General features: G+C 42.9%; 3 protein-coding genes and 1 long non-coding RNA gene across 6 annotated transcripts in view; 2 read left to right on the top strand and 2 right to left on the bottom strand.

Moving 5' to 3' along the window:
- Window positions 1-20,005, top strand: part of xpo1a (exportin 1 (CRM1 homolog, yeast) a) — a 43,570-nt gene extending 23,565 nt beyond the window's left edge. For 2 of the 3 annotated variants that reach the window (XM_085787358.1, XM_085787367.1), the window contains exons 14-25: window positions 57-238; window positions 2,537-2,693; window positions 4,880-5,043; window positions 5,909-6,043; window positions 7,275-7,458; window positions 9,155-9,261; window positions 10,112-10,306; window positions 13,758-13,926; window positions 16,157-16,291; window positions 16,407-16,566; window positions 17,644-17,740; window positions 19,432-19,640. In XM_085787358.1, the coding sequence (XP_085643484.1) occupies window positions 57-238; window positions 2,537-2,693; window positions 4,880-5,043; window positions 5,909-6,043; window positions 7,275-7,458; window positions 9,155-9,261; window positions 10,112-10,306; window positions 13,758-13,926; window positions 16,157-16,291; window positions 16,407-16,566; window positions 17,644-17,740; window positions 19,432-19,578 (1,832 nt within the window). In that variant the 3' untranslated portion in view covers window positions 19,579-19,640. Of the gene's footprint in view, window positions 1-56; window positions 239-2,536; window positions 2,694-4,879; window positions 5,044-5,908; window positions 6,044-7,274; window positions 7,459-9,154; window positions 9,262-10,111; window positions 10,307-13,757; window positions 13,927-16,156; window positions 16,292-16,406; window positions 16,567-17,643; window positions 17,741-19,431 lie in introns of all 3 variants that reach the window. The other variant, XM_085787376.1, reaches the window with a different exon arrangement.
- A 5,891-nt stretch (window positions 20,006-25,896) lies between these two features.
- On the top strand, window positions 25,897-117,182 carry usp34 (ubiquitin specific peptidase 34). Its single transcript, XM_085787507.1, is given in 80 exon segments — window positions 25,897-26,085; window positions 33,267-33,357; window positions 34,458-35,163; window positions 36,794-36,844; window positions 41,243-41,392; window positions 42,132-42,199; window positions 44,193-44,385; window positions 46,314-46,375; window positions 46,532-46,613; window positions 47,606-47,698; window positions 47,861-47,986; window positions 49,940-50,069; window positions 52,493-52,623; window positions 54,380-54,568; window positions 55,453-56,066; window positions 57,914-58,128; window positions 59,125-59,243; window positions 60,656-60,783; window positions 61,970-62,059; window positions 62,188-62,283; window positions 63,891-63,973; window positions 67,340-67,494; window positions 68,223-68,336; window positions 68,611-68,710; window positions 70,318-70,480; window positions 70,572-70,698; window positions 71,299-71,449; window positions 72,090-72,190; window positions 73,061-73,276; window positions 74,170-74,295; window positions 74,440-74,562; window positions 74,656-74,739; window positions 74,830-74,916; window positions 75,788-75,988; window positions 76,103-76,185; window positions 76,283-76,323; window positions 76,428-76,552; window positions 78,345-78,497; window positions 79,529-79,633; window positions 79,755-79,849; window positions 80,788-81,092; window positions 83,154-83,317; window positions 83,845-83,910; window positions 84,066-84,212; window positions 87,151-87,207; window positions 87,616-87,693; window positions 88,344-88,438; window positions 89,184-89,356; window positions 90,909-91,059; window positions 92,315-92,393; window positions 93,100-93,153; window positions 93,273-93,368; window positions 93,976-94,040; window positions 94,163-94,238; window positions 95,787-95,834; window positions 95,951-96,016; window positions 96,326-96,406; window positions 96,514-96,599; window positions 97,738-97,906; window positions 98,111-98,185; window positions 98,924-99,075; window positions 99,160-99,313; window positions 99,400-99,444; window positions 100,228-100,332; window positions 101,488-101,635; window positions 102,495-102,799; window positions 104,723-105,052; window positions 106,650-106,807; window positions 107,694-107,772; window positions 107,889-108,015; window positions 109,085-109,192; window positions 109,632-109,736; window positions 109,859-109,983; window positions 110,117-110,240; window positions 110,955-111,034; window positions 111,848-111,988; window positions 113,405-113,545; window positions 114,374-114,530; window positions 116,272-116,960; window positions 116,963-117,182. Coding segments are annotated over 80 exon segments (11,388 nt in total). The 5' UTR covers window positions 25,897-26,042; the 3' UTR covers window positions 117,137-117,182.
- A 9,744-nt stretch (window positions 117,183-126,926) lies between these two features.
- LOC146992542 (E3 SUMO-protein ligase ZBED1-like) lies at window positions 126,927-128,889 on the bottom strand. The gene is made up of 3 exons (XM_085790916.1): window positions 128,752-128,889; window positions 127,523-128,614; window positions 126,927-127,394 (listed from the first exon to the last, which is right to left on the bottom strand). Exons 1-3 carry the CDS (start codon window positions 128,887-128,889, stop codon window positions 126,927-126,929), a joined length of 1,698 nt encoding a protein of 565 aa, XP_085647042.1.
- LOC146992541 (uncharacterized) lies at window positions 128,764-130,079 on the bottom strand. The gene is made up of 3 exons (XR_015037244.1): window positions 129,960-130,079; window positions 129,674-129,832; window positions 128,764-129,361 (listed from the first exon to the last, which is right to left on the bottom strand). It is a non-coding gene; the product is annotated as an uncharacterized LOC146992541 (long non-coding RNA).
- Window positions 130,080-144,179: the final 14,100 nt, after the last annotated feature.

The raw sequence follows: 144,179 nt of genomic DNA, 5'->3' as shown, positions 1-144,179 counted from the left end.
TAAAGTTTTTTTTTAAATAAAATGTATTCCTTCCCTCTCTCTCGGTCCCGTCACAGTGTACCTGACTCACCTGGACTACGCCGACACCGAGCGCATCATGACGGAGAAGCTCCACAACCAGGTGAACGGCACCGAGTGGTCGTGGAGGAACTTGAACATGTTGTGTTGGGCCATCGGCTCCATCAGCGGCGCCATGCACGAGGAGGACGAGAAGAGGTTCCTGGTCACCGTCATCAAGGTCAGCGCGCCGCTACTTTTACTTTATCTGTTTATTTGGTCGGGACAGTGCATATTAATTAATTAAATACACCGGATTCAGCAAATGTGCTAAATTACATCCGTAGTCCTCAAAACAATACAACAAATTAACTTAAGATTTCTATTGTATCCTTGCACACTTTTTATTGCAAGTCCCTCTGTCTTCTATTTTTCTATTGTATCTGTCGTATTTATTGTTTCTGACTGTGATTATTTGCTATTACCTTCCATTAGGACCTAATGTATCCAGTCACGGCAGCTTAGTATTTATTGTATATTCATTGCTCTTTACCTTTGTACTACATTGATGCTGTTTCTATTGTTTCTATGTTGATACTTAATATTTGAATTCCTCACATCCAGACGTGTGGGAAAGTGATTGGTTTGTGTCACACAGCCACTCCTATTTAAGATGGCTTCCTGTGGTGGCGCAAACATTTGCTTGAAAAAGGTCTAGTACCGAAACGTTGCATAATAAATTCAGCAAGTTGGCCATGTGTGCGGGAACTCTTCTTTTTCTAATTTGGACTTGATTGTCGCCCTCCGACGCACCTGCCTGAGAAGTGGATGTGCGAAGATTTTTGCTTTTTCTGAACAAATTAACTTAAAAAGTCCAAAAAGACGGAGGACCATTAGACAGGGTTCCTACGCATGTATGGAAAGTATGAAAAAGTTTGGAATTTGTTTTTATACATTTCCAGGTCTGGAAAAGTATGGAAAATAGAAACTATTGTATGGAAATATATTTATCTTAATACTTATCTGGGTTTGGTCTCATCTGAAGTTATTTGGGTTCATTATTTTGTATGTGCTATTATACCTATAGCTACAATCTCCAGGAAATGACTTGGTTACATAATGGCATACACGTTCAGAAACAAATGATTAATTGCATGCTTTTTTTTATATCATGCACATCTATTTCCTCAAATATCACAAATAATTTGATTTTTTTTAACCGAGAAGTCTGGAAATTAGGGTCTGGAAAAAGTATGGAATCTGGAAATTTCAAATGTGTAAGAACCCTGATTAGATAACAGGAAAAGTACATTTACATAGTTACAGGGTTAGACATGATTCTATATATAATCTATATAGCTGGAATTAACATGATTCATTGAAATATAAAAATATATGTCTATACAGTACAGTTGCGATTGACATGATTCATTTTAAATATAAAAATATAAATCTATACAGTTGTGCTTGACATTATTTGTTCACCACTGATGGTGACGGGAAGAACAAAATAAGTCATCAAAAAACTTTACTGTTTCCCCCGTTATGATCTCCTCTGGCCTCACGATTCAATTCCATTACGATTATATGATGAATTTCGATGCATCACATCCTCAATTTTCATAAAAGTACGAATAACAATCTATGTAATTTTACAGTACAACTCTTTAAAGGCCGTTTTTTTCTCAAATCTCCACTTCAGCAGCACCTACAGACACCAAACCTTCCACTTTGATCCCTTTCTATATTCTGAAGGTTTTTACAGAGGGGATTGTTGATATATCATTCACAGCCTCATTTATACAACATTTTATTACTAAAAACATGGTAAAATCTGGCCTTTTTTTTTAAAGGGCTGGTGACAGTATTTTCTCATTAAGCGCTGTGGGTATCGTTCAGGTATAGTAAAGCGCTATATAAATACAGACAATTTACCATTTACCATTTACAGAGTGATAAAAAGAGATATCCAAACTCCTCCTCTGTAAAAATGTCTGACTCTATGTGTCAAAAAAATAAAACAAGAATTTTGGAAGTAGCTTTATCCATTGTTACGATTTCTGTTCTGGAAATACAGTATATGCAAATTAGCGCATATTTAATTAGATATTGCCTCATTAACATAAAATTGGACAAAACTTGTAATAGAAAAAATATTTGTCTCAATGTAAGTGATGAACTTGGTAAGTTTCATAGTGATATGTGTTAGTAAAATTTTTTACCCTATTCACCTGTAGTGTCTCAATAGTCTTATTATTTTTAGTGCCTCTAGTTTTAACAGCGTTACTGTTACTGACAATAAAATCTGACTTTAATTGACTCGAGAAGTGACGTTGCTAAATGAAGTGAACGTTATATACAAACACTTCTTTTCAGTCCATTATCTAGTTGGAAAAGTCCAACGAGTCCAAGGAATTTGACATATTTGAACATTGGTAACTGGTAACTTTTATAATGTAGTGATTCAGTTGTGAACTCAGTTACTTTTTGGGTAAAGTAACTTGTGTGTGTGTGTGTGTGTGTGTGTGTGTGTGTTTAGGACCTGCTGGGCCTGTGTGAGCAGAAGAGAGGGAAAGACAACAAAGCCATCATCGCCTCCAACATCATGTACATCGTGGGTCAGTATCCGCGCTTCCTCCGAGCTCACTGGAAGTTCCTCAAGACCGTCGTCAACAAGCTGTTTGAGTTCATGCACGGTGAGACACACACACACACACACACACACACACACACAGAAACAACAAAACCCTGCCGACACAACAGGAAAAGATAAAGTGAGGGACTGTAGAACGTCAATATCACATGCATAGTGTTTAGGTGTGAAAAGGGGGCTTTTACTTTGAAGGACATACAATTTATGAGGTCAAATGACCAAGATATCCTGTTTGCCAGTCCCTTTTGCTCATGGACATCTGCCATGTAAACATCACTGTGCGGGGCTCCCGAAGACTGTCTTTTATTCAGAATTTTGGAAAGTTTTCATCAAATAAAAAATTGAAATCACTATCTGGGGAAAGTAAACTTTATTTTTTTAACATTTAATTCAGTTTTGATGTAATAGTATTTTTGTAATATGCTAAAATACATTTGTTGCCATATGGCAACAGTATGCAAATATGGAAAATTCCTGGTGCATTCAACGCAGTGGAGTCCAATTGACTTACATAGCATGAACCCACCCTGAGACTATGTTTACGACCTTTTCTTATATTTTAAAGGTAAAAACATTATATTTTTTCATATTTTGTGATTCAAGGTATTTTGTAACATATTATCTAAATGGACTTCCACTTATATCTTCTAGATAACTGAATGAAATGAAATAAAATGAGTGATTCAATGTACTTCATTGAGACGGGTTCCAGGTTCCAGGTTCTCAGACATTTTAGATAACTGTTGAAATTATACAATGTTTTTATTGTATAAATGTTTGTTTGTTTGTTAGTTTTGGTTGAGTATGAGATGTATTTGTTGAGTTTTACTTTAAATAAAATTAGTTTTTGGTCAAAAATGTTGATTTTATGGGACTTTCCACGATTGCATATTGTTGCCATATGGCAACAATTTACCAACGACCCCCCCTTTACAAAAAAATTAAGATTTTTTTTTAATATTTCTGTTATTTAGACAATTTTAAGTAATAAAAACATGCAAAACATTTTTTACCATGCCTTAGTAATATTTCATGCAATAGAGGGTTAATCACATGGACTGTTAGCTGGTCCCACACTAACCTGTACGTGTTTTGACATCTGAATACGCTGGTGCGATTCTCCTCTCTAAACTACGCAAAAAGCTGCTGATCATCTGTGAGTTCTGTGAGAAATGTTGCACGTGCAACACTCAGCAGTGTGATGGTGCAGCAGTTTCTACCAATTATTGTTTCAGTCTCAGTTTTATTTTTTATTTTTTTAAATGGGAACAGTAGGCTACATATTGATGAACACTGTTGTTGTGTAAATATGTGGGGTTGTAGCCAAGTGGCTAATTTCCATCCCCAGTCCCATTGGCAGGTTGATGTTAGACATAAAAACAATGAAGATAAAAGCACAAGAGGCAGAACTAAGACAATAGAACAATGCATCATGATAACACCTTGACATCTTACACAAATATATATGACATGAACAACATACGTATAAAAAGTATTAAGGGGACCAAGAGATTACAGAACAGTTATGAAGTGCTACAGTGCTAATTAAAGTGCTATTTGCTAAAGTGACAAGTGCAAGATTACATTTATTCTGATTGCACATTGCCCCAATAAAGTGCAGGATTGACTTAAATTGCACTATGCCCATGGCACACGATTGCACATGCAGATGTGTGTCTAATATTGCACTAAGTTTGTATACATAAATGTATTATGTACACACTATTGTATGGAATTGAGATACATAAGTATATGTATATACAATATAAAAAAAATTACAGAGTTGTACCCCATACAATTAACCAATTGGACAAGACATACACTGGATTAAGAGTAGCAGAGAATAACGAGTCAGCTGAACCTATGCAGTTATAGCTACACCCGGGCGATAAAACGATCTCGGTAAGGGATCGCGATAAGTTTTAGATCGGTTTAGATAATCAGCTATGGTCATATTTCTTCGAATCGATATCACATGGCAGTAAAAAACACGTCAGCAGCCGGTCACTCTGCCGTCTGACGCTCTGTCACCTGTCGTGAGCGTGTAGCTACCGTACAGTTTTTTATTTTGTTTTTTATTTCACAAAAATGAAAATTAATGATACGCTGCAGAAGGACCGAGTTCGACGTCAGTTTCACCTTCGAATGTTCTCGTCTTTAGAATAATTTGTGTCCTGTTCTGATAGTGAAGTTTGTTCTGACTTGTCTTGTCTTGTCTTGTTGTCATAGAAACGCACGACGGCGTTCAGGACATGGCGTGCGACACCTTCATCAAGATCGCCCAGAAGTGCCGGCGCCACTTTGTGCAGGTGCAGGTGGGCGAGGTGATGCCCTTCATCGACGAGATCCTCAACAACATCAACACCATCATCTGTGACCTGCAGCCGCAGCAGGTTCGATCCCCGCCGCCGGCCCCTCGCGCTCTGTTTGATCTGACTGTCGAACCCATAGATATATATATATATATATATATATATATATATATATATATATATATATAAACCTCTGGTGCATATTCTGCTATAATGACCAGAACTTACTCAGTTTTTGTCCGATTTCAAAACGGTTTGATTCTTTATGAACGTCTATGCAGTTATGATGCAGCTACTTAAAATCACCGATCATTTTAATCATGTACTTTTTTTTGTAAAAGTAACATTATAGTGACATTATGCAAGTAGTTAAAGGGATAGTAGCATTTTTTTTTAAAGTGGGGTTGCATGATCTACAAATAGCCCCTAAGTACTTTAATTGCAGTAGAAGACTCTCTACACTCCTCCCGTTAGCAACGCCAGCCCATAATAGCCCTGCCCAGAGATTTACAACATACAGTGTTGTGAATGGACCCAAAGAAACGGCCTATTTTTGCAGCCTTTCCACGTAAAACCTCTTTTAGCCTGCAAAAATAGGCCGTTTCTTTGGGTCCATTCACAACAATGCGTTGCTAACGGGAGGAATGCAGAGAGTCTTCTACTGCAATTAAAGTACTTAGGGGCTATTTGTAGATCATACAACCCCACTTAAAAAAAACGCTACTATCCCTTTAAAGTAATAGCTACATACTGATTTATTTTTCACAGAGTTATGAATCGTTTTTTTAGTGCAGATGACTGGATCACCTATCTACTGCACTGTAACTGCAGCCAGAGTCAGAGCAAGTTGCCCGTTCCAATATGGCCGACTGTGAGCTGACTCCTCCCCCTCCTCTCTCTGACTCCTCCCCCTCCTCCTCTCTCTGACTCCGCCCCCTCCCTTCAGGTGCACACCTTCTACGAGGCGGTGGGCTACATGATCGGCGCCCAGACGGACCAGGCGGTGCAGGAGCTGCTCATAGAGAAATACATGCTGCTGCCCAACCAGGTGTGGGACAGCATCATCCAGCAGGCCACCAAGGTACGACCTCACTTCCTGTCTGTGACATCACACTCACCTGACACTGACAGGTGACCTCACTTCCTGTCTGTGACATCACACTCACCTGACACTGACAGTGAGGACGACACAGCTGCAGCTTCTTCTTCCTCTTCTTTCTCCTCTTTCTTCTCCTCCTCTTCATCTTCCTCCTCTCCTTTCTCCTCCTCCTCTTCCTCTTCTTTTCTCCTCCTCCTCTTCTTTTTCCTCCTGTTTCTCCTCTTCTTTTCTCCTCCTCATCTTCTTCCTCTTCTTTCTCCTCCTCTTCATCTTCCTCCTCTCCTTTCTCCTCCTCCTCTTCCTCTTCTTTTCTCCTCTTCCTCTTCTTTTTCCCCCTGTTTCTCCTCTTCTTTTCTCCTCATCATCATCTTACTCCTCTTCTTCCTCTTTCTTCTCCTTTTCTTTTCTCCTCCTCCTCTTCTTTTTTCCTCCTCTTTCTCCTCCTCCTCCTCTTCTTCCCCCTCCTCTTTCTTCTCCTCATCTTCCTCCTCTTCTTTCTCCTCTTCCTCCTCCTTTTCTTTTCTCCTCCTCCTCTTCTTTCTCCTCCTTTTTCTCCTCCTCCTCCTTTTCTTTTCTCCTCCTCTCCTCCTCCTCCTTTTCTTTTCTCCTCCTCTTCTTCCCCCTCCTCTTTCTCCTCCTCCTCTTCCTCCTCTTCTTTTTCCTCCTGTTTCTCCTCCTCCTCCTCCTCTTCTTTCTCCTCCTACTCTTCCTCCTCCTTTTCTTTTCTCCTCTTCCTCCTCTTTCTCCTCATTTTCTTTTATCCTCCTCCTCTTCCTCCTCCTGTTTCTCCTCCTTCTCCTCTTCTTTTCTTCTTTCTCCCCCTCCTCATCTTCCTCCTCCTTTTCTTTTCTCCTCCTCCTCCTCTTCTTCCTCCTCTTTCTTCTCCTTTTCTTTTCTCCTCCTCCTCTTCTTCCCCCTCCTCTTTCTTCTCCTCCTCCTCTTCTTCCCCCTCCTCTTTCTTCTCCTCCTCCTCTTCTTTCTCCTCCTTTTTCTCCTCCTCCTCCTCCTCCTCTTCCTCCTCCTCTTCCTCCCACAGCAGCTTCCTGTCAGGTGTCACCACTCTCTCTGCTCTGACTGACTCTGACTCTCTCTGTCTGTGTGTGTGTGTGTGTCCCTGTGTGTCGTCCTGTGTGTGTGTGTGTGTGTGTGTGTGTGTGTGTGTGTGTGTGTGTGTGTGTGTGTGTGTCGTCCTCTGTGTGTCCCCCCCTCGTAGAACGTGGACATCCTGAAGGACGCGGAGACGGTGCGCCAGCTGGGCTCCATCCTGAAGACCAACGTGCGAGCGTGTAAGGCCGTGGGTCATCCCTTCGTGGTGCAGCTGGGACGCATCTACCTGGACATGCTGAACGTCTACAAGTGTCTGAGCGAGAACATCTCCTCCGCCGTGCAGACCAACGGTCAGTCTCTCTCTCTGTGTGTCTGTGTCTGTTGATTAGGGTTGTTCGGTATACCGGTACTAGATTGGTACTGGGGTACTGAGGCGCTTAAAACAGGGTTCTTCTTCTTAAAAAGTCTTAAAAGGCATTGAATTCATTCATCTAAAAACAAGGCCTTAATTGGCATTAAAATGTCTTAAATCAATTTTTCAAAGGTCTTAAAAATGTTAACACATGGTAAGTGGTATTTTATGGTTGTAATTAGTCTCAAATCTCAAAATAATTGGTAACATTCCGACATAGAGAAGTTAGTGGCGGCCGTCAACGCTAAATTTCTCACCGTCACCAGCTCCCGAGTCAGTGTTTTGTTTTTTTTCCGGACTTTTTATGCATTTATTTTGAAAGGACAGCTGGAAAGAGACACAATCCAATGTTCATGTAGCAGTCACTTTACCTTGGAAGTGGGTAAAATGTAATTGATGTGGTGTTTTTTTTCTGCATTTGTGTTTATTGTGAAGTCGGTCTTAAATTTCATTTCAAGTGGCTTTAAAAAAGTCTTAAAAAGTCTTAAATTTAACTTGGCTTAAGCTGTAGGAACCCTGCAGTATCTCTCTCTGTGTCTGTCCGTGTCTGTGTTTCATGATCACTTGTTTTCACCATTAATCACAGTATAAAACGTCACAATGAATTAATCGTAAAGGTTTCTAAACGCATCACTTTCCAGAACAGATAACGACGGAACCATTTATGCAGATCAGCGCAACTCGCACAGAAACAAAAACAAAGTTACACAACAACTGCAACAACTTAGACATATATAAAAAACAGACAGTTTTCTACATTAATGTTTCAATCTACATTTTGTAATAAACAAATTGTAAGTATAATCTGATATGACCAAGACACCTAAAAACAAAAACACGGCCGTTTTCATCAATTTACAAGCAAGTGGGCAACACACACACATTGGAGTGAATGAGTTTTCTGGGCGCTTTTGCAATACCCATATCCTGCCACTAGGGGCAATGAATTAATCGTAAAGGTTCCTAAACGCGTCACTTTCCAGAAAAGATAACGACGGAACCATTTATGCAGATCAGCGCAACTCGCACGGAAACAAAAACAAAGTTACACAACAACTGCAACAACTTAAACATATATAAAATTAGTCCTGTATTAATAGGAACTTAAAGGAGAATTCCGGTCATTTTTGACCCCTAAATCGTTGTCCTGATGGAGCAAAAAACGCGACTAAAATTGATGCGGGCAAACCGGAGTTACACCATGGCTAGACGGCGCTAGGGACTTAAAGTCAGGTAACTAGTGAATTATACAGTTAGGGTAAATATGCGACTGCAAAATAAAAAATATAAATATGTATAAAATGAATAAATATATTCTGGTATGGAGCGGCAAATGGCGAATAATATAAATGAAAGAAGACCAAGTTGTGGTTGTGACTTTTGGTATAGACGGTTATCACTGTCCATAATGAAAATAATAAAGTTCTGGTTTGTTCCTGAACTCTGCAGAAGAGTTAACCTGAAACAAAATCCAGATAAAGTAGAAAAATGTTGGATGAACCACAGTAGAAATGATGATGAATCTGTGTGTAGTTTAACTCCCTGTGGTGGTGGTGGTTGTTGTTGTTGTTGTTGTTGTTGTTGTTGTTGTTGTTGTTGTTGTTGACCTGTGGCGGTGTGTGTGGTCTCCTCAGGTGAGATGGTGACCAAGCAGCCGCTGATCCGCAGCATGAGGACGGTGAAGAGAGAGACGCTGAAGCTGATCTCAGGCTGGGTCAGCCGCTCCAACGACCCCCAGATGGTCAGTCAGCTGCTGTTGTGTTGATTATATCATATCATATCATATTTACAGCTCTGTTTGTACTCAGTTTTATTTCTGCTCCACCGTCGCTATTCAACTGTGTCACCACCTGGTTCCTCCTTTAAAAACAGAACCCAGAGCTCAAGACCAACTCTTTATTCACTAGGAACACCGTGGCCCCCCCAACTTAAACTTTTAGGAGCAACAGCAGAACATTTAGGGGCGTAATTCAACTTAAGAAGACACCTGTGATGACAGATACCAAATTCTTTGAGTCGCTGCTTCTACGTTTCACATGTGTTAAAAAAGGGGGGGAAAAAACCCGGCAAATTTCCTGGTTAGATGAAAAATTTACTTTTCACTGTCTCAACATTTAGGGGCGGTCTGGAGCCCTGAAACCTTCCTAAATGTTTCTAATGAATCAAAAAAGCTTAAAGTAGAAGCAAGGTTTAATGTTCTGACCCGACTGCAGCCTGAACAGGAACCACAGAGATCAGGATCTACCTGTTCATTTATTATTATAAATACAGTAAACAACGTCTCAATGTGTTTTATTCTAACTGTAAAAAACAATGGGAAATAACTTTTCATCACTATTTTGCATTTGAACAGAATTAAAACTCACACTTGTAAAACATTGAAGCTTCAAGTCGTTCAGGATTCAGACTTTAGTGTTTTTTCTGCTTCAAAACAAAGAGAAAAAAAGCAAAAAGTGAAATTATTTATTATTTTAGAAAGTTCATAAACCTTGTCGTGCCTACGGTTCGATGACAGAAGTTTAATTCCTAAACCTGTAACATGAGGATTTGATCAGTTTAAACTAACTTGTCGTCGTCGTGTGTGTGTCCAGGTGGGGGAGAACTTCGTGCCCCCGCTGCTGGAGGCCGTGCTCATCGACTACCAGAGGAACGTCCCCGCCGCCCGCGAGCCCGAGGTCCTCAGCACCATGGCGACCATCGTCAACAAGCTGGGGGTCCACATCACCGGGGAGATCCCCAAGATCTTCGACGCCGTCTTCGAGTGCACGTTGAACATGATCAACAAGGTGAGAGGAGCTGCTCTCTGCTGGGCCGGTCAGTTAGCGTGCTACGTCGAGTCTGACGGCTCTCCTGTGCTACCAAGGAGGCTACGTCACCATGGTAACTGATGCTTAGCACATCACCTGGGCCCAGTTGTTCAAAAGGTGTAATCTGGATAACAATTATCCGGATTTTGAAATCCCCTTTTTTGCTATCCAGGATCACGTAATCTGTTTTACTTTTATCCCAGTTGTTCAAAGCAAAGTTGGATTGGATCAGTCTGATCCAAATCCAAATTTTCAAGATTACCAAATCCGGATAATGAGTGCTCTAGATGGGACTGTGCATCACACTGAAGGCTGATTGGTCTGTTAACAACAGGTAGAACAGCAGCATGAGGTCCCTCAAAGTGTGTTTATTTGAAAACAGAGTGTATGTATTGTTTTCTGTGCTCTTTGTTGTTTCTTCAATGTCTTTTAAACAGCCAGACTTCATCTGGTTGGACTGTTAAAATAAATTGAAAAAAGCAAATATACAGTTCATTAGTGAAATTGTGAATATTTCCCCATGTGTTTCAAATTCAAACTTCAAATTTCAAAATTCAAACTTCAAATTTTAAAATTCAAACTTCAAATTTCATTAAATTCAGTTTGGGGAAAAGTTTTTCAGTTGTAGAATATTCAAAAGTTAAAGCTGCCCTGTGGAGCTTTGCTCATTACGAGCCATCAGCCGTGTTTTTTTTCGAGTAGGCTACTGCAACAGTCAGCCTGCGCCGTTCGATGACGTTGAACCCCCCCTTCCCTCCCTCCCTCCCCGAACGGTAAGTGCAGGTAACCAGGCAACCAGGTGACTGGCGAAGTAGGAAGAGAAAAAAAAGTTGTGGTCATTCAGCTTTGGCATTTATTTAGGGGTGTGACCTTATACATGTGTAAACGTTTACACGGAATGAAACTGTAAACGTTTAGTAAAAAAAAAAAAAAAATCCCTAAACGATATCTAGGCCTACACGCAATTTATTTTCATATTTTTATACATAGGCCTACATTTTGGGGGGGGGGCTGGGTGAAAAGTAGTCCCGCACACTGTCTTAATTTAGAGAAAACTATGATTTAATAAAAATGATGCTGTGACGCGCTTCCCTCCTCCAAAATGTGTGTAAGTGCGTTTTTTCTTTCCTTTTTTCTTGTCTTTTTTTTTGTTGCGAGCGAGTGTGATGGCGCCGCCACGCCAGGTCAAACATTGCTTTTCTGGTTGCCAAAAAATATTCTAAGCAAATATAGCCTCCCTAAACACAAACAAATAACCTTAAACGGATTGAAAGAGGTGTCTCGGGACATTAAAGACGGCCGAGGACTGACGAGACGCCTCTGTATTGCTCCTGCCCGGTCTGTCCTCCTCTCATCCGCACTTCAGCACCTGTCCTGGGCTGCACCCATCGGCTCGGCTCATTCCTCGTTTTAAATGACTTTACTCCTTTTAAAAGTAGCGTAAACAATTTACTGTTCTGATCACTCATACGCGTGTATAGTTAGGCTATACGTTGCATTATTATTAGTTATAGCTACTTCAAAAGTAAAGGACGGTGGAGCGAGCCAAGCTGTAGCAGGACAGGTGCTGAAGTGTGGGAGAGGAGGGAGAGACTGGGCTCCGCGGGGCTCTGGCAACTAGCGGCGGATCAGAGAGGGTGGAGGACCGACATGACAGGGGGTCTTGGTCTCCTGGTACCTGTGCGGTCCAGGACCGCGGAGGTCAGCGAGAGGGGGGGTACGGTGGTCGACTCTGAACGCGCTCACCGGGCGGATCTCTCCAGTTACGGTGCGGTGCGTGTCGGGGGGGAGGGGGGCGGGACGAATCCGCCGTCGGGTCTCCTCCGCTCCGGTGGCTGCAGTGTCAGTGCTTCCACCGGCTGCATATCAGACTAGACAAAAATAAGATAACATGTTCTTCTTCTCTTCTGTTTACCAGCGCTCTAAACTCTACGTCAAATCCGAACGTGTTGTTGCATACGTAATTCCCTGTGCGACAGCGCGGGAAAGTCGCTCCTCAGAGGCAATTGCGCTCCTGGGTAAACCAGGGACTGTTGTGTGGTGGAGATGCGTTCAATGATCATCCTAATAAGTCGTTTGGCAGTGGCTGCAATGTAACGGACATTGTTTTATATGTATAAACTCCACAGGCCAGCTTTAACATTATTTACTAATCACTGTTGTACAGTGTTCTACACTGTTCTACTTTATGAATATTGTTTATTTGACCAGTTTGAATTTAATTTAAATCACATTTTGTTCCTGTAATCCCCCCCTGAATCCACCAAACTGCTGGGATCAGAATAATCCTGATTTTTTGGATCAAAGTTATCCCGATCCTACTGAAAAGTTTTGAACAACACAAAACGATTACGTGATCTAATCCGATCTCAGAATCCGTTTTTGGTTTTGAACAACCCATTTTCAAGATTTGATCCGATCCATTATCCAAAATCCGATTGGATTACCTTTGAACAACTGGGCCCTGGCCCCGACCAGGTTGTGTTCAGAGTTTCAACCTAAAATCGGCTATAAAAGCGCCGCTGTTTCACTATTTGAGGTGAATAGGGTAAAAAATAAACTAACAGATATCACCATGAAACTTCCCAATTTCATCACTTACATTAAGGCAATTATTTTTTGTATTACAAGTTTTGTCAAATTTTATGTTTAAATATGTAAATGAAGCCATATCTAATTCAATATGCGCTGATTTACCTACATTTCCAGAACAGAAATCTGAACACTGTAAAACAACTGTAAAAGTCCATAAATTGTTATTGGCAATCGTACTTTTAATAGGGTAAGAATATAAACTATCAGATGTCACCATGAAACTTCCCAAGTTCATCACTCACATTAAGACAAATATTTTTTGTATTACAAGTTTTGTCAAATGTTATGTTTAAATATGTAAATGAGGCAATATCTAATGAAATATGCGTACTAATTTGCATACATTTCCAGAACAGAAATCTGAACAATGGATAAAGCTACTTTCAAAATTCTTGTTTTATTTTGTTGACATATTAGAGTCAGAAGTTTCTACAGAGGAAGACTTTGTATATCTCTTTTTATCACTCTGTAAATGAGAAATTACTGTCACCAGCCCTTTAAAAAAGTCAGATTTTACCATGTTTTTAGTAATAAAATATTGTATAAATGAGGCTGTGAATGATATATCAAGAATCCCCTCTGTCAAAACCTTCAGCATATAGAAAGGGATCAAAGTGGAAGGTTTGGTGTCTGTAAGTGCTGCTGAAGTGGAGATTTCTAGCTCAGAGTCTGAGGAAAAAAACGGCCTTTTAAAGGTTTATACTGTAAAATTCCATAGATTGTTAATGTAAATCCCACTTTTACGATTTGCTGCTGATACAAAGGAAATTACCATTTTTGGAGCCTGAATCAATGAAGTAAAGTAAAAACTTTTTGTGTGTTTTTGTGTCCTCAGGACTTTGAGGAGTTCCCTGAACACAGGACTCACTTCTTCTACCTGCTCCAAGCCGCCACCTCCCAGTGCTTCCCGGCGTTCCTGTCCATCGCTCCGGCTCAGTTCAAACTCATCCTGGACTCCATCATCTGGGCCTTTAAACACACCATGAGGAACGTGGCCGACACAGGTCAGCACACACACATGTTACACTGGCCCTTTATTCACAATCATTGCTCAAGAGAAACATGGTTGATTGATAGATATATTTAAGCAATATATCACTCCAGTCCGTGGTATAATGAGCATATACCACGGACTGTCGTGATATATTGCTTTTATAAAACGGTTACCAATAATGACAATATGAAAGAGGGATACGCATCAATTTCATGTAGTTTTATTTAACCAGAAATACATATTATCCAATAAAATAGCCTCACTGTGAAAAAACTAGTCCCACCTCTCCAGACGTTAGCTCTGCATCTGGTCTTTTCCTCTGTCACTGCTCAGTCCCCTCTAGTTTAGTTTAGTTTATTAGTTTATTAAGGGACAATGTGCAATTACATTAATCATTTAAAGGAAAAAATGAAAAGATGGTTGCACCAGATTTAGCTCCCAGCTAATTTCCATCTGTAGTCCCTACACATAACATAAAAGTAATAAAATACACAGAATACAAGCTATTATACAAAGATGAGGCATAAACAGACACAGATTGACAATGGACAACATTTAGACAACAACATGTATGAGGTAGGCAAAGTGCAAAGTGCTTATAGCAGCGATGTTGACCGTCATACTCTATGTGTGGTGGACAAAGTGCAAAGTGCTCATAGCAGCATTATTATTCACAGTATTGATAGTAATAAATAAAGTGGTAATAAGTAAAACATGAAAGAGGCAACAGTGGCAGATGTAATACCAACAATGGTAGTTCTCGGTTACAAAAAATAAAAAGTTACCAACTATGGTAATGTGACAGGTATATCTATGGATATCAGAAGAAAACAGAGACAAAAAGTGCTAACGAAGAAGAGAAACAGCCCAATGAGTCGGGCAGAGACCATTACATTACATTACATTACCATTGTTAACCCTCTGGAGGTGAAAGTTCACCTTAAACATGTCAATTACACTACTTTACTACATTTTTTAACATCGTAAAATCATCAACTGTCTCTTGCTAGGGACTGCAACAGTCCGTTGTCATGGATACATGACAACAACTTCCATTCATACCAGTCATACGTGCCTGAGGCGGAGTGATAGCCTACGCCAGTGGCGTAGGCAGAATTTTAATTTTGGGTGGGCCAGTACAAAATCGGATGGGCCATCTTTTCTCAGGACAGTGCATTTCATCTAGCGCACATCACTGTCAACCATTTTATTGCACAAGTTTTTTCTTTTTTCTTTTTTTTTGTAACTAGCTCTTGACCAACACTAATATTTGATACATACAGATGAAATGATCTTTCCTGCCACTATGATGATAAACTGTATTTAACTGTACCTATAAACAATAAAACTCAGTAACCAATCACACAGGCAGCTCCATGTTGTCTCTGTGTGGTGTTCAGGGACAGGTCAGGACAGTCTGAGGACAGAGCTCTGAGGTTGAAGTCATATAAAAACGAAATGCACCTGTGACTATAAAGGTCTGTAGCTGCGTCTTGACCACATGTCAGCTGATCAGCTGTAGTAGAGGAAACGCCGCTCCACCGCGAGGAGCGCTTTTTTCCTTTTTTTTTTTTTTTTAAATTAAGCTCGGGTAAACCAGCGCAGATCCGCTGTATGTATCAAAGCGTCACCATGCTGAAGCAGCGGGTCTGTTTGAGCTGCGTTCATGAAGTTAGAGGCTGCTTTCAAACTCTTCAGGCAGTGATCAGTTATCAGTGTCTGCAGCTTTTTGACTCGTTATAGCCTACTCACTGGTCTAGGTGTTTTAGCGACCGTGCTACATGGCTGAGTCCAGTAGCTATTATACAACAGGTAACATTGTCTCTTTTCACCTCCTCTCTCCCTTGTGTGCTCAGTGCGCTGCACCAACGTTTTAAACAGAGATCCACATCTGTCGGCTTTGTTTGTTTATATATCACAGAACAACTCCCATTGAAAACGATCGATTAACTGCAGTTAATTTAATTTAATCAATTACATTTTTCTTCTTATGAAACGTGGACGGGCGGGCCAGTGATTCGTGTGGGCGGCACTGGCCCGGCCAGGCCCACTCCTGCCTACGCGCCTGGCCTACGCTGTGATAAGGCTTTAGAATAGTAGCCGTGGTATATGCTCATTATACCACGGCTAACAACCAATCAGATCGCCGGAGTTCACCTTTCGTTTTATAATGATAGATATATATATTGATAGATATATTGATTTATATATTGATTGGTTAATTGGTTGATTGGTTGCAGGTCTGCAGATCCTGTACACGCTGCTGCAGAACGTGTCGGCGGAGGAAGCAGCAGCTCAGAGTTTCTACCAGACCTACTTCTGTGACGTGCTGCAGCACATCTTCTCCGTGGTGACGGACACGTCGCACACCGCCGGTACGGTGACATCATCCCCACTCAGAAACGACCGCCACGACCACAGCGTCCTGCGGTGGGACTCGAACTGACGATCTCTCTCCCTGTGTGTGTGTTTCTGTGTGTGTGTGTGTAGGCCTGACGATGCACGCCACCATCCTGGCCTACATGTTCAACCTGGTGGAGGAGGGCAAGGTGAGCGTCGCCCTGAGCAACGCCAGCGCCGCCAACAACCAGGCTCACATCCAGGAATACATCGCCAACCTGCTGAAGACCGCCTTCCCACACCTGCAGGAGTGAGTCCACGATTATGGGATAGAAATTAATAGTTATGAGATTTAAAGTTTAGATAATGACATTAAAAGTCATAATAATTAGTTAGATGGGCAAAATAATGAGACAAAAAAGTTGTAATAATGAGATTAAAATAATAATAATGAGATATAAAGTTTCAATGAGATATAAAGTTTAGATAGGGAGATATAAAGTTTCAATAATGAGATATAAAGATATAATAATGAGCTATAAAGTCATAATAATGAGATATACTGTATAGTTATAATAATGAGATATAAAGTTTCAATAATGAGATATAAAGTTTCGATAATGAGATATAAACTTTCAAGAATGAGATATAAAGTTATGATAATGAGATATAAAGTTATGATAATGAGATATAAAGTTTAGATAATGACATGAGTTACATGGGTAAAATAATGAGATTAAAATTAATAATAATGAGATATAAAGTTTCAATAATGAGATAGAAAGTTTAGATAATGAGATTAAAATGATAATAATGAGATAGAAAGTTTAGATAATGACATGAGTTACATGGGTAAAATAATGAGATAGAAAGTTTAGATAATGAGATAGAAAGTTTAAATAATGAGATAGAAAGTTATAGTAATGAGATTAAAATAATAATAATGAGATATAAAGTCATAATAAGATATAAAGTTATAATAATGAGATGTAAAGTTATGAACTTATATATATTTATGGGTAAAATAATGAGATTAAAATTAATATTAATGAGATATAAAGTTACAATAATAAGATATGTGGGTAAAATAATGAGGTTGAAAGTTAAAATTATGATAAAAAGTCAAAAGTTTTAGATAAAAAAGTCACTATAAGATGAAACAAAAGTCAGACTTTGACTCTCCATCCCATAATTCTTACTTAACCTTGGTGATGTTCCTGTCCCTGTCAGACTCAGGCCTCCAGAATAAATCCACTGCTGCTGTTCACCAGCTGTCACACAGCATCGTGGGAAATGTAGTCATGTAGAAGTGGAGTGTTGCTGTTGTGTATATGTCCAGACTCTGTACTGACTCTGTGTGTGTGTGTGTGTGTGTGTGTGTGTGCAGCGCCCAGGTGAAGGTGTTTGTCACGGGGCTGTTCAGTCTGAACCAGGACATCCCAGCCTTCAAAGAACACCTGAGGGACTTCCTGGTGCAGATCAAGGTGAGAGACACGCACACACAGAAATAGTAATGTTTCTTCAATCATTTCAGATTTGTCTAAACGGTGATAGGGCGTGAAAAATATGATATATACAGTATAGCTATCATGGGTAATTTTCATCTTCCACTTAGTTTTAAGCCCACATCGGACCTCACTACATTTTGAGGGTTGATTTTAAGGGCAAAATCGCACTCCTCCTTTGCTCCCTACAGTAATGGGACACACTACCCCTACACGAGAACACGCAAAATATAGGGTTAGGGCAAATATTTAGGGCTAGGGGAGGTATTGGGACTAGTGATGTGCAGATCGATACTGAAATATCGATATTTCCGATACCAGGTCTGTATATGCTCTAGAATAGATACTCAAATGAAAATATCGATACTTTTGATACTTCAGTCATTTGAGGTTATTATGCATATCATTAACATGGAAAGTAACTTAACTATTCAGATCTTGTGTAGGCTAGGAACTACTTTTTCTTCCACCTGAGTAAGTGCGTAACACGTAAGCTGCTCACAAAGTCAGTCTGTGTGGAGTCGATGGCGGAGCGGAAAGGAGTCAGGTGTGGAGCTGTTTCAGTGCCACAAACAGTGAAGATGAAGTCTGGAATATCTGTGGGAAAATTATGAATAATATTATGAATGCATGAATTAAAAAAAATATATGTTTGTTTATCATTTTCTTATTTAATTCATGGTTTTATTATTTTACTTATGTTCTTTTTTTTTAGTGGTTGAAACACTATTTTCGGCTATATTCTAAACGAGGCCACTACCTCAATATACTTCAGAGTTTAAAATATATACGTTACTCTGAAGTCTTGCATCTTTAGGAAGCTATGACTTGAAATACAGTACTTTTTATTTTATTTTATTAGATTTACCAGGCACATTAGGTGCATTTGCACAAAGTATCGGTATCGGATCGCCTGAATTTTACTCAGTATCGGAAATTTGTGGTATCGAACATCACTAATTGGGACGGGGCCTTAGACTTGGATTGCAGATTGGGTGGCAAAAAACACCCTCCTTTCTAGAGTCAGCTCCTCTGACTGGGGCCTCAGGTGAGTTTAGGGGTGCAGGCGATATGGCAAAAATATCATATCATGATTTTTTTAAAATGAAGTCACGATTTTGATTTCATCACGATCTTAAATCAAAAAAAGAAAAACAGACAATTTAGGCCAAAGAACCTTTCTGAACAGATTTTAATCTAAATAGTTGCAGTTTTGCCAACGTGTGCAAACAACGTAAACATAAACAACACTCTGATAAAGTGCACTCTTGCAACATAAAAGGTAGCTTTCAATAAGTAAAATATTAATGAAGACATTACTGTTTGTTTTATTCAACACGGTCATTTTAACAGGATTTTAAGTATCAAAACACTAAATAGCTGATTGAAAAGGGCCAAATAAAGACACAAACTAAAGTAACTGTTGTTTTCTCTTTTAGTAAACTTTGTAATTGTCCTTTGTTTGCACTTTGCAGCATAGAACTGCAGTTTATAGAATGAGCCCCAGACGATCCTACGATCTCTGCACTTTGGCAGATCGTCTACACGCTCTAATCCTTCACCATCTAATATCGCCGTATCGCCCAGCCCTAGGTGAGTTTAACCTGCTGCTAAAACTTGTAAACTGACTCCTCCTCTCCCTCCTCTCCCTCCTCTTCCTCCTCCTGCAGGAGTTTGCGGGCGAGGACACGACGGACTTGTTCCTGGAGGAGCGGGAGGCGTCGCTGCGTCAGGCGCACGAGGAGAAACACAAGCTGCAGCTGTCGGTGCCGGGGATCCTCAACCCCCACGAGCTGCCGGAGGAGATGTGTGACTGAGGGGGGGGGAAGAGAGGGAGGAGGAGGAGAAGAGGAGGAGGAGAGGAGGAGAGGACACTTCCTGTTGATCAAATGGTTTCTTTTCAAGTGTGTGTGTGTGTGTGTGTGTTGGACAGAAGAACGGAACGAGGGGCCACAGACAGACTCGACCCCAGCACTCGGTTGTACGTCGACCAAATCAATGTCAATATGTAAATGAGACCCTCACCCCCCCCTCCCTCCTTTCCCTCCCCCGTTGTCTCACCCCGCCCGGCGTGACTTTATTATTATTATTATTATTATTATTATTATTTTGTTTTTTTGATTTTTTCCTACCAACTCATTTTATATAAAACGTGTTCTGTTGCCATCTTTTGTTAACTCTTTGCTGATCGGAGCTTCATGTTTCAGGCCGTGTTGCATGAAGTTTGAAAGAATTAAAGGGATAGTTCAACATTTTGGCAAATTGGCCCATTGCCATAATAACCCCTATAGTCATTATAGCAGTAGCAGGTTCGTTACCTTTAATTGTCGGTGCAAGCTGTTTTTTAGAACGGCGGAGCAGAGCCGTGAGCTGCTCAGAGCTACACTACGGAGGCTCATTATGGGGTTTCTTGGTTTCAAACTCATCAAACTCATCAAATACACAATCCAACAACTCCACAACGCTCTGGTGGACAAGTTGTGAGCTGCACATTCACCACGCTATGAGATAATAACACAACGTTACCACACAGAGTTGTTTTAGAGGGAAATTCATGCAAAACCACTGATGCGTGTTGCCTTCAGGGACAGTTTTTCATCAACAGTCTCTGTATTTCCCTCTAAAACAACTCTGTGTGGTAACGTTGTGTTATTATCTCATAGCGTGGTGAATGTGCAGCTCACAACTTGTCCACCAGAGCGTTGTGGAGTTGTTGGATTGTGTATTTGATGAGTTTGATGAGGGTAAAGGTAACAAACCTACTGCTATAATGACTATAGGGATTATGGCAATGGGCCAATTTGCTAAAATGTCAAACTATCCCTTTAAAGGTTATTTTTAATCCCCTCACCCCCTCTTCCCCTCCTCCCTCGCTCCTCCTCCACTTGTTAATATGTAATATATGATGATGATGATGTTGAGACGCTTGCAGTGGTTCTGTTTCCACGGCGCCGCAGAATGAATGTGACGACGTTCGAGGAGGTTTGAAGACTTTTGCTTCCTTTTTTGTTTTTGTTTTGTTTTGTCGTCTTGTTTCGGTTTGTCGGTGTGGTTTAGTGTGTGTTTTTTGTTTTGTTTTTCTTTAACTCTGGCTCCCTGAGTGGCTCCGGGGGCTTCGGGTTGGACCGCTCTGCGTTCTGGATGAGGAGGAGGAGCAGGAGGAGGAGGAGGAGGAGGAGGAGGACGGCTGCTGTGTGCATATCATCCTGTTTGTAAAGCTGTCTTAGTACTCTGAGAATATAAAGTTGGCTATTTTTACAAACGTCGCTGTGTCGCGCTCATTCTTACACACACACAGAAAACAGAAAACACCACCGAGCTGCCGGGACAAGAGAAACAACATCAATCTGAGAGAATTAAACTATTATTTAAAGGGATAGTAGCATTTTTTTTTTTTTAAGTGGGGTTGTATGATCTACAAATAGCCCCTAAGTACTTTAATTGCAGTAGAAGACTCTCTGCACTCCTCCTGTTAGCAACGCCAGCCCATAATAGCCCTGCCCAGAGATTTACAACATACAGTGTTGTGAACAGACCCAAAGAAACGGCCTATTTTCACGGCCTAAAAGAGGTTTTACCTGGAAAAAAAATACACAGTTCCATTTTTTTTAGGCCGTTTCTTTGGGTTCGTTCACAACACTGTATGTTGTAAATCTCTGGGCAGGGCTATTATGGGCTGGTGTTGCTAACGGGAGGAGTGCAGAGAGTCTTCTACTGCAATTAAAGTACTTAGGGGCTATTTGTAGATCATACAACCCCACTTTAAAAAAATGCTACTATCCCTTTAAAGGTTTACACACAGAGAGTTTCAGGAAGAAGAGTTTATTTTGAATATGTAACAGAAATGTGATACAGATAAAACTAAAGGAAGTAGCACAAAGACAAAATATTCAAATAAATTAAGCGGCACACTCTTAAAGGGGTAGTTTAACATTTTGGCAAATTGGCCCATTGCCATAATAATCCCTATACTCATACAGTAGCAGTAGGTTCGTTACCTTTAATTGTCGGTGCAAGTTGTTTTTAGAACGGCGGAGCAGAGCTGCAAGCTGCTCAGAGCTACGCTACAGAGGCTCATTATGGGATGTCTTGGTTTCCCTCATCAAACTCATCAAATACACAATCCAACAACTCCACAACGCTCTGGTGGACAAGTTGTGACCTCTGCGGTCTGGATGAGGAGGAAGAGGCATATCATCCTGTTTGTAAAGCTGTCTTAGTACTCTGAGAATATAAAGTTGGCTATTTTTACAAACGTCGCTGTGTCGCGCTCATTCTTACACACACACAGAAAACAGAAAACACCACCGACAGGGTTCCCACACACTTGTCCGGTCATGGAAAACACATCTAAAATGAGAAAAAAAAGTCAAATGTCCTGGAAAAAGCTTCAGTTGTCCTAGAAAATGATTGACCACATCAGCTACCAGAGCTCTGCCTACACAAGCAAACCGTGTGCGCGCAAAGGCGCTCTTCCCATTACGCACATAACAACACCGGGCAACACACAACAAAACAAAATCACTGTCATTTTAGGTCTTTTTTGTTTGGCACCTGCCATGTACAGGACCATATTTATGTTTTTGTTTTTGTCAGATGCGCCAGAGCGCGCAGCGGTTTCTATTTATTCATCTTAACAGAGCGCGAGAGAGATTAACACACACACACACACACACACACACACACACACACACACACACACACACACACACACACACACACACACACACACACACACACACACACACACACACACACACAGGAGCATCCACGGAATCGGCGCCTCTGACGGGGTCGGACTGCACTCGGACAGCCGCCACCAGGTCACTGACTGGAGAGTTGTAAAGTAGGACCATGAACGCAGCTCAGCCCGGTGATCAGCAGGTCGCTACCGGAGCTTGATATATGGAGGAAAAAAACAACAAAACAAACGGCAGGCGCACGAGAGAACAGCTGAGTTTTCCTCCTCCAGCTGATCTGTGATCTGTGGTGAAGACGGACAGAGACCTGCCACAGTGTCACGGTGCATTAATATAAACTCTGTCCTCAGACTGTCCTGACTGTCCCTGAACACCACACAGAGACAACATGGAGCTGTGTGACAGGTGGAGTTTTATTTATCATGATCATTAATATATACTTAGTAACAAGCCTGTAAGTTCAACACATCAGTACTATATGCTACTGTGATTTAACTAGCCTAGTTAAATAAAAACATGTAGTTTAATACCATAATATATAGGGCTGACCAAAGGCCGATGTATTTACTTCATGGTCATAATACAGAACAGGTTGTGGCTCGTGTCTGTTGATTAAAGAAGTTGAAATATTTCCATGTTTGTCTTTCTGGGTCACATTAGAAGTCATCTCAGTGTTGGTGTTTTTACTGTTCTCCAGTGTAAACATGGCTCACGTTTGACCCTTAACATTATTCAAGGCTTAAAGCCATCTGCCTGTTGGTTGCCAGTCAATTAAATAAATAATATGTTCCATAAACATTTTTAATTTCGCTCCCCAATTTCTTTTTGTGCCCCCAAATAGTTGACTTTAGGCTGCTCCTTGGGAAAAATGTTATGGTAGAGCCCTCGCCACCGCAAATGCTCAATAAAATGCTCCTGCGACACTTCATTGTGCTTTATTGAATGTATTTATAACTACAAACAAGCCTAACACGCAACTTACAGTATATATTGCAATCAATTTTTAATTTTGTGACTCCGCATTTCTTTTGTACGTTTTTTATTTGTCATGATAGGTCTTAAATTTCATCCATAATGGTCTTAAAAAGGTCTGAAAAAGTCTTAAATTTGAGCTGGTGAAACCTGCAGAGACCCTGTATTGGAGCCCATGTTTGTGTTGTTCTATGATAAATTCATAGCAATTTCTAAGCATGTAACTGTAAGAGATCATTGCATAACTTAGAGCCATAGACTGCACATCTTTAAAGCAGACTTCTGGGGCTGAGAGAGGAAGAAACATAGAAACAAAAATGTACAAAATAAGGTAGAATTGTCAAAAAGAACATGAACGGGACAGAGGATGTAGAATAATAACAAGTCTGTCAGACTGGAAAAGTCCTGGAAAAGAGTGGGAACCCTGACCGAGCTGCCAGGACAAGAGAAATAACATAATATAATCTGAGAGAGTTTGGAGAGAAATTTAAATGATTATTTAAAGGTTTACACAGATATTTTGAATATGTAACAGAAATGTGATAAAGATAAAACAAAGGAAGTAGCACAAAGACAAAATATTCAAATAAATAAAGTGATATGCTTGAAAAGGAGTGAGAAGTAAAACTGGTTCACTCCCAAAAACTCCAATCAGTGACTGTCTATTAGAAGTGGAAACATTAAATAAATGTTTTAACCACCTGGTAACTTCTTATATTTACACTTTATTCCATAAGAATTAAATCTTTAGATGTTAATATTATTTAAACTGTTTTAACGTTACTTTATAAACATGGACTTACAGTAGAATATCATGTGTTTTCTCCCTGTGGACAGACAGACATGTGCAGCTACTTCATATTTACTACAGCAGCAGCTGGATCAGTGATATAAGATGATATAAAACAGTTCTCAAGTTATTAGACCTTTTAATTGAGTTTCAGACTAAAAGGAACTTGAAGGCATCAGATTAAAAACTCTGATGTTTATCGACTCTGAAGTCTCTGGAGTCTGGTCTGGGAGAAAAACTTCATTTTAGCTCCTATACACACACACACACACACACACACACACACGCACACACGCACGCACGCACGCACGCACGCACGCACGCACGCACGCACACACACACACACACACACACACACACACACACACACACACACACACACACACACACACACACACACACACACACACACACACACACACACACACACACACACACACTAATAAATCCAATGATTACATGTTAAAGTCAAAGTCAGCTTTATTTGTCAATGCTTTATACATGATTTATATGATATATAGACATTGAAATTGTGTTTGTGTCTGTGGTGCTGTTTAAATAGAATCAAATAAATATGCACAAATTAAGAATCTATGAGACACATTAAAATATAGTGTACTGTATGTAATAGGCTATGTATAGTGCAATAGTAGTTTACTTATATATTTAATAATTATGTTAATTTAATGACGTAATGGTGAGACAATAATACAATAATAATAATGATATTCATAGTAATTATTATTATGAATGATTGCTTCTGTCGTTATTATGAATATCACAATAATAAATGCGTAATGATTTTGATAACATTATTTGCAAGACTTAGGGGTATTATAATTATAATATACATAATATAATAGAAAATATAATATTTTATCAATTATTTATAGTTTTTTTTTTCTTTTTAGATTTTCACATTATTTTAAAGTTCTGTCCATAGCTGTTTTGCCCTTGAAATCATCAGAAAAGGTTGTAAACATACTTCATCGGGGGGAAGATATCGCGAGACTAACGGAGAGTGCCCGGCGGAAAGTGCCGCACGCTCAAACGTCACTTCATCATCGGGGGGGCGGGGAGATATCGCGAGACTAACGGAGAGTGCCGAAGGAGACGACGAGACGGCGACGGAAAGTGCCGAACGGTCGAACGTCACTTCATCATCGGGCATAGGGAAGATATCGCGAGACTAGCGGAGAGTGCCGAGCGTTGCCGAAGGAGACGACGAGACGGCGACGGAAAGTGCCGAACGGGCAACACGCTGCTGCTGCTGTGCTGTGTTGGTTGCTTTGCTTTGCCCCCCTCCCTCCTCCCTCCTCTCTTCTCCTCTTCTCCTCCTCCCTCCTCCCCTCCCTTTTTCAACATGGCCGCCGTGTCTACTCTCTCCAGTAACGCTCAGATTGGAGCCTGACTCGCCTTCTTTCTTTCTTTCTTTCTCTCTCTCTTCCTGCCGTCCAAGTGCCTCCGCTCAACTTTTCGCGGTGTCCATCATCATCATCAAACTTACAACAACTCGGATGCACATCACCACCACCAGCTTCTCCTCCATCTTGTTGTCGCTGCCCCTGGTTTCATTTAGTGGGATAAATAACCTTCACCAACCAATCACCCTCCTCCTCCTCCTCGTCCACCTCCTCTTCTGCCTGGGCCTTTTTTTTTTTTTTTTTTTTTACCCCAAAAAACAACCAACTGCCACAGACAAGACAGACAGACAGACAGACAGACAGGACAGAACAGCCAACAACAGTTTTCCACCAGGGCCATGATGGTTTGAGGAGGTGCACTCTGTTTTTTTTTTTATTTTTCCTCTTCATGAACAATGTGTGAAAACTGCGCCGAGCTGGTGGAGGTTTTAAATGAAAGTAAGTGAACTAAACGAGTCGTTAATTTGTTTTTTTTTTATTTAAATCATTATCATGTATGTACACAGCAGTTAGGAGTTATTAGAGTTAGAGTTAGCCGCTGCTGCTGTTGCTAGCCTACATGATAGCTTAGCAACCGCTGGAGATAGCTGGTTGCTAGCTGCTAGGTGACATGATGTGTGTGTGTGTCTGTCTGTGTGTTGTGTTGTGTTGTGCAGTCGGTGACAGTTTCATATCGGTGTCACGGTTTTGATTTGAATGCAAAAATAATATGCCTTCACCCCTCCCTCCCTCTCTCCCCCCTCCATCATCCTCCTTGTGTCTGTCAAACACTCCCCAACTGAAACTCAACACAAGCTAACTTAGCTAACGTTACTTAGCCGCCTGATGCTAACTGCCACAAAATCCAACCGCTTCACCTCCAGCCCCGGTGTGTGTGTGTGTGTCTGTCTGTGTGTGTTGTGTTGTGTTGTGTGACATGACATGACATGATATGACATTACAGTGGGGAGTCACGACACCTCCGCCGGGATTCGAACAGGGGGCCCCCGCTGTTGCTGCTGTTGTCGTTGCTAAAATGCAGCAGCGAGCGAGCGGCGACGGTAGCAGCAGCAGCGGATTTTTTTTTTTTTTTTTTTTTTGGGAAGGGAAGCTAAGTTAGCATCGGAGCTAGGTTAGCATCGGGGCTAAGTTAGCCGGCGGAGCTAACGCAGCTAACTGACTTTGTTTGATGTGTTTGTCAGGTCAGTCTGTCTGTTAGCTGTCCACTCCGCTGCCACCCCATTGTCTGCAGGTTGGACACAGCACAAAATGGCCCTGCTGGGAAGAAAAATACAACACAACACAACAAAAAAAAACGAAAAAAAAACCTCCCCGTGACATTTTATTTCTCATATTTATTATGATTTATTTCTTATCTGATTGGGGAGGGGGGGGGGCGACTCTGTTGAATGTTCAGCCTGATGCTAGCTAACGACAACAACCAGGCTAAAACCCCCCCGGAAAATGTAATGGCTGCACACTTGCACATCGAGGCGCATACATATTATTTTGGGCTCTGATCCTCCGAGGCTTGTGGTCCGTTTTTGTTTTTTTTTCGGGGCCACATCTGCTCATGTCACGGATGGAATCGAACCGTGATCGTGGCACTTAGCTAAACCCCATTTATAGGCTATATAACGTTATACACATATAGATATAGATGTGTATATATATTAGTTGCGGTGCTGGCTAATGTCAACTCGAGCCGGCAGCAGCAGATGTAAATACCAGGTTGGCCTTTAGAGATGGATACCACCACCTAGCTAGCCGTGTAATGCTAACCGGGGCCTGGCTGCTCGCTCTCCCCGGGGATAGTGCACCGAAACCCGGGTAGAGCAACCAGAATGAGCCGCTGGTTTTAAACCCAGCGATGGACCAGTTTTACTGTCGTTTTCGTGTGTTTGTGTGTGTGTGTGTTCAGCCTATTGTGTGTTATGAACTGCTGTGTGTGTGTGTGTGTGTGTGTGTGTGAGAGGATAAAGCTCCTCCTGCAGGCTCTGCAGGAATCCACCATCACCACCAACACACACCTAAACACACACCTATACACACACACACACACACCAACACAAACTCCATTGTCTCTCTGTTCACCATGTTGACGTTAACGTGCAGGTGTGTCTCCTCCAGGTGTGTTCCTCAGCCGTCACCACGGCAACAGGCTCCAGACTGATGCTGCCTGATGTGCACTAGTGTAAATGATGATTGTTGTTGTTGTTGTTGTCCTCTGTTTAACCCTTTAGGAGCCGCCGGCTGCTGCTGCACCTGTTGGTTTTACTCTTGACCCTTCTTGTCACCAAACACCGACTGCTACTACGTTAAGAAAGGAGAAAGGAGCTCTATACATATATAGATTTTATTATTATCTTCACTTAGAACATATAACCCACATAAGAGCCACATTTTAACACCACTAACACAGTGAATTTACTAAGATGATTAGTTATTATTAGCCAACCTATACTGCACATTGATACTATGCAGTGTCTATATAGATATCTATATAAATAAAATAAAACAGTGGATTTATTTCACAACTTGAGAAATAGAGTAGATTAATTTATTAAAGGGACAACGAGGAGTTTTGGAAAAGCGAAGTGTTTTCACACTACATTTATGAGCCTCCGCGCGCACGGTGAAATTCTTTGACCGGCGCAAGACAGACTCATGTTTTCATTCATCAAGAATTAAAGTCAGAGGTTGGAAGACGATCACATACCATCGTAGTTCCCACCATAAACGGAGATTCGGCGGCATTATTCTCATGACTCGCCACGAAACCGAAAGTAAAGAAACGCTGGTCGTCTCGCCCAGCATTTCCACCACCACTAATAATAACAAAATAACCATAGAGACAAAACCATAGATTTATAGAAAATGGAAGTGTGGGTAGCGTAGATTCATCCACATTAATATGAGACTTTTTTTATAACCAAATAGAAACTCCTCGTTGTCCCTTTAAATGTCACCTAAAAAGTTATAAAACAGATGATTTGGTTTTGGTTCTGAGTCCTGAAACAAACACATTCCTCATCACTATGGTGCTGATGATGTTATTCTGACACGTTAAACTATAATCACTAATATTAATATTAATCCCTGAGCTCCAGTGATTTGGATATTTCAGTTTTTCTTCGTGGCTTCATGTTTTACACTTGATTGTTTCATTCATTCAGAGACTCAACCTGCTGCACCTCACATCACATCCACAGGAAAACATCTCTTCTCTTCTCTTCTCTTCTCCTGTGGTGTTGATCAGATCAGATCAGATTGATCAGAATCAATAATCAATAGTTTTCTACCTTTTTAATAACGACCAGCCTCGTGTTGGATGTTGTAGTGTTTCTTGGAGTTTGTCGGCTGATCGAAGCTTTAGATGTTGTTAGTTTTGGTTGTTGAGACGTTTCTCTTCCTCTGTGTGTAGTTGTGTGTGTAGTTGTGTGTCTGTCTGTGTGTGTGTGTGTGTGTGTGTCCTGGCTGTCGTGTGGTGAGACAGAAACTGATCAGGAGTCTGTTCTTCTTGTGTAATTTAAGGGAAAATCCAGGTTTTCTACTCAGTGTCTCATTTTAACCTGCGTTGTTGTTCTCAGTGAATAACTCCAGTGTGTGTGTGTCTGTGTGTGTGTGTGTGTGTGTGTGTAGTTGTGTTAATGAGTGTTAATCCCAGGCAGCTCTGACGTATTAAAACCCAAACAATAGTTGGTTCAGTGTTGGTTCTGATCTTCACCAGGACGTTGGTCACACTTCAACACTTCAACACTCACAGCTCTGATACAACTGTACAAGCATCAGTGTAATAATAAATAACACTCGTTCATTTAAACACTCTGACACAACACAACACAATAACACAACACAACAGCAACACAACACCACATTAACACAGAGGTCACAGAGGTCGTCGTCTGTTTCTGGAGTTGTAAAGTCAGCAGCAGCTGTTTCCATGACGATGTCAGTCATCTTCAGCTCTACTGTGACCACACCTCCTTTCTTCTTTTTCACTTCTATTTTCACTTCTATTTGTCTTCTTTACTTCTAAACTGTGTTGTAAATCTCCCCGTATCACGGAACTATATCGTGTGTTTTCCATTTTGTAGTGTCGTTCGAATTCTCTGCGATTAATTTCCTCCACTATGTAGTGGACGAGAAAACACCCACAATGCACCGCAAAACTGAGTGAACAAGCGATGAACACTACTTTCTACTCCAGTATGTATCCCACAATGCAATGCGGTCGTGTTTTGCCAGAGCAAGCTAATTAGCATGTTAGCTACCATTTCTTTAGGTTATTTAGCAGTAAACTCCTCAGACGTATTTTCCTTGGCTCCGTTTGCCTGAGCAGCAGGAGTTGGGCAGCAGCATCCCAACATGAACAGGCAGCATTAAATCAATCTAATTAAGAAACTGTAGTAGAATATGAAGTAGATACGAGCTAACGAGCTAAGCTAGTAGTCGGGACACACAACAGTAGTCGACCAAACCAAACTTCGGATATTTCAACAGTTTATTGTCCGAGAAACGCAACCACACAGAATCTCACCCTCCTTCTTCTTCACTTCTACTTTTCCTCTTCTTCTCATTCTTCCCTTCTTCTCCTCCTCCTCATTCTGCTTCTTCCCTTCTTCCTTCTCTAGTTTTCTTCTCATTTTCCTTTTCTTCTGCTTTTTGATCCAAGCTGCTGCTGCTGCTTCTCTTCTCTTCCAGTTGAACGTCTGTCTTCACATGTTGTTCAGTAGTGAAGGAGTGAAGACGACGCTGCTCAAGGGAGAAAAGATCGGGGTTTATTCAGGAAACCTAGTGAAGGTTGTCATAAATATAAATAACATAAACTACATGTGTCAGTGTGATTGTAGATCTAGTGCTGGGCCTGATGAGAACACTTCCTGTCTCCATACAACTCTAATCACTGTTATATGTTGTTGTCACCAGTTTAATGCTCCTTCTACTCACTAGTGCAGAGTTTAGGTTGTTAACACACCCACAGCCATAGACTGTAGGAAACCACACACACTGTTACTGACTGAACTCACTTTGGTTGTCATGTGTCAGTGGGTTAAAGGAGCTCACACACACACACACACACACACACACACACACACACACACACACACACGAACCTTCCTGAATGTGGTTTGATTCTGACTCCACTGAAACCAGCTGAGAAACTTTATTGATACGAAGCCCAGTGTGTGTGTGTGTGTGTGTGTGTGTGTGTGTGTGTTGCACGGCGGGGTGCTGTCAGCTGCTGTCTGTAAGACTGACAGCTGAGTGTGTGAGGCTGTGAGTGTGTGTGTGTGTGTCGACAGGAAGCTGCTGTTCCTCCAACACGCGCCTCGTTCACGTGGTTCCACAAACCTGGGAATTTTCAGTTTCACGTGGTCAAAGTTAAAACATCAACCAAAGAGGATTCTGGGTAAAAACCACACAATGTGACCTGTGACCTTTGACCTTGTGTGCTGCAGGTCAGTCACAGGTGTGTGTGTGTGTCTCTTAACCCCCCCCCCACACACACACACACACACAGATGCTGTTTAGCTGCAGCAGCAGTGTGGACTAGGGCTGTGACTTTTTAGAAAGATGAGGTTTGAACGAATATCCAATGACCCGTAATAAATTCGAATACCCCCCCGCTCCACGCCACCGCCACACAATCGCAGTGTTTTATTTTGAAAATTCTTTTACTTTTGAAAATTGACTGGATTCTGTCGTTGTTTCATGTTTGACTTCCTGCTCAGCTTGACGCGATCGCTCGCGGCTCACGCACAAAATAGACCAGACGCCAAAACGATCGCTGCAGGGCGCGAGCCGGCCGCGGAGGTGCACGACGCGACACCAGACCAGCGGTTAATATGGGCGCAGAAAGGAAACTGCCTCCGCTTCTCGGCACTTTGCGGCCGGCGGATGATCCCCGGCTCTATGCAGGCACTACAGCCACTACATTTAGAGCAGAGATGAAAACATTTGTGTTCCTTCTGCGACCACACAGATCTGCGCAGGAGCAGTGAACATGTTGATAAACAAACTGTTAGAGCTGCAGCTTCAAATATATTTATTTATTCAGCTGGAGCGGTTGTCTACGTGTTCACACACAACACACTAGGGATGTGCACCGTTACCCGAGTACCCGAGTACCCGGGTACCCGAGTAGGCAATCTGCTATCTGGTTATGAATGTATTATCCTGTTAACCTAGGATTAAAAAAACGGCACGTTAGAGCAACAGTCTAGTGTCGGATCAAACTACATCATCAGGCCGTGGTTCAGCTTTTTGTAGTGTTAAACAGTTTCAGATCAAGCAACGTGATTTTCTGCTGTGTAAAAGCGTTTTTGGATCGAGCCTCGGACTTTCAAACCTTTTACAAGAATCTGTGGTGGAGACGACAGGTGTCATCAAGTCTGTTAGAAAATCAGCTTTCACTTTACAAACATTCTGAAACCTTCCCAGTTATTTCCTGAGACGATGCGAGGCAGAGAGGAGCGAAGGCACCAACATGTAGTGTGGACTAATAAATAAGCACCGCTAATGATTTAAAAAAAAAAAAAAGTTTTCTCCTCCGAGGCACACGTGCACACATCTGCTCCATATGTGCATCTTAAACTCCATCTCTACTCTTTTATTATCCACCTGATATTTTGTCTGTTGCTGTGTGTCAATTCCCCGGCTGCGCTCTGTCCGTCAGTCATGACGTCATTTTATGTTTTATTACAGTAGCTATTCGGTTACCCGGTTACGACAAGGTTAGGATACTCGGTTAGAAAATTATTCGAAATGCCCATCCCTACAACACACACACCTTTTTTTCTTTTTATGGATGGATTGGGAGCCGATCACGGATCGACTGTGATCCGTCGCTCCACTAGGAGAATCCAGCAGCAGCAGCAGCAGCAGCAGCAGCAGCAGCAGCAGCAGCAGCAACGTCCACTGATCTGTTCTGAGACTGGTGTTGTTCTGTCACTCTGCTGTCTTCATGTCTTCATGTTGAGATTTAATATGGTTATTTATCAACTCTTTGTACTTTGTGTGTTTTTTGTTTTTTTTAACAGTTTTAAAAGTTCTTTGCTGCAACAGGAGAGAGACTGACAAACTACATTATGTTGTTTATGTCTATGCAATGTAGGGACGTCGCATTCACTTGTTTTCACAATAAATCACAGTATTAAACGCCACGATTAATTGATTGCAAAGATTCCTAAATACCATCACTTCCCAAAAAAGATTATGTCAGAACCGTATCGGCAGATGTGGTAAATGCTCAGATACTGGTCCATTTAACTAATGTAACATTGGATTGGTGGGAATTTAAATGTTAGCCTGCCATTTGTATTTTAAAAAAACAAAACAAAACAAAAAACCATTGAAATAAACTTAAACATCTGGTATAGATGATCAGATGATCATTATACTTTGACTATTTGATTTTACACATCCATAGTGTTGTGAAATTAATTAATGCAGAATAATGGTGATGATCCTAACACTGTGACATCTCTAATGCAATGACAAGAAACTTTAACTCAAACTCTAGAGGTCACACACACCTGCAGCTGTTTGAACTGAAGCTGGGGCTCAGGGGTGTTGTGTTGTGTGTGTGTGTTGTTGTGTATATTGTGTAACCCTCCTCTCTCTCTGTGTGTGTTTAGTATCAGATGCAGACGGCAGCGACGGAGGCTTCCAGCTGAAGAAGGACCATGCCCTCAGAGTGCTGGGATACATCAGCTCCTGGACTCAGAGGTCAGAGACACACACACACACACACACACACAGTCGTCAGGTGTTGTCATGGTTACGCTGCACGTGAACGTTTCACTGACTAAACAAACATCCTGTAGACAAAGAACTGAAAACAACTGATCAATAATGATCAATAAATCTAGATGGAGGAACGTTTGATACATGAACGTGTAGACAGGACCCAGAGCCTCCTCTTCTCTCTCCTGATTGGCTCAGAGCCTCCTCTTCTCTCTCTTCTGATTGGCCGACACTGACCTGTTGTTACCAGAGCTCCAGAGAGAAGCTGAGAGGAAATGGATCAACCTTTCAAAATAAAAGACCCTAACAGAACATATTAGGAGAAATAAACTACAGTGTATTACATCTTCATCTTCCTCCTCTTCCTCCCCCCTCTCTCTCCCTCCTCCTCCCCTTCCTCCTCCTCCTCTTCCCTCTTCCTCCTTCTCTTCCTCCTCATCTTCCTCCTCCTCCTCTTCCTCCCTCCTCCTCCTCTCGCTCCTCCTCCTTCTCTCCCTCGTCTTCCTCCTCCTCTTCATCTTCCTCCTTCTCTTCCTCCTCATCTTCCCTCTTCCTCCTCCTCTTCCTCCTCCTTCTCTTCCTCGTCCTCCTCTTTCTTCCCCCTCTCCTTCCTCTTCCTCCTCCTCTCCATCCTCCTCTTCTTCTCCTTCTTCCTCCTCCTCTCTCTCTCCTCCTCCCTCTCCCTTTCCTCCTCCTCTTTCTCCCTCTTCCTCTCCTTCTTCCTCCTCCTCTCCCTCTCCCTCCTCCTCTCCCCTCCTCCTCCTCCTCCTCTTCCTCCTGGTGGTCACCGTGGTAACCCTCTTACCCCCCCCCCCCCTTCCTCCTTCACAACACACACACTGTAATAATATCTGCACCTATTGATTGACATGCTGTTTTTGAGTTTTTTTTCTCCTTAAATTAATTGTTTTCTGTTTGTGTAGCATGTATACTTTTAATATAAAGTGTCAAAATTATGTCATTGTGTGTAATGGCTGCACTGTTGCCGTGTCGCGCTATGGGTCCGTATAATTTCCTGCTTTTTTTGTCCTTGGCCAATCACATCCCTGAACCCTGTTGTCTCCCCCCCCCTCCCTCTACAGACAGTGTCTCTGCTGCTTCAAGGAGTACAAACACCTGGAGGTTTTCAACCAGCTGGTCTACGCCCTCATCAACCTGGTCATCGCTCAGATCAGCAGCCTGAGGGACCGGCTCTGCCTTGCCCACAAAGCAGCTGGATCGCCGCCGCCGCCGCCGGGGGCCGAGGGCGGGAACGGGAACGCCGGCGGCTCCGAATGGACCGGGACCGCCGCCGAAGCTGCAGCTGCAGCTGCTGCACCGGGGCCGCTCCTCCTCCCTCGGCCCTCCTCCCCCGGAGAGGACGAACCTGTGAACGTGGAGAGAGACTCTGCAGAGGAGGACGCCGACTCCCCCGACCTCAACCAGAACCAGAACCAGAACCAGAACCAGAACCAGAACCAGAACCAGGGGGCCAAGCAGCAGCAGCAGCAGCAGCAGCAGCATGGGGGGGAAGCCCAGATGGAAGCACTAGGACCTGGGGAGGGCTGCAGCAGTGGTGGTGGTGGGGGTGGGGGTGGGGGGTCTGTAGGAGGAGAAGGAGGTGAAGGAGGAGGAGGAGGAGGAGGTGGGGTGGAAAACCAGAACCAGAACCAGAACCAGAACCAGGACCCGTTCAGCTCCTGGAGCACAGAGGAGCGGGAGAAGCTGCTGCTGTGCGCCGCCAAGATCTTCCAGATCCAGTTCCCGCTCTACACGGCCTACAAACACAACACACACCCCACCATCGAGGTGAGCACACACACACACACACATATATACATACATATACACATACACACATATGTGACCTGATCCATCAAAATGAGTCACAGTTGAGATTTTGTTATCAATGGAAAGATTCGAAAATAAGCTTTAAAATGATACCCTAGTCAAAGTCATACAGTTGATGGTTTTCTAGATGTGGCCATTTGAATTATGATCTTTCACTCTCTTATTCCGTTCTAAAATCTGAGAACATTGCAGTTTATGTTTTTTCCAGTGACTCTGGCATTTGTTCCTGTACCACGTGATTACACGGTCCCTTGTTGTCATAGAGGCTAGAGTTCTCAACGGGCCTGAAAATTACAACCCGAACCGACCCGACCCGCGGGTTATTAAGCCCGGACCCGACGGAGCCCGACAGACCAGCATTAATCATCTACCCGAACCCGGCCCGGCCCAAAAAAAAAGCGGCGTGGTTTCTTTGCAGCGGGAGGTGCCGCTGCCGGTGACGCAGCACTCGTCTTCTGCCTCACGTCATCTGGCCCCTCCGGTACCGGCCCGCCAACGGGCGGGACTTAACGTACTGCTGTAGGCTACAGTTGCCATTTGATCCGCGGGCAGCGGGCGCAATTGATTCAATTTGCGCCGCGGGAACGGTGCGCCTTTGTGGAGATTTATCCACCAACCAGTGCGCGTGCTGTTGACGCACAGCTGCAGCTGTGGATCGTCGGCATTTACCGGCAGTAATGTTTCAGTGGTTCTGCCCACAGCAGCACAAGATGCAGAGTGGGATGTTTGTCTGAAACTCACACGTGAACAAACAACAATTTACACCATAAATGTGTTTTATGAGAGAGGAAAAAAGGCAGCTCGAGGTCCGACCCGACCCGAGTCACTTTAATATTTTTTCGACCTGAACCCAGCCCGAACCCGCGGGTCCAGTCGGGTCTGTCGGGCTGGCCCGGCCCGTTGAGAACTCTAATAGAGACACCATTCAATGACCCTCGGAAAGCAGAGAATCTCACAATTCAGATGCTGTTTACAGCTCGTTTCTATCATCAACGGTTCAGAAGTTGTCATGTTTTGTTGATGTTTTGTAAAACGTGCAAGCGTTGTGTCGTTGCTACGTTCGGTTTAGCATCGATGCTACGCTCTGTTAGCGTCGATGCTACGCTCTGTTAGCGTCGATGCTACTCGGTTTAGCATCTGTTTCTGTACCCGTCCCTTCTCGTCACAGAGGCACCATTCAATGACCGTCGGAAAGCGGAGAATCCCACGATTCAGATGCAGTTTACAGCTCGTCTCTATCATGAACGGTTCAGGAGATATTTCATGTTTTGCACCGAAGCAGCACTCATTTTCAGAGGGTTGAAGTTGCAAGTCAACTTTAATCATCATGTTCGTGCCTTTTCTCAATTATCTGGACTGTGAAACTTTGGGAGATTGTTTTTGAATGTCATTGCTTTGAAATTAGGGTAAAAATTCTTTTTTGATTTTCTATGGGTTTTCCACGTTATCAGCTGATTATCTAAAAATAGAACGTTGCGACATCCGACTCATTTTGATAGAACGGGTCACATATAAACACACACACACAACACACACCCCTACCTCTCCACCTTTGTGACGTTGTGTTTGTGTGTCTCCTCTGTTGCAGGACATCTCGGCTCATGAGAGCAACATCCTCGGCTCCTTCTGCGACATGAACGTAAGAACGACTCGCCGACCACTTCACTGTCGCCGTGGAAACTACACGATCCAACACAACACAATCACAGACAACACGGATCAGGAGAATCTGAGTTATGACATCACAGATCAAACTAGGTCACATGACTGATGAGGAGGCAAAGAAACGGCGGAAGAAAAACAACTTTCTTTATTGTGTCCCTTGACTGGTCTCTCGCTTTGTGTCCCTCGACTGGTCTGGTTTGTTGTGTCCACTGACTGGTCCCTGACTGGTCCCTTGCTTTATTGTGTCCCTCGACTGGTCCCTGACTGGTCCCTCGCTTTGTGTCTACTAACTGGTCCCTCGCGTTATTGTGTCCCCTGACTGGTCCCTTGCTTTATTGTGTCTCTCGACTGGTCCCCGACTGGTCCCTTGCTTTATTGTGTCCCCTGACTGGTCCCTCGCTTTGTGTCCCTCGACTGGTCCCTTGCTTTATTGTGTCTCTCGACTGGTCCCCGACTGGTCCCTTGCTTTATTGTGTCCCTCGACTGGTCCCTCACTTTATTGTGTCCCTCGACTGGTCCCTGACTGGTCCCTCGCTTTATTGTGTCCCTTGACTGGTCTCTTGCTTTATTGTTTCCCCCGACTGGTCCTCGACTGGTCCCTCACTTTATTGTTTCCCTCGACTGGTCCCTCGCTTTATTGTGTCACTTGACTGGTCCCTTGCTATATTGTGTCCCTCTCACGGGTCCCTCGCTTTATTGTTTCCCCCGACTGGTCCCCGACTTTTATTGTGTCCCTCGACTGGTCCTCGACTGGTCCCTCACTTTATTGTTTCCCTCGACTGGTCCCTCGCTTTATTGTTTTCCCCGACTGGTCCTCGACTGGTCCCTCGCTTTATTGTGTCCCTCGACTGGTCCCTCGCTTTATTGTGTCCCTCGACTGGTCCCTCGCTTTATTGTTTCCCCCGACTGGTCCCTGACTGGTCCCTCGCTTTATCGTGTCCCTCGACCGGTCCCGACTGGTCCCTCGCTTTGTTTCCCCTGACTGGTCCCTCGCTTTATTGTGTCCCTCGACCGGTCCCAGACTGGTCCCTCGCTTTATTGTTTCCCCCGACTGGTCCCTCGCTTTATTGTTTCCCTCGACTGGTCCCTCGCTTTATTGTTTCCCCAGACTGGTCCCTGACTGGTCCCTTGCTTTATCGTGTCCCTCGACCGGTCCCGACTGGTCCCTCGCTTTGTTTCCCCTGACTGGTCCCTCGCTTTATTGTGTCCCTCGACCGGTCCCAGACTGGTCCCTCGCTTTATTGTTTCCCCCGACTGGTCCCTCGCTTTATTGTTTCCCCCGACTGGTCCCTCGCTTTATTGTGTCCCTGACTGGTCCCTCACTTTATTGTGTCCCTCGACTGGTCCCTCACTTTATTGTGTCCCTCGACTGGTCCCTGACTGGTCCCTCGCTTTATTGTGTCCCTCGACTGGTCCCTCACTTTATTGTGTCCCTCGACTGGTCCCCGACTGGTCCCTCACTTTATTGTTTCCCTCGACTGGTCCCTCGCTTTATTGTTTCTTCCGACTGGTCCTTGACTGGTCCCTCGCTTTATTGTTTCCCCCGACTGGTCCCTTGCTTTATTGTTTCCCTCGACTGGTCCCTCACTTTATTGTGTCCCTCGACTGGTCCCTGACTGGTCCCTCGCTTTATTGTGTCCCTCGACTGGTCCCTCACTTTATTGTGTCCCTCGACTGGTCCCTGACTGGTCCCTCGCTTTATTGTGTCCCTTGACTGGTCTCTTGCTTTATTGTTTCCCCCGACTGGTCCTCGACTGGTCCCTCGCTTTTATTGTGTCCCTCAACTGGTCCCTCGCTTTTATTGTGTCCCTCGACTGGTCCTCGACTGGTCCCTCGCTTTTATTGTGTCCCTCGACTGGTCCCTCGCTTTTATTGTGTCCCTCGACTGGTCCCTCGCTTTATTGTGTCCCTCGACTGGTCCCTGACTGGTCCCTCACTTTATTGTGTCCCCAGAAACACTTCCTGTTGTGTTGTAGAAACAGTTTCTTCTCTTCAGTTTGTATGAAAAGTGACTGAAAAAACCACAGCCCTTCAAAATAAAGCGCTCGGGCTCCTGTGATAGACTCGTGTCTTTGAGGAGGTGATGCGTTCGAGGACGTCGTCCACCGATCACACAGGACGACACGTTGAAAGGACGGAGCAGCCGTTGAACGTCTCAGACGATCGGTGTCAGAAACCCGACGCCGGCCAACAGATATAAATAAATATAACTCCGTCTGATGGAGGTTCATGTTTCCTCTCGTCTGATCCGTCCTGTCCACTCACACCACTTTTGTTTCTGGTCTCCACTGTGGACCAAAAAATATTTAAAAAAAACCCACTTGTCACACAGGACTGAAAATCATCCAAATGTTGGAAATGAGTTAAAAAATTAACTTTTAAAAGTAATTAGTTAGTAGTTACTCGTTACTATCCCCAAAAGTAACCGAGTTAGTAATGGATTAAGTAACTAAAACTAGGATCAAGATCAATATTCTTCATGTGTCACTTACACTAACCCCCAGACTGTGCTGTCCCTCCAGTAGACACTTAAAAAAATAAACATTAAGAAATATAAATAACGAAATTAAAAAATATAGATAACAGCTAAAAAACATTAGGAGATAAGTAAGGAATAGTAACTATTGCATTACTCTTTTATAAAATGCTCAAATATGTCAAATTAACTTGATGAATTAATAGTAACGGCGTTATGACGAGGGAAACGGTAACTTCTTTGATTAGCTCCTCGTTACGCTGTTTATTTATACCACCGTTATTCCCATCACTGCTCAGTTGTAGTGGAAAACGACCTAAACCGAATCGGAACTCGGATTTTTCCCAGTTTAAAACACGGAGTTCCCACTTCAAACCGTTGGAGATGCACCACGCCAGAAACTTTTCCTTCAAAGTGCTTCACGTCAGGATTAAAAACATGACAAAGGGCACAAAAACTATTTTAAAAACAATGTTTTAATGCATTTTAACTGATGTTTTTCCGTTGACTGTGCCTCTGCACGGGTTCAGATTTTTGTGACGTCAGACAACTGATGTTTGGCGAAGTTGGGGGAGGTTTTTTTCTACGACTTCGCCGTGTCGGAGCTCCGACTTGAGGTGGCGTTGGATTGCACTTTTTCAAGTCAGAGGTTGGAAAGATCCGAGTTCCGACTCGTCTCGAACGCAGCATAAGGCCAAAAGTGTAAACTAGTGTATGTTGGTATCGATACCGGTACCAACATGTATGTCGGTACTTTTCCAAATAAAAAGGCGGCGCAAAAAAAGTAATTACTGACTTTATTTTGATAGAAAATCTGAGAACTATAACATAAACATCAGTGAATCAGTAAACAATCACTACTGCTGCAGGTTCAGAATTGAAATCTTCCTAAGTTAAAACATTAGTGCTCTGTTGTTTAAAAATGATGATCAACCTGTTTTCTTTGCATAATTTGAGGTCTGAAAACACTGCATCGTTTTTATTTTGACCAGTTGTAATTTTTTGGGAGAAATTGTTATCAGGAGTTTATAGAATGAAACGAAAACGTTCATTTTCCTCCAACAGACACCTAGCCCAGTGTTTCCCATACAAAGACCAGTGTATGGCAGAATCAAGACCAAGCGCCACAAATTGATTGGTACCACTTTAGTCCTGGTATACCGAACAAGCCTAGTGTAAACAGCACAAAAGGATTGTGGGAAATTGGTAACAGGGTGTCTCCCAAGGAATTTAAATTGAACGCAACTGGACTTGGTCATTTGTCTTAGAAGACGCTTCAGGTGCGTTCACACCGGACCTTTTATTTTTGTCCCTGTTGCTCGTATCGCTCTGAAAAAAACGCTCCGACGCTCAGCTGCATTCGCTCGTCAATTTGGCACAGAGCCACAGACTCGCATTTTCGCTTTGATGACGTCATGCCCACTGCCATGTGCCTCTGTTTACACCGGGATCACGGCAGCCAATCAGCGCTGAGCGACGAGCGGCTGACGGCCGGAGAGTTGGGATTTCTCATCTCGAGCGACGGGAGCGACTCGAGCGGAAAAACGCTCCGTCGCTGTCGCTCCGAGCCCCAGCGATTTTTCGCCTGGGCGATTAAACGCTCAATCACTCATTTGCATTCACTTAACAAGTAAACTCGTCGCTCGTTCTAAAAACAAAAGGTCCGGTGTGAACGCAGCTTTAGAAGACAAATAACCAAGTCCAGTTGCGTTTGATTTAAATTTCCTTGAGATAAATATGGCCTGGATGAGTGAGAATATTCACAGGCTGGTAACATGGTGGTTCATTTGACTTATGTTGTTGTAATGACAGTGTGTGTGTGTGTGATGTTGTAACAGTGTGTGTGTGTGTGTGTGTGTGTGTGTGTGTGTGTGTGTGTGTGTGTGTCTCCTGCAGGACGTGGAGGTGCCGCTCCACCTGCTGCGCTACGTGTGTCTGTTCTGTGGGAAACACGGCCTGTCTCTGATGAAGGAGTGTTTTGAGTCGGGGACTCCAGAGTCTCTGCCCTTCCCCCTGGCCCACGCCTTCATCACCATCGTCTCCAACGTGAGTCCTGCTCCTCCTGCTCCTCCTCTCCTCCTGCTCCTTCTCCTCCTCTCCTCTCCTCCTGCTCCTCCTGCTCCTCCTGCTCCTCCTCTCTCCTCCTCTCTCCTCTCCTCCTGCTCCTCCTCTCCTCTCCTCTCCTCTCCTCTCCTCTCCTCTCCTCTCCTCTCCTCTCCTCTCCTCTCCTCTCCTCTCCTCTCCTCTCCTCTCCTCTCCTCTCCTCTCCTCATCCTCTCCTCATCCTCTCCTCATCCTCTTCCTCATTCCTCCTCTCCTCCTCTTGTTTTCTTGTCTCCTCTCCTCTCATCTGGTTTCCTCTCCTCTCCTCATCCTCTTCCTCATTCCTCCTCTCCTCCTCTTGTTTTCTTCTCTCCTCTCCTCTGGTTTCCTCTCCTCTGGTTTCCTCTCCTCTCCTCTCCTCTCCTCTCCTCTCCTCTCCTCTCCTCTCCTCTCCTCTCCTCTCCTCTCCTCTCCTCTCCTCATCCTCTTCCTCATTCCTCCTCTCCTCCTCTTGTTTTCTTGTCTCCTCTCCTCTCCTCTGGTTTCCTCTCCTCTCCTCTGGTTTCCTCTCCTCTCCTCTGGTTTCCTCTCCTCTCCTCTCCTCTCCTCTCCTCTCCTCTCCTCTCCTCTCCTCTCCTCTCCTCTCCTCCCTTCCTCTCTCCTGCTCTCTCCTCTCCTCCTCTCCTCTCTGTGTGTTGCCGTGACAACCTGTAGTCTGAGTGTGTCTTGTCTCTGTCCTCAGATTCGTATCTGGCTGCACATTCCTGCCGTCATGCAGCACATCATCCCGTTCCGCACATACGTCATACGGTGAGTTCACGGACCCTCGGAAAACTCAGCTTCACTTGGCTCTGGAACAAATATCTGACTCCTCCTCCTCCTTTTCCTCCTCTCCCTCCTCTTCTTCTTCCTCCTCTTCTCCCTCCTCTTCTCCCTCCTCTTCCTCCTCTCCCTCTCCTTCTTTCTCCTCTCCCTCTTCCTCCTCCTTCTCTCCCTCTTCCTCCTCTCACTCTTCCTTCTCCTTCTCTTCTTCTTCCTCTCCCTCCTCCTCTTCTTCCTCCTCCTTCTCTTCCTCTTCCTCCTCTCCCTTCTCCTTCTCCTCCTCTCCCTCTTCCTCCTCCTCCTCTCCCTCTTCCTCCTCCTTCTTCTCCCTTCTCTTTCTCTTTCATCTTCCTCTCCCTCTTCCTCCTCCTTCTCTTATTCTTCCTCTCCCCCCTCCTCCTTCTCTTCTTCCTTCTCCTCTCCCTCCTCCTCCTCTCCTTCTTTCTCCTCTCCCTCTTCCTCCTCCTCTCCCTCTCCTTCTTCCTCCTCTCACTCTTCCTTCTCCTTCTCTTCTTCTTCCTCTCCCTCCTCCTCTTCTTCCTCCTCCCTCTCTCTCTCTCCACATCCTCTTTTTCTCTGAGGTGATTGAGAAGCTGCCATTTTCTCTTCCCCCTTCTCTATCTCTCTTTCTTTCTTTCTTTCTTTCTTTTCTCTCTCCTCTCTCCCTTGTCTCTCTCTTTATTTCTTTCTTTACCCCCCTTCTCTCTCTTTCTCTTCTCTCTTCCCCCCTCTTTCTCTTCTCTCTCTCCCTCTTTCTCTCTTCTCTCCTCTCTCTTCCTCCTTCTCTCTCTCTCTTTCTCTTCTCTCTCTCTCTTTCTGTCTTTCCCTCTCTATTCCCCCTCTTTCTTTCTTTCTTTCTTTCTTTCTTTCTTTCTTTCTTTCTTTCTTTCTTTCTCTTCTCTCTCTTCTCTCTCCCTCTCTCTCTCCACCACCTCCCCTCCCTTCCTTCCTTTCTCTTCTCTCTCTCTCACTCTGCCTCTCCCTCTCCCTCCCTCCCTCCTTCTCTCTCTTCCACCAAATACCAAAGTGCCACATGTTAGTTGCTAGGAAGAGCCTCTGTCACCATGGCAACAGTTGCCAGGCCTCCAGTCAACCTCTCCTCACATGACCCAGGAGGAGGAGGAGTCACGTGACTGAGGCCGACTGAAGCTGCTATGGCGGATTAAAACCCTCACTGTGATGATGATGATGATGATGATGATGAATATTATGGTTATTATTTATTTTAATGATAATAAAGTCAATGTTAATATTAAAGGACAGACATAGAACATATAAACAGGGGTGCAAACTCGTCACCTTTCGGCGAAATTCGTTGTTTTGAATCCCAAATAGGTCATCTGTGTGGTTCGTGTAAATCCGCAATTTAGCGATTTTAGCGCGTTTAGCATTTATTAGCGCTCCAGCGCGATCTGTGCTGGAGCAGCAGCAGCAGCAGCAGGAGGAGGAAGATGGGCTGACTGACAGTGACAGTGCTGAAATCAGCATGCTCCTGTGATTTAAGTTGGCCAAGTTAAATAATGAAATATAGTTAATAACATAATGATAGTGTAGTGGCAGGAAAGACCAATTCACCAAATATTGTGTGGTGATAATGTACCTAGAACAAGTTACTGCTTGTGTCTGTTGATTTAAAAAAAAAGTTGAAATATTTCCATGTAAGACCCATTCTGGGTCACAATAGAAGTCATCTTACAGTCCAAGGAAAAATGTTTATTTAGCATGCATTATTTAGGGCTTAAATAACCTGCTACAAATGTTTGTTTAGAGCCATGTATGGGCCATGTTCAGCTTTTTATACCGAGGGAAATTTAAGGTTCTCAGGAAAATCGCTGCCTATCAATGACAATGATGAGTTTGCCCCCCTGTATAAAGAGGGTGAATCCAGTGTGTTTTAGTATCGTGTCGGATGTGGATCCATGATGATGAAGATGATGATGATGATGGGGTGTGTGTGTGTGTGTGTGTTTCTCTCTGTCAGGTATCTGTGTAAGCTGTCGGACCAGGAGCTGCGTCAGAGCGCGGCCAGGAACATGGCCGACCTGATGTGGAGCACGGTGAAGGAGCCGCTGGACTCGGCGCTCTGCTTCGACAAGGAGAGTCTGGACCTGGCCTTCAAGTACTTCATGTCCCCCACGCTGACCATGAGGCTGGCTGGCCTCAGCCAGATCACCGTGAGTCACAGACAGCGCCATGACGACACAGACCGACTCTGACAGCACAACACTTTAACCCTTCACCTACAGTTGAGAGAGTTGTTGTGGCTCTAAAATGGTCAGAAAACCTTTTCTAGGAGTATCCAACCTGAATTTTTAACGATTATTTGTTGAAACTTCTTTATTTGGACAAACACCTTGAGATGAATCATCTTGTTTTCACCGGGGTCGAAACATACAAACAAACAAACATGGACTCAACACAAAAAGAGCAGACCACAGTTAACAGAACGATATTAGAACAATACAGTTTCACCTGCTGTGGAAGTAATGGCAGTTTAAATAAAGTACTATATAAATAGAGATAAATGATGTAGAATTTGCCAAAACGAACAAAGGTTTTGGTTAACCCTTTAATTTACATGCCGTTAATTACATGATAATGTCTAGAAATAACCTAGAAATAACGGTTAGTGTCATAGTAATGATGATAATGAATGATTATTTGTTGAAACTTCTTCATTTGGACAAACCCCTTGAGATGAATCATCTTGTTTTCACCGGGGTCCAAACATACAAACAAACATGGACTCAACAATACAACAAAACAAAACCATCAACAGCAATACAACAAACAAATGAAGAAAAAGGGCAGAGCACAGTTAACAGAACGACATTAGAACAATACAGTTTCACCTGCTGTGGAAGAAATGGCAGTTTAAATAAAGATCTAAATAAAGCACTATATAAATAGAGATAAATAAAGTAGATTTTGCCGAAAAGGAACAAAGTTTTTGGTTAACCCTTTAATTTACATGCCGTTAATTACATGATAATGTCTAGAAATAACCTAGAAATAACGGTTATTGTCATAGTAATGATGATAATGAATGATTATTTGTTGAAACTTCTTTATTTGGACAAACCCCTTGAGATGAGGGGGTCCAAACATACAAACAAACATCAGACTCAACAATACAACAAAACAAAACAAAACCATCAACAGCAATAAAACAAACAAATGAACAAAAAGGGCAGAGCACAGTTAGCAGAACGACATTAGAACAATACAGTTTCACCTGCTGTGGAAGAACTAGCAGTTTAAATAAAGATCTAAATAAAGTACTCATGTTGGTAGAACAGACAAGTTGTTGTTGTTGTACGCGACATAGATTTGCCGATACGAGCCGAGTTTTTGGTAACCCTTTAATTTACAGGCCGTTAATTACGTAGTTATGTCAAGAAATAACAATTAACGGCGTAATAATGTCAACAAATAGCCTAGAAATAACGGTTAGTGCCATAGTAATGTTGTGTTTTTCATAAAGGCAAAAGATTACACATGCTTTTTATTCTTTGGATCAGTGAAAGCCATCAAATCATTGCAATTGACTGTTATTTCTTGGCTATATTACTCCACATTACTATGAAATTGACGGTTATTTCTATTTCTTGATATTATGACGTAATTAACGGCCTGTAAATTAAAGGGTCACCAAGTTCTTTTTTTTTTTTATTGCCCGTTTATTCGGCTGGGTTCCCACACTACACGAACAACTTTTTTTGTTCATTTTTCCAATCAACTGATTTGCGGAGCGCGATCCAAAGGGATCACGGATCAACAATGATCCCTTGCTCACTAAAACACACTCACACTCTCACACTACATTTCTATTTCTAAAAAAAAAACACCACTTTCAAAATCAAATGGCGGGCATCAAAGCTAATAAATAAATATAAGACAATACAGATGTAAAGCACAACTCCTCAGCTCTCCGTCAGTGTTGGTATTTTTCAAATTGGACGAACTATGACGGAGTTACAGTAGCAAAACTCCTCACATAGTAAACATACAACGCTGCTATCCCAGTAGGTGAAGGGTTAAAGTCAGAGTACGGTGGCTGCTGGGGGACATATTTCATTAGTAACTCTGTGTGTGTTTTCAGAACCAGCTCCACACGTTCAACGACGTCTGTAACAACGAGTCCCTGGTCTCCGACACCGAGACGTGAGTTCATCTACTGAAACAGATCTGAGACCAGTGCTCAGAGCTCCTCTGTATTATATTGATCAGTAATTATTGATCAGTATTATTGATCACCTATCACCTCTCAGAAGAACTGTCTGTCTTGTTGTTTAACATTTTACAAATATGTGAATCCAGGTCCATAGCCAAGGAGCTCGCTGATTGGTTGATCCACAACAACGTGGTCGAGCACATTTTTGGCCCCAATTTGCACATTGAGGTGAGAACAAGGATGTTTATGTGTTTTTATGGAAACGGGTCAATGATGCGATGTAACAGAGGGTATTTTTACACAGAAATCTGATTTTATACAGGGAAACTAAATCTGGAATACATGTAAATGAACTTTTTACAGTGCAACTCTGTGTTTCTGGACAATTTTTACATCATTTTTCACAGGTTATTTAGAAGACAAGGTTTTTGTTTCTAGGATCAGTCCTGCTCAGTGTCGACACCAAAATGCATTACAATTTAATTATAGAAACGGCAAAAAATATATTTTTTCATAAAAAGTTCACAAAAATCCACTGTAGGTGGATAAAATATTAAATATTGATCATTCTTCTGTGGTTACACCATTTCCTGACATTTTCAGGAACTTTCAGTCTGACTTTTTGTAAAAAAAAAAAAAAAAAAAAGTTTAAATGTCATAAAACAGAATAAATACAGAATGTACATTTTAACAAATCTGATGCTTTTAAAACATTTTATTCTTTTATTTTAATTTGCAATTTTTTATTTTATTTTAATTTATTAAAACATTTTTTTTATTTGATTTATTTAAAACATTGTTTATTTTATTTGTCTAACTATTTTTTATTTTTTTAACAATTGTTTTTTTTTTTTTTTTTTACTTTTTTTTTTATTTTTTTTTTATTTATTAAAGCTATTTATTATTCTTTTTTAAAAAGAATTATTTATCTAAATTCTTTTTGAATATTTTTTTTACATTTATTTAAAACAAATTTGTATTTATTTATTTTAACAATTATGTTTTTTTTTTGTACATGTTTTAACATTTATTTTTTGAATAGTTTTTTTCCCATTTATTTAAAACAAATTTTTCTTTATTTAAAACAATAGTTTATTTTTTCATTTATTTAAAACAGTTTTTTCTTTGTCACTGACCCTGATGTGAACGTGTTATAAAGCTGTTATATAGTTATATTATATAGAGACTCTAACAGGAGATATAATGTGTGTTTGTTCCAGATCATCAAGCAGTGCCAGGTGATCCTGAACTTCCTGGCTGCAGAGGGTCGGCTCAGCACGCAGCACGTGGACTGTATCTGGGCTGCAGCGCAGGTGAGACGCTGCTCACACATCTGCTCACACAAGTATTTTTGTGAATTGTGTAATTCATTATTTGTCCTGCTTTTATTTCCTTTTGTTAAATGCTGCTGTCACAAACGAATTTCCCCTCGGGGATGAAATAAAGTCTAATCTAATCTGTCTGTCTGTCTGTAGCTGAAACACTGCAGCCGCTACATCCACGACCTCTTCCCGTCGCTCATCAAGAACCTGGACCCGGTTCCTCTGCGTCACGTCCTCAACCTGGTGTCGGGGCTGCACCCCAGCGCACACACAGAGCAGGTAACTCACCTGAAGCCGACTGACTTCTTCATTTTACCTGTTACAGATCAGTAGTTCAACTAACCCTAACCCCAACATTTAAATAAACACCGAAAAATTAGAAAAGAGACCAACTTGATCAATAAGAGACCAACTTGTACTCAGGGTTCAAAATTAGCGGTCGCCAGTCGCCAGTGGCGACTAACTTTGATGCTTTGGTGAGTAAAGGAAGCCGGCTGACTGGCCACTCTGGTGAGTGAAAAAAATCCAACTACTTGGTTGTTGTTACTGTTCCTCCCGACCCGGCTGTGATGCTTGGGCTGTGAGCCGGTGTCGTGCAGATCTTCAAGCTCACAACATGCCGTATAGAGGGATTATCAGCCTACGTCACTGACGTTCTACTGCGCATGTCGCCTGCAGAAAGAGAGCAGCAAGAGCCGTGATCATGTCTTTTTGTGCTGTTAGTTGCACTAATTGTTTTGATAAAAATAACAAAACGCGCAAAATTTACAGAATAGCGTCAACTCGCACCCCTTTCAAGGCAAACGAGAGAGAAAATAGTACATTGGCGATTAATTTCGAGCAATATAACGTGTTAGATACGTTGGTTTGAATGGTGATAAAGCTAAATATGCTCACAGGCACAGCTGGAGAACTGCAGCGAATGAGTTGTGAAATGTTTACTACGACAGTGACTGAAGACGAGGTCACATACTAATGGAAAGCAAGCTGACATTAATTAACGTTAAGCTATATTGTTTTACATTACCGGTACATACTCAGCCATGCACGTAACGTTACAGTTACGTTATGCAGTTGTTCCAGACTTTAGACAGGTCCGTCCTCTTCCCTCGTCTCTGTCCAGGCAGCACCTCAGTCCTCACAGACACTGAGTTTTGTAATCGTGAGTATTTTCCTGAACATGATTGTCTGTTAAATAACTGTAGGTAACGTTAGGGATGCACAGTGACAGTGTTGTTTTTACCGATGACCGACGCCGTGGTGTGAGTGTCCGTGGTTTGTCCCGTGGCTGAGTTTCCGTTGCCGCGGTACAAACTCGATCCTCCGTCCTGACGTTTTTTTTTTTCTCCTGCCGTTATAAAACTATAAAACTATAAAACCGTCTATGTATAAAACACACACTACATCAGTAGGTGATAAACTGTTGTAGTAGGCTGACAACATCGCTAGCAAACACCGCTTTGACTACACTAGATCCATAGAGGTAACCATGACAACCGGTTCTTTCTGCAGTCAGGTTGCGCACGCATCCTGATTTGTTGGTAAACAGATAATCCCTCTATAGCAATGATTTGTGACCGATTACAACGCTCGTGGCGCATGTGTGTATTTAACATGGATCAATTATAATACATTCATGTATTTAACGGCAAAAAAAAACATCGCTCCAATTTATTATTTTTTTTTTTGCTGTTAAATAAACATGTGCGCTGCGATATCTGATCAATGCCACATCCATTGTGCTCTGTCTCTGCTGATCGCGCTCATATGGAACTTTTCTTATTGAAAGTGCAGCCAAACACCAGACTGAAGAGAGAGGAACAGCAGCTCCTCTGTGGAGCTGCAGGAGACCTGCGACGTCTTTTTTTTTTTTTTTTTGCTTCGTTTCGTAACGTTCCATTATTATCTCATAGTGTGGTGATTATGGCAATGGGCTAATTTGCCAAAATGTTGAACTATCCCTTTAAATAAATTGGTCCGTGTCCTATTCATGTCAAATCTGAGTTGAAATACTGATCCGAAACTGGAAAATAGCGAAGAAATTCCTTGTATTTGACAGGAGTAGGAATGGTTTTGGGCTTCAGTGTTTGTGTGAAGCTGCTCACACTGATCTGATCACACTAACTCCTCCTCCTCCTGCTCCTCCTGCTCCTCCTCCCCCTCCTCCTCCTCCTCCTCTCTCCTCCTCCTCCTCCTCCTCCTCCTCCTCCCCCCCCCCCCCCTCCTCCTCAGACTCTGTACTTGGCCTCCATGCTGATCAAGGCTCTGTGGAACAACGCGCTGGCGGCCAAGGCCCAGCTCTCCAAGCAGAGCTCCTTCGCCTCGCTGCTCAACACCAACATCCCCATGGGCAACAAGAAAGGTGCGTCTGCGCTCACGGGTCCTCATCTTCATCCTCATCATCTTCATCATCATCATCATCATCATCATCATCTTCACCGTCACAGGAAGTCGTCAGTAGCTGGGTTTCCATCCAAATGTGTCGAATTTAAGAGCGGATTTTGTGAAAATGCGCAAAAAGCAAATGCGAATTTATGACCGTTTCCATTCATTAGTGTTTTGCGATTATTGGGGAGTGGAGGAGTGGTGCGCTGTGAGATTACGTCATAAGAGAGCGTGAATGTATCCATGACAACAGTTGACACTCAGCTGACACTCAACATCATGGACAATTTACGTACTTTCCGGACTATAGATGCACCTGTATATAATCCGCACCAGCTAAATTTAAAAGAAAATACTGTACATATAGGCCGCACTTGAATATAAGCGTCAGGTTTTCATGTTCAGGGTTCTTACAGATCCTTAAAAAGTCTTAAAAGGCATTGAATTCATTAATCTAAAAACAAGGCCTTAATTGGCATTAAAATGTCTTAAATCAATTTTTCAAAAGTCTTAAAAATGTTAACACATGATAAGTGGTATTTTATGGTTGTAATTAGTCTCAAATCTCAAAATAATTGGTAACATTCTGACATAGAGAAGTTAGTGGCGGCCGTCAACGCTAAATCTCTCACCGCCACCAGCTCCCGAGTCAGTGTTTTTTTTTTTTTTTTCTGGACTTTTTATGCATTTATTTTGAAAGGACAGCTGGAAAGAGACACAATCCAATGTTCATGTAGCAGTCACTTTACCTTGGACCACATAGGAAAGTGGGTCAAATTGTCCCTAACCCTATGTAATTGATGTGGTGGTTTTCTTTCTTTTTTCTGCATTTGTGTTTATTATGAAGTCGGTCTTAAATTTCATTTCAAGTGGCTTTAAAAAAGTCTTTAAAAGTCTTAAATTTAACTTGGCTTCAGCTGTAGGAACCCTGATGTTGTAACATGAGATATTTACACAGAAAGACAGTCGGGAACTGTGACAGTCTGTTTTGGTTCCGCTCCTCTCGCCCATGTGCATCTGTTTCCATACGAAGCTGGTGAAAAATCAATAAATGGAGCGGTGGATAACGTTACATAACATATACGATGTTACAACGTGTGTGATTGTGTCGTCTTAACCGTCATGAACAAAAGATTACGGGTTACGGAGCGCGTTCGTGTGTTGCGGTGCAGCAGGGACGAGAGCTGGGACACCGGGGCGTCGTTCTCCATTTGTTTGAACGTCGCTGGGTGAAGTCCAGCAGCTTCACCCACAAACTCTGGCTCAATTCACATAATCTGTTTCCATAACAAAAAGTCGCATTTTCCTTTAATCGATACGCTGACGGTCAGTGTATCTTTTGGTCATTGGATTTTCTTTTGATGAATGAGAATTAAAAAACAAAAAATTATCGGTTTATTGGATTTTCATTTTGAAATTTACACAAAATAAAACTGAAACACAAAGCGTTCTTCTTTTTGAGTATCGAAGAACAATTAACTAAAATTTAAAAACAGTTTTTTTTTCCACAAATAGGCCTATTTTGAAACAGTATTCTATAATTTAATGCCCTGGGCCAGGACAACAGACCCGCCCCCCCCCCCCCCCTATTGGCGGGGGACAAAGTCTTCACACGCACATGCTCACAACATACAGAGTAGAAGAAGGGAAAAGGAAGACATAGCAGGTCCATATTTTGGTTATAACTTTTGCCACCTGTGACGTACGTTGGGGACTGAAGCTTCTGCCATTTTCATCTTAAAATCTCCTTTCTGCCCCCACTTTCATCTGATATGCGTACAGATTTCTGTAGATGTCAGGCCTTGTTTTACTGTCTGAAATCCTATCTGAGTAGATTTTGGCCTACAGAACCACAGACACACAGGTACCGTAGCGCTCATTGGTGCTCTTGCCTTGAAGATGACAACATCAGGTGTCAAAATATTTAAAAAAGAAGTGTTTTTGGTCTGTTTATTTGTTTCTGTTGACTGCTGATTTAATTTTTTGTTATGTGACATAGAACACGGAAATCAAACTGTTTTTAAAATTTAGTTAATTGCTCTTTGACACTCAAAAACAAGAACACTTTGTTTTTCAATTTTATTTTTTGTATTTCAAAACGAAAATAGAATAAACCAATGAATTTTGGTTTTTAATTCCCATTCATCAAAAGAAAATCCAATGACCAAAAGATACACTGACCGTCTGACAAATCCACCCCCTCCAAAGCATAAAAACTTTTATGCGCATTTACTGCCTTTTTTCAAATTTCTGGCGTTTCCATCCAAGTATTTATTGGCAATTTTTGAAAATGCGAATAAAGAAAGGTGGATGGAAACGCAACTAGTGTCAGGTCTCAGTTCTCAGACGGGGTTTTTAAATGTATTTATTTTTGTGTGTATGTGTGTGATGTGACCTCAGGTTCGCCGGCCGCCAGTCCAGACAGCAGCGACAACAGCGACACGCAGCACAGCGGAGGCAGCGACATGGAGATGGACGATCAGATGATGAGTGGAGGCAAGAGGAGTCAGCAGAGGCTGTCGGACACTGAGGTGAGAAAAACTAACTAATGCTCCTTCAGAATAAAGGTAGATGTTTGTGTTACAGCTCCTTCAGAATAAAGGTAGATGTTTGTGTTAAAGCTCCTTCAGAATAAAGGTAGATGTTTGTGTTAAAGCTCCTTCAGAATAAAGGTAGATGTTTGTGTTAAAGCTCCTTCAGAATAAAAGTAGATGTTTGTGTTAAAGCTCCTTCAGAATAAAAGTAGACGTTTGTGTTAAAGCTCCTTCAGAATAAAGGTAGATGTTTGTGTTACAGCTCCTTCAGATTAAAGGTAGACGTTTGTGTTAAAGCTCCTTCAGAATAAAGGTAGATTTTGTTAAAGCTCCTTCAGAATAAAAGTAGATGTTTGTGTTAAAGCTCCTTCAGAATAAAGGTAGATGTTTGTGTTAAAGCTCCTTCAGAATAAAGGTAGACGTTTGTGTTAAAGCTCCTTCAGAATAAAGGTAGATGTTTGTGTTAAAGCTCCTTCAGAATAAAGGTAGATGTTTGTGTTAAAGCTCCTTCAGAATAAAGGTATCTATGTTTGTGTTAAAGCTCCTTCAGAATAAAAGTAGATGTTTGTGTTAAAGCTCCTTCAGAATAAAAGTAGACGTTTGTGTTAAAGCTCCTTCAGAATAAAGGTAGATGTTTGTGTTAAAGCTCCTTCAGAATAAAAGTAGATGTTTGTGTTAAAGCTCCTTCAGAATAAAAGTAGACGTTTGTGTTAAAGCTCCTTCAGAATAAAAGTAGATGTTTGTGTTACAGCTCCTTCAGATTAAAGGTAGACGTTTGTGTTAAAGCTCCTTCAGAATAAAGGTAGATTTTGTTAAAGCTCCTTCAGAATAAAAGTAGATGTTTGTGTTAAAGCTCCTTCAGAATAAAGGTAGATGTTTGTGTTAAAGCTCCTTCAGAATAAAGGTAGACGTTTGTGTTAAAGCTCCTTCAAAATAAAGGTAGACGTTTGTGTTAAAGCTCCTTCAAAATAAAGGTAGACGTGTATGTTACAGCTCCTTCAGAATAAAGGTAGATGTTTGTGTTAAAGCTCCTTCAGAATAAAAGTAGATGTTTGTGTTAAAGCTCCTTCAGAATAAAAGTAGATGTTTGTGTTAAAGCTCCTTCAGAATAAAAGTAGATGTTTGTGTTGAAGCTCCATACAGTATAAAGGTAGATGTTTGTGTTAAAGCTCCTTCAGAATAAAAGTAGATGTTTGTATTAAAGCTCCTTCAGAATAAAGGTAGATGTTTGTGTTAAAGCTCCTTCAGAATAAAGGTAGATGATTTTTAAAGTTCCTTCAGAATAAAGGTAGATGATTTGTAAAGTTCCTTCAGAATAAAGGTAGATGTTTGTGTTAAAGCTCCTTCAGAATAAAGGTAGATGTTTGTGTTAAAGCTCCTTCAGAATAAAGGTAGATGTTTGTGTTAAAGCTCCTTCAGAATAAAGGTAGATGTTTGTGTTAAAGTTCCTTCAGAATAAAGGTAGATTTTGTTAAAGCTCCTTCAGAATAAAAGTAGACATTTGTATTAAAGCTCCTTCACAATAAAAGCAGACGTTTGTGTTAAAGCTCCTTCAGAATAAAGGTAGATGTTCAAAATAAAAGCACAGAAACTTTATGTAAACTTAAATTAATGTTAATTTCCATACTGTGTGAAGTTTTCTCCCTATATTTATTGGTGTTTGAGTTAATTAAAACACTTTCAGAGCTCAGAGTCACTGAGCCTCATGCAGCTCCATCTTGACCTCTGACCTCTCCTGTCTCCGTCTCCTCAGGAGTCGATGCAGGGCAGCTCCGACGAGACGGCCAACAGCGTGGAGGAGGGAAGCAGCGGTCCGGGCAGCAGCAGCGGCCGCAGCGAAGCCAGCAGCAACGAGGCGGCGTCCAGCCGGGCCAGCCAATCGGCCGGCAGCCCCGGCAGCGAGATGCACTCCGACGACATGGCGGACAGCGAGGCCTTAAAGGTACAATATGTAAGAAATCTAAAGCAACTGGCCGTAAAATCCTCCTAATATGTCACAGAGACTCAGGAATAATGTTCATATAACATGATGAACTCACCAACAACAATAGTACAGCCAGAGTATTCACATTAAAAATCTTATTTTGCAGACTGCAAATCATGTTTATGTTTTGAATTTACGTGTTTACATGTTGCGCCACCTAGCCCTCTCTCCCAGTCACGCAGCGTCAGTGGCATTTCAGCCTCCAGTTTGGTCCACTGAGCTGCCGCTACGGCTGGGAGAAAAAACCAGATCGCTGTGTTTTGAATTTGACTGCAGTAACCGTTTTTGGCCACATTTATTTATTTTTTAATTTTTAATTTTTAATTTTTTTTTTTGTAACTTATTTATTTATTCAAATTTTCTTTCAACAATTACAGTGTCAGAGCACATCATACATACATAGTTAAACACTCATCCTTATATCAATGTCCTTATTGTTCAGTAGCAATGGTGGTGTCCTCTTCTCGTCTTCTGTAATCAGTCCATTTTTCACATTTGTCCTCAAATTGTGTCTCTTGTAGTCTCAGTTTGTGAGTGATTTTCTCCATTACAAAAATCTCTTCTACAGTGCACATCCACTGCTCCTCATAATTTTATTTATTTAAAAGGGACAATACACATTAATGAACATTCGTACGTGTGCACAAATGTAATTGCGTCAGAGTTAGCAACTTGCTAATTTGCATCCGTAGTCCCTTGGCAGGTAACACACAAACAGACAGAAATAAAGAATTATACAGTGGTTCACAATCATATACACATTCATACCTACATACATAAAGTGCATGTGATCTATAAAGTGCCTGGTATAAAGTGCATTCTTACATATTGCACCTTTAAAGGAGGAGGAGGAGGACGAGGAGGAGGAAGACGACGACGATGACGAGGACGACGACGAAGAGGACGAAGACGAGGGGAACCGGTCGGCGGCGGAGGGCGGCGGCGTCCAGCAGCAGCAGCAGCCGCCGCCACCGCCGCCGCAGAAGGAGCAGACGGAGTCGAGGAAGAGGAAAGCGGGCGAGGCGCTCGGCGAGGGGGCGGGGCCAAGCAGCGGCGCCGCAGCGGGAGGGGGAGGCGGGGGCGGGGCCAAATCGAAGGCTCTCCCAGTCCCTTTCAACCCAGAGACTTCTTCTGCCGTCATGGTAACGGCAGCCTCGGCGGCGTCCCTAGAGGGCCGGATGAGGATGTTGGACGCGTGCTCGGCGGCGGCGTTGTCGGCGCGGCCCGAGGGGGCGGAGCCTCAGCAGCAGCAGCAGCAGCCGCCGCCGTCGGAGCTCGGCCCCGCCCAGATGGTGCAGGGGCCTCAGGAGCCGCCGCCGCCGTGTCTGCCGCGGCCCGCCGACTTCCTGGGAGACGCCATGGGCAACGAGCTCTTCAACTGCCGCCGCTTCATCGGGCCGCAGCACCACCACCATCACCATCACCACCATCATCATCATCACCACCAGCACGAAGGGTGAGGCCACATCTTTTGTGTCAAATTTCGAACCAATTGACCCTTTGTCAAGTCCTGCCCCCCACGGTTACTGTTGCTACAGTAGGTTGGACAAACAATGGTCACGAAAGGGTTAACGCCCACTGGAAACCATTGAAAATTCGGCAGATTTAAATTCCTTGTAAGGAAAATTTGAATCAACTTATCTATCAGAAAAATGGTGTCCATGATAGATCGTCCCCCCCGTGGGACGATCTATTAGCTTCGGGGGGGGGTGGTCAAAATATTAGCAATAAATATTCAAATATATTCGAATATTAATAAACAAACAAAGTTCGAATATGATTTTTTGGGGCAAATGTCAAAGCCCTAACAAGAGACGTAAGTCGTGAAAAATTTCTCAGAGAATGAATGGGAGGAGGTCGGAAAACTAACAAATGATTGGACTTTTTCAAACGTCTACTGCTCCGGCATACTTTCACCCAGAGACTTCATTTAAACTTTAAACAGTAGACACAAGTCTTGTCTATGGGTGTCTTAATCCACATTTTGATAGGTAATATAGTTTTTGATCAATCACTGTTCAATGACCATGATCATTTTTGGAGAAGGGTTGAGATTATAATGGGTGTGTATTGCACGGAATGTTCGTGCTAGAGTGGATGACATCATCAGCTAGAGTGGGAGAAGTTGTCTGAAATTGTCTGAGACTTTTCTCTTTCCACGCTGCTCACGGACACAATTTACACTCTACACACATGATTTTTTCCACATTTGTAGACAAACTTGTTCTGTCTTTAACAATGTGTTCATCAAAGCAGAGAGACTTAGAGAATTTAAACTGTGAGCCTCTCAGTGCGACCAGGTCCCTCTCTGCTCTTCATTGACTCTAATACAAAGATTTTCTGAGAGAAGCAGAATGGACCCCTGTTTATAACTTGTTAGTGTTTCCAAAATATTTACTGTAGAAACACCAAAATCATGTCAAATAATTCAGGAAGTCCTTACGATGACCACGGTCTGCTTCTTTTTCTGATAGGAGCTACCGTTTAGTCAGAATAAGCCCAAATGTGAGACCAGCACAGAGGCAGATTCATAATAAACTTGCGGTCTAAACAACTTGAAACACTTTCTAACGCTGCATCGAAAGGTAAAGCTCTGCCGCCATGTTGGATCGACAAGCTATCAACAAAAATCGCTTCGGTGTGTCATCATTGTCGTGCTGCCCTCTCCCCCATTCTGTGATTGGCTCGCTCGTTGAAGGGAAAAATTGGTTTCCAGGCTGACTTGCAGAGCGAATAAAATCCCAAGGCATCATGGGTAACCCAGGCTAAAAAAACAGTAATCTCAAAAGCAAAACGTATAACTTGAAAACAAATATTTCAGTCCTTTTAATTGTTTTGATAAATATGTTTTTGTTTACAGTTCGCTTTGCTTCATTTTCAGTAAATATTTGTAATTAGTTTTCAAGTTATACATTTTGCTTTTGAGAGTCAGTAGACAGTATTTTTTGCTTCAGTGAGTTTTTTTCTTTTAAATAAAGTTGTATTCTTTCTCAAGCTCTTATTTTTGTTTGACATTGAGGAGGTTGTTTTGTTTGGCTTGATTTGATACAAAAGTGATTCCGTAGTCCTTTTAGGTTGTGGGTTTGATTCCCATGTTGACGGTAGATGGCACCTCGCCAGTCGACCCCGTGGCCCTCTCAACATTTCTGCGAGGACATTGTCTAGTTTATATTTATATATACTGTGGCACTTTGAGATTGCTTAAATGTAAAGTGCATTATAAATAAAATGTATTATTATTATTATTATTATTATTATATTTTATTCTCCTGACGTCATCGTCCTCTCTGTGTGTGTCTCCAGTCCGATGGTGGAGGACATGCTGAGCGCCGACGACGTGAGCTGCAGCAGCTCCCAGGTCAGCGCCAAGTCGGAGAAGAACATGGCCGACTTCGACGGAGAGGAGTCGGGCTGCGAGGAGGAGCTGGTCCAGATCAACTCCCACGCTGAGCTCAGCTCCCACCTGCAGCAGCACCTCCCCAACCTGGCCTCCATCTACCACGAGCACCTGGTGCAAGGTGAGAGGGGGAGGAGGAGGAAGGAGGAGGAGGAGGAGGGAGGAGGAGGAGGAGGAGGGGGGAAGGAGGGGGAGGAAGAAGAGGGGGAAAAGGGGGAGGAGGGAAGAGGAGGAGGGAGGAGGAAGCAGTGGGAAAAGAAGGAAAGAGGAGGAAGAGGGGGGTGGGGAGGAGGAAGAGGAGAAGGGAGAGGAGGAGTGAGGAGGTTAAGAGGGGAAGGAGGAGGAGGCGGAGGGAAGAAGGGGAGGAAGAGGGGAAGCTGGAAGAAGGGGTGGTAGAGGAGGGAAGAAGGAGAAAGAGGGGGAGGAGCGAAGAAGGGGAGGAGCGAGGAGGAGGAAGGAGAAAAAGGAAGAGGAGGAGTGAAGAAGGGGAAGAGGAAGAAGGAGAGGAGCGAGGAGGAAGAGGAGGGAAGAAGGAGAGGAGTGAGGAGGAAGAGGAGGAGGGAGAAAAAGGAGGAGGAGGAGGAAGAGGGGGAGAAAGAAAAGGAGGGAGGAGGGGAAGGAAGGAGGACAGGGAGGAGGAGGGAGAGGAGGAGGAGGAAAGAAGGAGGAAAAGGAGGAGGGAAGAGGCGGGAAGAAGGAGAGGAGGAGGAGGAGGGAGGAGGAAGAGAAGGAGGGAAGAAGGGGAAGAGGAAGAGGCGGGAAGAAGGAGAGGAGTGAGGAGGAGGGAAGAGGGGAAGGAGGAGGAAGATGTGGATGGAGGAAGAGGGGAAGCGGGAGGAGGCAGAGGGAGGAAAAGGAGGAGGAGGGAAGAAGGAAGGAGGAGGAAGCTGGTGTTGTTTTAGAAGAAGAGGAGCTGATCATGTGACCACTGTGTGTGTGTGTGTTGTACTGTGTGTGTTGTACTGTGTGTTGTGTGTTGTACTATCTGTGTGTGTGTGTGTGTGTGTGTGTGTGTGTGTGTGTGTGTTGTACTGTGTGTGTGTGTGTGTGTTGTACTGTGTGTGTGTGTGTGTGTGTTGTACTGTGTGTGTGTGTGTGTGTGTGTGTGTGTGTGTAGGTCCAGCGGTCCATAAACACCAGTTCTCCAGCGGCCACGCGGTGACCGACATCAACCTGGACAACGTCTGTAAGAAAGGAAACACTCTGCTGTGGGACCTGGTGCAGGACGAGGACGCGGTAACACGGCTGCTCTCTTTAATACACACTATTACAACTAATATATTAATAATAATAAATATTGATCAGCTGTAATAACATATAGGAAAAAAATAATCAAACATTGATAAAAGTATCTGAAGGATTAAAGTTTTACTGAGATAAAACATCAGGAAACTTTCTCATTAATCATTATTTATCATTTTAATAACTCATCTTTCAGTCCTGTTTGTTATAATTAAAGGAACGCGTTATCAATAAAGTTAATCTAAATAAAACTTTATTGATCTAGAGAAGTGTTAAAGAACGACGGAGTATTAGAGTAGAGTAGAGTAGAGTGGCCACATTGACAAATAAAAAAATCACAAACTTCGAGAATAAAGTCGACTTTATTCTCGTAAATTTACGACTTTATTCTTGTAATATTATGACTTTTTTTTAAATGTACGACTTTATTCTCGTAAATTTACGACTTTATTCTCGTAATGTTATGACTTTTTTAAATGTACGACTTTATTCTCGTAAATTTACGACTTTATTCTCGTAAATTTACGACTTTATTCTCGTAAATGTACGACTTTATTCTCGTAAATTTACGACTTTATTCTCGTAAATGTACAACTTTATTCTCGTAAATTTACTATATTCTCGTAAATGTACGACTTTATTCTAGTAAATTTACGACTTTGTTCTCGTAATGTTATGACTTTTTTTTAAATGTACGACTTTATTCTCGTAAATTCACGACTTTATTCTCGTAAATGTACTATATTCTCGTAAATTTACGACTTTATTCTCGTAATGTTATGACTTTTTTAAATGTACGACTTAATTCTTGTAAATTTTAGACTTTATTCTCGTAAATGTACAACTTTATTCTCGTAACGTTATGACTTTTTTAAATGTATGACTTTGTTCTTGTAAATTTATGACTTTATTCTCGTAAATGTACTATATTCTCGTAAATTTACGACTTTATTCTCATAATGTTATGACTTTTTTAAATGTATGACTTTGTTCTTGTAAATTTATGACTTTATTTTTCGACATCTGTGGGTTTTTTTTTTTTCAATGTGGCGCTAATACTCTGTTGTAGTTAAAGACAGGAGATCATTCATACTTTTCTCTCTCTAAATAAATAAATAAATACATAATACATAGCCTATGTAGTAAATAATAAATCTGTGTTTGACTGCAGCAGCGTCACAGATGATCGCAGGTTCAATCTCCAGACTCTGACTCTGTTTTTCATAACTGAGTTGTTGAGCTGTGAAAACGTTATTGCACAGAGAACAGGAAGTAAATTAATATTGTGTTGTGTGTGTGTGTGTGTGTGTGTGTTGTACTGTGTGTGTGTGTGTTGTACTGTGTGTGTGTGTGTTGTACTGTGTGTGTGTGTGTGTGTGTGTGTGTGTGTGTGTGTGTGTGTGTAGATCCACCTGTCCGAGGGCCTGATCAACGAGGCGGAGAAGCTGCTGTGTTCTCTGGTGTGCTGGTTCACCGACCGGCAGATCAGGATGCGCTTCATCGAGGGTTGCCTTGACAACCTGGCTCATCACAGGTACGACGACGACGTCACCGAGAAACATGGAGACGACAAAACGACAAAACAACCAGTTTAAACCTGTTTCTTTTTCTTTGTTTCTTCCTCTCCTCCTCCTCTTCTCCTCATCATCCTCTCCTCTCTCCCTCTCTCCTCCTTTTCCTTTCATCCTCTCTACTCCATCTCTCTCCTCCCCTCTCCTCCTCCTTCCCCCTCTCCTCCTCTTCCTCTCCTCTCCTCCCCCTTCCTCTCCTCCCCCTTCCTCCTCTCCTCTTGTTTCCTTGTCTCCTCTCCTCTCCTCTCTTCTCCTCTCTTCTCCTCTCTCCTCTTGTTTCCTCTCCTCCCCTCTTCTCCTTCCTTCTCTCCTCTCCTCCTCTCCTCCTCCTTCCTCCTCTCCTCTTGTTTCCTCTCCTCCTCCTCCTCCTCCTCTCCTCTTGTCTCCTCTCCTCCTCCTCCTTCCTCTCCTCTCCTCTCCTCACTCCTCCTCTCTTCCTCTTGTTTTCTCCTCTCCTCACTCCTCCTCTCTTCCTCTTGTTTTCTCCTCTCCTCTCCTCTCCTCTCCACTTGTTTCCTCTCCTCTCCTCACTCCTCCTCTCCTCTCCTCCCCTCCTCACCTCTCCTCTCCTCTCCTCTTGTTTCCTTCTCCTCCTCCCCTCTCCTCTTGTTTCTTCCTCTCCTCCTCCTCCTCTTCTCCTCTCTCCTCTTGTTTCCTCTCCTCTTCTCCTTCCTTCTCTCCTCTCCTCTCCTCTTCCTTCTCCCTCTCCTCCCCCTTCCTCTCCTCTTCCTCCTCTCCTCTTGTTTCCTTTCCTTTCCTTTCCTTTCCTCTCCTCCCCTCTTCTCCTTCCTTCTCCCCTCTCCTCTCCTCTCCTCCTCCTCCTCCTCCTCCTCCTCCTCTTCCTCCTCCTCCTCTCTCCTCCTCTCCTCTCCTCTCCTCTCCTCTCCTCCTCCTCCTCCTCCTCTCTCCTCCTCCTCCTCTCTCCTCTCCTCTCCTCTCCTCTCCTCCTCCTCCTCTTCCTCCTCCTCCTCTCTCCTCCTCTCCTCTCCTCTCCTCTCCTCTCCTCTCCTCTCCTCTCCTCTCCTCTCCTCTCCTCTCCTCTCCTCTCCTCTCCTCCTCCTCCTCCTCCTCTCCTCTCCTCTCCTCTTGTTTCCTCTCCTCTCCTCTCCTCTCCTCCTCCTCCTCCTCCTCTCCTTCTCTCCTCCTCAGGTCCGTCGTGGTTTCTTTACGTCTACTTCCTAAACTTTTCGGCACTTTTCAACAGTTCGGTTCGAGCTACGACACTCACTGGATCACCATGTGAGTAAATCCCCTTCCTCGTTGGTATCCTAGCAACCGTTAACGACGATGATAAACTCTTGAAACGTTGAAATGAAAGTGGTAGAGTCTCACTTTGTTGTGGTTGTCATGGCGATGGCTGGTGACAGGTGGGCGGAGAAGGAGCTGCACATGATGAAGCTGTTCTTCGACGACCTGCAGCACTACATCCACGAAGTCCGAGAGCACCGGCACAAGTTTGCACTGTGAGTGTTTGTCCGCTCTAGGGATGGGACGATATGAACATTTCATCTGACGATTATTGTGGCCAAAAATAATTAACGATTAACGATATTATCGCGATAATAAAGAGGTCGGGTTGTCAACATCTTGCTTGTCTTTCCAGTCATCAGACTTGACCCTTTTAGAAGCGGGGTAACAGTTACAGCGGAGCCTCCGCCATTCACGGCCGTGACTGAACTAAAAGCTTTAGGGCTTTTAATTTGAAGGTCTAGTAGAAACAGGAAGTCGTGACACTCCCTCACTGTTGCTCGCTTTCTTTCTTGCTTTTTTTCAGCACGTATCAATGTTGTTTCAATGAGCGGTGCTCCCTTGAGCCCCGCCGGCAGTACCGCAACTTTCCAAAGATAAACACCTCTGGGTGAGCCCACAACATTAGCTGTGATTTTGTGAGCTCATTATCTGTAACGAAAACAAAGACGGTTTATAAACCAAGACCTTTCATGACGAGTCAGCTTCCTGTATGATGTCACGTGGGCTTCTGCACGGCCACGCCCCTTTAGAGAGACCAGAGGCAGCTTGGAGTGTATTGATTCCTATGGGACAATTTAATGTGAACACCGATTATGATCGGGTCTTTCTCCCCACAGTCACTGAAGCAAATTTTGGACTCATTTTTCACAAGCCACATCTCTTCTGAACAGTTTGACACCAAAATGGACAATTTTCAGACGGACACATCAGGAGAAAATCCACTTTGTTCCAGACCTGTCTCTGTCTCTACGACGACACACTCTCGCGAGATTTGGCACCGATCTCCTAGGCAACGTCAAACAAACGGCCGCGAACTCCCGTGAAAATGATTTAAATTATTTTTGTCATGCTAAATATTACTGTTAGTAGTGCAAATATTTAATGTTATCATAAGAAAAAATAAATATCTCACTTTCATCTACCTACAAATTGTATAAATCCACACACACGTTCACAGACGAGGTGGTGACGGTTGGCCACGCCCATTTAGAGAGACAGGAAGTGTAACCATTTCTATCATTGGAGCAGCCGCTCATGAAGTATCTTTCCATTTATTGAATATCTTTGACGAAAAGGACGGGGCAATATTAGCTAGTGAGCTAATGTTAGCAGCAGCTAATTAGCGAGCTGGTCGACTGACTCGACTCTCGTCTTCACATGTTGCCACTGTTGACATTTAGCTACGTGAGCTAACTTTAGCCGGTGATATTCACCTCTGAATAATCTGAGCTCACAATGCACAGGGTGTTTAGCCAGGAGGACGAAACTGAGACAAGCAAAGAAATAAAGCACATTTTACCTTGAGTCCCACAAAGATAGAGGGGTGTTTATCCCTTAGGTGCGCTTTTAAATTGGAAGTGTTGGCCAAAGGAGCACAGGCAAGAGTGCGGCTGTGACTAGTGGCTGGATGCCTGCCAAGCACGCTGGTGCGCGCCTCACAAGGATTACAAAATGGACAATAAATTCAGGATTATGGCGATTAAAATCGTAAATCGTCCCATCCCTAGTCCGCTCCTCGCTGCACCTTCGAGAGTGTGTGTGTGTGTGTTTTCTTACCCACAATCCTCTGCTCTGTGTGTGTGTGTGTGTGTGGTTGCAGCTACAGCCACAGCGCGGAGGTCCAGGTCCGACTGCAGTTCCTCACCTGCGTCTTCTCCACGCTGGGCTCCCCGGACCACTTCAGTAAGAGACAGACCACACTCTATTTATCATCAATACATCAATACATGTTTAATATTTGATTTCCTTCTGAACAAAAACAATAAATAACAAAGAAACGACTCAAAACTCGTTTTTATTTCATGAACGTGATGTACACAGCTGTAGATTTATTTAAAATCACCCTAAAACACGATTAAAATCAAGTTAAAGTTAAATTTCAGGTCACAAGTGCTCACATAATAAAGAATATTGAAAACAAAAGGTAAAGTATTGTTAAAGTTTAGTTATTAGTATAGCTTTTATTTGTTTTACTTTATTTTAGTGATTGTTTTTGGGTCGATGACGTCATGCAACCCAATGTCAGGTGATGTAACCGGTATATTTTTTATAAAAATCTGATTATATACAAGGAAAATAAATCTGGACTCAAATGTGGAATAAATGTAATTCACTTTTTTTTCAATGCAACACTTTGTTTTTTGACCAATTTTACATATAGTTTGTCACTTTATTTAGAAAATAGTGGTGTTTTTAGTCTAAGTCCTGCCTGGTGTTGCTAAAATACATTAAAATCCAAATACAGAACCACAGTATTTCAATTTAATGTTTTCAGAAGAAAGTATACTTTCTATAAGTACACTTAAATCCACTGTAGGTGGATAAGATATTTTGTGGTTACACCATGTGACAATTTTTATTTGTCACTGACCCTTTTATTGCCCTGATTGTTATAGTTAATCCATGTTAAAGGGATAGTTCACCCTAGAATGATATTTCGCTCATTATCTCCTCCCCCTCATGTGGACTAAGGGCTGGGAGAAGTTTCAGAGTCCTCCGTCCCTTCTCTGAGTTACAGGGGGTCTTGGCGTAGCAGTGCATGTCCATATAACGGTTGCAAAGGGACACCAGAGCTCTTCGTAAAAAAACACACACAAAAAAACATCCAAATACCTCCATGATGCTCGTATGTAATGTCCGTCTTGTGCTGAAGCCCCAAATTGCGTAATTGTCCCGAAAAAAATTAAATAAGTCTATATTTTAAGCTTGTTTGTAGCGGAAGCTTCTCGAAGCTCCTCTTCCTGGTCCGTCCAAATCTCGCGTGATTCGCAGTAACCGCACTGACGCATGCTGACGCCGGCGCAAATCACGCAAGATTTGGACGGACCAGGAAGAGGAGCTTCGAGAAGCTTCCGCTACAAACAAGCTTAAAATATAGACTTATTTAATTTTTTTCGGGACAATTACGCAATTTGGGGCTTCAGCACAAGACGGACATTACATACGAGCATCATGGAGGTATTTGGATGTTTTTTTGTGTGTGTTTTTTTACGAAGAGCTCTGGTGTCCCTTTGCAACCGTTATATGGACATGCACTGCTACGCCGAGACCCCCTGTAACTCAGAGAAGCCACGGAGGAATCTGAAACTTCTCCCAGCCCTTAGTCAACATGAGGGTGAGTAGATAATGAGCGAAATATCATTCTAGGGTGAACTATCCCTTTAATAATTGATTCTGTTTATTCACTGTTATCTAGGGTTGTTGTGTTTATGTTGTGCAGCACTTTGGGCAACTGAGGTTGTTTTGTTTTTAAATCTGCTATAAATAACATTGGAGTTGAGTTTGAGAAGTAAAATAGTGGTACCCCCCCCCCCCCCAAAAAAAAACAAAAAAAAACAAAACCTGTTTAAAATAAAAGACGAGACTTTTTCAGTAAATGATGTGAAAGGTTTAAATCAGGACTCAGGTTGTTTTGTTTCTCTCAGGAGCAGAAACAACGTTGAAATAGAGTCTGTTATGTAACGTGTGTGTGTGAGAGAGAGAGATTATATAAGGTGTAATGTTCTGGTGATGTTTTGCCTCTTTTAACTCGGCTTCATCACAAACAGTGAAACATTCAGATTCCTGCTACAGTCGGTCCAGCTGACAAACACAGGTGGACTTCTTATATCGCACTACGATATATGAATGAATGAATGAATGAATGAATGAATGTTTTATTTTCGTGTCATGCCGTCAGATTACAAGACACAATAACAAATACAAAAAAACAAAAACTAGACAGTCCTTCCTGTTGGTGTTAGCTGCCACACAGGTGTGACATAAATAAACAATAAGATTACTTTCAGTACTCAACTATACATCGCTCTTTGTCTCGTTGCCCAAGCCTTTTCAAGAAATAAAGAAAATGCAAAAATATTCAAATGAAAAAGAAGTTTTATCTTCTCAACATCGTCCAACCACACAAATTCGTTATTTGGATCTACTTTACTGAACAATTCTTGTCTTATAGAGTCATAGAAAGGACAGTAGAACACAAAATGAATTTCATTCTCCACGTCTTGGATGTCACATAAATTACAAATTCTATCGTCTTCTGGTGCGCAAACATATGTGCCTGTCTCAATATGAAGACCAAGTACACCAGCTCTCAATTGAGCACACAAGGATCTTTTCTTTTTAGACAAATTATACAAAACATAGTTTTCTGGGCCAAATACCTGTTTTATTTCACAGTAAGTACGCAGCTTTGGTTTACCCCAAATATCTAATGCCCATCTCTCTTGACTTTGTTGGAAAATAATTTCTTTCAATACATTAAAGCAGAAGTAAGTGGTCCGGTCGTTTTGGCTAATGCTGCGTTCCAGGCAGGCTTTTGAAATCGTAAATTACAGCTTCAAGTCACAACTTACGACTTTGTAGCGTTCCAGGCAACCCACTCGTGTTTTTCCGACCTGTTTTACCTGTGAAAGTCACTATAACGGCCACTCGTAACTTCCGACCCGTGAACTCGTACCAGATCAAACTGGTACCACTTCACGGTTGGAAAAATACGAGTTTCCTTGAACGCACCATAACAGTCCTCGTCCCTACGTCACCACATTCACGGCGTCCCTTGGCTGCACACACAGCCCTTTATGCCGTTCTCTCTCCTCATTGGATAAAAACTGTAGGATACAAGGAAAGTTTTCTCCTGGGCTCAGAGCAGAGCAGAGTGACTGACAGACCCGTGTTTCAGTCCAAACACTCTATAGAAGTGATTGCTGTCGGAAGATACAACTATTTAAGACTTATATTAACACAAATATATCACTTACTTCTGCTTTAATCTCAACTTTCTGTCCCATGCCCCATTGGTCAGAGTGTCCCACTCAAATATATAGTATATCGTATTATCACACAGCATGAGTCAGTTTCACTCAGTCCGTCCAGCAGATTTCAGAGACAGAGTTGTGAATGAAACATCTGATCAGCAGAGACCTGTAACCTCTAATCACCTTGTAATTGATTGAAGATGATCAAAGCTGTGGAGGACGAGTGTGTGTGTTTCCACTGAGCTGACCTCCTGTGTGTGTGTGTGTGTGTGTGTGTGTGTGTGTGTGTGTGTAGGGCTGAGCCTGGAGCAGGTGGACATCCTGTGGCACTGTCTGGTGGAAGACTCCGAGTGCTACGACGACGCTCTGCACTGGTTCCTCAACCAGGTCCGCAGCAAGGACCAGCATGCAATGGGCATGGAGACGTACAAGCACCTGTTCCTGGAGAAGGTGACCAACACACACACACACACACACACACACACACACACACACACACACACACACACACACAGAGGAACACACACAATTACAATACAACTGTTTTTTTTACAGGTGTTTCCATTTTTTTGTGAATGAGTCAACAGAAGGAACTATTGTTAGGTTATTCACAGGAACATGTTATAGTGTGTAGAGCTGCAAACTAACAATTATTTTCATTATCCATTAATCTGTCAGTTATTTAAACAATTAATCGATTAGTTGTTTGGTCAATAAAATGTTAAAAACATCAATCAGTGTTTCTCAAACCACCAGACGACATCGTCCTCAAATGTCTTGTTTTGTCCACAAACCAAAGAGAGACTCAGTTTATTGTCATAAAGGAACAAAGAAACCAGAAATATTCACATTGAAGAAGCTGGAATCAGAGAATTTTGACTTTTTTTTTCTTAAAAACTACTCAAACTGATTATTAGATTATTAAAATAGTTGATGATTCATTTAATAATTGATTATTGTTTGATTAATCAATGAATAGTTGCAGCTCTACTAGTGTGACTCGCCTCAGTTTTATTAAAATAACCTGATTGTGTGGAAACGGTACAGAGTGTGTAGCTGACTCTTTCTGTGAATGAAGAACAGACTTTTAACAGCGACATCCCATAAAATCGTGTGTGTCTGTAACATTACACTGTGTGTGTGTGTGTGTGTGTGTGTGTGTGTGTGTGTGTGTGCAGATGCCTCAGCTGAAGCCAGAGACCATCAGTATGACCGGTTTGAACCTGTTCCAGCACCTCTGTAACCTGGCTCGTCTGGCCACCAGCGCCCTGGACAACGCCTCCAGCTGTGAGGTACAGGCCCCGCCCCCTCACACACACACACACACACACACACACACACACACACACACACACACACACACACACACACCCTCACCTCCTTCAAACCAACACAGACTCATGACGGCTGACAGATCTCGTCTCGTCTCCAGTCAGATCAGACAGATGTTGACTCTCTCTGTGTGTGTGTGTTTCTCTGTCCGTGTGTGTGTGTGTGTGTGTGTGTGTGTGTGTGTGTGTGTGTGTGTGTGTCTCTGTGTGTGTGTGTGTGTGTGTGTCCCTCCAGCTGTGCGGCATGGACCAGCTGTGGGGCATCGCCCTCAGAGCCCAGTCGGCCGACATCAGCCGAGCCGCCATCCAGTACATCAACTCCTACTACATCAACGGTCAGTGCCCCCACACTTCCTGTCTCTGCTCTTTCAAAATAAAAGCTGCTGCTGCTGATGAGTTTCAAGTTTTTTTGGTTTTTTTTTAAATGTATTTATTTGATTCAGACAATGCCCATTAATCAACATATCAGCGAGAAGCATCAATATAAATATGTCTTTTAGCACAGTTGCTAAATTTAATCCGTTGTCCTGAGGCAGAGATCATAGAAAAACATACAGACCATGACAATTACATGACAAGTTCTTCATTGATTCTGTGATTTTTAGCACATGTGCCCTATAGTGGAAAACCACAAAGCTGCTGCAGATGATGAGTTTAGAGTTTTAATGAAGGAGATTTTCATAATTGACTTATTATAAACATTAATATGCATCAGTGACAAATAAGTGTTGGCAAGATGAGTCATTCAGAAACATCTGGATTTAAATAGTTATAAAAGCATCAGATCTGTTAAAATGTACATGTTGTATTCATGTTGGTTTTATCTCATGTAAAATTACAATTTGCACCTTTTTTTTAAAAAACAAAAGTCAGACTGAATTCTCCTGAAAATGAATGATCAATATTAAATATTTGATCCATCTTACACTGGATTTTAAAGCAGATATCAGTGGAATGTTTTTGTTAATATAAGTCCTAAATAGTCCTATTTTCCGTCAGCAATCACTTACATGAAGTATTTCAGCCTAAACACGAGTCTCTCCGTCACTCTGCTCTGCTGTAACCCGAGGAGAAAATTTTCCTTGTGGGATACAAGTGTTATCCAATGAGGGGAGAGAACGGCATGAAGGGCTGTGTGTGCAGCCAAGGGATGCGCGTGAATGTGGTGACGTAGCACGAGGACCAATTGATGCCTGACAAGGGCGGGGGCTGCTAACTCATGGTGCGTTCAAGGAAACTCGTACTTTGTGTTTTTCCTTCCTGTGAAGTCATACCAGTTCGATCTGGTACGAGTTCACGGGTCGGAAGTTACGAGTGGCCGTTATAGGGAACTTTCACAGACAACAGGACGGTAAAAACACGAGCTACGGGTTACCTGGAACGCTACCAAGTCGTAGTTGTGACTTGAAGCTGTAACTTACGGTTTCAAAAGCCTGCCTTGAACACAGCATTAGCTGAAACGGCCGTGCCGCTGTTATCTGCTTTAACTGTACTGATGAAAATATCTACTTTATTTTGAAAACATGAAGTTGACATAGATAATATAACCTTGCAAAACAAAACACCAGATTACGTCTAAATAATCTGTGACAGCTGATGTCAGATCTGTCATGAAGCTGCTGCTGCTCTGCAAGTGAATCACATTTACGTCACAGTCGTGTCCAGATACATTTTTTTTCCTGTATAAAGTCAGATGTGTATGAATAAATACCAGTTACACCACCTGACACCGAGGAGCATCAGACCACTGACTCATGTTTAAATCAGATTGTTACAATATTGTCAATTATTCACTGTTTTTGTGAGTTAGTTCTCATAAATTCTTATAAAACTGGACCCTTTCTTGCTGATTTTTTTGTTTTTCTCTAAAATTTAAGAATTTTTTTGTGACTTTTGATCATTTCTAATGTCTGACTGTGTGTGTGTGTGTGTGTGTGTGCAGCGGGGAAGACGGGTCTGGAGAAGGAGCAGGAGTTCATCAGGAAGTGCATGGAGAGTCTCCTGATGGCGTCGGCCAACCTGGAGCAGGACGCTCACTCCAGCCTGACCAGCATCGAGAGGGGGCTGCTCATGCTCAAGACTCACCTGGAGGCCTTCAGACGCAGGTACACACATTAACACACATTAACACACACATAAACACACACACAGAGTCAGTCCTGAGCGTGTGTGTGTGATTGGTTCCTGTGTGTTCAGGTTCGCCTACCACCTGAGGCAGTGGCAGATCGAGGGCACGGGGATCAGCAGCCACCTGAAGGCTCTGAGCGACAAGCAGTCGCTGCCGCTCAGGATCGTGTGTCAGCCGGCCGGGCTGCCCGACAAGGTACACATACAAAATGTCACACATTATAAGTCGCAATTTGAGAGAAAAAACAAAAAATTCTGCAAGAACGGATTCAATTTTGTGAGAATTAAAAAGAACAAACTCACAAAAATGGTTCAATCTCACTTCCTATTGGCAATAATGTTTAGATATCAATTTCAAATGTATCATCCAACCTTAAATATAATAATATGAACAACAATTATTGTAACAGATGATAAATTAACTACAAAAATAATGATATATGTTCATTAAAAATGTTTCAGGCAAAGACAAGTGTTATTTTAAAAAGTTTTATTCCATAATGAGGCTAAATGACAAACTGTCAAGTGTTTTCTGATTGGTTTAAATAAAGCAGGTAGACGTCACTTTGTTTAAAATGATGTCATTTAGATTTATGATGACTTCTAAATGTTTCTGATGGTGTAAACAAAGAAATAAACAAAAATGGTGAAGGTTTGTTGTTGTTGTTTCCCTTCCCGGCCACCGGGGGGCAGCAGAGTTTCAACCAGTCTCCACTCTGATTTCTCTTATTCATTTAGTTTGAATGAAACTTTCAGCTCAAACCCAGACTGATGTTTTTATTATTATTTCCTGCAGATGACCATTGAGATGTATCCTAGCGACCAGGTGGCCGACCTGCGGGCCGAGGTGACCCACTGGTACGAGAACCTGCAGAAGGAGCAGATGAACCAACAGGCCCAGCTGCAGGAGTTCGGTCAGAGCAGCAGACAGCAGACAGACTTCCCAGGTAGAGCTGTTGTTGTTGTCATGTACCCCTTTCCCACTGGCCAAAAAACCCGTTTAAACCCGCTAACAATCGGCTTTTGGTAGCAGTGGGAAAGGCACCGAGCTGCGTTGATGCGGGTCAAACGACTCGGCAAGCAACGCGGGTTAAAATCTCCTTCCATCGGCTCGGCTCCGATCGGCCAGTGTTGTGGGTAACGCATACTTTTTTCGTGTAATGTAACGCGTTAGTTTCGTGAGTTGAGCAATCAGTAACTTAGTTGTTTTTTTTTAAAGTAATCCGTTACTTTTCGCCGGATAAGGAAAGGAAAATCCCGACTGCAGCCTGCTTTTTGTCAGACAGTAGACTACTGTGCAACCTGCGGATGTGTCAGCCGAGGCGCAGCGCTGTGATGCGTCTGTGTCCTGCTGACCTACGTTGCCTGTGTGTGTGTGTGTGTGTGTGCGCGTGCGTTTCAATTCACCAGCGAAAAGGACAAGAACATAACGGTAAAATGCACACTCTGCGTTGGTGATAAGCTTCTATCAATCAGCGGAGCGACTGGTTTATGGGGTCAGACAGAGCCAGGGAAAGGAGCCAAAGGCCGATTTAGTGGCTAATTTTAGTGGGAAAACGGCTTTAGTAACATGTGTGTGTCCTGCAGGAGGTCTGATGGGCCCCGTCAGGATGATCTCCTCCGGCCACGAGCTCACCACTGACTACGACGAGAAGACGCTGCACGAGCTCGGCTTCAAGGACATGCAGGTGAGGCCCCGCTCCCCTCCCGCCGCTCGCCTCCACACTTCCTGTAAAATCTGGAAAACACATGGAAAATGAGAAAAAAAAATGTCCTTGAAAATGATTTATCACAGCTACCAGAGCTCTATTTGACTTTTTCAGACCCTTCTAAGGTTTTCGTTTCCAAAAAAAAAACATGTTTGTGCTGTTCTATGATAAATTTGTCATAATTTCTTAGCATTTAAGAGATTGTTTCATAAGTTAGAGCCATAGACGGCACATCTTTAAATCAGATTTCTGGGAGAGAGAATGAGAGAGAGGAATAAACATAGAAACAAACTGATTAAAAAAATAAGGTACCATTTTAGAAAAGATCAGCTGCTTTTTGTTTCTCCTATTTTTTTTTTTTAACCTTTTTATTTTTTTTTATGTTATTATTTATTTTTAACAATTTGCTGATCGATAATAAGTTAGTTTACTTTAAATATGGTGTAATAGCTGTTCGTGGTTTTTTTTTGTTTTTTTTCCCTTTATCATTATTATTACTTTTACTATTATTAAATATTCTTAGTTACTTTCTATTACCCACTGGATACTTGTATTAGGTTATTATTGCTGACTTGATTACCAGTAATAGCATTACCCATTATATGTACACATGAGAAGGTATGCATTGTCCTTTATGTGTTTTTTTTTTGTTCTGTTTTTTAGTGTGTGTGGGTTTGTGTATATATATGAGATGGATGAACTGAAGAAAGAAATTTAAAAAAAGAATAAAGAAAAGAAGACTTTTCCAAAGCATGAATGGGACAGGGGATGAATCAGTGTATGCCGTTGTTGACCACCTTGTTGTCTCTCCCTCTCTCTCTCTCTCTGTGTGTGTGTTTCCTCTCCCAGATGGTGTTTGTGTCTCTGGGAGCTCCGCGCAGGGAGAGGAAGGGGGAGGGCATCCAGCTGCCGGCCTCCTGCCTGCCCCCCCCCCAGAAGGAGCACATCCCCATGCTGCTGCTGCTGCAGGAGCCGCACCTCACCACGCTGTTCGACCTGCTGGAGCTGCTCGCCTGCTTCAAGCCGCCCGGCCCCCACACCGAGAAGATCCACGAGAGCCCCGAGGTCGGTGGTGACGAGCTGCAGACACATGAACCAACTTTATATCACCACACTGTTGTGTTATTACCTTTTTATCTGGAAAGACACATTAACATCACACACATTACTCACAGCATTAGACATTCAAGGACATAGGAGAGGATGGATGTAGAAAGTTGGAGTGATTATGCAGTTTCTGTGGGGTCTTAAAAAGGGATAGTTCAACATTTTGACAAATTGGCCCATTGCCGTAATCCCTATAGTCATTATAGCAGTAGGTTCGTTACCTTTAATTGTCGGTGCAAGCTGTTTTTAGAACGGCGGAGCAGAGCCGTGAGCTGCTCAGAGCTACGCTACGGAGGCTCATTATGGGATTTCTTGGTTTCCCTCATCAAACTCATCAAATACACAATCCAACAACTCCACAACGCTCTGGTGGACAAGTTGTGAGCTGCACATTCACCACACTATGAGATAATAACACAACGTTACCACACAGAGTTGTTTTAGAGGGAAATACAGAGACTGATGATGAAAAACTGTCCCTGAAGGCAACGTGCATCAGCAGTTTTGCATGAATTTACCTCTAAAACAACTCTGTCTGGTAAATTTGAGTACCAAGTCTTTGTACCAATTTATGTTCAAGTCTTAAATCATTTTAGACAGGTCTTAATTTTCTTACCTCAAGTGCTCAATAAAATGCTCCATTCAAATTTATCGAATTACGGGTCATTCGATATTCGTTCGAACCAAATTTTTCTAAAAAGTGACAGCCCTAGTCTTTGATGTTCCATGTTTGTGGTTTAGACTGTTTTTATTCTTTATTTTACCTCCCTGTGCTGTGTTCAGAACATTTTCCCTGTCTGTCTTATTGATTGATTGATTGATCAATTGGTTTGTTGGTTGTGTCCATGCAGACTGCCCGCTGCGAGGAGCTCCACCTCCACGCTGAGAACTTGTCCCGTCGGGTTTGGGAGCTGCTGATGCTTCTGCCCACATGTCCCAAGATGCTGCAGGCTTTCCAGAACATCTGTGACGACACGGTGAGTCCACACGCTCAGTAAACAAGTGGCCCAAGATATTTAACTGCCAGAGGAAATAGATTGACTTTCTGTACTTTATTTTGTTTTGTTTTTAAACCATGACACACTGAATAATTGAGTAATTGTGTGTTTGTGTGTGTGTAGAACGGAGAGGGCCTGTGCTGGAAGGAGCTGCTGAGGATTAAAAGTCCTCACAAGCTGCTCTACGCTCTGGAGATCATCGAAGCTCTGGGAAAACCCAACAGACGCATCCACAGAGAGTCCACCGTGAGAAACAGCCCCTGATCCATTATATTATAGATTCATATCAGTTATAGAGCAGTTACTGAAACCACATGTGTCCACTGTGTGTGTGTTCAGGGCAGCTACAGTGACCTGTATCCAGACTCAGACGACTCCAGTGAGGATCAGATTGAAAACAGCAAGAACACCTGGAGCTGCAAGGTGAGACACACACACACAATCACACACCATGACACCCTACTGGGCCTCGGACTGGTTTCCTGACTCCTCCTCCTGCTCCTGCTCCTGCAGTTCGTCTCCTCTGGAGGCCTCCAGCTGCTCCTGGAGATCTTCAACTCTGGGATCCTGGAGCCCAAAGACCAGGAGTCCTGGACTGTGGTGAGTACACGAGGTCCTGTCTGAGCCTGACAGCTAGTCAGTTAGTTAGTTAGTTAACTAGCTACCTAGTCAGTCAGTCAGTTGGTTAACTAGCTACCTAGTCTGTCAGTTAGTTTGTCTGTCAGGTAGTTGGTTATCGAGTCAGTTTGTTATCATGTCAGTCATTACTAGTAGTTTATTAGTTATCTAGTCAGTTGTTCGTTACTTTTATTAGTTAGTTATCTAGTCAGTTGTTAGTTATCTAGTCAGTCAGTCAGTTAGTTTTATTTGTTGGTTATCTAGTTAGTCATTAGTTTGTATGTGTTAGTTAGGTAGTTATCTAGTCAGTCGCTAGTTAGTTAGGTCGTTTTATTAGTTTGTTATGTAGTTATCTAGTCAGTCATCAGTTAGTTTTATTAGTTGGTTATCTAGTTAGTCGTTAGTTTGTTAGTTATCTAGTCAGTCCGTCATCAGTTAGTTTTATTAGTTAGTTATCTAGTCAGTTGTTAGTTAGTTATCTAGTCAGTCAGTCATCAGTTAGTTAGTTTTATTTGTTGGTTATCTAGTTAGTCATTAGTTTGTTGTATTAGTTAGTTAGGTAGTTATCCAATCAGTCGTTAGTCAGTTATCTTGTCAGTCAGTCATTAGTTAGGTAGGTAGTTTTATTAGTTAGTTAGGTTGTTATCTAGTCAGTCATCAGTTAGTTTTATTAGTTAGTTATCTAGTCAGTCAGTCAGTCATCAGTTAGTTAGTTTTATTAGTTGGTTATCTAGTCAGTCGTTAGTTTGTTAGCTTGTTTTATTAGTTTGTTAGGTAGTTATCTAGTCAGTCGTTAGTATATACAGTACACGTGTGTGTGCTGCTTCACTGAGTGTGTGTTGTGTGTGTGCAGTGGCTGCTGGACTGCCTGGCCTGCCTGCTGAAGCTCATCTGTCAGTTCGCCGTGGACCCTGCAGACCTGGACCTGGCCTACCACGACGTCTTCTCCTGGTCCGGCCTCGCCGACAGCCAGAGGAAACGGGCGTGGCCCGGAAAGTCCCGCAAGTCGACGGTGGACCACGGGAAAGGCCTGCACATCCCCCGGCTCACTGAGGTAAACCTCCGTCCTCTTCCTCCTCCTGCTGCTGCTGCTGCTGCTGCTGCCACCGCGTGTCTGAGCAGCTTCAGCAGCAGAGATGAACCATGACGCTCTGCTGTGTGTCTGCAGGTGTTCCTCAGCCTGGTCCAGGGAACCAACCTCATCCAGCGGCTCATCAACGTGGCCTACACCTACGACAACCTCGCACACAGGTCGCACATCACACACAGCTACATCTACAACAGAAACAACTCTTTTACAAAGTCCATGTGTCCAACAGTAACATCCATGTGTGTGTTTGTTGTGCAGGGTTCTGAAGGCTCAGTCCGACCACCGGTCCAGGCACGAAGGTGAGACATTAAGACATGAATCTATAGATATAAACGTGTGTGACCAGATGGACAAACAGACGCTGAGTGAGTGTGTCTCTGTCTCTCTCTGTGTGTCTCTGCAGTGACTCACTACTCCATGTGGCTGCTGGTCAGCTGGGCTCACTGCTCCTCCACCGTCAAGTCCAGTCTGGCCGACAGCGACCACCTGCACGACTGGCTCAGGAAGCTCACGCTGCTGGTGCCAGAGGTCAGTACGTCCACACATCCCAAAGTCAACATGTCCATCAGCTGAGCATCGCAACGTCCTGATGTCCACATGTCCCAATGTCCATACGTCTCAATGTCCTTAGACCCAACGTCCACATGTCCATACCACCGATCATCCCAATGTCCTGACACACACATGTCCCAACATCTACACGCTCCAACGTCCTTAGACCCAATGTCCACACATTCCAACGTCCATAAACCCAATGTCCACACCTCCCATCGTCCTTAGACCCAATGTCTACACCTCCTAAGGTCCTTAGACCCAACGTCCTTACCTCCTAAGGTCCTTAGACCCAGTGTCCATAGACCCAACGTCTATACCTTTTGAGGTCCTTAGACCCAACATCGACATCTTCCAAGGTCCTTAGACCCAACGTCCTTAGAGCCAACGTCTTTACCTCCTAAGGTCCTTAGACCCAACATCTACATCTTCCAAGGTGCTTAGACCCAACGTCTACACCTCCTAAGGTCCTTAGACCCAACATCTACATCTTCCAAGGTCCTTAGACCCAACTTCTATACCTCCTAAGGTCCTTAGACCCAACTTCTATACCTCCTAAGGTCCTTAGACCCAACTTCTATACCTCCTAAGGTCCTTAGACCCAACGTCCACACCTCTCAACGTCCTTAGACCCATCGTCCACACCTCTCAACGTCCTTAGACCCATCGTCCACACCTCTCAACGTCCTTAGACCCAACGTCTATACCTCCTAAGGTCCTTAGACCATCGTCCACACCTCTCAACGTCCTTAGACCCAACATCTACATTTTCCAAGGTCCTTAGACCCAACGTCTATACCTCCTAATGTCCTTAGACCCAACATCTATACCTCCTAAGGTCCTTAGACCCAACTTCTATACCTCCTAAGGTCCTTAGACCCAACGTCCACACCTCTCAACGTCCTTAGACCCAACATCTACATCTTCCTTATGAGGTGTCGACGTTGGGTCTAAGGACCTTCTTAGACCCAACGTCGACACCTCATAAGGTCCTTAGACCCAACGTCCTTCGACCCAACATCTACATCTTCCAAGGTAATTAGACCCAACGTCTATACCTCCTAAGGTCCTTAGACCCAACGTCTACACCTCCTAAGGTGCTTAGACCCAATGTCTACATCTTCCAAGGTCCTTACACCCAACATCTACACCTCCTAAGGTTCTTAGACCCAACGTCTAAACCTCCTAAGGTCCTTAGACCCAACGTCTACACCTCCTAAGGTCCTTAGACCCAACGTCTATACCTCCTAAGGTTTTTAGACCCAACATCTACATCTTCCAAGGTCCTTAGACCCAACGTCTATACCTCCTAAGGTCCTTAGACCCAACGTCTATACCTCCTAAGGTTTTTAGACCCAACATCTACATCTTCCAAGGTCCTTAGACCCAACGTCTACACCTCCTAAGGTCCTTAGACCCAACGTCCTTAGACCCAACGTCTACACCTGCTAAGGTCCTTAGACCCAACATCCCTAGACCCAACATCTACATCTTCCAAGGTGCTTGGACCCAACGTCCACATTCCCAATGTCCTTAGATCCAATGTTCACACATTCCAATGTTTTGTTTTATGATCGGGGAGCACTTGATTTGATGCACAGGAGCAGGTGGACTACATACTGGTCATTAATGTGATACACGACGAGGAATAATGGAATAATGAAAATATTAAACATGAAGTTTAAAAACAACTGGTGAACTGTAGCTTTAGATACTCTGTCTGTTGATCAATCATCTTGTTCTAATGTTGTGTCGTTGTTGTCATCAGCCGGCCGTGAGACATGAGGCGTGTAACGGCCTCTACAAACTCTCTCTGTCGGGTCTGGAGGGAGGAGAGTCCATCAACAGATCCTTCCTGCTGCTCGCCGCCTCCACGCTGCTCAAGTTCCTGCCTGATGCACAAGCCCTGAAACCACTGAGGGTGAGGGACACACACACGCATACACACACACACACACACACACACACACACACACACTCAGAAACAATGTTTGCAAGCTACACTCTGTGTCAAAAGTCCTCAGGGACGATGATTTGACTCAATTTGAGCTTTGCTACAGTGAAACCAGTTTGTTTCTGTGAGAGACATTGTCCCTGTACTGGGACCAATGCTGGAGACACTGGGACACAACACATGTTTGTATTGAAGCTCCTTCAAAATAAAGGTAGATGTTTGTGTTAATGCTCCTTCAAAATAAAGGTAGATGTTTGTGTTAAAGCTCCTTCAAAATAAAGGTAGATGTTTGTATTAAAGCTCCTTCAAAATAAAGGTAGATGTTTGTGTTAAAGCTCCTTCAGAATAAAGGTAGATGTTTGTATTAAAGCTCCTTCAAAATAAAGGTAGATGTTTGTGTTAAAGCTCCATACAGTGGGCTGTGTGTGCAGCCAAGGGATGCGCGTGAATGTGGTGACGTAGCACGAGGACCAATTGATGCCTGACAAGGGCGGGGGCTGCTAACTCATGGTGCGTTCAAGGAAACTCGTACTTTGTGTTTTTCCTTCCTGTGAAGTCATACCAGTTCGATCTGGTACGAGTTCACGGGTCGGAAGTTACGAGTGGCCGTTATAGGGAACTTTCACAGACAACAGGACGGTAAAAACACGAGCTACGGGTTACCTGGAACGCTACCAAGTCGTAGTTGTGACTTGAAGCTGTAACTTACGGTTTCAAAAGCCTGCCTTGAACACAGCATTAGCCGAAACGGCCGTGCCACTGATATCTGCTTTAAAGCTCCTTCAAAATAAAGGTAGATGTTTGTGTTAAAGCTCCATACAGTAAAAAGGAGTGTTTCATTCTGAAATCTGCTCTACTTTTTTTCATTGGATCTTCGTCTCATGGGTCAACCCTTCAAAATAAAAGACGAAGTAGTAGAGCCGGTGAATGTGGGGCTTTAACTTCGTAGTGACCTCATAGTGACGCTGTGGTGTGTGTGTGTGTGTGTGTGTGTGCAGGTGGAGGACTACGAGGAGGAGCCTCTGCTCAGGACCGGCTGTAAAGAATACTTCTGGCTGCTCTGTAAACTCATCGACAACATCCACGTCAAAGACGCCAGCCAGGTGGGAAACACAGACATGATGATGATGATGTCACCGCCTTACCTGTGTGTTGATATCAGTGTTGTTGTTGTTGTGGTGTTTGATTGAGCTGTTGCTAGCGTTGGTCTGTTTGAACTCACAGAAGGTCTCTCCCTCTCTGTCGCTGGCCGGCCCGGTGCAGACCACCCTGCTGGACCTGGACGCTCTGGCTCGCCACCTGGCCGACTGCATCAGGAGGTCAGACACACACACTTTTTGTTTTTTTTTCTTTCTTTCTTGTTTTGAATGAAAAAATACTAAAGCCTGAATCCTGAATGAGTTGAGGGTTAAATGTTCGGTGATGAAAAGTTACTGCCCATAGTTTTTAACAGTTAGAATAAAACACACTGTGATCAGAAAGAACCATGAAGCTCTGAGTTTTGTAGAAGTTAAATTGTCGATAAAGTTGTAGATTTTCCACGTGACCTTGAACAAAAAAAAAAACCCATCAACACCATATTATAACTTCCGAACCGTTTATGAGAAAGCCGAGCTGTAAAAAAGCATCTGAATCGCGGGATTCTCTGCTTTCCGAGGGTCCTTGAATGGTACCTCTACAATAACAACGGACCTCCTCTCCTCTAGCGCTGCTGCAGCTCAGCTGGAAATGAAACGCTTTATACACCACAAAAACATAAAAATAAGTACTTTCTGTTTTGTTTTCCTAAAATATTTATTCACCACGATGTAGTAGGGAGTTCAAAGTACCAGAATCACACAAAATATCAAAATCGTGTAAATAGTACTTCAATAGAAACAATAGAACGTCAGCGACTTCCGACGGGTTTTCCCAGGCTGCCACACATATTTTCTCTGCTCTGAGGAAATAATTTCACTTTTTGTTTTTTTTTATTTCTTTCTTGTTTTGAATGAGAAATCTACTAAAGCCTGAATCCTGAACGACTTGAAGCTGAAATGATGATGATGATGAAAAGTTACTGCCCATAGTTTTTAACAGTTAGAATGAAACATAATGTTGTTTACTGTTTGGAACGATGACTGGAGGAGGATTCAGGTTTGGGTTCAAAATCAGAAAGAACCATGAAGCTCTGAGTTTTGTAGAAGTTAAAAAATGTGGATAAAGTTGTAGATTTCCCTACGTGACCTTGACTCTGTGACCTCTGTGTGACCTGTAGCCGTGAGATCCTGGACCAGCAGGACGGGACGATCGAGGACGACGGTCTGACGGGGCTGCTGCGTCTGGCCACCAGCGTGCTCAAACACAAGCCTCCCTACAAGTTCTCTCGCGAGGGCCAGGAGTTCCTGCGCGACGTTCACAACCTGCTGTTCCTGCTGCCCAGCCTGGCCGACCGCGCGCAGCCCAAGTGCAAGTCGCACGCCGCCCGCGCCGCCGCCTACGACCTGCTGGTGGAGACGGTGAAGGGCTCGGTGGAGAACTACCGGCTGCTGCACAACTGGGTCATGTCGCAGCACATGCAGAGTGAGCATCAACACACACAAACACACACAGAAACACACATAGATTTAACATCAAGACGTCTTTTTACTTTTTTTTTTTTTTTTTTTTTGAACAAATTTTTTATTGTTTTTCAACAAAGACACAGAACATACAATTTGCCATCATGTCAGTTACAGAAATAGATAAAATAAAATAAAATAAAACAAAATACAGTATTGCCATCCATCAATTCTTCCAGCTGACCGCCCCCTATACACCCTCACAGCACATATAGGTGCCCCTCCCCATATTGCTCCGCATACACACAGATTTCACCCATTAATGTAGTCACAGTCATATCAGTATCCTACGCAGTAAGCAGTGATAAATCAAACAGACTAAAAACAAAACAATATGGTAGGGTGTAAATGCCACACTGCAAACAAGGACACTTAAGGATTCATCTCAGGTGGGCGTGACCATTGTAAGGAAGACTGGCCCCTCTTCACTAGCTGAGTCAATTCGTCAGGTAGGTAGTAAAGCAGAGGAGCCCACATTTCATTAAAGGACCTTTCATTACCCTTCACAACTGCACTAAGTCTTTCATGGGGGAGGACCCGGAATATTTCCCTATACCATAGGGTAACAGTAGGTGGTTTATCAGTGATCCAGTTAATTAAAATGCATTTTCTGGCCAATAATAATAATTTGTCGCATAATTTGAACTTCAAATGGGTTAAAGTCACCTCCCTTGATGGAAGGCCGAGGATGAAAAGGCCAGGATCCTTCCTCATCTTTACTTGAAAAATACCACTCAGTTCCTGCGAGATTGTACCCCAAAATCTTTTTATCAATTTACATTGCCAGAAATAATGGTAGTATGTTCCAACCTCTCTATGACACTTATTACACAAAGGTGAAATCTGACGGTCCATCTTATTTAGTATGTATGGCGTTAAGTGTAGACGGTGTAGTATTTTATATTGTGTCTCTCTCAGTCTGTTACATGTAAAGGTAGATTTAAATACTTTAATGGCCTCCTGCCAGTCATCTTCAATATACTCTGTGTCAAGATCTTTCTCCCACTTCTGTGCAATGCTTGTGATATCGCCTGTGCTAAGAGAATATAGTAGAGCATAGAAGGAAGAAATAAAACGGGTGAGACGACGTCTTTTTACTTAAGAATAAATCAAACTAAGGCTATAACTAATAATTATTTTCATTTTCGATTAATCTGTCAATTATTTAAACGATTAATCGATTGGTCAATAAAATGTTTAAAAAATATTGAAAATATCAATCAGTGTTTCCTCAAATGTCTTGTTTTGTCCACAAACCAAAGAGAGACTCAGTTTATTGTCATAAAGGAACAAAGAAACCAGAAATATTCACATTGAAGAAGCTGGAATCAGAGAATTTTGACTTTTTTTCTTTAAAAAACGCCTCAAACTGATTATTAGATTATCAGAATAGTTGATGATTCATTTAATAATCAATTAATTGTTGCAGTTCTAAATAAAATGACAGAATCACATCTGATTAATGGTGCGTTTGAGTTACGTAGGAAATCAGAGCTCTGAATGACGTCATCTGTGAGTTGAGAGTTTTCCAAGTGAAAAATTAAAACATAAGTCTGGATAAATGGACGGGTAATATAACGGAATGAAAATATAACGATTTCATTCTTGTAAATGTTTATAATTCAATGATTAATTCAAATGTTTTGAAAAGGATGTACAAACTATAAACAAAAACATGTAACAACCCGAGCATCAAAACAAACGGGCTGTTACATGTGAACAACACACCTGGACAGTGAAGGGAAACGTCCACATGTCCTGACTTTAATGTGACACAGAGACCAGACAGATAAAAATAAACAGTAAACAATCGCAGAGTGTTGGCTTCTGTTGACGTGAGCGGCAGCCATCTTGAATTCTTATGTCGAGGTGTTCAAGATTAAAATTACAACTCAGACTTCAGAGTAGAACTTGAACGCATCATATATCATCATCAATCTTCCTGTTTTTAATCCACCTCCTCTTTTTCCTCCTCCTTCTTCTCCTCCTCTCCAACCCCTCATTTTCCTCCCCCTCCCCCCAGCCTCCCATGCTCCCTATAAGTGGGACTACTGGCCCCATGACGACGTCCGGGCCGAGTGTCGGTTTGTGGGTCTGACCAACCTGGGAGCCACGTGTTACCTGGCCTCGACCATCCAGCAGCTCTACATGATCCCTGAGGCCCGGCAGGCCGTCTTCACCGCCAAGGTAACACACACACACACCCCATAAACACCTGTATTAGTGTTGGTGACCAACACACACACACCTGTGGATTTATATTCATGGTTGATTCTCAATAACATGGTATATTTTATCATAATCTGTCTAATTATATAGTTTTACACAAATGTATATACATTTTAATGAGCTTGAAGCGTAGCATTATGTAATAATGTAATACATATTACCTCATGATGTAATAACGCCGCATTGTGTAATAAACTTTGTAATAAGTTGTTACATATCGCATCAGTTGTAAATGCAGGTGTTGCACTTAAATGTAATAATTCAGTGCATTATGTAACAATTTATTACAAAATTCAGCCTCACATGGGTCATTCTCATGAACATGGTGTATCTTCATCATTATATTCTATTAGAAATTATAGAGTTTTACACACAATGAGCTTGTTTGAATGTTTTAATAAAGCAACAGTAAAAGTTATTTAGAATTGAGTTTCTGCAGCAGCTGTGTGTAGTTTCTCAACCTGTGTGTGTGTGTGTGTGTGCAGTACGCTGAGGACATCAAACACAAGACGACGCTGCTGGAGCTGCAGAAGATGTTCACGTACCTCATGGTGAGTTTAACCGCTTCTCCTCCTCCTGCTGCTGCACTTTGATCTGAACAACAGCTTGAGCCATGAATGAATCAAAGGTCAATGATACAACAGGACGTGTGTTGATGAACATGTTGTCATTGTTGTTGTCATTTTCGTTGCCGTGGTGACTCCAGGAGAGCGAGAGGAAGGCCTACAACCCCCGACCGTTCTGTAAAACCTACACCATGGACAAGCAGCCGCTCAACACCGGGGAGCAGAAGGACATGACGGAGTTCTTCACCGACCTCATCACCAAGATCGAGGAGATGTCCCAGGACCTGGTAACACACACACACACAGACTTAGACACACACACATATATACACAGACACACACACACTGCAGCTCGTACATGTCATGTTTTCACAGATTCAGATTCTTTCACCTCTGATAAACAGTAAAGAAACAAACTGTATCTCCTCAGTAGGGGTGTCAACAATAATCGATTCGGCGATGCATTGCAATGCGGGACATGCACGATTCAGCATCGATGCGGCAACGTGCCATAATCGATTATGTCACTGTTTATTTTCTGGCCTCAAATAAAGTTGTGAAGTTTCAATTACCTCCGGGGGCGTTTCCGGAGCAACGACATGCGCAGCCTGTAGCTACAGGCTAAGTAGCACCAGCAGTAGCAGTGTTGCCGCTGGCTTTCTTTTTCCTTTTTTGTTTTCACCCGCGGTCGGGTTGAGAATTAATTAATTAACGCTCGTGAGTCCGGCCGTGTTGGGTCCGAGATTCAACAAGCCGGTCGGGTTTTACCGTTACTACAGGCAGTACGCCCGTTATCACCAATAAACACAGTAGAGGAGGGGGAGTGACTGAGCTCAGGCTGTGTAAGACGGGGGTCTCTGATGCAGAGAGAGAGAGACCTGCCGTGCCGTGTAAAAACAACCACAACAGAAAGTGTCACGACTTCCTGTATCGGGCCCTTCAAAATAAAAGCCCCGTAGTCTTTCATATAGTTAAAGCAGATAACAGCGGCACGGCCGTTTCGGCTAATGCTGTGTTCAAGGCAGGCTTTTGAAACCGTAAGTTACAGCTTCAAGTCACAACTACGACTTGGTAGCGTTCCAGGTAACCCGTAGCTCGTGTTTTTACCGTCCTGTTGTCTGTGAAAGTTCCCTATAACGGCCACTCGTAACTTCCGACCCGTGAACTCGTACCAGATCGAACTGGTATGACTTCACAGGAAGGAAAAACACAAAGTACGAGTTTCCTTGAACGCACCATGAGTTAGCAGCCCCCGCCCTTGTCAGGCATCAATTGACCCTTTGTCAAGGCCCCGCCCCCCACGGTTACTGTTGCTAGGTTGGACAAACAATGGTCACGGAAGGGTTAACTCCCATTGGAAACCATTGAAAATTAGGCAGATTTAAATTGCTTGTAAGGAAAATTTGAATTAACTTATACATCAGAAAAATAGTGTCCATGATAGAGGACAGACGTGGCTAAAGAGCGATTGAACGGGCATTACCTGACTTTTCCGAAAAATGGGGTAAAATCATTGTTTTGGTCACTCACTAGCTAGTAGCTAACGACGCTAGCTAACGTTAGCTACAAGCTAATCTCCGCCGATCTCCCGTTTTTCCTCGTAAAACTTCACAAAGTTCAAAAGACATTAGTAGCGGTAATGTTACGTTTGCTAGATAACTTTGAAGGTATTAGATCTTCTCTGTTTATGAACACGACCAGAGAGTGGACTGGAGAATGAATGAGCTTCAATAGCACTTCAGTAATACAGCCAGGGAAAAACAGGCTCACTTCTCATGAGGACTGCACACAACAACAAACAAAACTTTGCAGTTAACCCCTGACCTATGTCTACAGCTCCCCCTAGTGGACCACCCCCAAACCCTATTAGTTCTAAGCTCAACTAAATACATAACAGTAGGTTAAAGTAATACAGTAGCCTACATGTTTATTGATGTCTTAGGTTTGGGGAATGGGATAAAAATGACTCCATGAATACGTTTCAGATATCGTGAGTTGCTATTGCAGGAACCCCAGGCACATTTTAACTATATTGAAAAATTATAAAGTAGTTTTTGCCGAAAAACTTGCTGTCTACCTATCTCGTTTCATAGGGTTTCATTCCAGGGTTGTCCAACCTTAGAATGTTGTGCAACATGTGACATGGGGAGAAGCGCTCTGATTGGTGGATCAGCAACCAATCAGAAGGCCAACAAAGGGTCAATTGGTCCTCGTGCTACGTCACCACATTCACGCGCATCCCTTGGCTGCACACACAGCCCTTCATGCCGTTCTCTCCCCTCATTGGATAACACTTGTATCCCACAAGGAAAATTTTCTCCTCGGGTTACAGCAGAGCAGAGTGACGGAGAGACTCGTGTTTAGGCTGAAATACTTCATGTAAGTGATTGCTGACGGAAAATAGGACTATTTAGGACTTATATTAACAAAAACATTCCACTGATATCTGCTTTAAGTCATATTGATTTTGAGTTAATATTGACAAGACACGGCTCCAAAGGTTTGTTTGTTTTTTCCTGCGACCAATCGACCAATGAAATTTTGGTCGGCTAATTTTTGGGGGCAGCCCTAGAAGTGATTTATGTTTTCTTTTTCAGGTTTGAAAATCCCATATCCAATACCTGTACCATTCAATTTTATTTTATTTTATGACATTTATGTCAAAGATACAGGAGAGTGATAATACATAGCAGCCGATAAAATCTGTTGTTCAATATTTCATGACTGATGAAAAATTTGCCGTGTTGTGTGCAGTAGAATTTTGATGCATTGCAATGCATCGCAATGCATCGGAGAATCGAATCGAATCGAATTGTTACCTGCTGAATCGTAATCGAATCGAATCGTGAGGGCAGTGCCAATGCACACCCCTACTCCTCAGTGACATTGAATACACAACTTTATTAAAAGACCTGATGACATCATTTATAATAATCTGCAGTTTCAGACGTGTCGGAAAAAAACAAAATATAAAACTGACTGGATGAAACGTTCATTTTGAGGAAAATCGTCTCGCAATGTAAAGAAGAAAATTGTTAAGAACAAATCCTGGATTTACAAATACTCAGATTATGAAGTCAGGACCAACAGCAGAAACAGGAAATACGTCACAGGAAGATGAAATTACAGTTAAATAAATGTATATCACTGTATCAACATGGTGACCCGTCAAAATAAAAGTCTGAATGTGTTGGTAACGCATGTTTTATTTGTGTTTTCCTCCAGAAAAACACGGTGAAGACTTTGTTCGGAGGCGTCATCACCAACAACGTGGTGTCTCTGGTGAGTGGGAGCGGGGTCATGTGACAGGAAGTGGACAAAATAGGAATTAATACATTCAAATTTAACATTTCTTCTCTAAAAATGTGTTTTATTTTCACTTTTTCTGAGGATGAAGAAGAAATTATATCTTGTTTTATTCTTTCTTCTTTTTTTTTTAATATTAAACTTTTTTTAAATGAAAACTGGTCAGCATTCATGTCTCTACAAAATAAAAGCCCCCCAATTTAGACGTCCACCATTTTTAATTGAGTTTAACGTCGTGTTCTTGCGGTGAACTTTACGATGCTTCACCACGATGATGTCATGTTTTACGTTGTGATGCCTTTGATGACACTCGACCTCAGCGCCGCAGCGTTTTATTGTGTAATTGTTGTTGAACTTCCTGTTTCCTGTCTTCCCGTGCTGCAGGACTGCGACCACGTGAGTCAGACGGCCGAGGAGTTCTACACGGTCCGCTGCCAGGTGGCCGACATGAAGAACATCTACGTGAGTACCACGCCACTGTCACTACCCGATTTGCATCGCTGCCCGATTTGTGACGGCTACGTACGGCAACTCCACTTGGACAAACTTAGTTGAATTGACTTAGGATCACTGCCCTATGTGCGTCGCCAGAGACGGTTTATCTTTTTATTTAAAAAAAACAAAAAAAACAACTTTATTAGTAATGTAAACTGAGGGTTGGTTGTGGTGGTTTGGATCTTGATGCTCAGAAAACAGGAACAGAGGCGACTTTTAGTGTTTACTCTCGTCTTTTCTCGCCGGCCTCATCACCATGACAACCACAAACAATCACAACTACCACAACACTCACTGAATAAACGAGTCTGCCGCGGCTGTCTTATGACGGACCTCCGCGGGTTTTAAAAAAAAAAAATCATTTTCACAGTACCGTATTTTAAGCAGACTTGCGATTGTACGCAAATCAGGCAGAGCCCAAATGAAGTTTGTCCAAGTGGAGTTGCCGTAGAGAGCGGTCCAAGATGGCGGCCGGTCTGCACATGTGCAGACCTGTTTTGTCACAAATCGGGTAGTGACATGCACGTCACATGACCGGTCACATGACGTCATACCATGATGACACGCTGTGATGACGTCATACGATGATGTCATGCTGTGATGATGTCGTCCCTCAGGAGTCCCTGGATGAGGTCACCATCAAAGACACGCTGGAGGGAGACAACATGTACACCTGCTCCCAGTGCGGGAAGAAGGTCCGCGCTGAGAAAAGGTCTGGACGCACCTCAACGCACCTGAACCGTCACCGTGGTAAACAGCGGCAGCACCGTGATGAAGGTTTTAACCTCCTCTTCTTCCTCTCTCCTCCTCTTTCTCCCTTTTCCTCTTCCTCCTCTTCTTCCTCTTTCTCCTCGTCTTCCTCCTCCTCCTTTTCCTCTTTCTCCTCCTTTTTTCATCCTCTTCCTCTTCATCCTTCCTCCTCCTCTTCCTTCTCCCTCTCTTCTTCCTCCTCCTCCTTCTCCTCTTCCTCGTTCTCCTCCTCTTCCTTCTCCTTTTTCTTCCTTCCTTACTCTTCCCCCTCCTTCTCTTCCTGGTCCTCTTCCTCCTTCTCTTTTTTCACCTCCTCTTCCTCCTCCTCCTCCTCTCTCTTCTTTTCTTCTTTTTCCTCCTCTACCCCCCTTCCCCTCATCCTCCTTCTCTTCCTCCTGCTCCTCCTCCTCCTCCTCCTCCCCTCCCTCTCTCTCCTCCTCCTCCTCTCTCCTCCCCCCTGCACCTCCTCCTCCTCCCTGCTCCCCCCCCGCCCCCCCCCTGCTCCTCCTCCTCCTGCTCCTCCTCCTCCCCCCTGCTCCTCCTCCTCCTCCCCCTCCCCCCTGCACCTCCTCCTCCTCCTCCTCCTCCTCCTCCTCCTCCCTCCTCCTCCTCCTCCTCCTCCTCCTCCTCCTCCCTCCTCCTCCTCCTCCTCCTCCCCCCTCCTCCTCCTCCCCCCTGCACCTGCTCCTGCTCCTCCTCCTCTTCAGGGCTTGTTTTAAGAAGCTCCCTCGCATCCTGAGCTTCAACACGATGCGCTACACCTTCAACATGGTGACGATGATGAAGGAGAAGGTCAACACCCACTTCTCGTTCCCGCTGCGGCTCGACATGACGCCGTACACCGAGGACTTCCTCATGGGGAAGGGCGAGAGGAAGGAGGGTGAGTCACGGCCGCGAACCGATCAATAACGTTATCGATCGGGGTTATCCGCGGGGTCTTGAAAAGTATTAAAAAGTGATAAATCATTTTTGGGAAAATTAAGACCCTTAAAAAGTATTAAAGGGACAACGAGGAGTTTTGGAAAAGCGAAGCGTTTTCACACTACATTTGTGCGAGCTGACGTAGCTAAAACTCGGGAGGATATGGCAAAGCTAAGCGCGGCGAAAGCTGCAGAGGAGACGGATGAACAAAAGAAAAATGGCATAAAAGGGCTCTCACACCATCCCAACAAATAATAAGTACACTGGACTTTTGCTCTCTGTCGATTGGACCATTCTGTGACTTTGTGACATGCCAGGCTACAAGACGAGACTGTTGTTCACTCATGACGGACTAATATGGACACATGTGCAGACACACACGTAATCTGTATGTACTGTCTAGAGCTAGACTTCAGCTCTGTATACCACCTACTGCTGGAACATGTTGTGTCAAAATGTAAAAAGCAAAAGAAAAGAAAAGATTATGATAAAAGATTTTATTCTGTGGGTAATGGGGGCGGGACTAGATCAGCTTTTGCTTCTCCCGCTTTCCCTTTCGGCCATGTGTATTGTATTACTTGATGAAGTGTGATGATGATGATTTAATTGACATGCCCGAAATAAACAAATTGATTGATTGATTTATAAGCCTCCGCACCGTGAAATTCTTTGACCGGTGCAAGACAGACTCATGTTTTCATTCATCAAGAATTAAAGTCAGAGGTTGGAAGACGATCACATACCGTCGTAGTTCCCACCATAAACGGAGATTCTGTGGCGTTATTCTCATGACTCGCCACGAAACCGAAAGTAAAGAAACGCTGGTCGGCTCGCCCAGCATTTCCACCACCACTAATAATAACAAAATAACCATAGAGACAAAACCATAGATTTATAGAAAATGGACCATTAACAAGTGGTAACGTAGATTCATCCACATTAACGTGAGACTTTTTTAACCAAATAGAAACTCCTCGTTGTCCCTTTAAAAAGTCTTTTCACAACTTTAAAAAGTCTTAAATTTTGAAGGTATTTTTTCTGAATTAGCTGTCCAAGAGTTTTGAGTCCTAAAAAACATTGTGAAAGTGTGTGAATTTATTCATTTTATTAAAAAACAAAGATGAACCGGTACATAAAAAAGAAAAGAAGATTGTTGTTTTTGTTTTTTGAGAGTGGAGCAATGTTTTTTTTTTTTAATATAAACTTTGCCTTTGATTTATTATCCCAGCCTATTTTGAATTCTGTTGTATCATAGTGGTCTTCTATAGTCTTTATCACAAACTAAAACTGTTAAGTTAAAAGTGTCATTGAGGTTAAATGGTTACAGCTTGAAGTGGCGGTGAGGTATTGAAAAATATTGAGAAGGTCTTGAAAAAGTCTTAAAAAGGTATTAGAATTAACTTGAAGATTCCTGTATAAACCCAGTCGATCGGCTCATTGATCAGGACGATGATTAGGAGAGAATAAAAATGAATTGTCGTCTCGTTTTTGTTTCCCGTGTGTCTTCTCAGGTTTTCGGGAAGAAGGCGAGTCGAAGGTGACGGAGAGCTACGAGTACGACCTGATCGGCGTGACGGTGCACACGGGCACGGCGGACGGCGGCCATTACTACAGCTTCATCAGGGACATCGTCAACCCGCACGCGTACAAGAACAACAAGTGGTGAGAGTTACAGACGGGCCTCGAACGCCTCATCCAGCTCCACAGGATCACATGCTTCCTGGTCGGGGAGGGAGGGACTTAACGAGGATATTGATTGATTGACAGCTGCAGCAGCCAATAGCGTATCAGACAGTAGAAAACAGACTTTTATAATGAAAATACCAGAGGTGTGGACTTGGACTCGAGACTTGAGACTTGACTTGGACTCGAGTCCCAATTTTGATGACTTAAGACTTGCTTGATCAAATCAAAAAAAGACTTGGACTCGCTTGGGACTTGATGCCAAAGACTTGAGACTCTACTTGGACTTGAGAGGAAAGACTTGAATTCAAGTCAAGTCACATGCAGCAAGCACAAATATTAAAATATTTTAAAAAAGTGTCACATCAATGTTACTGTAGCAGCCAGCCAGAGACGTTCCTATAGAACCCACTCCTGTTATCAGTCTGTATAATTAATTCCAACATTCTAAAGCCTGCCACACACATAAAGATAATCTGGCTGATTTTGCCCCGATTTTCCCCCTTCGGACCAAAGACAAAAATCGCCCGATTATCTTAAGCTCTTAAGATTATTTTATGAGATTCTTCTGCGGTGTGTGGTGTGTTAAGAGTTAAATTCTCCCAACAATCGGCTCGTAAAACGGTCGGTGCCGACAATCGTAAATATTAAACATGTTTAACAATTTAACAATTGAGGCGTGGTCATGATCTTTATGTATCATTAATTATAATCGATTTGGTTGGGACTCGAAACAAAAATCTTAGGACTTGGACTTGACTTGGGACTTGAGAGCAAAGACTTGAGACTCTACTTGGACTTGCAACATAGGGACTTTCTCCCACCTCTGGAAAATATTAGCCTAGAAATCTCTCTACCCCCTAGCGGCAGCAAATCTATTTGCTCCGTAGGTGGGTCTAGAAACGAGCCATAGGAACTTTTTGAGTCTCGAACATTTTAACTGGCTTGTCAGGCTAACGTCATCCTGCTCTTTGCTCTGATTGGTCGTAGCGCTACCCTATTGGTGCAGAGGCAGTTTGAAAGACAGCCTTCATCCCGCCCCCTGGATTGAGCCGAGGTCTACTGCTCGTTACCAGACTAGACATGTTGATGAGATAGTCTGGCTTGGCAGGCTACTCGAAAATACCTCAGATGATGATTTTCTGTCCTGAGTTTGGCTCAAGTTGGGAGATAAAGGAACAGTGAACACGTGGAGCCGGGGTTAAAGGGTTAATCTTCCTACTCTGTCCGGCAGGTACCTGTTCAACGACGCCGAGGTGAAGCCCTTCGACTCCGCGCAGCTCGCATCAGAGTGTTTCGGAGGAGAGATGACGGTACGAGCTCAAACTAATCACATCATCACATGACATCACATCATCACTAGGGATGTAACGATTCACTCAACTCATGATTCGATTCACAATTTTTTGTTCACGATTACGATTTTCTCACGATTCTTTTTAAATCAAAATATTAGCTACAGACAAATTATGACCTAATAAAATGATCTTTAATTCATAAGAGAAAGATAGTCTGAAAAAATCACTACAGATACACTGCACATCATCATTTATCACCTTTTATCACAAGTAAAACTAGTCTTATTTAGAAATAGTCGTTCAATTAAAAAAAATCAAATAGTTTATGAACCAAAATAAACATTTGGAGCCTAGGCTTGTCAAAATTAAATCAAAATCAATATGACTGAACCGTGTATGAAAGGTTGTAGGGCTTTTACTGAGGGACAAGAGAGATAGAGAGAGAAAAGAGAGTGAATTAGTAGCTGTGTGTGCGTGGCGGCGGCGTCTGGTGCCGAACAACTGAATCGACCAGTGACTTTTGAGATAATGTAAGCTACTTCTCACCAGAGACTTTGTTCTCGCGCATCACGGTTTTTTTTTTATATTTCAACCGATGCAAGTCGTCACGCATTTGTACCGATTTTTATTCGTGTCTCGATGCATCGTTACATCCCTAATCATCACATGACATCACATCATGACATCATCACCTCCTCTGACTCTGAGTTTTCTCTTCCAGACTAAAACCTACGACTCCGTCACCGACAAGTTCATGGACTTCTCCTTCGAGAAGGTGAGGACGCTTCTGATCTGAGCTTCTTGTCTCTGACCCGTGTTGATCCGGTCCAGACCGGTCCAGACCGGTACCACTGGTTCTGACCCGTATTGACCTGTGTTTGTTTGTTTGTTCAGACCCACAGTGCCTACATGCTGTTCTACAAGCGCGTGGAGCTGGAGGAGGAGAACGGGAAGGACTTCAGCTTCGACGTCTCTCCTGACCTGCTCGAGGTTCTTTTCTTTTTTTTCCTTTTTTTTCTTTTATTGTGACATAAAATAAAACATAAAACAAACACAAAGACATGACAAGACAAGACAAGCCATGACACAGCACTAGACGATGTAGGTACTATCTAATCGATGTAGGTACTACACTATCTAATTTGTGAATTAATTCTTTGTAACAAGGGGTAGACAATATAAGTTTGCTTCTTTCTGCCCCCTTTCATTCAAGAGTTACAGTATTGTCATTGTTTATTTTATTTTTTGTTTTTATGCTCGATAAATGAATGAAATAAATAAATAAACTAAACTAAACAATTAAGAGTAGCTAATGAAAAAGAAGAAAGAAAAGGAAAGAGAGAAGGAAAAGGGTAAAAAAAGAAAGGGGGGGGGGTAGATATATTAAGGTAGCTTGTGATGATAAGAGAGAACAAAACACATGATGGAGAGAAAGAAGACAAAAGAACATCGGCAAACAATCGATCAATCAGTCAATCATTCATTTTTCGTCCCCCGTTGAGGTTTTAACATTTACTAACGATGATTATTTAATAAAGAACAGTTAAACTCAGTTAAATCACTTCTGTGTTTCTAACCCTCCGTCTCTCTGCTGCAGTGGATCTGGCACGACAACATGCAGTTCCTCCAGGACAAGAACATTTTCGAGCACACGTACTTCGGGTGAGACTCGGACCAGGAGGAAACGGACATGAGACCTCTTCGGTTTCTGCTGCTGCTGCTGCTGCTGCTCTCGTTGTCATAGTAACGCTCTGGTTTTCTCTGTCTGTTTGTTTGTGTGGTAGCTTCATGTGGCAGCTGTGCAGCAGCATCCCCAGCACGCTACCGGACCCCAAGGCCGTGTCCCTCATGACGGCCAAGGTCAGAACAACCGGTTCATGATGATTTTTCTTTTAGCAACGTCTATCTAAATAATAATGCTACTAATAGTATGAATTATGTTTGTTTAACATGTTTATAACAGGAGTTTTCCATGTTTATAACAGGTTTTAAAAGGGTTTAACATGTTTATAACAGGTTTAAAACGTGTTTTTAAAGGGTTTAGCATGTTTATAACAGGTTTAAAACGTGTTTATAAAGGGTTTAGCATGTTTATAACAGGGGTTTAACATGTTTAAAAAGGGTTTAACGTGTTTATAACAGGTTTAAAACATGTTTATAAGGGTTTAGCATGTTTATAACAGGTATAAAACGTGTTTATAAAGGGTTTAGCATGTTTATAACGGGGGTTTAACATGTTTAAAAAGGGTTTAACATGTTTATAACAGGTTTAAAATGTGTTTATAAAGGGTTTAGCATGTTTATAACGTGTTTATAAGGGTTTAGCATGTTTCTAACAGGTTTAAAATGTGTTTATAAAGGGTTTAGCATGTTTATAACATGTTTAAAACGTGTTTATAAGGGTTTAGCATGTTTATGACAGGTTTAACGTGTTTATAATAGGTTTAAAACGTGTTTATAAAGGGTTTAACATGTTTATAATAGGTTTAAAACGTGTTTATAAAGGGTTTAACATGTTTATAACACAGGTTTAACATGTTCAAAAAGGGTTTAACGTGTTTATAACAGGAGTTTTCCATGTTTATGTTACATAAAATGAATTATATATGTTTTAGTTGCATGAATTCAGTTTTTAATTTTCATCCCATCAGTTATTGTTGCTCCTGCTGCTGGTACGGTGGCCCTGAGAGGTCAAAACACAGGAGCTAAAATACATCCAAGCAAATTTCTGTCAGTAAAACTTAACAATATATTTAAATAATATTTAATTGAAAACAATTACATACAAAAGAAATTAATGGACTTAACTATGTATGGTGTCATAGGTTTAGGCTGTACAGTGTGGGAATAAAGGTTGAATTTAATTTATATAAACTTATCGCAACATAACGATTTATCATACTGATGGAAATTTGCTTGGACTCACTTTACTTATTCAGAAAGTCAGTTTGAATTGAATTGAATACAACTTTATTTGTCCCTGCAGCTTCCATTATTACAAACATATTCATTCATTCAACACATTAATGAATTAGTTAAAAGTGAAGCCCCAGAACAGAAACAGCATACATGCTTACATATGAACATGCATACATATGAATAAATAAGTAAGTAGTTCATTTTAGGGAGCAGTCGTCGAGAAAAACACAATATCATAAATACATTTAAAAAATAAATAAAAAGTAAAAAGTCCAGGTTTAAAAACTGAAAGGCACAAGGGATAAAAGACTTGGAAACGTGATTAATTCTGATTAAAGGTACTTTATAAACAGCTGAAAATCTCTATAATAATGAATAATGATAATAAAATTAGGACGTGAGGTTTGTGGAAAACAGATGAATTCAATTTATGATGTTGATTCTGACTCAGATTTTATAAAATATCTTTTCTTCTTTTTCTTTTATCAGCTCAGCACGTCGTTTGTTCTGGAGACGTTCATTCACTCCAAGGAGAAGGTAACACACTCTACACACCGACATCAAACACACACACACACTCATTAAGTGGTTAATTATATATATTATTATTATATTATTATTTAAATGAATGAATCTGTGTGTGTTTCCTCCAGCCGACGATGCTGCAGTGGATCGAGCTCCTGACCAAACAGTTCAACAACAGCCAGGCGGCCTGCGAGGTCCGATTTCATTCATTAACCCTTTGTTTTTATTTGATTTTACTGTCTTTTATCTTGCATCTCTTTTATCTCATTGATTTTAATTCTGTTTTATCGTATTTTATGTTATCTTTATTGTGTCCATTGTTTTATTGTGCTTCTGTTGTGTTACTTATTGTGTTTTATCTTGCTGTGCAGCACTTTGGAAACCTTGTGTTTGTTTAAATCGTGCTGTATAAATAAGATTGGATTGGATTGGATTGGATTACACTCTGTCGGTCGGTGTCTGTTGCCGTGGTAACTGACCCATGCACTCCTGTGTTTCCTCAGTGGTTCCTGGACCGGATGGCCGACGACAACTGGTGGCCGATGCAGATCCTCATCAAGTGTCCCAATCAGATCGTCAGACAGGTGAGGGGAGGGTCAGAGGTCAGAGGTCAGACGTCTCCTCGCCTCGTGGTGTTGACCTTCTCCTTCTTTTCTCCTTTTTCTCCTCCTCCTCTTCCTCTGTGCTGCAGATGTTCCAGAGGTTGTGTATCCACGTCATCCAGAGGCTGCGGCCGGTTCACGCTCACCTGTACCTGCAGCCGGGCATGGAGGACGGGTAGGTCACTGCTGCTCAGGGTGAACACGGGGTTAACACGCTTATAACAGGAGTTTTACATGTTTATAGCAGGTTTAAAATGGGTTTAACATGTTAAAACGGGTTTAAAATATTTATAACAGGTTTAAAACAGGTTTAAAGGGGGTTTAACATCTTTATAATGGGTTTAAAAGGGATTTAACATGTTTATAAAGGGTTTAAAAGGGGTTTAACATGTTTATAATAGGTTTAAAAGGGGTTTAACATGTTTATAATAGGTTTAAAAGGGGTTTAACATGTTTATAATAGGTTTAAAAGGGGTTTAACATGTTTATAACGGGTTTTAAAATAGGTTTAACATGTCTATAATAGGTTTTAAATGGGTTTAAAAGAGGTTTAACATGTTTATAATGGGTTTAAAAGGGGTTTAACATGTTTATAATAGGTTTATAATAGGTTTAAAAGGGGGTTAACATGTTTATAATAGGTTGGTTTAACATGTTTATAATAGGTTTAAAAGGGGTTTAACATGTTTATAATAGGTTATAAATGGGATTAAAAGGGGTTTAACATGTTTATAATGGGTTTATAATGGGTTTAACATGTTTATAATAGGTTTAAAAGGGGGTTAACATGTTTATAATAGGTTTAAAAGAGGTTTAACATGTTTATAACTGTTTTAAATGGGTTCAAAAGGGGTTTAACAGGTTTATAATGAGTCTAACATGTTTATAACACATGTTTAACAAGTTAATAACAGGTTTAAATTGGTTTAACGTGTTTATAATGGGTTAGAAGAGGGTTAACATGTTTATAATACATGTTTAACATGTGTTAGGTTTTAACATGTTACTAAAAATGTGTTTAATATGAGTTTAGAGTGTGTGTGTGTGTGTGAGCCATCAGAGGGGTGCAGCTCACATTCATGTTGTTGTGTCTGTGAATCTGATGGCGACAGAGACTCAGTCGGCGCCGTGTGTCACCAGAGTCTCTTCACCCCGGGGATTCTGGGAAAGTTCAGTGGCTCCACATCAGAGAGGACAGGACAGACTGAGCTGCTCCTCCTCCTCCTCCTCCTCTTCCTCCTCCTCCTCCTCCTCCTCCTCCTCCTCCTCCTCCTCCTCTCTAACTCCTCCTCTCTGTCCTCTGTCCGTCTCAGCTCTGACGACATGGACGGTCCGGTGGAGGACATCGGCAGCCGCTCGTGCGTCACGCGCTTCGTGAAGACGCTGCTGTCCATCATGGAGCACGGAGTCAAGCCGCACAGCAAACACCTGACCGAGTACTTCGCCTTCCTCTACGAGTTCGCCAAGATGGGGGAGGAGGAGGTCAGTGTGTGTGTGAAGGATTCAGGATCTATAATAATCATGTTTGTTGATTAGTTTCCTGCTTCTCATAGCTGCCGTGTTCCTACAGCAGCCTGTGAGGGACAAACCACATGAACTTTTCTCTTTTTCAAATTTTTATTCTATTTCTATTCTAGTAAATGTAATTTTCTAAAAAAAAAAAATAATGTTATTTTGTGTCCACAGAGTCAGTTCCTGCTGTCGCTGCAGGCCATCTCCATCATGGTGCACTTCTACATGGGAACCAAAGGCCCCGAGAACGTGAGTGGTTCCACAGCAGCAGGAAGAACGAAGGCTGGACGATACGACGGACAAAATGTCATATCTCCATATTTATTTTATTATATATATATTATATTTTATTTATTTATTTTTCAAGAAACAAAAACTACTGGGTCTCACGGTGCGTTAGACCAGTGATTCTCAAACTTTTTTACATCAAGGACCCCTAAATTGACACAAATTAGACCAATGGACCCTCATTGGACCAAATTTTGAGTAAACACCGGAAATACACAAATATTTAGACTGAAGAATGTTACTTTTGTGAATTTTTGTGGTGAATTTTTGGAAATATTATAGAGACATTTCTGGGGAAAAAATGGTACAATTTCTCCAAAAACGTTTTAGCATTTCTTGGAAGAAGTGGTAAAAATTCTAAAAAAAATAAATAAATAAATAAAGTAAAAAATTTCTCAAAAAAGAAAAAAAGTTTTTTTAAAAATCTAGAAAAAGTGGTAAAATTAAAAAAAATTAAAACTTTGAGAAAAAACTGGTTAAATTTCACGTTGAGAACCACTGCGTTAGACCATGGGTTAAATTTACGCAGGAATATCCCATTAATGATCCACATGAAGTCTAAACTTTAAAGCAGAATCTGTGATCGTTTCACACAAATCCTCCTGAGTTTGGTGCCAAACCTCCTCCTGTGTGTTGTTCCTCATGGTGTGTGTGTGTGTGTGTGTGTGTGTGTGTGTGTGTGTGTGTGTGTGCGCGTAGCCTCAGGTGGAGGTGCTGTCGGAGGAGGAGGGGGAGGAGGAGGACGAGGAGGAGGACATCCTGTCCCTGGCGGAGGAGAAGTATCGTCCTGCAGCTCTGGAGAAGATGATCGCCCTCATCGCTCTGCTGGTGGAGCAGTCTCGCTCCGAGAGGTACGGACAGTCACACACACCATAATATGATGACAGCTGTGCGTTACCATGGAGACGGTGTCTGATGTGTGTGTGTGTGTGCAGACACCTGACCCTGTCCCAGAGCGACATGGCGGCTCTGACCGGAGGGAAGGGCTTCCCGTTCCTCTTCCAGCACATCAGAGACGGCATCAACATCCGACAGACCTGCAACCTCATCTTCAGCCTCTGTCGCTATAACAACCGGCTGGCCGAGCACGTAGGTCCATCGCCACGGAGACGTTGTTGTTGTTGCTGTTGTTGTTGCTCTTGTTGACTGTAACGTGTGGTTGTTTTCCTGTGCAGATCGTGTCGATGCTCTTCACCTCCATCGCTAAACTGACTCCAGAGGTAAAAAAAACCCTCATTTACATAAATTAAACTCATTTACATAAACCAAACTCATTTGCATAAATTAATATTAAATGATGTAACGTTCAGTCACACAGATCAAACCTCATTAAGAAAATATTTGTTAATCAAACTCTGCTTCACTCCACTGTTGTTTCATTAAATCCTCCTTTTTTCTCATCCTCATCTTCCTTTTTCTCCTCCTCCTCCTCCCCTTCCTTCTCCTTTCCTTGTCTTCCTCTTCCTTTTTATTCTTCCTCTTCTTTCTCCTTTTTTCTCTTTCTTTTTCCTTCTCCTTTTCCTCCTCCTCCTCCTTTTTTCTCCTACTCCTCTTCCTCCTCTTTGTTTCTCCTCCTCTTACTTTTCCTCTTCCTCATCCTCCTGCTCCTTTTTTTCCTCGCTCCCCCTTTTTTGTCCTCCTCCTCCTCTTCATTTTCCTTTTCCTACTCCTTTTTTCTCCTCTTCTTCCTCCTCCTTTTCCCCTCCTTTTTTTCTCCTCCTCTTCCTTTTTCTCCCCCTCTTCCTTTTCCTCCTCCTCCTGTTCTTTTTTCTCACTTCCCTTTTTTTCTCCTCCTTTTTTCATCCCCCTCCTCATCCTGCTCCTTTTTTCCCTCCTCTTCCTTCTCCTCTTCCTTTTTTCTCCTCTTCTCCCCCCTCCTTTTTCCCCTCCTCTCCTCTTCCTTTTTTCTCCTCCTCTTCCTCCTGCTCCTTTTTTTTTCTATCTCCCCGTTTTTTCCTCCTCCTTCCTTCGTTCCCCTCCTCCTCCCCCCCCCCCCCTCCCAGGCTGCCAACCCGTTCTTCAAGCTCCTCACCATGCTAATGGAGTTTGCAGGTGGACCTCCTGGGATGCCGTCGTTCGCCTCCTACATCCTGCAGAGGATCTGGGAGGTAAAACCAGAACCAGAACCAGAACCTGGTTCAATAATAAACTTTATTTATAAAGCGCTGAGTGACAAAGTACTGCCTGTCACTACCCGATTTGTGACAGCTACGTAGGGAAACTCCACTTGGACAAACTTAGTTGAATTGACTTAGGACCACTGCCCTGTGTGCGTCGCCAGAGACAGTTTATCTTTTTATTTTATTTTTAAAAACTTTATTAGTAATGTAAACTGAGGGTTGGTTGTGGTGGTTTGGATCTTGATGCTCAGAAAACAGAAGCGACTTTTTAGTGTTTACTCTCGTCTTTTCTCGCCGGCCTCATCACCATGACAACCACAAACAATCACAACTTCCACAACACTCACTGAATAAACTATTAATATATTAACTTTATATGCACTAAATGTAACACCCACCCAAACATATCCCAACTTTACAGTACAGTAGTACCGTATTTTAAATTTACAGAACTTTAAGCAGACTCAGTGCCCTAATGAATTTTGTCCAAGTGGAGTTGCCGTAGACAGCGGTCAAAGATGGCGGCCGGTTCGCGCATGTGCAGACCAGTATTTACACAAATCGGGTAGTGACAGGCATAGACATATATAAGAACTAGATGACTCACCCGCAGCTGTTTCCCAAAGACACGGCGTAGCCAGAACGGCGGCCATCTTGGGACGGGCAACTCTCTCCCTCAGAGCATTAAGCCTCTGCTGCATGTTCTGCTATAATGACCATAACTTGCTCAGTTTTTGTCCGATTTCAAAATGGTTAGATTTTTATGAACGTCTATGCAGTTATGATGCAGCATATTTAGAATCACGGATAATTTTAATAATGTATTTTTTTTTTGTAAAAGTAACATTATAGTGACATTATGCAAATAGTTAAAGTAATAGCTACATACTGATTTATTTTACACAGAGTTATGAATGGTTTTTTTTAGTGCAGATGACTGGATCACCATCTACTGCACTGTAACTGCAGCCAGAGTCAGAGACAGTTGCCCGTCCTCATATGGCCGACTGTGAACTACGCCTGCGTGTAGTCCGATCCTCCACCCCCTTGGTGACAGGAACAGTCCAGATGTGATGACTTCCTGTGTGTGTGTTTACTTCCTGTCATGACTTCCTGTGTGTGTGTGTGTTTCCTTCCTGTCAGGTGATCGAGTACAACCCGTCCCAGTGTCTGGACTGGTTGGCCGTCCAGACCCCCAGGAACAAGCTGGCCCACAGCTGGGTGCTGCAGAACATGGAGAACTGGGTGGAGCGCTTCCTGCTGGCGCACAACTACCCCCGGGTCCGCACGTGTAAGAACGCCACCGCCGTGTTTTTAACCTGTCACCACGGTAACCAGGAGTTAACGGGATAGTTCACCCAAAATTCAAATTTCACTCATTATCATCTCCTCCCCCTCATGTGGACTAAGGGCTGGGAGAAGTTTCAGAGTCCTCCGTGGCTTCTCTGAGTTACAGGGGGTCTCGGCGTAGCAGTGCATGTCCATATAACGGTTGCAAATGGATACCAACTGTCTTCGTAACAAAAAGACACACCAAAAAACATCCAAATACCTCCATGCTGCTCGTATGTAATGTCCGTCTTGTATTGAAGCCCCAACATGAGAAATTGTCCCGAAAAAAATTAAATACGTCTATATTTCAAGCTTGTTTTGTAGCGGAAGCTTCTCGACACTCAGAGAAGAGAACGGACCCTGGTTTGTCCAAATTTGACGAACTTCCGCTACAAAACGAGCTTGAAATATAGACTTATTTAATTTTTTTTGGGACAATTTTGCATTTCGGGGCTTCAATACAAAAGGGACATTACATACGAGCAGCATGGAGGTATTTGGATGTTTTTTGGTGTGTCTTTTTGTTATGAAGACAGTTGGTATCCATTTGCAACCGTCATATGGACATGCACTGCTACGCCGAGACCCCCTGTAACTCAGAGAAGCCACGGAGGACTCTGAAACTTCTCCCAGCCCTTAGTCCACATGAGGGGGAGGAGATAATGAGTAAAGAAATTTCAATTTTGGGTAAACTATCCCTTTTAAGCACCGAACCAGCACTGGATCCAGTTTGGTGGAAAAGGGGTATCTGAGAACGCTACGATTCTTCACTCTGTTCCTCTCTGCTTCCTCACCGTGTTTCTCCGTGTGTCCTTTAGCGGCGGCGTACCTCCTGGTGTCGCTCATCCCCAGCAACTCGTTCCGCCAGATGTTCCGCTCCACGCGCTCCCTCCACCTGCCGACGCGGGAGCTGCCGCTGTCGCCCGACACCACGGTGGTGCTGCACCAGGTGTACAACCTGCTGCTGGGGCTGCTGGGCCGCGCCAAGCTCTACGTGGACGCCAGCGTGCACGGCACCACCAAGCTGGTGCAGTACTTCAGCTTCATGACCTACTGCCTCATCTCCAAGACCGAGAAGCTCATGTTCTCCGGGTACTTCATGGACCTGTGGAACCTCTTCCAGGTGCGTCTTTTTGTTTTTTTCCCCGCCAGAACCCAAAGAGAACTCGGTTACACTGTCAAGTCAAGTCACAATTTATTTATGAAGCACATTTAAAACAACCTCAGTTGACCAAAGTGCTGTACAATTGCAAAAGCACAACACAGTTAATCACAAACACTACAACAAACAATTAAAACAACACAAGGGATAGTAGTCAATATAAAACAAATCTAGATTAAAAAGAAAGAATAAAAAGAGAGAGAGAGGGAAAAAAAGAGCCAAGAGCCAAGATTGCTTGCTTAGCTGGGAGTGAATGACAAGGAGAAAAGATAAGTTTTTAGCAGTGTTAATTGGTACATTGGTACTGAGTCTGGGTCGTTATGATAATTATGCTAATGAGTATGCAAATGAGTTAAAAAGCCGTCAGGGTCGACTCATAGCGCCACCATCAGTTAACAGGTCAGATACTGATTGATTAACCAGCCTGAGGAGGAGAAAGAGAGGGGTGGGAGGAGAGGAGAAGGAGTAGAGGGAGAAGAGAGAGGAGGTGGAAGAGAGGGGAGGAGAGAGAGAAGCAGGGTGGGAGGAGAGGAAAAGGGGGAGGGAGGAGAAAGAGAGTAGAGGGGTGGGAGGAAAGGAAAAGGAGTAGAGGGCGGAGGGAGAGAAGAGAGAGGAGGTGGAAAGTGAGAGGGAGGAGAGGAAAAGGAGGAGGGAGAGAAGAGAGGAGGTGGAAGAGAGGGAGGAGAGACGCATGAGGAGGGAGAGGAGATGAGAGGGAGGAGAAAGAGAGAAAAGAGACGGAGGAGAAAGAGTAGAGGGGTGGGAGGAGAGGAAAAGGAGTAGAGGGAGGAGGGAGAGAAGAGAGAGGAGGTGGAAGAGAGGGGAGGAAAAGGAGAGGAAGGAGAGAGGTGCGAGGTAGGAGGAGAGGAAAAGGAGGAGATAAGAGCGAGGAGAGAAAGGAGAGGGAGGAGAAAGAGTAGAGGGGTGGGAGGAGAGGAAAAGGAGTAGAGGGCGGAGGGAGAGAAGAGAGTGGAGGTGGAAAAGGAGAGGGAGGAGAGAGTGGAGGTTGAAGAGTGGAGGTGGAAAAGGAGAGAGAAGAGGTGGAAGAGAGGGGAGGAAAAGGAGTAGATGGAGGAGAGAGAGGTACGATGAGGGAGAGGGGAGGAGAAAGCGTAGAGGGGTGGGAGGAGAGGAAAAGGGAGTAGAGGGAGGAGGGAGAGAAGAGAGAGGAGGTGGAAGAGAGGGGAGGAAAAGGAGAGGGGTGGGAGGAGAGGAAAAGGGAGTAGAGGGAGGAGGGAGAGAAGAGAGAGGAGGTGGAAGAGAGGGGAGGAAAAGGAGAGGGGTGGGAGGAGAGGAAAAGGGAGTAGAGGGAGGAGGGAGAGAAGAGAGAGGAGGTGGAAGAGAGGGGAGGAAAAGGAGAGGGAGGAGAAAGAGTAGAGGGGCGGGAGGAGATGAGAGCGAGGAGAGGGAGGAGAGAGAGAAGCGAGGTGGGAGAGGGGAGGAGATGAGAGCGAGGAGAGAAAGGAGAGGGAGGAGAAAGAGAGTAGAGGGGTGGGAGGAGAGGAAAAGGAGGAGGGAGAGAAGAGAGGGGAGGTGGAATAGAGGGAGGAGAGAGAGAAGAGAGAGGGGAGGAAAAGGAGAGGGAGGAGAAAGAGTAGAGGGGTGGGAGGAGAGGAAGGAGGGAGAGAAGAGAGAGAGGTGGAATTGGTAATTGATAATAACTGATTAAAGGTAAATATCCTTTGTATCGATGTAAACTGAATATTTCTGTTTTTTTTTACCAGACGTCGGATCAAATATTCAAGCCTCTGTTTAGAGTAAACATGTTACTGTTGTCATGACGACCGTGCTCCTCCTCTCTCCTCCTCCCTCCTCCTCTCTCCTCCTCTCTCCTCCTCTCTCCTCCCTCCTCCTCTCTCCTCCCTCCTCCTCTCCCCTCCTCAGCCCAAGCTGTCGGAGCCGGCCATCGCCACCAACCACAACAAGCAGGCGCTGCTGTCGTTCTGGTACAACGTGTGCGTGGACTGTCCGGAGAACGTGCGGCTGGTGGTGCAGAACCCGGTGGTGACCAAGAACATCGCCTTCAACTACATCCTGGCCGACCACGACGACCAGGAGGTGGTGCTGTTCAACCGCGGCATGCTGCCCGCCTACTACGGCATCCTGCGCATGTGCTGCGAGCAGTCGCCCGCCTTCACCCGCCAGCTGGCCTCGCACCAGAACATCCAGTGGGCCTTCAAGAACCTCACGCCGCACGCCAGCCAGTACCCCGGGGTGGGTGGTGGCTTTCTCTCTCTCTGACGTTGACATTATCTCTCTATCTTTTCTTTTCTTCCTTTTTTTCTTTTTTTAAACTCTTTATTTATAAATCATTTTCATCTTTTAGTACAAAACAAAAGACAAATACAAAACATTGAACGATTACCCATATTCAAGGTCCGGGGGTGACCAATAAATCCAAAAGACAAAGTATCATATCCAGTACGTGCACACAGTCTCATTCATTCCAAAGTCAAAGTCAAAAGTCAAAATCATTTATTAGTCTCCTGTAGGAGAAATTTCTCTCGGACAGAGAGCAGTGCTGCTTCACAACAAAGACAAAAACAGTACAAGAGAAAAGCAGCATGGAAGTACTAAAAACATACAGTAAAATCATTAAAGTGCAATATGCCTCAGAAAGTACTAGTGGCAGATGTATGGACACGCAAACGTTTATACATATCATCACACAAGCTGCTCATTCATAAATTTAATGGACAGAGGGATGAATGAGCGAGTTTTTGAGGCGATTGTGCCTGCACAGGGGAACTCGGTATCTTCTACCTGAATTTAGGAGCTCATATTCAGGGAGGAGTGCGTGCGTAGGGATTGGCGAGGTAGTCTTGCAATTTCTGCCACCGTTTTTTCACCTGGATCTTTTTGGAGTCTGACTGAGTATGTCATTTGCTCTAGTACATGTAGTTGTTTTACAATATTAACAAAAGAATCTGTAGTAGTGGGGGCATTTTTCTGGAGCCAACATTTTGTGATGGCCTTTTTACTTGCAGCCAGCAAGACCCTAAGTAGGTACCGATCAGCTTTACTCAACCCATCTGGCATATTCCCAAGATAGAGAGTTGTGAATAATATATTGATATTAAAACATAAAACCTTGATGATTTTTGTCACTTCTCTCCAAAAAAAAACTGAATGGAGGGGCAAGACCAAAAAATATGGGCATGATCAGCAAGGACCTCTCCACATTCTCTCCAGCAGGCCAGTTGTGTACCAGGGAGTTATAAAGAAACAAATTAAACTTTTCCAACAGAAGTCTCTCCAAGTCCAGGAGTTGGTAGAGGATGACTGTGTTTTCCAAGCGTTTAACCACATGTCCTCTGATATTACAATGTTTAACTCTTTTTCCCATCGTTGTTTTATGTAGTCTGTTGAATCCTTCCTCAAAGAGGTGATGTTGTAGTATAACTTGCTTATAAGTCCTTTAATATTCCCAGAGTTGTATGCATCTTTTCTTTCTTTTTTGACATTCTCTTTTGATGCTTTGGCAACATAGTTCTCGTAACATTCATGCCAATAAAGCAAATTTGAATAGGCTTTATTTACAGCTCCACTACTTCCTCAACTTTAGCCAGCTCCTTTATTTCCTGTCTTACATTATTGGACCAACTGATTAATCCAGGTGTGCCTGACCATTGTTGTGAGGTCAGACACACCTGGATTCGATACATTTGGATGGAAACCCAGTTATTCTCTCTCTCTCATGTTAACGTTATCAAACACATGATGATGATGTCATTTGATGTTTTCTTTACTTCCTGCATCACTCTCTGTGTTTTAACTGGTTGTGTGTGTTGGTGTGTGTCGCCCCCTTCAGGCCGTGGAGGAGCTCTTCAACCTGATGCAGCTGTTCGTGGCTCAAAGAGCCGACATGAGAGAAGAGGAAGTGGAGGACGTGAAGCAGTTCAAGAAAACCACCATCAGCTGCTACCTGCGCTGCCTGGACGGACGCTCCTGCTGGACCACACTCATCAGGTGAACACACACAGACGCCTTGTGAGCGGCTCTACATGGCGAGCTTTTCACTCACATTTGCCCCTAAAAATATATATATATGTATGAACCAGATTAATAAATAATGTGTTTCTTAAAGGGATAGTTCACTCAAAATTAAAATTTCACTCATTATCTCCTCCCCCTCATGTGGACTAAGGGCTGGGAGAAGTTTCAGAGTCCTCCGTGGCTTCTCTGAGTTACAGGGGGTCTCGGCGTAGCAGTGCATGTCCATATAACGGTTGCAAATGGATACCAACTGTCTACGTAACAAAAAGACACCAAAAAACATCCAAATACCTCCATGCTGCTCGTATGTAATGTCTGTCTTGTATCGAAGCCCCGAAATGCGAAATTGTTCCGAAAAAAATTAAATAAGTCTATATTTCAAGCTTGTTTGTAGCGGAAGCTGGCGCCGGCGTAAGTGCGATTACTGACGCCGGCACAAATCGCGCGAGATTTGGACGAACCGGGAAGAGGAGCTTCCGCTACAAACAAGCTTAAAACATAGACTTATTTAATTTTTTTCGGAACAATTTCTCATGTCGGGGCTTCAATACAAGAGGGACATTACAGACGAGCAGCATGGAGGTATTTGGATGTTTTTTGGTGTGTCTTTTTGTTACGCAGACAGTTGGTATCCATTTGCAACCGTTATATGGACATGCACTGCTACGCTGAGACCCCCTGTAACTCAGAGAAGCCACGGAGGACTCTGAAACTTCTCACAGCCCTTAGTCCACATGAGGGGGAGGAGATAATGAGTGAAATTTGAATTTTGAGTGAACTATCCCTTTAAGGTAATTAACAGATGTTAGCGTAGAGCCGTGTTGTGTTGTTGTAACACCTGTTCCTCTTGTCGTGTCAGTGCCTTCAGGGTTCTGCTGGAGAACGACGAGGACCGGCTGCTGGTGGTCTTCAACAGAGGACTCATCCTCATGACCGAGGTAGGACCACGATCTGACCTTCTCTCTCTCTCTCTGTCTGACGTTCTCTCTGTGTCTGTCTGATGTTCTCTCTGTGTCTGGGATGTTGACGTCCTCCGTCTGCGTTCTCTCCTCAGTCCTTCAACACGCTGCACATGATGTACCACGAGGCCACGGCCTGTCACGTCACTGGAGACCTGGTGGAGCTGCTCTCCATCTTCCTGTCGGTGCTCAAAGCCACGCGGCCCTACCTGCAGCGGAAAGGTCAGAACTCCTGGTCCTGTCCGGTCCGATCCGGTCTGATCCGGTCCAATCTGATCCGATGTTATTATACAAGGAATTTTCTGTGAATGGGAAAGTACCAAGAGATATGACCTTCGGGGTAAACATAAACTGGCACAGCAGCTCACAAGAACAACCCTTAAAGACCCCCTCCCATGAAAATCGTGTTGTTCGTGCTTTTCACATGTTCCTGTGGCATTTTTCTTGTGTTAGAGCACATATCAGCAGAAAAGGAAGTGCAAAATTGCTTTTCTGAGTTTTTCTGCCTTCAAACTGCTGTGAACCAATGGCAGACGCAAACTGGCAGTTTCAGGGAGACTGGAGCTGACGTGTCACAGCTCCAGGGGAGGGCACTAGTGCTACAAGCTCCCACCCCGCTCTGCATCTGGCTCAGAGGTGAAAGGCTTGGCAGCTCGGTGCAGCTGTCAAGGTATAACAGGTATAGCTCACCTGGTAGAGCAGCTTGCACCATGAGCAAGGACTATGTTCCAGTCTGGGATCAAATCCCAGTGTGGAGTTTTACGCTAAACGCGCTGAATCGGTAATTGTACAATGTCCAGCTGTCAGCGAGTGGGGGGTGGGGTGAGAGGAGGTGGCTGGGCGGGAGCAGAGCAGCACAGTCTCCGCCCACCCTCCAGAGGTGAGGTAATGATCTGGTTTTAAAATGACCAAAAAGGGTCGCGGGAGGGGGGCTTTAAATCTATGTGTGTCTCAGTTTGTGGAGTAATTATGTGGAATAGTTTGGCCGAAAACATTAGAAATAGTAAAAGACTAAGTGAGTTTAAAAGAAAGTTTAAACAACAGACGTTTGATGCGTACAGTAGGGAAGATGGGGGTGGTTAAATGAAATGAAATGAAATGAAATGGATTAAATAAATACATAAATAATATAGGACAAATGTAGGATTGTTGAGGGAGTTCACAATGTTTTTTGGTTGTTTGTTTGTCTGTGGTCTGGTGTGAAATAAACACTACAAAAAAAACAAAATCCAGTCTTATCTGTTTCCCGCTCCGTCCTGACCAGATGTTTCTCTCTCTCTCTCTCCTCCAGATGTGAAGCAGGCTCTGATCCAGTGGCAGGAGAGGATCGACTTCGCCCACAAGCTGCTCACCCTGCTCAACTCCTACAGCCCCCCCGAGCTCCGCAGCGCCTGCCTCGGTAACCACGGCACCCGTCACTGTGATGTCACTGTGATGTCACTGTGATGTCACTGTGATGTCACTGTGATGTCAGAGGCAGCTGGAGAATAGAAACACACAATGATGATGATAATGATAATGACACTGTAGTTACTGGAGTTCATGTGATCCAGACCATCAGATTAACAACCTATCTGAGGGCTTTTACTTTGAAAGTCCATGTCAGCCACATCTGGTCTGGTCTAGTCCAGTCTGATCCGGTCCGGTCTGTTCTGGGCCGGTCTGGTCCAGTTCAGTCTGGTCCGGTCTAGTCTGGTCTAGTCCAGTTTTGTCTAGTCTGGTCTAGTCCGGTTTTGTCAAGTCTGGTCTAGTCCAGTCTATTCCGGTCCAGTCCGGTCTGGTCTAACCCGGTCTGATCCGGTCTGATCCGGTCTGATGTGTTGTGTTGTTTCCTGCAGACGTCCTGAAGGAGCTGGTTCTGCTGAGTCCACACGACTTCCTCCACACACTGGTCCCCTTCCTGCAGCACAACCACTGCACCTATCACCATAGCAACATCCCCAGTGAGTCTCCTCCTCCTCCTCCTCTTCCTCCTCTTCATCATCTTCATCATTTTCTTCATCATCTTCATCTTCATCTTCATCATCTATCAGAACATAAACAACCCTCTCTACTGTCTCTGTAGTGTCGTTCGGGCCGTACCTGCCCTGCAGAGAGAACATCAAGCTGATGGGAGCCAAGAACAACATCCGACCTCCCAGACCAGAACTCAACATGTGTCTGCTGCCGTCGATGGTGGAGAGCAGCAAGGTCACACACACACACACACACACACACACACACACACACACACACACACACACACACCAATCTGTCTGTCTCACCTCTAAACCTGAGGAAACAGACACACATATACTAATAGAAATGAATGTTCCTCCTGCAGGGTAAAGACGAGGTGTACGACCGGATGTTGCTCGACTACTTCCTGTCCTATCACCAGTTCATCCACCTGCTGTGTCGCGTCGCCATCAACTGTGAAAAGTTCACGGACACGCTCGTCAAACTGAGTAAGAACTGTTTCTCTGTGTGTGTGTGTGTGTGTGTGTGATAGGTTAGCATTAGCAGTCATCACTTTAAAACTCACATCACATTTTATTTCACATATTTTATTTTTCCATAAATATTTTACAGGACATTGTTGTTTATATTTATCTATGTTGAGAATTTATTTTAAAGGATAATCTGGACCTTATTTCTAGCATCATTCATTCTATATATAGATATACACGGCTCTCAGCTGGAGCTAATTTCATCAGAACGACTTGTAAGGGTTAGGGCTTATTTTATGCTAGAAATAAGGTCCAGATCGTAAAAAATGGTAATTATCATTTAAAGGAAGATAGTATTTGAAAAAACTTATATTTTAGCTTACGTATATCAACTTATTTATTAACATTAATATTGAATATTGAATATTAAAAACTAAAAATGGACTTCACTACCCAGGATGCTCTAGGAGCGGAATGTGAACGTGACGTGATTATGTCAGTTTGTTGTCGTTATAGGCAACATCAACATCCCTTTTCTTTCATTCACTAAAACGTCTGAATTGAACATCTTGGTCATTTTTAGTTTGAATTTTAAATTGAATCAGAAACTTTATTATTGACCCTCAGGAGGAGACGAGGTCGAGATGGTTGATGAAGATATAAATAAATGAATATATTGTTGCAGATTGGTTGTGGTTGTGATGAGATGACGAGTGTTAAACTGCTCCTCAGGTGTGTTGATCGCCTACGAGGGACTTCCTCTGCACCTCGCCCTCTTCCCCAAACTGTGGACGGAGCTCTGCCAGTCTCAGGTAAACGCTCTGCTCTGGTTTCTCTGGTTTCACCGGTCGTTCCCGGTTTAAAGGGATAGTAGCATTTATTTTAAAGTGGGGTTGTATGATCTACAAATAGCCCCCAAGTACTTTAAAGGGATAGTATCATTTTTTTAAAGTGGGGTTGTATGATCTACAAATAGCCCCTAAGTACTTTAATTGCAGTAGAAGACTCTCTGCACTCCTCCCGTTAGCAACGCCAGCCCATAATAGCCCTGCCCAGAGATTTACACCATACATTGTTGTGAATGGACCCAAAGAAACGGCCTATTTTCGTGGCCTAAAAGAGGTTTTACCTGAAAAAAAATACACAGTTCCATTGTTCGCTATAATATAATTTTTTCCAGCCCTTCAAAGTGCAGGAAAAACACAGTTTTTATTCGGACCCAACCAACTCACGTATCCCTCCGCCCAGGGTTAGCGCCCACCGATCAGCAGTTGGTTAGGTCCAAATAAAAACTGTGTTTTTCCTGCACTTTGAAGGGCTGGAAAAAATTATATTATAGTGAACAATGGAACAGTGTATTTTTTTTCAGGTAAAATCTCTTTTAGGCCGTGAAAATAGGCCGTTTCTTTGGGTCTGTTCACAACACTGTATGTTGTAAATCTCTGGGCAGGGCTATTATGGGCTGGCGTTGCTAACGGGAGGAGTGCAGAGAGTCTTCTACTGCAATTAAAGTACTTAGGGGCTATTTGTAGATCATACAACCCCACTTTAAAAAAATGATACTATCCCTTTAAAGGTCCCAGTAAAGTGACTGGTGTGTGGGTTTGTGTGTTTGTGTGTGTCAGTCTGTCCTGGCGAAGACGTGTGTGAAGCTGCTGTGTGAGGATCCGGCCTTCAGCGAGTACATCAAGTGCATCCTGATGGACGAGAGGATGTTCCTCAACAACAACGTGGCCTACTCCTTCCTCACCTGCTTCCTGCACAAGGTGCGTCCTCCCAGAGTTAACACAATAAAAGTGTCGTTTTCAAAATAAAGCGAGAATATAAAGTTAGTGTAGCCTCTTAAAGCTTCTGTGCTTTTATTTTGAAGGGTTGACTCATGAGAAGATCTAAAAAACACCCATCTCAGTGTAGTTTTCCATCTCCTCTCTCTCTCAGCTTCTCTCTGGAGCTCTAGTAGCAACAGGTCGGTGTCAGCCAATCAGAAGAGAGGAGGAGACTCTGAGCCTCTCTTCTGATTGGCTGACTATTTTCTAAAGTGATCCAATTAAAAATAGAGCAGATTTCAGAATAAAACACTCAGAGAAACCAAATCCTGCAAGTTGTTGGATGGATGGTGGGTCCAGGTGGTGGTGAGGGGGCGGGGCTTAGTTGTGACATCACAAAGTGACAGGAAGTCCTGACGGCTGGTTTTAAGGCTCAGTTTCTGAATACAGGCTGTGTGCATTTCTCTGTGGACTGAGGCTTTGATACTTTCACAGTATTAATATAGAACCTAGAGCTGCTTTATAATCACACTACACATGGACATCTACCTTTATACTGTATGGAGCTTTAACACAAACATCTACCTTTATACTGTATGGAGCTTTAACACAAACATCTACCTTTATACTGTATGGAGCTTTAACACAAACATCTACCTTTATACTGTATGGAGCTTTAACACAAACATCTACCTTTATACTGTATGGAGCTTTAACACAAACATCTACCTTTATACTGTATGGAGCTTTAATACAAACATCTACCTTTATACCATATGGAGCTTTAATACAAACATCTACCTTTATACCATATGGAGCTTTAACACAAACATCTACCTTTATACTGTATGGAGCTTTAACACAAACATCTACCTTTATACTGTATGGAGCTTTAATACAAACATCTACCTTTATACTGTATGGAGCTTTAACACAAACATCTACCTTTATACTGTATGGAGCTTTAACACAAACATCTACCTTTATACTGTATGGAGCTTTAACACAAACATCTACCTTTATACTGTATGGAGCTTTAATACAAACATCTACCTTTATACCATATGGAGCTTTAACACAAACATCTACCTTTATACTGTATGGAGCTTTAACACAAACATCTACCTTTATACTGTATGGAGCTTTAACACAAACATCTACCTTTATACTGCATGGAGCTTTAACACAAACATCTACCTTTATACTGTATGGAGCTTTAATACAAACATCTACCTTTATACTGTATGGAGCTTTAAACATCTACCTTTATACTGTATGGAGCTTTAATACAAACATCTACCTTTATACTGTATGGAGCTTTAACACAAACATCTACCTTTATACTGTATGGAGCTTTAATACAAACATCTACCTTTGTGTGTGTGTGTGTGTGTGTGTGTGTGTGTGTGTGTGTAGGTCCAGGTGTTGTCTGGTCCCAGCTGTTCCAACCTGATCAGTGTGTTGGTGACGAACCTCCTGAGTGAACAGAGCAGCCTTCAGCCTGAACTGGCTGCTCATCGTCTGGAGCTCAGCAAGACCAGCGGCCTGCTCAACGCTGTACGTATTAACACACACCAGGGATGCAAACAGCGCGCCGAAAAGCGCAACTCGCTTTTTTCATGACCAATTAGGTGACTTGTGTGAATCGTTCAGATCCGAAGAGTTTTTGTTTTTGAGGGGAGGGGGGGTCTCAGCGTCTCAGCTGGGGTCAGTAAAATGTTTTTCTAACAGGCTGACAGTGACAATCACGTGAAACTGAGACGAACTCATTCATGGTTGCCTCTGATTATGCTGATAACAGCCGATCTCCAATATAGACGCTCGTTACCGAAAGCGGTGCATAGCCGCGTGCATTCAGTGCGACGCCGACGCCGTTTTTTCCCCCCGGTGCATGACATGCACAGTTCCCTACGTACGTTGCAGGTGTTTCCCACGTATCTCTGCCCCGTTTCAGAGGTGAAGGAAGCCTCCGCGATGTAGAATGTGTTCAATTCAAAAAGTGAAACTAACATATGTCCATTATTCAGTTTATTTTAATAGTAATAATTATATGACTAACATTCAGTGAAGACCTAAAATTCAGTATCTCCAAAACTGAAATATTGCAAAGGATTTTTTTTTTTTAAAGCATTTTTAATATAGAAATGTTGGCCTTCTGAAAACTATGTCCATCTATATGCACTCAATACTTGGTTGGGGTTGAACTACTGGAAATGGACTTTTCCGTGATATTGTAATGTACTTATTACCCACCAGACAATTCCTCTCTTTTTTGGTCCTGACCCATTTGCATCCCTGACACACACACAAACACACACACACACACACTCTCCTCCTCTCATCCCCCTCTCCTCTCTCTAACTCTCTCACCCCCCCCTCCATCAGGACCTCCGGGCTCTGGTCTTGCTCCTGTCCGTCCAGCCGCCTCAGGTCGTCGACCCCGCCCTTGGCCCCGCCCTTCAGGAGCTGCTGAGTCGTTGTCGCGTGTGTGTTCAGCAGCGCAGCGCTCTGGAGCAGGAGGCCAAGGAGCACAAGGCCAAAGGTAACACACTCACACACACACTCTTCCTCTTCATCATTTCATATTTAAATTCATAATCCAGCCTAAGTATAACCCATTCTCACAGACCCCTAAATTGACACATATTAGACCGTGGACCCCCCATTGGACAAAATTTTGAAGACCAGAACACCAGAAATACACAAATATTTGTTCTGAGACTGAAGAACGTTACTTTTTAGTCAGTGAACGTTCAAATTAGGGCCAGTGGCGTGAATTTTTGGAAAGATTATAGAGAAAATTCTGGGGAAAAGTGGTACAACTTCTCCCAAAAAAGTAAAAAAGAAAAAAAAAAAAGTGAAAATTTTGACGAAAAAAAATTCTAGAAAAAGAAAGTTGTAAAAAGTCTGAAAATTTTGTAGAAAAAACTGTTTGAAAAAAAATTCTAGAAAAAAGTGGTAAAAATTCTAGAAAAAATGGCCAAAAAAATTTTAGGAAAAAAAGTTTCTAAAAAAATCTAGAAAAAGTGGTTTAAAAAAGTCTGAACATTTTCTAGAAAAAATGTTTTTAAAAATTCTAGAAAAAAAGTTAGTGAGGAGGAATGGAGCGTTACACTGATGCTGCATTCACCTGCAGTCGGGCAGACGGCCGTCGCTAACAAACCAGATGTCATTTTAGTCACAGAAGTCCAGAGAAAGCCGGTAAAACGACGGACGGACCACTTGTTTACATAGAGGCTTGTTTAAGCCGTTACGTGCAGCGGCTGTCGTCCGTCTGCCGTCTGCCCAATTTCAGGTGAATGCAGCATGAAAAATACGACTTTTGTCGTTAGATGGGAGGAATTCCTACACAATATTCCTTTAAAAATTATATGTTTTTATTAATCTGTTGATTATTTAAACGATTCATTGATTAGTTGTCAGTCAATCAATCAGTGTTTCTCAAACCACCAGACATCGTCCTCAAATGTCTTGTTTTGTCCACAAACCAAAGAGAGACTCAGTTTATCGTCATAAAGGAACAAAGAAACCAGAAATATTCACATTGAAGAAGCTGGAATCAGAGAATCTGGACTAAAACTGATTATTAGATTATCAAAATAGTTGAGGATTAATTTAAAGCAGAACTATGCAAGTCGGCCGGAAATAGCTCGCTCCTTCGTTGGTTTCTCTTTTTTTTCCCTCTCCGGAGCTCCCCCCACAGTTCTGGGAGGCACATGGCACTGCTTGTGTTTACTGCTGAAGGTAGAGAGCGGTGTTTGCTAAGCCCTGCTAACACCGAGCTAATGCTAACACAGAGCTAATGCTAACACGGAGCTAACGCTAACACGGAGCTATGCTAACACGGAGCTAACGCTAACACGGTGCTAATGCTAACACGGAGCTAACGCTAAAACGGAGCTAATGCTAACACGGCGCTAATGCTAACGCTAACACGGAGCTAACGCTAACACGGCCACACACAGACACAAAGACACAGACATACACACACAGGAATAAAGGTTCCAAAACGTAAAGGCGTGAGTGTGTGTGTGTCATGATGTATTACATTATCTTGTAAAAGATCCATGGTGTGTGTGTGTGTCCGTGTTAGCATTAGCTCCGTGTTAGCCACAAGCCGAACTTCATCAGTAGGCTACAAACATTTCGTGCATTGGCCTAGACCCCATTCACTTCATAACAGGTCACTCAACCATCAGTGTCTCTGAGCCACAATAATCACAGCCCAAATCCTGCATAGTTCTGCTTTAACAATCGATTATTGTTGTGTGTGTTTGTCTCAGTGGAGGACGAGGGAGCGACCCCGGTGAAGCGGCGCCGTGTCAGCAGCGACGACGCCGACTCAGCGGCTCCGCTCTGCGTGGCCTCCACCTCCTCCTCCTCTTCTTCCTCCTCCTCCTCTTCCTCCTCTTCCTCCACCACGGCCGCCGCCACAGCCACAGCCGCCGCCGCCGCCTCCTCCTCCTCCTCCTCCCTGCTCCTCCCCCCGTGCAGCAGCAGCAGCGGCGGCGGCGTCGACGCCCCCATGAAGCCCGACCAGCAGGAGGCGCTGACGCCGACCAGCACGTCGGACACGGAGACGCGGGACTCGTCCTCGCTGATCGACCCGGGCACGGAGCAGGACCCGCCCTCGCCCTCGCCCGACGCCGCCGTCGCCCCTAACAACGCCAACAACGCCTCCTCCTCCGCCTCCCCGAAGGAGGAGAAGATGGAGGCGTCTTCGTCCTCCTCCTCCTCCTCCTCCTCCTTCTCCTCCTCCTCCTCGCTGCTGCAGGAAGCGGGGGAGGAGCCTGAGCCGCCGCAACCGCAGCAACAGCAACCGCGACAACACATGGGTGAGGAAGAGGAGGAGGAGGAGCAGGAGGAGAGGAGGAGGAGGAGAGGCGGCGGCGAGGAGGAGGAGGAGGCGAAGGAGGAGGAGGAGAAGGAGGCCCCGCCCCTCTCAGAGGACGGTCTGGTGGTGGTGGGGGGGGGGGGGAGGGGCCGGACGGCTGCGTAGGAGGCCACGCCCCCCCCTCCTCCTCCTCCAATCAGGCGCTCCCGAGCTCTGGCTCCGCCCCCGACATGCTGGACACGCTGTACAGGACGGTGGAGGCCACCATCGCCATAGTTACCAAACTGTCCGCTAAAGGCCCGCCCTCGTCATGACATCATCAACTCAGAGCCGCCGCCGCCGCCGCCATGAGATCTTAAAGAAAAAGAAAAACTTTTTTTTTCTTTTCTTCTTTATTTTATTTTGTGTTTTTTTTTTTTTGTTTTTTTTAAACTTTATTATTTTTCTGCTCAGAGGAAAAAAACAAAAAAAAAAACAGTTTCCTGTTTCAGTTTCTTCTTCTTCTTCTTCTGCTGTTCGTGCTGCTGTTCGTTGCCTTCTGCTGATGTTCGGCTCCGGCCTCAGTGGCGCTCGCCGTGTCGTCGTCTCGCTCTATTAAACTGACTCCTCCTCCCTCCTCCCCCCTCCCTCCCCTCTCCTCCCTTTCCTCCCCCCTTCCTGTTTGACACATAAAGAAGAAAACACAGAAAAAGTCGTACAAGCTATAGCACATTTTTTCAAAGGGCAAAAAGAGTTTTTTGTTTTGTTTTTTTGTTTTGTCGTTTTCCTGTGTGCGTGTGTGTGTTTTATACTGATTTGACTTTTTGTTCTGGAAGTGATTTTATTTGAGGTTTTTTGCTGTAACGGGGAAAGGTTTACACGACTTTTGTCTCCTCTTATGTAATTTAATTTTATTGCATTTTTACTGTGTATGAAAATGGTCGTCCTCTGTGCCAGTTTTGTACTTTATGAACGAGGCAAAGAGAAAGTTGCCTTTGACTTTTCTGTGGTTTAATTATCCAGAAACGAAGTTTACCTGTAAATTAAGAACCACAAGAAACTTGATTCTGTAAAGAATCCTCTCTAGTCATTGCCTGAAGGTGTATATGAAAACTATATAAATATATATATAAATATCTTTATATATATATGAATATATAAAAAGCGGTGCTTTATTTGACTGTGGTTGAAATAAAGCCCCCATGTTGGACCAGCTGGAGCTTTTATTTTCTTTACTGAAGTACATTCCATAATCTATTGTTTATTTTGGCTTCTTCTGCTGTGTTCTGATTCTCTCCTGATTTTATTTTAATAGAGAATAAATTAATAAAAACAGTTTTAATATGAAGAATTATCAAGTGAAACAAATGTGGAGCTGTGAGGTTTGTTTGTTCATTCTTCTCTCTCGTCTTTCATCATTTCACGTCAGGATGGGAACTTGAACGCACCATATACAAAACAGCAAGGAAACGGTTTGTAAGTTCAGGTTTTTATTTATAATGACGCAAGCAGCAGGTTTTGTTTTCTATAGCGACACTGTCTAATTAAAATAGTGAAAACACACAGACTAACAGGACAAACTCATTACAGATTTCAAATCACAAAGGAAGCACAAATTAAATTCACATGTATTTTGTTAGGCGACTGTTTTGATAAAATGTATCAGGAAAAAATATATATATTGAAAAATGACATTTGATTTAATCAAGAAAAAAGTAAAACTAGAGGCAAAGTCTCAGTTTAAAACCATTTAATTTCATTCACTGGTCAACAACTCACAACAGGTAAAATAAAACATTTAATATCATGAATGTTGGAATTTAGTGAATTTCAAAATAATTCAAGAGTCCGTTCACCTGCAGCATAATATTTCTACATCATTTCTTAGATTTAAACTGTAGCGCTGGACATCTCTGCAGCAGTCTATCGTAACACAGACACCAAAGTGGTTATTATTCACGGGAGAAAAGGACAGACAGCCATGTCTTTGTTTGGTCGGAAGAACTCACTGACCGTTTATTGCGCATGCTCACAACAACATCCTAGTCTCGCAGGCACACCTCGCGTCATGTCACTGCGTGACTTATTTAACATGGCTTTGCCACTCATATTGTTAACAGGACATCAGAGAGCCAATTATAATCAGCCAACATTGCCTTGATTTTGCTCATCTTCAGTCCATTTGCCCCCTGAGTTGATTTGAAACAATAATAAATGTTGATTTTTGAACAGTCATAACTGATCTTGATTTTGTTGTGATTGCAACAGTAGTGATGTCAGAGGCAAATTCATCATTACTCACTACATCTTAGCCTTTCTTAACCTCAGGCGTGAATATAAACCATTAACAATGTTATCTGTATCGGTGGAAAAAAACAGTTATTCCACCAGTATCGCTACAATGACTTGTTCATGTGCTGCTCGGCCAACACAACAATTTTTGACAATAGAAATATTTGAAAATAGTAAAAAATTTATATCATTCTAACAAGTGTTTGAACTATATTTATAGGATCAAAAAAAGCTATGTTATATTTTTTTCTTTTAAATGTGAAAATTTAATTGGCCGATATATCCCCTAACATCGACATCGGACCCAAAAAAAACTCCATATCAGTCGGGCCCTGGTTGTTTCCTGTTCCTGAGACGTCGACTGCAGCAGCTCAACACTAAACTAAACTCTGCTACAGAGACAGTTTGGAGGTTCACAGGTTGGTAGCTGGTCTCTTACTGTGACTCTGAGGATCAACATCAGAAGGATGGTCGGTCATCGATGGACGTGTTGTCTGCACTGTGGCGGCTCTTCTTCTTGACTCGACGCAGTCTGAGAGGGAAACCAGTAACACAGACTGTGAGATAACACACACACACAGATTATACTGTAGCCTATTATGGACCATAATACTTATTATGGACCCGAGAAATTGCTTTGTCTCAACATCAGCTAATGGGGATCCATGTAACAAATAAACAGTAAAATAAACTCCACCTGGCCAGTTTTCATGTGTATTATTCAGCTCATCAGCTCCTGTTGTCTCCTCTATTCTCTCTGTGTCTCCGAGATCTCCGATTAAAACACCCAGATAATGTGATTGGAATTTGATTTTCTCCGTCATGTATACACTTAGTCGGAGTAGAACTGGACAATGCATGTGTTCATGCTCCACAACAGTAGAGACGGCACCAAGTGGAGCAGAGAAGCCGCCCGAACCCAGCAAAGTAAAGAAAAAAACCCAACGTTAGCGCCGATTCAATGCATTTCACACAGCGCAACCAGTGTTTTATTTTTTTTTTTAAAAGAGAGAGAGAGAGAGAGAGAGAGAGAGAGAGCCCGTATCCTATTCTCAGCGCGCATCCGGCCCAGACTGGTGCGTCTGGTCGGGAACTGCAGTTGAGAATTTATCAATAAGCTTATAAATTGTTTATATTCAGTTTTTACGAGGTGACAGAAAAGTCAACAGGACAGGCGGCGTATTAACCCGCTGAAGCAACGGGTGACGCCGCATGAGGGGGCGATGGACCCCGTCAATTATTACATTTTCTCAGTTGCATGTAAACTGAGACAAGGACAGAAGTCCGACTTTACGCCAAAATCGAGTTTTGAGCATAGCTCAATTAAGCTCTGCATGTAAACGTACTGAGGGGGACGCAGCGAGGCGAACCCTGGCGCAGTGGTATTTTCCTCCAGTGCAACAACGTGCGCAGCGGATTTGGTTTTAATATTTTTTCATGCGAGAAAGTAACTGTTTAGATCCCCATGTGCGGTTAGTTTATCCAAACGACGGCTGTTTAGAAGTTTGCCCCGATGTTTTTCGAGTGTGAAGCTCCAGGTCCGAGCAGCGACCGCGACATCACAGAGGCAGCAGCCCCGGCTCCTGACGTGCTCCGCCGGCCAGCCTACCACCATCACCCCGAGGAGAACAGACCGCTAATTAACTTCCCCGGTGGCTTTTAGAGGTTTACCACCGGCTGGTTAAACTCTTAAATGTTGGTCTCATTGATGAAATCTAACAATTGTGGCTGTAGCAGCAGTTTGTTTGTGGTTAGAAAGAAGAGCAGCACTGCCTTGGGGTCTGTACGCACAGAAAACACCACATTTACATCAATAAATAAATGTTTTACAATGAACCAGGCCGATCTCAGAGCTGGCAAGACTCTCCGGTAAGGCATATTGAACGGTTAAATGCCGTTAACGGGACGAGAGCAGTCAAAACGGCGGTTTAAAGCTAGCTACAGCGAGGGTAGGTTCACTTCCTGTTTACAAAGTAAAAGCACCAATTCTATCGTAATGGCTTTCCTTATGATAAAAGGCAACGGGTATTTTATTTTGTGAAAATAACCGGAAGCGCGTTGCTCACTACGGCTAGCTTTAGTAACGCCGACTTCGTCGGAACAAAATTGTAAACAGCTGGTATTTTGGGGATGGCACGTTGGGGATCTAAACGACTACTTTCTCGCCTGAAAATGTTTCAAATGTTGCTAAAGTTATATATTTAAAGAGTTTAGAGCGTTGCTCGGCGCCGTGTAAATGACGTCACGGCGGTTTCGCGCAGCCGTGTTATGACGACCCCGCCCACGTCGAGAAGGTAGGTCTACTAGTGATACTCAGTTGTAATGGAAACACAACCAAACCGAGCCAAGCCGAGCCGTATCGAGCCGAGCCGTGCTAGTGGAAATGCGCCATAAATATGAGTGTCTTTATTAATGGAAGAGGGATGTGTGTGTGTGTGTTTTTTTTTTTACTGGGCAACAGCTCTCAATATGTCAGAGCAAACCTGGATAACATCATAACCTCCTCCCAGACTACTTTTGCATCATCAGCCCGTGAGGTCTGTTCGCGCGACCATATATTGGGACACTGCTGCGAGCTTGGACCGGACCAGAACATCAGTTTCCTCCCGTCTCACTGCTGCCTCCCTCTTCCACGGTGAAATCAAACTTGCGCCTCACGCGCGGCGGATTTAAAGGAGAGGAGCTCATTTGATTGGTGAAGATCTGACTCGGCTGTGTTAAACCCACTCCACACCTTCTCCCCGCCCTCTATGCCACTTGCGCCGGTGGGAGGGAAGGAGGCGGGATGCGCTTCACCTTGCATTAGTCTGGGGCCGTTGACAAGCTGTTTTGGTAGGAAACGGATCCAGGGCCAGAGAAACAGGCCTTTCCATCAAAATAAAAGCACCGAGCTAATAAAATGCGGTGAAACTCTTTAATTTAAGGAATATAATTTACAAGAAAGTCCCTGATGCATTAAGTTAACATTTTGCTTTTATTGTATTGCAAGTTAATGTTTATTTTATAAGTTTTATGTTGGTGAACACTTTTATTTTGGTGAATTTGGTGATTTCGGTATCCGCTACAGACGGGAACCAGAATGCAGACCAAATTCAGAGTAAACAGACACCAGGCTCTTCGCTTGTCTGAAGAGCCTGGTGATGCGAGGCTAGCCTTGCATTGAAGGAAAATTGCAAACTGCTCCTGGACACGCCCCGTTGGCAAGGCAAAGGCGAAGCGCTGGGAAGATCCGCCACGCCTGCACCTAGTCTAGGAAAATAGAGCCCATGATCATCTTTCACTGAGCACTGATATTGAGGAGCTGTAATCACTTAATTGGCCCTTTTCCACAACACAGTTCCAGCTTTACTCGGCGTGACTTAGGTCTTTTTCCATTAAAACCAAGTTGTTCATAGTTCCTCCTCAGTGGGGGCGGGGTCATTACAGCACAGTGGCTATGGTTGCTCCGTCTCGTCAGCTCCAAACTCACTCGTCTGTAGCCTGACTCTCGCCAGACCCTTGTAGTTCCGCAAAGCTATGCTGAGCTCCACACAAGGGTCTGGGACTGCTCCATAGGCGATTCATTTCAGAAGGCGGGGCCTTGTAAAAAAAATCTTGTATGTGATTGGATAAACCACTTGTCCGTTATCTTGAATGACGTGCTACTTCAGCCACTCACTGCGAGCCGCCATTGTTGTTTGACTCAAACAGTCGCTTCAGCAATACGTCACACCTCAGAAAGTCCCGCCCGGCGATCCTGATTGGTTCATTATTTTTTGCTCCGGGGAAGAAGTTTGCATTGGCCTCGAGTCCAGACCCTTGTGTGAAGCTGAGCGTAGCGCCTCTGGTGGAGCTTTGCGGAACTACAAGGGTCTGGCGAGAGCCAGGCTAACTCGTCTGCTCCTCGATTACTGACTGAGTGTGGTTTTAAACACAGCAGCCATTTAACTTACATGAAAGAATAACAACAGTCTCAGTATGTTGTGTCGGGTCAGACGTCACGCTTGCGACTCTGGCCAATCAGTGGAGGGCAGTCGGCTGACGTCACGTTTTAGTATCGCCTCGGCTCACTTGGAACCAGGGCCGAGGAGGTACCAATAAAGTACCAGGTACCAGGTACCAGGTACTAGTGGAAAAGCAAAAACAAGTAGAGCTGTGGCGAGCTGTGCTAGTGGAAAAGGGGCATAGGTCACCTGTGTGTGTGTGTGTGTGTGTGTGTGTGTGTGTGTGTGTGTGTGTCTGTGTGTGTGGTTGTGTTCCACTGAAGATTTTGAAAGAAAACCTTAAGCAGTCAGCAGTAAAACTGGGTCTGGATTGTTGCTTTGTCTTACATGACAACAAACATAAAAATACGTCTCTCCTAGTGAAGAACGACCTCCAGACCAAAGTGAATGTTATTGACTCTCCTGCACAAAGCTCTGACTAGAATCACATTTGAAATCTGTTCAGTGGACTGAAGACCAAAGTCCAGGCAGAGGCACACGCTCTTACCAAGGAGCCTGTCATCTGCATTTTCTGCATTTCGACGATACATCAGATAACTTACTGTGTGTTGTTTCAAAACAACAGCTGTCCAGTGTGTTAATATGTTTACCATCAGGGCCGTCCCTAACCAAAATGGGGCCCTAAGCGAAAAATTTTTGTCGGGCCCTCCTATAATCGATTATAATGCAAACTACAACCACTAATACTGGCAGTTTAGCAGTTCTATACTTATACTAATATTAAAAAAAATAAAATATTGCTATTGCTATCTATTACTATTATTGTCATTATTATCATCATTATTATTATTATATAGGCTACAACTACAATCCTAATAAAACACTAATTCAGTACCAAAGAGACTGATATTTCAAAATGTAGCTACATTCAAATTTAGTTCCTTCTGTCAACTGAAGTATCAAATACACTCATTTCTATCAATATTTATCTCTAATATCTCCTCCAAAGCTGCCTGTCATAGATTAAATTCACCAACAGATCCTTGTGTGGAGATAACCTAGATTATAAAGTTTAGCCGAAAATACGACCAACAACTGATAAATGTACCACTGCCTTTCAACAGAGGTGAATGCATATGCAGACAAAGGTGTTAACAAGACATTAAATAAATGGTAAGGGCCGCTGGAAAATGACTTTCATCTCCAGACCACAGTCCACATCTACTGGAGGCTAGCAGCATATCTCCTCCTACCTGCAGCAGCAGCAGCTGTGCTGAGCATGGAGGTTTAGTGCTTATGCCACAAAGTTTTACATTTTTACTAGAGCTGGCGTTAACGGCGCCGTTAATACGGCCCAGCAGCACTAACTTCAACAAATGCCCACCTTCGAGAGAAGCACGAGTTTACTCTTGTTTTGCTTTTCCCCCCCTCTTGCTTGCGCCTGAGTCGTAGGTTCTTTTCGAAGCCGTGATCACGTCTTCACCTGCAGCTGCTTGACAAGTGCCTGCAGCGCATGCATCTGACCAGTGATTGGTCAGATCGACGCGTGACGGCGCGTGCGGTGTCAGATTACAAAAAAAAGGTATCTTCTCCCTCTTCTCCTGCCTTGCGCTGACAGCGCACCACGGCTGTGCATAATGTGCATCCTTTGTGCAAAACGGGGCCCCTATTTAGGCCGTAAGGTCAACCCTGTTATCGTTTCATCTCGCTCCACCGTCTGCGAACTACACGATCTTTAGTTGATAAAAAAGATAAAGTTATTTAGAGCTCACAGCAAAAAGTTCGTCGCAAAAAATCCTGCCCGATCTTTACGGCGAGGCATTTTACACAGGACTAGTTTCTACTTGGCGTACTAACATTTTGGTCCGCGAGAGGTGGCACGGTCGACATGTGACCTCGATAGACCAATAGGCTTGCTCCATTTGATAAACAGAAACAGCAACATGGCGGCCTCCCGTGTTTTATCAAACCTTACCTTTATAAACATAACTCGAAAAGTTATGGACGGATTTGGATGAAATTTTCAGGAAATGTCCGCGATGGGACCGGGAACAAAAAAAATAAAATTTGGGGGGACGGATCGCCGTGCAATAGATATGCCATATTCGCGACTGTAATAACGAGACAATAACACTTGCGCAGTTGTCAGCTGCAGTCTGTCATGTCGAGGAGTGTGTGTGTATATTATTTGGAAAATGGTTTGAGTGAATAATTTCAACAAGAAAGGATGTGAACACTTGGATTCAGTATATAAAAAACCACACTGGCATTGATTAAAACTGCTATTTGAAGTTAATAAAAGTCATTAAAGTTTATGATTTAACAGTTATTTGTGTTCATTTGTATCCCTATTTTCAGAGGTTTCATTATATGGTGCTTTGGTATATATTTCATTACGTGGCTATTGTATATGAAATTATTATGTGATTAATTGCTCAGTGTCTAGTGCCCTGGGCACCAGTGCTGCTCAACACTCAAATATACAAATCAATCCATCCATCAATCAGTCATTTATTCACTCATAACAAAAAACACTAATCAACCATAAAAACAGTCCTAAAAACATACATACAGCATATAAAACAGCATAAGAAATGAATGGTAGTATTAATGGTAAAAATAAGAATGCAATGCAATACAATCCTGAAAAACAAACATCTACACGCAAAAACAACTAGGTCAAAATAAAAAGTTTCTTACAGGGAATCCTCTGCTCCCGTTATTTGCTGTTGAAGCTAGTCGTGTGTGTGTGTGTGTGTGTGTGTGTGTGTGACATTCTAATCCTCACTGTCAGTGTCAGGGCAGTTGTCATCTTCCTTCTCCTCAATTTCCCTTGTGTTTGAACACTTAAAACACTTGCACAAGTCCGTGCAACAGAGTCCTGCAGATACACAGGAACATCTTGTTGTCTTACAGCCACTCCCTTTACAACTGCAGTGTACTGCATGCATAACACTGTCGGGGGCTGGATTCCTCGTCATCCATGTGATGTTAAGCTGTTCCTCTTCCAGATGCCATCCATGTCCAGTGGGTGATGGAGCACTTATCTTTTTTTTTAAACAGGCCCGCTGTATAAAGTGTCCTTGTGTCCTCAGGTGTTGTTTGGAACTTAGTGCTCCTTTTTTCTGTCTCACTGTCTGTCTGACTATACTCACTAGTAGGGCTGCCCCCGACCAAGGATTTTCTTGGTCGACCACTGGTCGTCATTTAGAGCGATTAGTCGACTAATCGACGCATATATATATATATATATATATATTTTTTTTCTCCCCAAATTAGCCTGAGCCACTGAATAAATAATTAACCATTAATTTTACAAGTGCGCACAGCTGCGCGCTTTAAGTCTGCCGCCTGTTAATGACACTGGCAGATTATTTCAGATTCTAATTATTAATGTGTCAGAAAAAATCAGCAAGGGGACTGTCGGAACATTCTGAATATTTATTTAAACACGTCACACACACACGCACATCGTTGATGTAACAACATAATTGTAACAAACAAATAATACAGCCTTGAAAACTAAATTAAACAATATTTTCGTTTCTTTTGAAAATGTAGATAACGAAAAAAATATATAGGCTGTCAGATTCGAAAGATAAATATAATAAGAATTCAAATAAAAATGAATAAATAACCATTCGGCAAAACTGAAACACTTAGGATAATTAGTGCAAATACACAGACCAACGGTGAGGTATAGCCTAAGCTTACATGAAATAAAAACTCAATGAATATAAAATAGGCAAACATCGTGAATAAACGGAATAAATATGTATTAAGCAAACTGAAACAGTGCAAATAAACGGAAAAGTAGCCCAAACAACTTTCTACATTTCCCTTAAGTCAGTAGCCAGCACAAATGAAAGTAAATCACACATTTCGTTTTGCACAAGCAATTAACTCACAGTTATATCCCCTCGGCTCTCAGTTTCCTCATATTATGAGAAAGGAACACAAGTTTGTTCACATTGTCGGGGAGAAGTGAGCTCCGCGTCTTGCTCACAATGAAGCCGGCCTTGGAGAAGATGCGCTCCGATGGTGTGGACGTGGATGGGATGGAGTGGACACGCTTAGCTGCTCTGGCCAGCTTCGGGTAGCGGTCCTCGTTTTTTTGCCACCATGGGAGCGGTCCTGATTCAACTTTTGTTTTGTCCTCCAAGTATCGTTTCATCTCACTGTTCTGCTCTTCTGTCGGCTGCTCTTCATCTGTAGCCATCAACATGGATATTTCCTCCTGCTTTTCCCTCTTCTTTTTTGGTGCAGGGCCGGGTTCGCTGTCATCCCCACTGTGCTCTCCCTGAGCAGGTTCTTCTGCTGGAGCTAAACTCTCAGCCAAGTCCAACACCGTTGTGTATGCCTCGTCCCGTTTCTCCACCTCGAGGAATGACAGGCTTTTAAATCGTGGATCCAAGACAGAAGCTTGGATGTGCTGGTCTCGAAATTCCCTTTGAGCTCCCATCTCTTGTCAATTTCTTCAGTGAGCGTTTTCTTCATTGCGGTCACAGCCGCGCTGTCATCATCGCGCAGCAACAGGTGGCGTCTTTTCATGTTTATGAGCATGGGCAGCGTGGCAGAGAGAGATGCATTAACATCCTGCGAAAGCAACTCGGTGAGTGTGACCATCGGCTTCAGCACCGAGACGATGTCCTCCGCTATCCTCCAATGGGCTGTGGTGAGATCGAGATCGCGGTCAGATCTGTTGGTGGTAACAGGGTCGGAAAGCACAGCTGTGACCGGCCACCTCTGTTCCAGGAGACGCTCCAGCATGTAGTGGGTTGAGTTCCATCGCGTGGAGACGTCCTGAATGAGTTTATGTTCCACAACTTGCTGTTGTTTTTGCTTGTCGGTCAGAGCTGCTGTAGCCTTGGCACTTTTTTTAAAATGTCCAACGAGACGTCTGGCAGCTGCAGTGACTCGGCAGATCGGGTCTTTTTTAAGAGCCGCATTGATGCACAGCTGTAAAGTGTGCCCTGCACAACGAACTCCCTGGACATTACCCCAGGACGGGTTATAAGACAGCTGATCCGCGCACAACACCATGTTCGCGGCATTGTCGTGTACGATAGCGGCCCTTTTTTCTGCAGGGATGTTAAAGTCCGCCATTACGTCACTGAGTCGCTCTGCTATGTTAGCAGCTGTGTGGCTCACCTCCAACACCTTTGTTTCCAGCACGAATGAGTGCAGTCGCCAGTCATCGGAAATGAAATGTGCTGTGACTGTCATGTAACTGTCCATCTGGTTAGATGTCCATATATCCGTTGTGAAGCTGAGTGCTGTACAGCTTTTAATCTTGTCCAGAAGTGTTTCTCTTGTAGTGTTGTATTTGCTTGTTATCGCGTGCATTACAGTGTCCCGTTTAGGGAGACTGTATCCTGGCTCCAGGAATTCAACCAGTTGTTTGAATCCTTCACCACTGATAATGTTAACAGGTCGCATGTCCAATGCAATAAAGTCGGCTATTTTCTCAGTGATGTCTCTTTTCCTTTTGTCGGAAAGAGGGGGTTTCAGAATTAGCTTTTGCTGCGTCATGGATGCAGTGGAGGATGCCGTGGAGGTGGATGGCGCGGTGTCTTTTCCGCAGTAAAGAGGATGCGCCTGTAGAGAGATAAAACACGGTGAGCTGGATAATTTAGCTTCCGTATAACAGTAATAATTTTTATTTTTATTTATTTATCTGCTTTCAAACTTCGGCCGCCATGGACTGGTAGCTAGGCTAGCCTTAGGCTACTTACATGTTTCAGGTGGTAGGTCATGTTCGTCGTGGACGAGTGATAGGCAAAGTTTTTCTTGCAAAGTTTGCATGTGACCTTCTTGGGGTCATCCTTGTTCTTTTCGAAGTGATCCCATATTTTAGACGTCTTTCCCGACATGATTGGCTATTAATTGTTAACTGTCTAACCGCGATGTCGAAGGAACCTGCCGTGTTGGAAAAAAAAACCACTGACAGTGAGCGAGTGTCACGACTTCCTATATCTGGCCCTTCAAATTAAAAGCCCTCCAGCCTTTTAGGCCAGCCGCCAGTCACATAGATTTAGATTTTCACTTAATTTTGAAAAGACACGGCTCCAAATGTTTTTTTTTTTTTTCCTGCGACCAATCGACCAATGAAATTTTGGTCGGCTAATGATTTTTTGGTCGACCAGTGCTTGGTCGACTATTTGGGGGCAGCCCTACTCACTAGACTGTGTGGTGTCTCCACCTGATGGATAAGGTAGCATGTCCAAGAGTGTTTCTGTCGACAAATTTTCAGCAAAAACAAGTTCAGAGACGTTGCGCTTTGAAGGGGTGTGAAACACTAGCTGAGGGAAATCCAGGCTCAGCCTCCTCTTCAGTATATCCTGTCTGCAACACAACAAACAGCAAAAATTAAGGGTCATCGGAGTACCATCTAAAGCATAGGCTAAAGGTGGGCTTCATTACAGTTGGGGCTGTTTCACAAATCAACACAGAGTGGTGGGGCACATACAAAACATTACAGGCTGGAGCCAATCTATAGATGCCCAGGAAAAGTACAGATCACTAACAACACTATCAGCTGTTTTACTTGTTGACAAATTGTACATGTCTGTGCGGACAGCAAGCTGGTCACACACATTCTGTGGTTAAAATGGTCTTGCATGTGACAAATAATTGCTTAAATTGTTTTTCAATTACCTGTATTTTGAAGCATCAAGACCTTCGTTTGTCTTCACCAGTTCTATGAAGGTCTTCCTCAGCTGGCCCATTCTCAGCACCTCCTGGTTGATAAGCAGCCTTTGACGGATGATCCTCTCACAGAAAATCTTATAACTGGCATCAAACGTTGGCTCATTCCTAAAAAAACCAAAACAAAACACACAATTTGGAAGAATGAAAATAAGCGTTATGATTGTGTTCACGTACATAAGAAATAAAACACAATGTACAGTGTTTATTTATGTAAAGTTAATAAATGACTTACTGTTCTTTCTCTGGTCTGGCAGGCTCAATCAAAAACCTGGTGTACTGTTGGTAACAGCTTTTGTGGTACTGCACCTCCAGAGCTACACAGTCTTTGTCTTTGATGTGAATAAGAATGGAATCGTCCTCCTTTAACTCAGCAGCTTTCTGCAACTTGCCTTATAGAAACAATAGATAGATATGCTTTATTAATCCCGAAGGAAATTAAGGTATCCTGTATTATTTATTTATTTTATTTATTTATTTGGTTCATTTCGGGCATGTCAATTAGTCATCATCATCACACATCATCTTAATCCAATAATACAATACACATGACCGAAAGGGAAAGCGGGAGAAGCAAAAGCTTATCTAGTCCCGCCCCCAATATTAAGTATCATATTGGGGTATCATATTAACATCAAGACACACAGGCACATGACATATATACAAACATATATATTACTCCAACACAAATGAAGATATAATTGTGTGCAGTGTAGTTTATTGTACAGTGCAGTTCAGCTATGGCATGTTGCGTGTTCAGGAGCAGTGTTGATAATGTTAGTCATTCAACTAGTGTGTTTGTGTGTGGTGGGGGATGAGATGCATTTTGCTTACCTGCTGTTAATGTTTCTGCTTTTGACAGAGCTTCCCTTTGTCGTCTGCCAGCTTTGACAATGTATTTGCCGCTTTTCTTGCATATTATGCACAGGGCAGAAAGGACGGGGCCAGAGCCCGAGACGGGAAATGTTGACCTGGATCTCAGTTTTATTGTGGTACTTGCCGGAGTCGTCCCGCTCGATGTTGATGCGATAGCCTCGCTTCTTGTGCGGTCTTCCGTAACGTTTCCTGTTTCTCTCTCACGTGCAAGACGCCTTTCCACTTTTGAAATTGCACTCTTGTCAATATACCTTCGGTAGCATGTCGGATGAAAAGCAGCGTCCACGGGAATACTTTCAAACTCCAAATCAAGGCAGTGTTTGTGGTTTTCAGCTACGTCTCGGTACTCTCCGGCCAACTCGAGCCACCGTCGTAGGCTATTTCTGTAAGTATTCCACCGTGCAGTTGTGAAATCTTGGACTTTTTCATGCTTGATAGAAGCTATGTGCATATAGCACCGCTTATGTCGTTTATGTTTTCCATCACTTTCTTCTGATGACTTTTCTTCGCCTTCGGAAGTGCTTGTTGACGAGTCGCGGGCCGCCATGTTGCTGTTTCTGTTTATCAAATGGAGCAAGCCTATTGGTCTATCGAGGTCACGTGTCGACCGTGCCACCTCTCGCGGACCAAAATGTTAATACGCCAGGTAGAAACTAGTCCTGTGTAAAATGCCTCGCCGTAAAGATCGGGCAGGATTTTTTGCGACAAACTTTTTGCTGTGAGCTCTAAATAACTTTATCTTTTTTATCAACTGAAGATCGTGAAGTTCGCAGACGGTGGAGCGGAATCCAATTTCTGAAAGACTTTTCGTGGTTGACCTTACGGCCTAATTGGATCGCGGGGCCTTACGCACTGTGCGTGATCTGCGTGTAGGCAGGGGCGGCCCTGTTTACCATGCTATTTAGGGCTTCTTCTATTTTTTTCTCTCTAAAATTTTTACCAAGGTCCAGACCTTGGTGACCTCTTAGCTGGCTACGGCCATAGACTCATGTGTATGTGTTTCTGCTGATGTAAAATCTCTCTCTGTCCTGATGTTTCATCCTGAGAAAACCTGCTTTGGAATTATGAATTATTGTGACATTGATCAGTTCTGAAACCATCATCAGAGGGTACGTCTACATGGACAGTTTCAAACGGTTTCAGAAAGGTTGTTTGAAGATTTCAGCTTGGGTGTTTACATGCGCCGACAAAACAAACGCTTCGAATGTGCCTGCAGCCGTGAGTGATTGCGTTACTATGGTTACAACAGTATTGATTACGGAAGTGCTACAGCTGTGCCGACATACATCGTTTGTTGAGCGCAGTCTTTGCTGTTATAATATTTCTCTGTATTAAACAGCAGCGTGGCATATTCCTAATTTTAGCAGGAAAAGAAGAGAGAGCGTTTGGAGTGCGTATGCAATATGTTGCTGGTGTTGTCCCGAAAAGAGACTACCTGTTGAAAAGCGACTGCTCTCTTTTCGGCACAACACCGGCGGCATACCGCTTCCTCCTCCTCCTCCTCTTCCTCTCTCTGCATGAATTTTCGGACACCGAGTGGAAACAGAACTTCCGCATGCCCCACTAGTCCGTTATGAAATTTCTTGCTCGACATTTTCCCATACACGGACATTTTCACTTGAGTGACAGCCAGGCAGGCACTCCAAGGCTCGTACGTGCTCAAGCGTGCGTGCGTACGTACATCAAGTCCTGAGCAGGGATCGACCCTGTAGGAGCCAATATTATGTTAAAGAAAGTTGAGAGTTTTACTGTAGATTACAGCGTGTTATATTAGTTTTGGTTGTGTTATGACATTATTGCCTTTTATTGCATAGAGGTAAAATTTACCACAGCACCTGAAGTAGGCGCTGCTCATGCATGCGCATGCGCATTGTTTTGTTTTGAAGAACTTGTGAAAAGTACAAGACGTGGATTAGCAGAGTAATAAGTACAGGGAAAAAAGGTTTTTTGACCGTCACTTTCAGATGTTACCGTTACGTTAAGATGTTGTGGACCGTTGTGAAAACCAAGAGAAGCTTGGAATGGTGTGTATTAATGGAAATACCTGGATTCTGCAACGAGAAATAAAACAACGAAACTACGACCTGACTCTCCGGTGGTTTGTGAGTAGTTAAGGAACACAAGACAGTAACATACGAGTCGAGCCAGCTGTACCAGACTACTGCTAATAAATCGAGTGGTTTTGGAATTAAATCTACGTTTGCCACTACAGACCCGTTTCAAGTGTATCATGACAGACAGATGGCTTTAGAAAAGGTTTAAACCACCCCCTTCAAACTGGTTGGAATTTCAACCGGTTTGGGGTAATTGAAACGGTCTGAGGTGTTTAAATGAAGTATTTTCAATCGGTTTGGTCTCCCAAACCTTTCTGAAACCGATTGAAACTGTCCATGTAAACAAGCCGGTGCATATTCTCATTTGTCCAGGTCATAGTATTTCAAAGGAGGTTAAATCGAAAGCAACTGGACTTAGTTATTTGTCTAGGAAGACGTTTCGCCTCTCATCCAAGAGGCTTCATCAGTTCATGTAGCATCTGACCAGGCTGGGACTGGTCCAACTATCTGGTGTGGAGACTCACTATTTAACCTCTTGTGTGGGCGTTTCACAAGGGTGATGATGTCACTGGTTCCCTTTTGTGCTCCAAGTGCCAACGACAGTCGTTGGAGTGACAGTCGTTGGTGGGAAGTTGGTTTCGACTTCGTTAGTGCCCTATTGTTTTCTAACGACAGTTGTTGGAGTCACTTGCCACTTGTGAACAGTAGTTGTTCTTTGAGGCTAGATTGTTGAGTCTCCTGGGAAGGGATGAAAGGGCAGCATTGTAAATTGGAGATAGGTGGTGTCTCAGACCTCCTCCCCTGTTGAGGGTTGGTTTTTCTACTTTTACAAAAATGGCTTCTTTAACTCCTCTTTCAAACCATCTGTCCTCTCTGTCTGGGATTTGAACATTGCTGTCCTCAAAGGAGTGGGCTTTCTCCTTGAGATGTAAATGAACAGCAGAGTCCAGTCCTGAGGAGTTTGCTCTCCTGTGTTGGGCCATGCGTTTATGCAGTGGTTGTTTTGTTTCTCCAATGTAGAGGTCTTTGCATTCCTCGTTGCATTGGACTGCATACACCAGATTGCTTTTGTGGGTGTGTGGTGTTCTGTCCTTGGGATGTACCAGTCTCTGTCTGAGTGTGTTGCTGGGTTTGAAATACACAGGGATACGGTGTTTGTTAAAGATCCTCCTGAGTTTTTCTGATACTCCAGACACATATGGAATGACTATGTTTTTTCTCTTGTTTTGTCTTTCTTTCTCAACCACTTTGCTGGTTTTCTTTCTGGAAGCAGCTGCAGTTTTCACAAAGGTCCAGTTAGGGTAACCACAAGTTGTGAGGGCGCCTCTCAGGTGCTTGTGTTCTGCCCCTTGGGCCTGTGAGCTGGTGGGCACGTAATCAGCTCTGTGTTGCAAAGTTCTGATAACACCAAGCTTATGTTCCAGAGGGTGGTGAGAGTCGAAAAGTAGATATTGGTCTGTATGTGTGGGTTTTCTGTATACCCCAATGTGGAGGCTCCTGTCCTTTTTCATATGGATGTCACAATGCCTTTCTTAGATTGTGACATCCATATGAAAAAGGACAGGAGCCTCCACATTGGGGTATACAGAAAACCCACACATACAGACCAATATCTACTTTTCGACTCTCACCACCCTCTGGAACATGAGCTTGGTGTTATCAGAACTTTGCAACACAGAGCTGATTACGTGCCCACCAGCTCACAGGCCCAAGGGGCAGAACACAAGCACCTGAGAGGCGCCCTCACAACTTGTGGTTACCCTAACTGGACCTTTGTGAAAACTGCAGCTGCTTCCAGAAAGAAAACCAGCAAAGTGGTTGAGAAAGAAAGACAAAACAAGAGAAAGAACATAGTCATTCCATATGTGTCTGGAGTATCAGAAAAACTCAGGAGGATCTTTAACAAACACCGTATCCCTGTGTATTTCAAACCCAGCAACACACTCAGACAGAGACTGGTACATCCCAAGGACAGAACACCACACACCCACAAAAGCAATCTGGTGTATGCAGTCCAATGCAACGAGGAATGCAAAGACCTCTACATTGGAGAAACAAAACAACCACTGCATAAACGCATGGCCCAACACAGGAGAGCAAACTCCTCAGGACTGGACTCTGCTGTTCATTTACATCTCAAGGAGAAAGCCCACTCCTTTGAGGACAGCAATGTTCAAATCCTAGACAGAGAGGACAGATGGTTTGAAAGAGGAGTTAAAGAAGCCATTTTTGTAAAAGTAGAAAAACCATCCCTCAACAGGGGAGGAGGTCTGAGACACCACCTATCTCCAATTTACAATGCTGCCCTTTCATCCCTTCCCAGGAGACTCAACAATCTAGCCTCAAAGAACAACTACTGTTCACAAGTGGCAAGTGACTCCAACGACTGTCGTTAGAAAACAATAGGGCACTAACGAAGTCGAAACCAACTTCCCACCAACGACTGTCACTCCAACGACTGTCGTTGGCACTTGGAGCACAAAAGGGAACCAGTGACATCATCACCCTTGTGAAACGCCCACACAAGAGGTTAAATAGTGAGTCTCCACACCAGATAGTTGGACCAGTCCCAGCCTGGTCAGATGCTACATGAACTGATGAAGCCTCTTGGATGAGAGGCGAAACGTCTTCCTAGACAAATAACTAAGTCCAGTTGCTTTCGATTTAACCTCCTTTGAAAAAAAAAATGTCCATGTAAACGTAGACTTAGTTCCACTAGGGGGCAGCATAAGTCTAACAATGTCTCACTTGATGCTGTTGCCGATGATGACGCCGATCAATACCACAATGATTAGGGGCAGCAGGACAGACAGAGCGATGATGATGGCGTCTTTGTTGGAGTCGGGGTCTTGAGGATTCAGCTCCACGTCGAAGTCAACCCCCTCCCCAAACAGACTGACCAGCTCATAGGTGACGGCAGCTGATTGGCTCTGCAGCTTCCTGGTGATCACATAGAGGTCAAAGTTAACATCTACCTTTATACTGTATAGAGCTTTAACACAAACATCTACCTTTATACTGTATGGAGCTTTAACACAAACATCTACCTTTATACTGTATGGAGCTTTAACACAAACATCTACCTTTATACTGTATGGAGCTTTAACACAAACAAATCAAACAATGATTAAAACAGCCATGAAGGTGATTGGAATTACAGACTATGCATCCCTTCAGACTACATATGAAACAACAGTGATCAGACAGGCACACAGGATCCTTAATGATCCAACAAACATCCTCCTGTCAGAATATCAACTCCTTCCTTCGGGAAGACGTTTCAGGGCCAGTAAATACAAAAGTAATAGATTTAGATTTTCGTTCATTCCTACCTCCATAGCACTTCTTAACAAAAAACCGGCCCTGCCTCCTCCATAGTAGAGTAGAAGCAGGTGTCACGGACGTTTGAGTTTTATTTTTATTAGTGTGACTGCTGAAGCAGTCACACTATTGTTCTTCTGTTTGGCCATTTTCTTCCGCCTTTTTACGGTCTTCTTCTAGTCCTTCATACTTTGTGCTATTTCAACAATTCATATATCAAAACGTGCAGCTTTTTTTGAACTTTATCGGCATTACTTTTCTCTTTTTAACTATTTATACTTTTTCAAATATTTAACTTTTTCACAAAAAATCTCACATTCATCAAAGTCTCAACCTCTCTTCTTCACAACTCCACTGTAGTGTAGGGGTTAGGGTGGCCGTTTGTCAACCCTAAGGTCACTGGTTCGAATCCAAGGGAAGAACTCTTGTTATGTTATGTTGAATTCTGCTCTCCTCCCCCGCCTTCAATTGGTTACAGGTGTTTGTTATCTCCTTGATTACTCATACCAGTTTGCAGCACATCATCACATTACAATGAATGACAACAGTCTTGAAAACAGTGTGCTCTCTATAGCCGAGTGGCAGAGTAAAGGTTTAGTGATCATATGGTCATGGGTTCGATTCCTGCCTCAGTCTTTTCACTTCATTGCTTGACTTTTGATTCCAATTATTCAGCTGTCATTGGACAGTCTTTGATTCCTCATAGTATAAAGCTCATTGTAACTCAGGTTCTCTGTGGCCATATGGTTAGTGTGTTAGGTGTTGTGCTATTTCAACAATTCATATATCAAAACGTGCAGCTTTTTTTGAACTTTATCGGCATTACTTTTCTCTTTTTAACTATTTATACTTTTTCAAATATTTAACTTTTTCTGCAAATTAAACTCTAGACAAATTATTTTCTCCAGTTTTGTAGCCACACTTGTCTTCTGGCTAAAATTCTGGTCAAAAATGCAAAGAGACTTAGATAATAATTTTAAATATTTTTTAAAGCAGAACAATGCAAGTCGGCCGGAAATAGCTCGCTCCTTCGTTGGTTTCTCTTTTTTTTCCCTCTCCGGAGCTCCCCCACAGTTCTGGGAGGCACATGTCACTGTCGTAAAAAAAAAAAACTCGCCGCCGCCACCTCCTCCACCCCCCCTACACGTGCTTGTGTTTACTGCTGTTTGCTAAGACCTGCTAACACCGAGCTAACGCTAACGCTATGCTAACACGGAGCTAACGCTAATACGGAGCTAACGCTATGCTAACACGGAGCTAACGCTAACACGGAGCTAACGCTAATACAGCCACACACAGGCACAAAGACACAGACATACACACACAGGAATAAAGGTTCCAAAACGCGAAGGTGTGTGTGTGTGTGTCATGATGTATTACATTATCTTATAAAGACCCATGGTGTGTGTATCTGTGTTAGCATTAGCTCCCCGTTAGCCACAAGCTGAACTTCATCAGTAAACATTTCATGTTTCCATGGTTTCCTCCGACTTTCCGAACTCAAACCAATCACGATTCGTGACATGCATGACGTCATGTGCGTTCTTATCTCGTACTGCCGTAAGGCAGTTTCTCGCGATACTTCTATCCATTGACGAGATTTGTAACACCGAGACGGACGACTGATCTTGCAAGTGCGGTTTTCAGCCAGTGGGGGGGTGAGCGCATTGGCCTAGACCCCATTCACTTCATAACAGGTCACTCAACCATCACAGTGACTCTGAGCCACAATAATTACAGCCCAAATCCTGCATAGTTCCGCTTTAAATGCAGCCAGGGAGCTCTCTGCTCTCATTCAGCCCAATGCTGAGAATTCTCCACAACTCTGTCTGAAACATGCTTATGTCTGTGCTCTCTGTGGCGAAGTGGCAGAGTAAAGGTTTATTGATCATGAGGTCATGGGTTCGATTCCTTACTTTTTTTTTTAAGCAGAAGCCAGTGATCCTCTTATCAAAGGTTTTCTTTACCCCTCACATACTGTCTCTGTCTGTAGCCTAGTGGTTAGCTTGCTGGTCTGGAGACCTGAAGGTTGCTGGTTCAAATCTTGCCTCAACAACAATTATAGTGAATTATTTTCCCAGTCGTCCTCTGTTGACTTCTGATAACTTGCTTCATGTTGAAACTGCTGCTCTCAGCCTGAAATTCACAGAAATTTTCATTCTAAGTCATTCAAGCTTGACTCTCAAGCTTTCTTGATGTCAGAGTGAGACAGAGTGCAGATCATTAACAGACAACAGTCTCTGCAACTGTGTGTGCACCGTGGCCTAGAGGCAGAGCGAAAGTCTAATGACCATGAGGTTGTGGGTTCGATTCCGACCTTGGTCAAACATTTGTATGGTGATCACTGCTTGCACTATTTGCTAATTCTGCAACAGCGTTCAGTTGCTATCAGCAGTCACACCATTTCCATTCTTGGAAATGCTTTTTCTAGTTTTTTATCTTATTTTCTTTTCTTTTTTTATTATTATTTTAATCTAAATAATGGTGGTTGTCTATGTGCTCCATGCGCACCATACTTTCTGCGGCTCCGTGGTTGTTGCATAGTTGTATGTGTACACCATGTGTAATATATTCTGTGTATTATGCTCTGTGTGTATACGGACATATATGTGTACACCATGTGTAATTATGTTTTCTGTGTGTATGTGGATGTGTGCGTACACTATGTGTACATGTGAATGTGCAGGTGTATGTGTACCATGTGCTCGCTATGTGTGGTCTTAGATGCAGCTGTGTCAGCACTTGTGCCCAAGACAAGTTTCCTGTCAAGGACTAATAAAGTATATCTTAATCTTAATCTTAATAATCTACCTTTATACTGTATGGAGCTTTAACACAAACATCTACCTTTATACTGTATGGAGCTTTAACACAAACATCTACCTTTATACTGTATGGAGCTTTAATACAAACATCTACCTTTATACTGTATGGAGGTTTAATACAAACATCTACCTTTATACTGTATGGAGGTTTAACACAAACATCTACCTTTAAATTAAATACACATAATAGATGTCATTCTATTCAGTTCAGTAAAATGACTGTTATTTTATGTGAAGTTAAAAATCCAACCCTCACTTATTGACTTCCTCTGATGAAACCCTTTTGCCATTGTATTCGTCGTATGAGGTGAAGCTGACCAGCGTCCTCAAACCGGCCCTGGGGCTTCTGGACTCGGGGGTCGACCCCCCGCCAGAGGGCCGCAGCCAGAAGATCCTCACAGTCCAGTTCAGAGCCGAGCCCAGAGACCTGAGAGAGGAAGAACTGAGTTACAAACCCGGAGCAGAGAGAGAAGATGGAGGAGTGAACGTCTGAAACTAAACCAACTCACTTCTCTAACTCTGGAATCTTCTTCTCCACGACGTTGGCCGGCCGGTTCAGGGAGATGATCACCACATCTTCACTCCTCGGATCCCACCGGAAATCCACCTGGGGGCAGAACAGAACCAGGTCAAAGGAAGGAAGGTTTTAAAGTACTGTATGTCAGCAAGAAAAGATAAATTCATAAAATGAAATAGATAAAGACATTTTTAAATCCTTTTTTAAAAACTGTTTTATTATAGTTATTTAGTTATTTAGGACCTGAATGCAACATTTTAATCTTAATCTCCATCCCGGCCTTCAAAGAGGCCACCTCACACCTTTTTACAGATTCTTGCAGCTGCTTCTCCACTATCTAACCCTTTTCCTCAGTTGTGCTTGTTGAATGCCCATACCTGCCGCCGCTGGACTAGGCCACTTTTTTGTGACACACTGTTGCTACTAATTACTGAAACTAACTCTGTCTTTTGGTGTTTCTGTGTGTAAATAATCCTTACTGATAACCCTGTTTTATCCCCTTTTATCCTCTCTCAACTTTTAGGCTCTTTAAAGAATCCTGTAATGTTTGTAAAAACCTTGGCTATTAACTCTTTTATAGCCTACTTTTAAAAATCTTGGCTATTAATTATTTTTATGCTTGTAAAAATCCTTGCTATTAACTCTTTTATGTTCTTGTTCTTGAATGTCTGTATAGTTGTGCCTATTTGCTATTGTCCTTTAACCAATCTTTTCTCCTTTACAGCCCTCTTGCCCCTTCCCCTCAAGAAGCTTATGCCTCTTGTCAGGCCATCATTGTAAATAAGAACTTGTTCTTAATTGATTCTGCCTGGTTAAATAAAGGTTAAATAAAAAAATAATTTTCATCAAGTGAAACCAGTTTTCTTTCAAGTTGTTTTTGAAGTATTTTTGCTGGACAGTGTGAAGAGACTGAACCTGTGTGGCTCGGGTTCAGGTTCAGGTTCAGCCCACTCTGAGCAGAAATAACAGGTTTAAACCTGCTTTTAAAGTTTCTTATTGAACCTGTTTTTATCTTTATCTTTAAATCTCCTGAGCTGCCGTCATTCATTTCTCTGTTCACTTCCTGTTTCCTGTTCCTCTGACTGAAGACAGATCCTCACCTCCACCCTGGTGGTCGCCTGAAGCCCTCCACCGTCTGTGGCCTTCACCTCCAGCACCTCAGACAGACTCCCCACCGACATCATGACGACCAGACCTGAGGACCAGTCCACGCCTAAGTGAGAGTTTGGCTCTGAAAGACTGTAGCTGAGACGACCATTCTCCCCCACGTCAGGGTCCGTGGCCTGGGAAGGAGGAGGAGGAGGAGGAGGAGGAGGAGTAGGACTGTTAACCCTTGTGCCTGATGAGGACAAAAATGTCCCATTTCATTTTTCAACTCTTGATTGTCTTGCAGTGGTTAGAGTTATTGCCATGAAATTTGGTAAACGGTCATCATTTTTCACAAAAAAAAAAAAAAAAATTGGAACGATACACCTAACTACCCTAACTACAAAAAGGTACACTCTTACCACCTGGGGACAAAAATGTCCACGGACAAAACACCATAAAAATAGTATACCTTCATATTTTTTTCGATTTTTTTTTGCATAGATCTTCTAGTCTACTTCTCCTCTGTTGATCCATACCAATTATTCAATTAATTTCACACTTTTAACCCCTTAAATGCCAGTATATAGGGTCCTACGAAAAAAAATGGCTAAAAACGCACACAAAAAGGGGGGTATTTTCAAAATACTGAATGCAAAATGGATATGTTGGGTGGGGATTTTACCAGGCTTGGACATGTCATTGATTAGTAACACACTTGATTTGAATGGATTTTAATTTTTTTTGCAATCCCATTTTCCACTTTTTACGCACACTCTTACCACATGGGGACAAAAATGTCCACGGAGAAAACGCTATAAAAATAGTATACCTTCATATTTTTTTCCAGTTTTTTTTGCATAGATCTTCTAGTCTACTTCTCCTCTATTGATCCATACCAATTATTCAATTAATTTCACACTTTTAACCCCTTAAATGCCAGTATATAGGGTCCTACGGAAAAAAATGGCTAAAAACGCACACAAAAAGGGGGGTATTTTCAAAATACTGAATGCAAAATGGATATATCGGGTGGGGATTTTACCAGTCTTGGACATGTCATTGATTAGTAACACACTTGATTTGAATGGATTTTTATTTTTTTTGCAATCCCATTTTCCACTTTTTACGCACACTCTTTCCACATGAGGACAAAAATGTCCACGGAAATAACGCCATAAAAATAGTATACCTTGATATTTTTTTCCAGATTTTTTTGCATAGATCTTCTAGTCTACTTCTCCTCTGTTGATCCATACCAAATATTCAATTAATTTCAGACTTTTAACCCCTTAAAATCCAGTGTATAGGGTACTAGGAAAAAAAATCGCAAAAAACGCACACAAAAAGGGGGCTATTTTCAAAATACTGAATGCAAACTGGATTTGTTGGGTGGGGATTATTTCAGGCTTGGACATGTCATTGATTAGCAACAATAATGATTTGGGGGAATTTTTAGTTTTTTGGTAATGTCAGATTAAAAGAAAAGCTCCCATAGACTCCCATTATAATTTATTATAATGGAAGTCTATGGGAGTTTGACGACTAGTTCCCCATTATCCTTTTAATGAGGAAATAATGACATAAAAATACTATAAATCTCACATATATAGATAAGGTGGCCTCAGACACACAGTCACGCATGCACACACGCAAGCATGCATGCACGCGCACACACACACACACACACACACACACACCCCTCAACAAGGCTGCTCCCGTGAGCGACTGTACGTTATTTCTAATTCACTCTGATCCAGGTGTCTGTTTGAAGTAAGGATCAAAGTAATAGTTTAAATGTCTATTTTTACATATAGGCCATATAGGTCATCATTTTTCACCAAAAAAAAAAAAAAAAAATTGGAACGATACACCAACTACCCTAACTAAAAAAATGTACACTCTTACCACTTGAGGACAAAAATGTCCACGGACAAAACACCATAAAAATAGTATACCTTAATATTTTTTTCCAGTTTTTTTTGCATAGATCTTCTAGTCTACTTCTCCTCTATTGATCCATACCAATTATTCAATTAATTTCACACTTTTAACCCCTTAAATGCCAGAATATAGGGTCCTACGAAAAAAAATGGCTAAAAACTGCTCCCATGACCTAACAACATGACCCGCAGCAGGGCAAAATGTAAACACACCACCACTGAGTTCATTCAGCTTATTCAGGGAAATAGATAAAGACATTTTTAAATCCTTTTTTAAAAACTGTTTTATTATAGTTATTTAGTTATTTAGGACCTGAATGCAACATTTTAATCTTAATCTCCATCCCGGCCTTCAAAGAGGCCATCTCACACCTTTTTACAGATTCTTGCAGCTGCTTCCCCACTATCTAACCCTTTTCCTCAGTTGTGCTTGTTGAATGCCCATACCTGCCGCCGCTGGACTAGGCCACTTTTTTGTGACACACTGTTGCTACTAATTACTGAAACTAACTCTGTCTTTTGGTGTTTCTGTGTGTAAATAATCCTTACTGATAACCCTGTTTTATCCCCTTTTATCCTCTCTCAACTTTTAGGCTCTTTAAAGAATCCTGTAATGTTTGTAAAAACCTTGGCTATTAACTCTTTTATAGCCTACTTTTAAAAATCTTGGCTATTAATTATTTTTATGCTTGTAAAAATCCTTGCTATTAACTCTTTTATGTTCTTGTTCTTGAATGTCTGTATAGTTGTGCCTATTTGCTATTGTCCTTTAACCAATCTTTTCTCCTTTACAGCCCTCTTGCCCCTTCCCCTCAAGAAGCTTATGCCTCTTGTCAGGCCATCATTGTAAATAAGAACTTGTTCTTAATTGATTCTGCCTGGTTAAATAAAGGTTAAATAAAAAAATAATTTTCATCAAGTGAAACCAGTTTTCTTTCAAGTTGTTTTTGAAGTATTTTTGCTGGACAGTGTGAAGAGACTGAACCTGTGTGGCTCGGGTTCAGGTTCAGGTTCAGCCCACTCTGAGCAGAAATAACAGGTTTAAACCTGCTTTTAAAGTTTCTTATTGAACCTGTTTTTATCTTTATCTTTAAATCTCCTGAGCTGCCGTCATTCATTTCTCTGTTCACTTCCTGTTTCCTGTTCCTCTGACTGAAGACAGATCCTCACCTCCACCCTGGTGGTCGCCTGAAGCCCTCCACCGTCTGTGGCCTTCACCTCCAGCACCTCAGACAGACTCCCCACCGACTCCATGACGACCAGACCTGAGGACCAGTCCACGCCAAAGTGAGAGTTTGGCTCTGAAAGTCTGTAGCTGAGACGACCATTCTCCCCCACGTCAGGGTCCGTGGCCTGGGAAGGAGGAGGAGGAGGAGGAGGAGGAGGAGGAGGAGGAGTAGGACTGTTAACCCTTGTGCCTGATGAGGACAAAAATGTCCCATTTCATTTTTCAACTCTTGATTGTCTTGCAGTGGTTAGAGTTATTGCCATGAAATTTGGTAAACGGTCATCATTTTTCACAAAAAAAAAAAAAAAAAAAAAATTGGAACGATACACCTAACTACCCTAACTACAAAAAGGTACACTCTTACCACCTGGGGACAAAAATGTCCACGGACAAAACACCATAAAAATAGTATACCTTCATATTTTTTTCCAGTTTTTTTTGCATAGATCTTCTAGTCTACTTCTCCTCTATTGATCCATACCAATTATTCAATTAATTTCACACTTTTAACCCCTTAAATGCCAGTATATAGGGTCCTACGAAAAAAAATGGCTAAAAACGCACACAAAAAGGGGGGTATTTTCAAAATACTGAATGCAAAATGG

This window comes from Trachurus japonicus, chromosome 1 (genome assembly GCF_045865225.1).
Source record: "Trachurus japonicus isolate A0001 chromosome 1, Traja_1.0".
Classification (NCBI taxonomy): domain Eukaryota; kingdom Metazoa; phylum Chordata; class Actinopteri; order Carangiformes; family Carangidae; genus Trachurus; species Trachurus japonicus.
The sequence above is the reverse complement of the archived record's forward strand: the minus strand, read 5'-3'. Positions and strand labels throughout refer to the sequence as shown.

What these genes read in the sequence shown, in the direction of transcription:
- LOC146992542 (XM_085790916.1), bottom strand. Translation starts at nt 128,889, where the DNA reads ATGTCGGGAAAGACGTCTAAAATATGGGATCACTTCGAAAAGAACAAG. An exon ending in TGACCTACCACCTGAAACAT is followed by an intron (nt 128,615 to 128,751) that starts GTAAGTAGCCTA and finishes ATCTCTCTACAG; the next exon opens with GCGCATCCTCTTTACTGCGG. An exon ending in GCGATGATGACAGCGCGGCT is followed by an intron (nt 127,395 to 127,522) that starts GTGACCGCAATG and finishes TCATTCCTCGAG; the next exon opens with GTGGAGAAACGGGACGAGGC.